Consider the following 144179-nt stretch of genomic DNA (forward strand, 5'->3'; position numbering starts at 1 on the left):
GGAACCACGGCTTTGAAAAGCTGTATCTCGACATAAATCGTAGGTGTGACAATTTGTTTGGCAGCATGAAAGGGATTTGTAGCGAAGAGGCTGACGCGGATATGTCGAATAGTTATTCCCAAGGGAAGCCAGACGTCGGTAAGATTTGCTTCAAACTCGCACGTTATGTTGAATATGTGAAATTGAGGGTTGGGAATGAACGAGGCTGTAAACTTCTTCAGCATGAATTTTTCGGCTTTTGAAAAAATCTTATCTGGAAAAAGCGACTTTAGATCAAAACCACCACCAGTCAATCCAACGATGTTTGCTGCTGAGAGTTGATTTTCTTGATGTGAAAGAATGTGAAGTTTCCACGCCTGAGACGGGAATTGTGGCATTGTAAGGATACCGCGGGCCTGGATGATATTATCTCCTTTTCCAACCGTGATAAGGCATGTCAGTGTTCCAGCTACATTGACTTGGACGGCTGTCTTAACGCTAAGGTCAGCAGTTATGTTCTCTATCTTCAGCCAATTATCGACAAGAATTACTTGGTTTGGAAGAGAAAACTTCAAAGCAAAGCCTTGTACCTGCAGCTTTATCAAAGGAGGTTGTAATTCTAAGTTTAAGAACTTCAGTGAGATCTTTAACAAACGAAACGCTGGTGGAAAAAGGTCCGGTAAATCGAACCCACCAATCAGTAACTGGCCTAACTCTGGCAATGTTAGGTCTGGAAAACTTTGGAATCCAATCTTCATTTCAATTAAGTGTGGTAGAGGTGGTGGAAAGGGTATTCGGAAAGAAACTGGTAGGGCCTTTAGGACGAATGTACCGGATAGAGCTGCGTGAAAGCTGTCTCGGACGTTGAGATCCAGTGTAATGTTCTGAAATGTTAGTGGAAAGCCTTTCAGATTCCAGCGCTTTAGCGCAGTTGCTGTTAAATCTAATGAAATCATACGTGCCGAACGAGGCTCGAAATGTGCTTCAAGTGGCCATACTCGTACGTTTCCAATGAAGTCCGAAATTGGTGTTAGCATGCCAGATGGTATTAATTTCCCAACCATCGGAAGTACAGCGATTTTGGAAAGATTAAAAGTGACTGCACTCTTCAGTTTTAAAATAATCACAGACCGGGGGGAATCGGGTATGTTGCATTCCAGTGGAAGCACAAGGCGTTGCTCGTTATCCGACAGTTCAAGATTGCCAGTTATGACAAGGTTGTAAGAGGGTATATCGTTGAGATCTTTAACGCGCAGGTTCATGGTAGGTGCTATAAGAGAACAGCAGGACTTGAAAAAAGACCAAGCGTTTGATATCTGTAGTTCAAGGGAAAACGAATGCAACGATTCTAAATTTTTCGAGAGCTCTACTTCCGCCAACTTTACTAAAGACGCACCAATAGCATTCATGTCAAGAAGACTGGCGTCTGGCACACTCTTCAATTGTGGGACCATCTTTTGCAAAGCATCCTTCACCAGGCGTTCCAGGTCAAAGGCATTCATGGGCTTTACAAGACGCAAGAGGTGACCAGCAGATGAGTTTGTTAATTCGAGTTCCAAGTTTGTAGTTCCTAATAAAAGAAATCCCCTTAAGCTAAACAACTGAGGTGTCATAACGGCTGTGACATTCGAAATTTCAAGAGCTCCAATTCCACCAAGGTCCCACGATGTGCTGCATACAGCGATAAACTCAGTGATTTCGAATGCTGTCAACCTTTCATCAAAAGTTATCTGTAGCTTTTGAAGAATTAACTCTGGAAGATATGACCCAAGCATCGTTGGAAATTTGCTTCTCGTCAGAATGCCAATAAGTTGCTTGAATAAAACACGAGGAGTGTCATGTTCAGGGAGGCTAATGGTAAGATTTCGTTGTTTTGATAAAGGAACAACCATCTCAAAAGGTATGTGTACACTGCCCTCTACCAAAACGATCATTCCTCTGATCAACATGTCGAAGGACCCTTGAACGTTGACCTCGATCAAAAACGACACATTTTCAACGCCGAAAAAGTCATCAAGAAGTTCCCATGAATACTTTGGGAGGGCACCCATAAATGTTACCTTTTCAAGTAAAAGATCACTTGACAAATGGAACAAAGTTTTTTCAAGGGTAAAACCAGGTACGATTGCGAGTTTGGTTCTCCGCAGACCAGTTAAAGTTTCGTGAAGTGTTTCGCTAGCACTCCCAAAGAATGTACGATAAACGACCCTGATAAACGGCAGAACACCAAACATTTCCATTCGTCTCGAAAGCTCTATGACGTGGCCTCCGCTAGATGGTGGCCATTCAATTTCACAAGGTAAGCTGAAATTTCCAAGCATTATTTCACCGGTAACTCGGGTGCGATTGAATGTGTAAATCACTGTCATATTTCCAAGATAAAAGAACGGAAAGTTCCATTTTGTTCTTGACGGTATTTCAACCCGAAAGGCTGTTAATAGGAAAGAACCAGTTAAACTCGAAGGAAACTGGATCTTCAACTTTTTAACCAGGAAGTCTGTTAGTAGAGTCTTCAGAAAGGATGGGAAAACATTACTTAGTCCTCCCAGTTTTAAAATGCTGTTCAAATCAGCCTGTATCGTCTTTCCAGCTTGAAGCGATAAGGATAAGGCTTCGACTTTTGTTGGAATTTCGATCACAAAAGGAAATTCGAGGAATATTGGATTCCCGATCACAACTGTTCCAAAAACCTCTGCTTTGATTTCTGCGAGACGAGATCCTGGGAGAACAGCTACTTTGAAGCCTAACGTCGAATTCAACAATTTTGTCGGAATTGATGCTCCGTCGAGAACGTTCCATTCTGTCGGAATTCCAATCAAGATGACCATACTGGCTAGACTTAACTTTGGTCTCAAGCTGTAGCTAATTTTGAACAGGTAAAGCCGAAATTCAAATGATGATAGATTCAATCGCATAAAGGCTGTGTCTGGTCGACGCTCTTTTCTTTCTTCAACACATGATAGAAGACTGTCGATAGAAATTGATGTATTTCCGTTCTTAGCGTCTTTCATGGCATCTAAGCTCAGGAACCGTTTGGTGTTTTTCAGCATAGTAACCGATAGCTGTTGTCCACAGATGTCGATGGTGGCTTCGAATGTGTTACGAGGTTCCGTCAGTTCTAATGTGGCATTTCTTATAGTCACTTTGCCTAGAACTAAAAATGGTTTTGTCGAAATAGTCGTGACATTGACTATTGAGATATTGGAAAGCCCAGGTGCCACGCGTAGGAAAAACTGCGGTACTTTGATGTTTTGTGAGAAGTTACCGATTGCTTCTAAAGTATTTCTATCCATGTGTGAAGAAAACAACGGTACCAGCGAGCTGAAGGTGACAATGGCATTCTTGTCAGCACCGCTTATTTCCAAAACATCGTCTGGGCTTTCGGGAAAGTCGATTTCAATGGGCAGTCCTGGAATGCTCAAATTGGAGGCAACTTGATTAATCGCCGCGATAAAACCTTTGGCTTTCACTTTAAATGTGTAAGGAAGAAAACCTAGTTGAACAATCAGTTTAGGCTCAACGACTTTGAACTGAAATTTGTTCAAGGCATCCCATCCAGGGATACTGAACATCATATCAATCGATGATAGGTTTCCATCATCAAAAGACAGTGTGAAAACATCAATGGCGAAACCAAAGTTTCCAACCCCAACCAATTGAAAAGAGGGCAATGAACCATTGACGCCTACCTGTTTGGTGAATCTGTCAGCAAAGTCATATATATCAGGGACTGGGAAGTTCTGGTTGCTTGGTAACTGTATGCTTCCACTTTTGTTCAAAGGCCATGGAAACTGCACAGAGATGTTTAGGCTTCCAATTTTGACGTCAGCATGGTGTAGCCCGGAGCTTTCGTTCCAAATGTTGACAAGCTCGATGTTTGCTTTAAGCAAGACTTGCTCGACTTCCAGCAGAGAGGAAAACTGCCTTTCACCAGTGGAATAACAGCTAATAACGCACCATAGCTGTAAATTTGAAACCAATATTCTATTAGTCTATCGAGTAGGCTTAATCATATTCGAATAAACAATCATTTAAGAAAAACCACTTCTAATTATAATTTAAAATGTGTTGTGTACAGTTAACAGTGTGATCTCTGCGATGCAGAGTATGTCGTCTATACTAGCTAGCATTTACGCCAACGTATTGATGAAAACAGGTATTTAATAATTGGGAAACACGGCAATAATAATAAGCATGTCAAAGTACTTTGTGACAACTCCGCAGCAGTAACCTAATTAATACCATCGGCGACCTTCCCAGTACCTTTTCCGTTCTCAAGAAATGGGACGGATAACTGGACTACTTTATTCCTGAAATGCTATTCATTAGAAAAAAGAGGCCAACCCTCAACACGCAATCGGATTCCATCCTCACGCGAAACTATTTGTTTAGCCAAATGTAAATTCTTTATCATCTCACACCTTTCACCGCATATATCAGACTGTTCGATTATATCTTTCTATTTTGTAACTTGTCATGGCGACATCCAAACGTTGCGCAGAACTCTTATCGCTAATTTTTATTCTCAATCCTCGGACGTACAAGGGGGAGGGGTGGATGCCCCCCCCCCCCCCATAAGGTTTTTCCAAATTTTGAAAAAATGATTTACTCTACAATGCTGAAACTTTCAGTAGCTGTTCATTCATCGTTTGCGGAAATTTTAATATGTCAACCATGTGTCCATGATATTTGATGTTGCCATGGCAACGTCACAAATATAAGCAGGTCTTGCCAAAAATCGTCATTTTTAACAATTTTCTTTTTTTTTCTTTTTTTTTGAAACAGAAGTGCAAGATTTGTTTCTTTTTAGATAAGTAAGGATAAGTTTGGTTGTGACGATGACAATTACCAAAATTTGGTGATTTGTAACGCTTATTTTCCTTTTTTCTGCGATTTTTCAATAACACCCGAGCTCTGCTCAATTTAGTGACGACTGCAAATTTGCTGCCTTCTATAATTTATTACTAGCGGACATCTCAAAGAAGACAGCCTCACTCCAATGGGTTCAGGCATCACGCCTGTGACTTGCGATCGGCAATTTTCAATCCATTCTGTTTGTTTGCTTCTCTTTTCTTTTTCAAAGTGCGTTGATCATAGTCCTAATTATGATTAATAACAGCGAAAAAGGTTATCATTAGGTAGGTTTTGAGCTTCATATATGCTTCGCGTGTAATTGCATTTTCTCAAAATACATTTAAGGTCAGTTGAATCTTATTTTTATATCTCAATTTTTCTAACATTCTTTGTTTTTAAATGTCAAAATTCAGGATGACAGGTTAAAAATGGCGGACTTTTCAGTAAATTGTATGGCGCCACTTCGCATGATATGAAGTTAACTTGCGAAAGAAAACTTTTGGGGGAAGCAAAGTTTGGTTAGTGCATTTGTCTTTTCTAAAAAAAGAAATTGTCGTAGAATCCGAGTAACAAACACTAACAGTAAAATTCTAACAGCCAAGGTTTCATTCAGTCACCAAAATAAACACTAGCTTTAACTCTATTAATGCATGTGCACGTGCCATCGAGCATGTTATACTGCGGTAAAATCTAACTTTTTAATTTGCCGCATTACCGGGGTAACAGCCGAACTGACAATAAAACGCTAAAAGCCACGGTCGCACTCAAAACACTACCATATGGTATGAGCCCTAATATTGACAATATAACAAAAATCCACCAAATACATTGCGAAGCTAATAATGTACGCGAAAGTGGTATTATTCGGTAAACACCTAACTGGCTCGTATATTTAATGCGGCTATTAATTTCTCGCGAAGCTTTTCATAGACACCCATGCCCAAATTGTTATTAAATATTTTTCACGGAAAAAGAAAACTCAATTGAATCTACTTTTATATTGTACATATTTCTTAACATTTCTGTTCAATAAGTATAAAAGTGCCAAAAACTTATTTAAAGGCCAAACGTTTCGGGCTTAGCTCTTCATCAGTGGTAAACGTTGCCATAAACAACACGACAGAACTAATATTGAAATGAAATGTTCAAAACCCAGTGTGTATAATCCCATAAAGCAGAAATCGTTTCCTTTACTCGGAAAAATTAAAACAAACAAAATAAACCAAGAAGAAAAATAAAAACAAGGCAAAGTATCCATAAGTTATTCCCAGTTCTAAATATTGCACAGCTTTATACATTGACTTTTATTTTGCTTTAATAGTTTTGCTATCCTCTCCCACACGGTAACGTTAATAAATGAGACGAAACAATCATTACAAGTTAATTACAACAATAACGGAAAGGTGGGATATAATTCTGATCAAGTCTTACAGTATATGGATTACTTTAACAAGGCATAGCTTTTGCACACATACCAAACACACCAATGATTGGATCCAAAGCGCCATCTTTAGGCACCAAACACTGGGTGCAGCTCCCGAAAGATGTCAGACTGGGAACTGGATTTTGTAGAAGCTCTTTAGCCCTCAGTGACAATTAAATACTCCACTCTCGCCCCAATAAAAGCTTACACCATCTTTGTAATTTTGAGGCTTTGCTGCTGAGTATAGATATCCGGCATAGTTTGGTAACGTTTTTAAAGGGATGCAGTGCATGCACCTACACACGTTTTGTCTTTGTTTACCAGTATTTGATTTCCAATACGCGAAAAAATGTTTTGCCGCGCCAAGATATTGTTGCCGATATAACGATGTACTTTGTTTTCATCTGATAAACTAAAAGCATTTAAGAATCGTTTGTACTCGGTTAAGATTCCTTGACAGATGAAATCAAGTCAATATTACAGCACGCAAGGCTTAATTATATATGGCAGAATGTTAGAAAGTAAATCAAAGCGATATGCGCTCAAAAGGAAGGTAAACAAATCACGCAGTTTAAAGGTGTTCATGTGTGACTATTCAGTCTTCCAGTATTTAAAGTTAAAACGACACCAAGTATCAGCTAATATTAGCGTTTTGAAGAATTTTTTAAAAGGCCATATAACTCTTGAAGAACGTCCTTGAAGATCAAAGGATTGCCAATATGTGATACTTTTAGCACTTGGACAAAAATAGACCTTAAGTCACAGAAAGGACGAGATCCATGAAGATATGAAGAATGTTGCCTAAATAAGTCTTTAAAGTGATACCTCATCTAGAAGACCACATATAATAAAAGGTAAACTGTCTTGTAGCTAGAGAACTGCTGGTATGTCAGATGCTGTTTGCAATGACAATCAGTTATCCGATATGACTAAAAAGTGCGCGTAAGCTAGCGAGAAGCTTAACTTATTTATTGCTGACCATACCTGGAGACCATAAGATTTACAGAAAAAACTGGAATTGCAGATTACATTTTGTTCACCATAAAATCATTTGACAATCGCTTTTAACTTAATTAGAAATGACCCTGAGCCGAGCACGGCAAGATAAACAATTTACATTGTTTGCAAAAGTCAGCCTTTAACCTTATTATAGGAAATTAACGATACATGTTCTAAAAGCGAATTTTTAAAAATTCGCGTTAATTTTATTTATGTAAGCACTTTTACTATAAGCATCTAACCAAAACTTTTCTTAAACTCGCGTTAATTAAATTATGCGTAAATTTTGTTCGCGTTGTTAAAATGCTTCGTTACATTCCTTCAATAAGGTATTTAAAGTTAAGTTCCCATGCATGAGCACTTGAATGGGCTGCATGTGCACGTGTATTATACATTATGCACTGTACTTTTCATAAACATTGACATGCTGTCTTTTTATTTTTAGGCGGTTGAAGAAATGAGGCTGATTAGTTTGCAGAAAATCTTGTACTTGGTGCTTGTGGGTATAATGCTAAGCGGGTTCAATTACGGTATGTTTGTGTAATACCAGAATTACATGAGATAGACCGTTTGTCTGTAATAAAACAGGTCAGAAAATGAAAACAAACAGACTAAACATGATTTTCTTTCGTGGGGATGGGGAGTAGAGGGGGGAGGTGGACGGCGGAGATTTGATCGATTTTCGCTTTTTTCGCACCATTTATTCTCGATTCGCGTCATTTACTTAGTGAAAGCTCCTTTTTTGGTGTTTCGCTTGCAAAAATGGACGAGATGTTGCGGTTTTTTTCGCCTATTTCTCAGGACCTTGGAAATCACGCTTGTATTTCTTTTAATTTTTTGCTTCACTGCCCAACCGCATGACCTATTGAATGAACTGTATCAACGCAGTGACTACAGTAAAAAACAAAAAAAAAAACAAAAAATACAACTCCACCCCCCCCCCCCTTTTTTTTTACAGCACAATACACGTTTCCCAAAAAGGATGGAAACGCTAACCGCCAAAATAATTAGTGGCTAAAAATGTATATTTTGACTTGTTGATATTGAATACCCTTGAAAAAATGACCTTGTTACCTGAATTTATTTAAAGCCATGTTAGCCCGCCGAATATTGACCTTATATTGTGACCTCTGAAATTGGCTTTTAGTAAACTACATTTTTTAAAAAGGTAAAAAAAAAATACAGGGGGATAAACTTGTTGTGGCTAAGAAAATAGCACTCTACAATAGAACTTTACGTACAATAGAAGCGTTTCTTCCATTCTTGCATAAGCCGGAGCTTGAGGGTCACTTGACTGTTTACAAATGCTATGAGCAATATTAGTCGACAGATTTGTGTAATGTCTGTTAGCTCAAGAGTGTAATGTGCACGCATTTGATAACAAGGCTTTGTCACGGATTTCAACAGAGTTTTAAACTGCCAAAAATTTGTATTTGTGTTGTAGGAAATCTAAAAATATTGCTTCATTTTATTAACAGTTGCTATATTACTGATATTAGAGCACTGAAACTGTTAGCAAGGGTCTTTGGCCGCGGCTAGGATAAATGGATTACAACTTGAAAAATTAACGTTAATCAGTTCAATTTTCCTTCAGAGCGTTTTCAAAAAATCGATATTTAAAGCCGTAGTCTGATTTTTATCCGCAAATTAAGGCTACATCTTACTAAAAAAATTTAAATTTTATGATTTTCATTGGTTAAGATTGTAGTGTACTAGGAGGAGCAACGCGACGGCTAAAATCAACAACTGCTCGATGGCGGCCATGTGCTCAACTCGCTGTTTTAATCCCATAATGCAACTCAATACAAGTATACGTCACGCATACATTACGCACATACATCTTTTCCTCCCTTAGTTCAGAAACAGTCCCTCAAAAAAACCAACAGATTGTTTCATAATTCTCAATAAACATCAACTGATTGTTCCATAATTCTCAACGAAACACAACTGATTTTCCATAATCTCAATCTAAAAAAGACTACGCTTAACAATTTCACACAGTCACTAATCCTTAACTCTGAGCCCCTAGAAGACTTAGACGTGCCAGCGCTGGATTGTGGTTCTGCCTGAGCCCTGGAATATGAACCTCTCCCTCTCTGCAAACTTCCTCAGTGGATGCACTCTCGTCCCCCACTTTTACTTTGGAAAACACACGGTTTTGCTCCGCAGGCGTGTTGATTCAGGCAAATCATCGTCCTCAATATCAATAGTGGGCACACCATTCGTTTAAGGAGGTGATCCACATTCGACGAGCCCCACCCCGTCTTCATACTTGACTTATACGATAGTGGGCCGGTTCTACTTTCAATGTGTGCATTCTTCCACTTCAACCCCGGGTTAAATTTTACTAGTACGCTGTCTCCCTCAGCAAACTGTTTCTTTTTTTGTTTCGTGCTGTCCCTTCTTGAAGTCTCTAGCGTTACATGTCGAGAGATCAGACAGAAAAGTTACTGTCACTCAGTATTTAGTGTCAAAGGCTAAGATCTATTTCGTACCCCCGACTCCTTTCGCGGCCGCCTGCCAGAAAGTAATGTAGATGCACAGCCGAATGCCAACATCGGGACCAGGGTCAGGCCACAAGGAGGAGGGTGCAGCAGCAGGTCGGCGCACAGAATACTTCAATGATTGACCATTCCTCGATTTGTGTCTACCCTGGCCACCATAGGTAGCTGCGTGCCAGGTTCTTCATCTCACCACCGGGGTGAGAGCAGAGTCCTGCAAAAGCTGTCGCTGACCCTGAGCTGGAACAACCACACGGTTCCCCCACAAGATACATCATTTGTTCTAATTCATCCCTTACAAAGAAGGCTGCAAACTTCTATCGGGGCATTTATCACCCCAGCCCTGCTGAACTCTTCTAAAAACCTGTTGTAGCACTGGGTCTGAGGCTGTCCACTCTGCAATGTGATCTGCACACACTGGCATACCTTCCAGCCGCTCCAACAACAGTATAGTTTCACCGGGTATGGGACCTGCACTACTGTGTCGGCCAAAGGTAACGACCAGACCATCAGCATTGCCATGTTTAGATCCCTCTCGGTATGTGAGGTCGTAGTCATAGCCTGCCAGAAGTAACGCCCACCTTTATTCTGGTGATGCCATTGAGGGAACAGCTTTGTCTGCCTTAAACAGACCCAAAAGTGGTTTGTAGTAAAAATTTGAACTTCTGTCCATACAGATACTATAAACTTCTTGATTCCAAATATCACAGCAGCTCCCTCCTTATCCAGTTGAGCATGTTTCGTTCTGCTGGTAATAGGGTCCTTGATGCATACAAAATAGGCCTTTCCTCCCCATTGATAATGTTAGAGAGCACTGCTCCCAGTCCGTATGTAGGCATCACAGGACAACACAAGTTCTTGCTTGGGTCTAGGAAATGAACTTAACATGTTCTTAGCCTGAGTAAAAGCTTCCACCTGTCTTTTACCCCAAGTCCATTTGCAGTTTTGGCAAGGAGTTCATGCAAGGGGGCCAATCAGTGGCCAGATTGGCAAATAACAGGCATAGTAGTTTAACATTCCCAGAAAGGCCTGAAGTTCCTTGAATTTGTAGGTGCAGGCGCCTCGTGGATCGCTCTTACTTTGCTGTCTACGGGTTGAATGCCGTCGCTGTTGATGCGATGCCCCAAATAAACCACCTCGTTCCGTAGAAAGACACACTTCTCACTTTAAGCGCACGCCTGCCTTAGTTAATCGTGCCAGGACTTCCTTTAAATTTTCAGTGTCTGTTTTCCCACAGAACAAGATGAAGGAGGAATGGTGCGTTGAAAAATCTGGGGCCGAGAAATAAGAGAGACCCTCACTAACTCCAGCTTGTACCTGCTATCCAGCTGAATTCTTTGCCCCCTCCTAAGGTTGCATACAGATCTTCAATCTTGGGAAGGATTTTCTGTTGATTGATCTTTGCTTGTAGTCCCCACAAATCTGATGGTACCATCCTCTTTGACAATGGGGACAAGGTGGCCCATCTGAGAATTCACTTTTTATTGTCCCTTCTTTAACAGTCGATCCAATTCCAGTTCAATTTTCTCACGCAGAGCATAAGCTACAGGCCTAGCTTTAAGGTATCGTGCTCCAGAAGGACAGTAATTTCGCCTTCACTCCCTCGACTTTCCCCAGACCCTCTTGGAAAATGGAGGAATGTGTCTCTAAATTAAAGTCTATCCAGGTATTAAATTAAAAATCTCACCCAATCAGAGTGAAAGCCAGTTACGCCCCATAAGGCATGGACCCTCTCCACTGATAATCACAGCGGTAAAACACCTAGACCCATTGTACTCGACTTCTAGCTCACATTCCCCCACTACAGGTAGACTTCCCCTGTATAGGTACGCAGTACTTATTCACAGTGTTAAGTTTCAACACCCTTTCCTGCTGGGACAACTGGCGAAATTTTCTCATGATAACAGTTGTAGATGCCCCAGTGTCAATTTCCATATTCACTTTCATGCCATTAACTACCACTGTTACTTTGTACGGATTATGGCCACCACTTGAACTAACACAAAACAACTGGCCATAAACATCTTCCTCATCCCCAGCATGCTCATCATAAACATTAACAACCTCTTCTAACTGTGCAAGTTACCTGACCTCTGTTGACCCGGGTGCCTACTTTGATCACTTCTGTTCGTTGAAATCCTTGTCTCTCACCTCTGGACGGACTTTGGTCGATTTGGACATCTGTCAGCAATATGGCCTCTTTTTTGCAATAGTAACAGTTCATTCCTTAAACCTACATTTTGTGCACTATGATTCCCCCCGCACCTAAAACACAGAGTTTGTTTGGTGTGCGTCGATCATCTGCCCATTTCTTTGCAGCTTTTGTTCCATCGGCTTGCATCGTGACCTGATTTACCACCTCTGACAACTTCGCCTCCTGCAGCACAGCATATTTTGCGTATGATTTCCATTGATGCAATTCGAAAGCCTTCTGAAATGTTAATTCCTTTTCCACAAGAAGGCGTCGCTTATTTTCTCATCCTTAATTCCACAAACAATTCTGTCCCGTAGCATAGTCTCAAGGGTATCACTGTACCCACAATGTTCAGCCAAATTCCTAAGCGCCGCCACAAAATCTGCCACTGATTCTCCTTCGTTGCGAAAACGGTTTTGAACTTAAACCTTTGTACAATTTCCGACGGTTTCGGAGCCGAATGATCCTGTATCAGCTTAACCAGGTCTTGATACGACTTTTCTTCCGGTTTGACAGGTGCCAAAAGGTCACACATTAATTTGTACACTTTACTTCCACATACGCTTAGCAGGATCGCTCGCCTTTTCGCCTTGTCGCCTGCGGTCTCATCGCCGATACCGTTCGCCTCAAAATAATGTCCAAGTCGTTCCGTATAATGCTCCCACGTTTCCGCCGTCTCTTCGAATGCCTCCACTCGGCCAAATAAAGTCGCCATCACGTTTCCTCGTCGCCAAATGTAGTGTACTAGGAGGAGCAACGCGACGGCTAAAATCAACAACTGCTCGATGGCGGCCATGTGCTCAACTCGCTGGTTTTAATCCCATAATGCAACTCAATACAAGTATACGTCACGCATACATTACGCATACATTACAAAGATGCCAACGTAAATTCAGAACAGATTAGACCAAAAATATGCATAATCGTCGTGACATAGCTCTCCAAAGGACGAGACAAACAGCACGAATCTGGACTGGCCGCTGTCTTTGATTTGAATACCGAGACTACCCTTGAAAAAGACTTATAGTGTTCCACATACTTTCTAGCTATCAATGTTCTAACACCAGAATTAAATATATTCTTCTTTCTCTCCATACTCCGTTAGTTTCTCACGATAACATAGAGAAAAAAAAACAAATAGACAAAATGAAAAAAATAATAGAAAATTATGAAAAAGGAACTTTTTCGCGTATGTTTCAATGTGTTGTCAAAATTGAGCTGCCAGTCAACTGACGACACGCTAACCAATTAGCCTTTTCGCCGTCACTATTTCAACGCCGTGGGGAGTTGTTCATTAAAAAAAAAAACTCGATGTCACTTATGAGAATTTTCAGAAGGATAGGGAAAAGGTTTATGGTGGGGTTTATTTTTATTAAGTTCAGAGAAATACGTGACTTTTGAGTCCTCACGAGTCGCTATAAACATTAACAATTCGACACATATTTCATTTAGTCGACCATGTAGTGTCACTTTTTGTTTGTAGCAATGATGTAAGAAAACCTAAGTTGATCTGCCGCTCTTACTGTGGACTTAACCGTATGGCAAGTGGTTATGAGAAAGCCAAAAGTGATTTTTGCTAAGGAGTTTTACTGATTTTACCGTGACAGAATTATAACTCATTTCTAAAGGTTATATTTATTACTTTAGCTTCGCAGTTGGAAATACAAGCATTCCAACCAACGGTTGTCCCTATACGAGCAATCACCACTCTGACACTCAAAACTAACGGGGAACTGAACGTGACGTCAAACAGCAGTCTTCAATGCCGGTTTAAGGACATCTCAGTGCCGGCCAGGATGGAAGATGGTTTCATCCTTTGTGATACACCACCGATGAAAAATATCGACAGAGTCTCTGTTCACCTTGATGTCGACGGAAAGCTGTTTAAAACAAAAAAGCCGCTCTACTTCCATGGTTAGTAATAACGACCCTATAAATACAGTTTTAATCCATGGACCATTTATTAAAGGAGTTATGTCAGAAATTTCCAAATCTCTAACCTGTATCGATCGATAAAGTCCCTGTCCTTATATATTTTATTTTAAACAACTATGTTGAGTTTTTTCATCGATTTGAAGGTAACATTTAAACAAACACTTACACAATGTGGTGCGAGAAAGCCCCATTTTAAAAATAAAGGAAAGGCAACTTGTTTATATGTCTTTCGGCGTATCAAGATGGAGCTGAGTTTAACTAGCTTCTCGATACTGTTCTTACTTGCTGTCACCATCGACTGGTGTGGAGGGGAGTGGTTGGGGAGGTTTTTTTTATATAAAAGTAACGTAGACGTGAACTTTTTAAAACACCCCTTAAAAGTACCAGGAACCATTTGTGGAATGTCGACTCGTTTTCACTTTTAACTCTACGAGGTAACAATAAAAAGTCATCTCCAAGGACAAATAAAATGTCTTTACAGCTACAGTTCTTCTTTATATACGGCTTGCAATGAAAATGATCCTTAACCTTTACCAGAATAAGGTTATGCAGCAACTGTTAATATGTAAAAAGGAAGCACTCTCAAAACACGATGAGCCAACGAATGAAGTTATTCTTCCCACCCGGGGAGGAGGGATGGGCGCGTAGGGGGAATTTGGGGAAGGGGTTGAAAAAATGAAAGGTTGCCTTTGTGTGATCTTTAAAATCAAACTTAACTCCTTGCTTTCAATTAAAGAGCCAATCTAGACTGGTGTTTCTTCATTCTATGAACATGCTACAGTTTGCAACTATCTTGTAACATTTCCCTTTTTGTGTGCAGAGCCATTCAAAGTATCAAACATCACTCCGTCAGTGGTCTCACCGGCTCAAAACGTTCACTTAAATGTCAGCGGTATCTCTTGCAAAGACTGGATGCAGTATTTTGTCAGATTTCAGACAGCAAACGGAACGAAGAAGACCCAACAGGGGATCTGTAAGGATTCCATTGTCTCATGCTATGTGCCTGAATTTCCTCCAAACACACGACTCCGTGTTGGCTTGACTTTGAGTAACAGACTGGTGCAGTGGGCTGACAAAAAAGTTCTTATTCAATGTGAGTACAAGGGAACGCCGATATGACTAAACCATGTTTAACAAACATTCTAGTAAAATTAACAATAGCGAAATTGAGATAGCACTACAAGTACTTCTAGATCATAGTTAGTAGAGGGAAACAGTTAGGAAGCCCGGCAAACATCAAAGAAGCAAATCATCAAAGATTTCTGTTGGAAGGTCCACGACCCTGGACATCTTATGTTTCTCGCTCATACACTAAGCATGACTTACGTAATCACAATGTTTCTATTCGTTAGTTGCATGAACTTACGTAACTACCTGTTGTATTTTGTCAGGTTTTTTGCATGGTCAACCACCAAAATAGCGACCAAAACATACAACAAAGCACTTTTTCGGGCTTACTAACCATTTTCTTTTAATAACTATGACTAGATCGAGTACGAGTACGACTTTCGAATTTCAGTCCAGTTACGTTCCCAGAGTAGGCCTTTCTCGATTATGCTAGCATTTTTTTCGGCATTTTTTGGGAAAACGAGCATTTTTTTCGTTTTTTCTTCAAAAAAGAATTGCTAGCATTTTCTGTCACTTTTCATGACTGTGATCTAGATTTTCAGCACTCAGAACTCAGAAGGATAAATAATCCTAAAGTTTCACAATTTGGATTACATAATTTGATTGTTTTCTGTCTGTTTCGACTGTTTGTGCGTTGTGTTACTTGTGTACTTGTGTTGTGTTACTTGTGTGTGGTTTTTTTTATTTTTAAAAATTAATAATTTTTTTTTATATTTTGTTTTATAAACAAACAATGTATCACCTGTTGTTGATATGAGCATATAATGTGAGCGTTTGTACGTTTTCTTTGAAATAAAACAAAGCATTTTTTGGAATTCAAGTGGCATTTTTTAAGGAAATCAGGCATTATTTTAGCATTTTTTTGGCTTTATGCGAGAATTTCTAGTAGCATTAAATGCCAGTTTTACTAGCATAATCGAGAAAGGCCTATCCCAGAGCCCTCACTCCTCCCTGTTGCTGACAAGTTGAATGGAAGACTATCGGGTACGGATAATCGAAACATGAGTACTAGATTACTCGTACTCAATCTTGCGCCCGTAGGATGAGCAGAATAATTGTTTTAATATTCAACAGATTGCCAACGAAACGCATTTTCTAGCTTTAAAACTGCACTTTACATGACTTTGGACAAAACTCGGCAAACTGCGTACCTCGCAGGAGTTACGGATGGCAGATAACAACGACTTCCAGACGGTAATGATCATCGCGGTATTTTTTGGAAGAATACTAAAAACTTTTTACGAGGGGAGAGGGGGCCGGTAGCAATGCTGCGTTTCTGATGTCAACACTCACATAACTCCCAGCGACAACAAAAAACATATTTCCCAGCCACATGAATCACTTATTTCGCGGGAAACGTCGGTTAGGTGTACCTGCATTTTTAACCTGAGTTTCACTTGGGCTTCCAAGTCGCATTTAATACAACCAACTTTCTCTTAACGGACACCTTAATAAAACGGATATAAGGATGACTTTATCTAAATATTTGAAACTTGGGTTTAAAACTTTCATGTTAAAAGACGGCTGCCCATGACAGAGTCATGAATCGTTGCCAGATCAGATGTCTCCGATGGACATAGAGGATATTACACGGTGGCGTGAAGATATGAATTTTATAATCGAGTGGCAGAGATATCGTTTTTGCCACGAACATAAAATTCATATCTTTGAGCCAACGTGTAATGTTCCTTTTATTATATGGAGACCAGATGTAGTTGATTTTGCCGATTTTTATTTCATTGTTTTCGAATAATCGAGCCAGTTTATACAAAGCATCCGTGCCCAGGATATAGAAACACGAACTGAATTCCAATCAAACAAAATACTTATCAACCTGTCAACTGAAACATCACTGACTTTGACTTGAATCCGATGCGGCAAAGTCTTGACGGCCAATAGTTTCAACTGCTCTTGTTTTCTTCTTTTCGACATCTTGCACGGCTTGTGAAATCCATTGCGAAGAATTTCCTCTAAAAACCTTGAAATCGTCATGGTTTCCATTATAGTTTTCTCGTTCTTAACTTTTTTGGAAAAACCATTCTTTTTCTTTGCTTAGCGTGTCGATGCTTGTTAACAACAAACGACACGAAACCAAGTTCATTCAACAAAGTAGTAAAGGCGCGAATCGTGACGTCGGTGAGCGATATGCGACTCGCAAGAGTGTCAAACGGAAAATACGCCACTCGGGTCCCGGATGGAGTGGCGTATGGAATCTACGAGTGGTTAAGTTCCCAGTAAAACACTCTCCTCCATATAATAAGAATGAATAACTGCTGAAAATTCTAGCTTCCATGAATAAAACGTCCCAAAAACAAACCCTTCATTCAAAATTTAAAATAACCTCAAGTACCCATGTTCTTAAAATTTAATAAGAGTGGAATTCCAATTCGTTTTAACTGTAAACCTTTATTCCAAATAAAATAAAATGCCCTACAAATGTTAAAGATGATTTCCAGTCCGTACTGCGCAGACTCGGGGTTTGTTTACGTTTTTGTTTTGAATTCGTTGAAACGTTACACTTCGGTGACAGCATACATGACGTTTTTTAGTCCGCCATTACAGTTCGTTTCGTTCAAGAAGTTCCGATGAGCTAAAACGTCGGTTTGAAATAGCGTCAAGGTTCTTCTACTCGTTATTATTTGTTCTGCAAGGATATCTGGCGTTAATAATGAAGAAAAAGGTAAGGTTGTCGCGGAATTTTTAGTTTTGCTTGTAAACATTCCCTTCGTGTGGGCTCACATAAACATTGCAGCCGAGATTGCGCAGTACGGACTGGAATTCATCTTTAAGGGTATCAAAGACGCGATATTCACCAAATTCACCACGATTCTTTGTTTCTTTTATGAATTGTTTATGCAACATGAAAAACATAAGCAATGCTTATATCGTAAAATTTTATCGTTTTATTTTTTTCACAACCACAGTAGCGACATGTAAACGAGATCGACAAATTGTATTCTAGCTACCAGATACCATAAGAAGACAAGGCGCTTATATAATCAAGAACAAAGTATCGAGATATTTGTTGAACGTAACAGCATTCGTTTGTTTATTTTAACTACTAGCTAAATTACATCTTGTGAATGTTTTCTATAGTTATTAAATAGAAGATTACTTCACATCGGGCTATGCTTTTTAGGTATTATTTTGCTTTGCTTCAAATTTTGATTTGGTCGCGTACCTAGGAGTAGCTATAAACCTTCGAACGTGCATGCAAATCCATACCCCAACCATGGTACTGGGGGGGGGGGGGGGGGGTATGAAACACCCAAAGGTTTTCGTTTTATTAATGCAAAGCTTAATTATTTTGCACTAAGTAGAAAGCTCGTAGCCTACTCTACAAAAAGACACAATTTTTTGGCTTTGACGTCACATGACGTCATTAGAGCCGTCATGTTGGCTCAGCCATCTTCGATTTCACCTTTTTCTTAAAAAAGCCGAAAAATAACGGAAATAGAAAATCAAGCCATAAGGCTTGTGGATTGTAAAATTAAACAAATCGTGCAATTTTGTTTAAAAAAACTGGAAAAATAAATAAATATGTCAAAAATGACGATTTTTGCCAGACCTGCTTGTAATTATGACGTTGCCATGGCGACATCCGAAATCGCGGGCACATAGTTGACATGTCAAAATTTCCGCAAGGTAAAAATGAACAGATACGGATAGTTCAGCATTATAGAGAAAATCCTCTTTTCGCAATTACAAAAAAAAAAAAAATGAAGAGAGGGGTGACATCCACCTCCACCCTTGTACGTCCGAGGGAAGCTAAACATAACCACTACTTTAAAGAAAATAAGCTGATTGATTGATTGATTGAGACAGAGGTTTTTAACCTTAATTACACTAAACACTTAATTTTTTTGGCCTGTAACACGAAACGGTTAAATTTTAGGCATTTTAACACTAACAGTAAAAATTCACTGTAATAGTTAATTTTATCCAGAAAGAAACAAAAACAGCTCCAAAAAGGCCAATATTATTTTGTTTTGTATATCAGTTAAGTATATCAGTATATGTTAAGTATATCTGATATTAGTTTTCGGCCAGTTTTTGACGATTCCCGATCATTTCGGTAGATTCCCGAGGATTTCCGAAGACTGGCGAATATTTCCGAAGTCTACCGAAGATGTCTAAAGACTTCTGAAGAGGAATCCGCGTTAAGCGCATTAGATCATATATGCATGGATTTTGCGCTATAGAAATAATAAAAGTTAATCCGAAAATTTCGACTATGTTTTCGACGTATATTCACATGTGAAAAAAAAAACTCCAAATACCTAACGGTATTTTCTCCGGAAACATTTAACATTAAAAAAATTGGCCAATTTAACAGCAAACACTAAAAAATATGGGCAAGTAACACTTAACACTAAACCCCATTCAGACCCTCATTCAATCAAATACCGACAGAATCGCTCAAAACGAGCGTGTTGGTGAAACTAACATGTCCCAGCATGTACTTCTGCGGCAAAGTTTATTTCCGATTGGTTTGATACGAGAAAACTTTTTTCTGGCGTATTAGGTTCTTCTCTTAAGGCGTTTGTCGTCTGAACTAAGCGTACAGCCTCCTCCTCGCTGTAATCTTTGTCACTCTTGCTCCCGTACTTGTCTGACTCAGTTAAAGCCGTGACAAGCTCAATGTTCGCGTTACTTGTGTCTGTCTTTGAGAAGGACACAAGCACGGATAATGGCCGCAGTGTTTGTCGAAGGCTGACCCGAAATTTCTTAAACAGCAAAAAGTAAATAACTGGATTATAACACGCTGCAGTTTTCGCGAAAAGAGCCGGTAGGGCTGCTACCAAAGGGGAGACAACCGGGTCCGGTGCTTTTATGACGGCATAGAGCGAAACGACTGCATACGGTGTCCATGCAAATATGAAGCAAAATGACATTATGAATGACATGCGCGCGGTTTTGGACTCTGCTCGAACTGCTTCCAGAGTAGGAGCGGCGTTCTCTCCCCACATATGATGTGCATTTTGCGTCATCTTCTTTACGGTATGGAAAATCGAAGAGTATGCTGTCACCATGGCACCAATGGGGCCCGCATAGAAGAAAAAGAAGATACACGCTATGTAAGCAATGTCACTTGGATCAGAAGATTGCCAGTGGATTGAGCAAAGCGCGCTCGCGCCTTCATGGGCGTACGCCGACCAACCGAAGAAGGGGAAAATGCTCCAAAGTAAGGCGAACATCCAAAGTCCAACGATGACGAAATGAAGTTTACGCAAAATGGATCTTGAGGCCACAGCGTAGTTTATCACAGCAGCTCGCTCGATGGCGAAGGTACAATGGTGTAGCGTAATGCCAAAAGACGTGAATGTCGTAATAAAGGCATACCACTTGCAAAGGGCATCGTCCATTTCCCAACCGTGCGATGCATTCGCCACAATTCCAAAGGGAAATGCAAGTACTGCATGTAACCAGTCACCGACGGCAATGCTAAGAACAAGTTTGTTAGAGTGCGTCCAAAGAGCGCGGTCTCTTATAAAGGCGACAAGCACGAGTGTATTAAGACTGATCGCTGTGACAGCGAGGAGAGCATACGTGCCAGCGATGATGTAATGCGTCTGCTCACTTAAGGTTTCTGCAGTTCCCGGTTCTCTACTTTCGTCCGACATTTCTTTTTCCGTGAGAAAGTTGAAAATTCTAAGACCCTCTAAACAAAAAAGAAATAGAAAAGTAATTAAAAGGTTTATAAGGAGTGCTACAGAGTTTCATTTTTAAATATCCCCTAAGGTTTACTAAGAAATTATGTAGTCAACTCTCGTTATGGCGGACACGCTTGGGGCGTCGTTTAGTGTCTGTAAAAGCGAGAGTCCGTAATAGCGGGGTGTAAGAAAACAACTGTCGATAACAAACGTTACATAATATAGACTATGAGGACCTTATCAGCAGTGGTGAAACTACTAAGTAGTCGTTGGGAATGGAGGATACGGGCTTTTTAAAATAATAATAATACTTTATTCAAACACACACAAATTGTATCTGAAAAGGAGGACCACGAGGTTATCCCTATTTAGGTCCCCTAACTAAAATTACAATCTAAAATTTAAAAATTTCTATTGCGTAAATAATGAGCAATTTAAAATTTAAAAATTTAAAATATCTATTAAGTAAATAATTAACAACCTAAAAAATTAAAAAACTATTTCGTAAATAATTAACAATCTAAAATTTAAAATCCGAAATATCTATAACATCTGGTACTGTGGCATATAATTAATGAATCTTCATCCACTTTTTAAGGTTTGATTTAAAAATGTTTACATTAATGTCGTGTCCGAACAAATGGTTTGGCAAATTGTTCCATTCCTTAATAATTCTAACAAAGAAGGAATACTTGAATGCGTTAATTCTTGCTGATTTCGTTTGGATCTTAAATGGATGGTTAGCTCTTGTGCTTTTGCTTCTACAACACTCGAAATAATCGTTAAAGTCTAGACCATTTAATCCGAACACTGTTTTATAACATTCTACTAAGGACAGGTACTCTCGTCGATGCTGAAGTGAGTTCCAGTTTAGTAGTTTGCGTCGTTCTTCGTATGGCATCTCACGGGGTTTTTGCCCAAGGGCAATTCTTGATGCTCTTCGTTGTACTTTTTCAATAGCTAGTATACCTTTAACTAGGTGCGGTGACCATACGAGACATGCGTATTCTAGGATTGGTCTCACCAATGACTTGTAAAGCATGGAAAAAATTTCTTTGTTCTTATTCCCAACTGTACGCTTTAATAAGCCAAGCACTTTGTTAGCTCTGTTCACAATTACGTCCACGTGATTCGACCAAGATAAATCCCTCGACATGTTCACACCTACACACACATGAGAGTTACCGGTTGTGGCACAACTTGCAAAAAAACCGCTCGGGCTCGCCTGGCTCGCTGGCTCGCCAGTCTCGCCTCGCTATTTTTTGCAAGTTGTGTCCACAACGGTAACTCTCAGTGTGTGGGGGTCGCAATGCCAAAACTCTCATGTGTGTGGGGCCCGCAAGGCCAGCCCTTTTTGTCGGGGCTCGCAAGGCCAACCCTGTGCAGGATAAATATCAATTGAACAAATATTTTTAAGGTATATACACCGAAAAATGGCTGCCGCAAGATATTCGTCAGAAGTTTTGCAAGCATGAGGAGGAAAACCTCCGTGAATTCAAGAAAACCCCCAAAGAATTACTTTTTTATTGCCCACACCGATTTTAACGAATGGCTCCGTGTATGGAAAATGAACATACCGGAAGCAACGAAAACAACAAAGATCTACACTTTTGCAAGAAAAAACAAAAAAAAGTTTTATGAGCTTTTGGTAAGCGAAATTGATGACTTACAAAATTTAAAAGCAAGCTTTGGACTTGAAGTCAAATTTTCAAAACAAATAGACGGTGAGACGCAACACATGGAACACTATTTCAGAGAAAGTGAACCACACCTTTTTTTAAAAAACGACAAAGACCAAATAAAAAAAGATTTGACAAATTTATTGACAAAGCAAAGGGAGAAATTGAGGGTTGGTCAGAGAACGGCTCTGGGTGGGCCAGAAAGAAACAAATGCGTACATCAACGTTGCGCGTTATCAGCCATTGAGAGGAGGAACTTATTTGCCTTTGCCCCCAAAGTTGGCAAACAAAAAAGCAATTATTAACGTGCAAAACAGAGACAACCAATGCCTAAAATGGGCTTTGAGAGCTGCATTATTTCCACCAAGAGATGGGAAAAATCCACAAAGAACAAGCAGATACCCAGTTGACGACGGCATTAACTACAATGGAATCGATTTTCCAACTCCACTAAAGCAGATTGACAGGCTTGAGGCGCAAAACAGGGACCTTGCAATAAATGTGCTTGGGTGGGATTCAGAAGACAAATGTGTTATACCTTTAAGATTAAGCGAAAAAGAAAATAGCATTCCCCGTATATTCCTTATGTTGATTGAGTCAGGATTAACACAGCACTACTGTTTTATAAAAAGAGTAAGTGCTTTGTTACATGACCAAACTGGAGATCAGCATAAAAAACACTTTTGCATGATGTGCTTGACAGGTTTTACAAGAGAAGACTTGCTCGAAAAGCACAAAAAATATTGCAATGGCGCTAAAGGCAGGCCAACAAGGAGAAATGCCGGAGAAGGGGAAAAACACTCTTTCTTTTAAAAACTACCAAAAACAAATGAAAGCGCCTTATACGATTTACGCCGACTTTGAGGCATTGCTAAGGCCGATAGAAGGGTGTAAACGCGAAACGCCCGAGGAGCGCCAGATAAGAAAAGACCTTGGTGAAGAAGTAAAAGACATGAAGCCGAGTTACACAGACAAAACAGAACAGCACGAGGCATGCGGATTTGCTTACACAGTTGTAAGAAGTGATGGTAAACACGAAAAAACATTTGTACAGAGGAAAAACTCCGTTGAAGTATCTGAACTGTCTTTTAAGTGAAGAAAAGAAAATAAGATATGAATTGTCAAAGCAAAAACCCCTTGTGATGACGGCAAAAGACTGGGTAAACTTCAAAAATGCAACCAATTGCCACATTGCGAAGAAACGCTAATAAAACAAAACTTTTTGGACTCTTTGCCAGTTTGGATTGGAAATAAAAAGGAGCTTAATTACTTTGGACAGATGCACAAAAAATGTTATTACAGAAAGGAAAAAGAGGCAAAAAACCTGGATACCGAAACCCACTATAAGCTAAAAAAGCTTGAAAAAGAAACACACAAATTAGCAGCGAAAAACCAAAAAAAATGCTTAGCGTGCCACAAGCCGCTTATCCAGCCGAACTACAAGGATGTGGTAAAAGACCATTGCCACATAACAGGCAAGTTTCGAGGAGCCGCACACAACATTTGTAACTTTATGATGCGATTAGATCCGAAAAAGGTCCAAATACCAGTTGCATTTCACAACCTGAGGGGTTATGATGCGCACCATTTAATGCAGTCAATTCAAAGATTTCAAAAGAGGCACAGAAAGAAGTAAAATGTGTTGCAAACAACATGGAAAAATACATCACATTTTCACTTGGCAAACTGCGTTTTACAGACAGCTTAAACTTTCTTAAAGGAAGTCTTGATTCACTTGTAAAAGCGATGCCGAAGGAGGAATTAAATATAACAAAATCTAATTCAACACAGTCGTCTGATGAAAGTTTTGAACTTCTTTGCAAAAAGGGAATCTATCCTTACGAATACATGGACTCATGGGAAAGATTTAGCGAAACAAGTTTGCCTGAAAAAGAAAAGTTTTACAGCAAACTTAATGATGAGAACATAACGGATAAAGAGTACGAACACGCGCAAAACGTTGGGAAACCTTTGGCTGCCAGACCCTGGGCGACTACCACGATTTGTACGTTAAGACTGACGTGACCCTGTTAGCCGACGTCTTTGAAAGCTTCCGAAAACTCTGTCTTGAGAAGTACGGGTTGGACCCCGCGAATTATTACACGACGCCAGGCCTTGCTTGGGACGCACTCTTGAAAAAGACAGGCGTGGAGCGAGTTACTTACAGACTATGAAATGCATCTTTTTGTCGAAAGGGGAATAAGAGGCGGGATTTCGATGGTAAGCAAGAGGTATGCAAAGGCGAACAACCCTAGTTGAGGGATTTGACCCGAGCCAGCCAAAAAAATACATAACGTACCTCGATGCGAATAACCTTTACGGGTGGGCAATGAGCAAGCCGCTTCCAAAAAGTGGATTTAGATGGAAAAAGGTTATGCCAACAGAAAAAGAAATAACGACAAAAAAAGAGTATGCAAAAGCTGGATGGATTTTAGAGGTGGACTTGGAATACCCGAAAGAGCTGCATGACGCCCACAACAGCTATCCATTAGCACCAGAGAAAAAGAAAATAAACAAAGAAATGTTTTCGCCTTACCAAAACAAAACAATAAAAAATCTTGATTTGCACCCGCCAGACACCGAAAAGCTTGTTTTAACTCTTGAAGACAAAACCAATTACGTCGTTCATTACCGAAACTTGCAGTTTTATCTAAAACAGGGAATGAAACTCAAAAAAGTGCACAGGGTCTTAGAGTTTGAACAAGAGGCGTGGATGGAGCCGTACACCGGAGAACACAGAACCGAAAAGAAGCGAAAAGCGACTTTGAAAAGAACTTTTACAAGCTGATGAATAACTCAGTTTTTGGAAAAACAATGGAAAACCTGAGAAACCGTGTAGACATAAGAATAGTGCGCAGCGACGAAACAAAGAAAATAAGAAAATTAGTTGCAAGCCCATTGTATTCAAGACATGTAATGTTTTCAAACGATCTGGTTGGAATAGACAGCGAAAAAGTAAGCTTTTTCTTAATAAACCGGTCTACACAGGCATGACCATCCTTGACGTAAGCAAGTTATGTATGTACGATTTTTATTACAACCACCTGAAAAAAGAGTACGGGGAGCGTTGCGAGCTTTTGTATACAGACACAGACAGCCTTTTGCTTGAGATAGAAACAGAAGACGTTTACGCGGACATGGCAGAAAACATTGACAAGTACGACACAAGCGACTACCCGAAAGATCATTCGCTGTTTTCAACAAAAAACAAAAAAGTTTTGGGAAAAATGAAAGACGAATGCGCAGGAAAACAAATTTCAGAGTGCGTTTGTTTGAGGCCAAAAATGTATTCAATAATGACAGAAGGTGAAAGCAAAAATGAAATTGAAAAAATAAAGAAAGGCTCCCTGAGGTGGAAATAAAAGAGTGCGCGTGCGCAGGGGCCGGGAAAAGAATGCAGGCAATAATGGCAAACGATGAAGAATTGGTCAAAAAAATAATAAAGAAACATCCGAAAGCAAGTGTGCTAAAATGTTGCAAAATGCTAAAAGTGGACGAAATAAATATAAAAAAGGCAAAGGGGGTAAAAGAGTGTGTGACAAAGAAAAAGATAAATCACGAAAATTTCAAAGAAACACTTTTCCAAACCAAGGAAAGCTTTCACGAAATGCACATGCTAAGAAGCTTTAAGCATGAGTTGTGTTCGATAGTGGTGAACAAAAAATCGCTATCCTCCTTTGACTCAAAGCGATGGATAGCGGATGATGGGATACATACAAATGCTTACGGGTATAAGTTTTGCGAAACAAAGCCTACATAAACATAACGTTTAGAGCTTTTCTGAGCCCAAGGGGCTCAAGCACTAAGTGCTTGGTGGTAACTGTGTATTTGGAGGAATAACAAGCAATTCTTCACGCACGAAGCCGCGCTTTGGACCATCGTGCAAGTAATAAAGAACTGGCTGATTAGGTTTAGTAACAGACCTTTCAATGCTGTAGACTTTTAATGACCAAATCGGATCTGTAGCCCTTTTTACGCCGCCTTCCAGCTCGCCAGGTTGGTAGAGAAAGCGCACATTAACGAGAGAGGGGAGTTTTTTTCTTTCTTGCCAACAGGTCTTGTATATTTTGAGGACGGTTTTGACGAAACAGCCTTTTCTTTAATTGCAGCAGCAGGTTTCTTACCAGTAAGAGGTTACTTCGTTTTTAGAGCGGCAACAACTTCGGGTAGCCTTTTTACCCACGCTGTCGACCGCTGGCCAGATGGCAGGTTCATCTCGACACCGTACTGATAACCAAACAGGCGCCCTGCCAGTGTTTGATTAAAACGTTCAACAATAGCTTGATCTCTGTGAATGTTAACACGCCCGCGTCTAATATAGGTTTTGTGATTTTCCATTTCTTTAGTAACAGATCCCATGAATTCGCGACCAGGGTCAACTTGCAGCATCTGTGGCCATTTTAGTGCACTTCGCCTGTAAATTTCTGAAAACCTTTTGCAACCTCAGTTGAATCTTTGGAGGTCAAAGGCTCGACCTCTTTGAAACGGCTGGCAACGTCAACAACAGTCAGCGCGTATTTGTAAACTTTTCGCCCTCGCGGCAGTTTGTCGTGTGGCAGAAAAAGAAGGTCCGCCTGGTGGACCGCGTTTGGAGAAGAAACATCGAATTTTGGGCGAGGAACGTATCGTGGTGCCGGAAGGTAGATCTGCCAAAGGGCCTGCTTAACTAGCCACTTTTTGCGGCATCTTCGGAAACCTTGGCCGCCTCGGCTAATTTTTTTATCGCAGCAATTCCCTTCCAATAGCCCTGGGGGCATAGTAGACTTCGAGATTTTCTCGAAAAGTTTTGCTCCGCAAAAATCTGCATCCAGCGTATACAAGAAAAAAAAGAAACGTTTAAAGAAACCGAAAGGCAGCGTACCCAAGAGCAAGAGCGCCTGCGCCAACGAACATAAGTTCACCTTGTTTCTGCTGCTCGCTTGGCTGATAGAAATCAGAGAACTTGGGTTCTTTCGGAGGAATATTTGTTTGTCAGGAGTGCCTGGTTGTAGAGTTTGAAAGCGTAGTCTTGTTCGTAAAGTTTTGTTTCGCTTGCTGTTTGATCTCATTGTTGGTTTCCATCCAGTCGAGAAGCTTCGTGCGGTCGCGAGAGTACTTCGCGTAAGCTGCCTGGTAAGCCTCGAGAGTTTCTCTTTCTTTTCTTTCAAAGCGGCGTCATCTCCGCCACCCAAAGCTCGAGCAAGATAGTTGCCGCCATGAAAGCAGCAGCGCAAGATAGCTCCGCCAGCCATAATCGCACGCTTGCATTTTTTTAATATATTTTTATAAAGCCGAGATACTGTTTAGTGCAACGCTGCCAGAGACGGGTGAATACAAGATATGGATATTACAATTTGGCAGCCCAGCCGACCGGCGGCGAGACGTGGTGGCGGCAAGAGCGTACGAGAGGCAAAAAAAAAAAAACACCTTTTGCGAAGCAAAGTTTGCAACTTCTCACCAGATTCAACTTCTTTTGTTTTTTTTATACCTCTTTTAAAAATTTATCCTCATCCTGCACCCGAATAGCGGTTTTAACGAAGTTTTGGAAACAAACAAAGTGCATACCAGCCATAGCTGCACCTTAACAAGGTTGTCAAGAATAAAACCAAGGGACATTGTGGTATAATAAATGAAAAATAAATTTCAAAAAAATTATCCCGGACGGATTCCTTTTTTGCGAGGTTAAGATTGATTGTCGAAGGCGTGTCTGAAGAACGCGTTGCAACCCTTCCAATACTTTCTCTGTAACTGTGTGTCATCAGTTATAAGAGTTGGCGGAGTTAAATGTTGGACTTCTTTTTCGTTTATAAAGCCTTTTATGTCTTCGCGTTTCACATAAGCTGTAACGATTGCACCGCCGATACCAAGCAAAGATATCCATTGATTTGTGGTGAGACCGCTTGATTGCGGCTGAGCCTCGGGCGGAGCTGGTTCCGTTACGTCCGGTGGTGTTGCATTTCGCTTTGCAGCAGCAGATTTCTTTTCCTTTTCTTTTGCAATTATTGCAGCAGCCTCGACAGCAGCTTTTTTCTGTGCTTCACGAGCCTGTTTTGTTTTTTCAGCTGCAAGCTTGCCAGCAGCAACTCGCTTTGGATTTTTGGCAGGTTTGTTGCTGGAGTTGTTGAAGTAACTTGTTTCTGTTCTTCTTGAGCGATCGGAGTTTGTTCGAGCTCGGCCATTTATAATAAAAAAAAATAATATTTAAATAGAAAATTGCTCAGCAAGATTTTTTGCTAAGCAATTGCTAACATTTTCAGTAATTAGCATTTTCTTAGCATTGCTCAGAAAAATCTCAGTATGTTTGTGTCCGCATCTTTGGAAGCACCTTTGGTTTCGCACAGCGAAGGATTGTAGCTTCGTTTAAAACAATGTGCTTTGTTGTGATGAGCGCAGCATTTGCAACGGCAAGAAATCGGCCGCATTTCAAAGCCAGACCGCCTGCCAAAGTGGACAGCTCTTTGCTGATGATGTAGTCGTTTTTGAGTTCCTTCTGATAATCATTGACGTCCTTGATATTTACGGCCATACCAACGACTTTAGTAACAAGAAAAATAAAGCTGTCAATCAAGCTGTCGGTTGTTTTGGATCCAACGTATGCCTCATATCTCTTTAAGTACTTTTCAACTTCTTTATCTGTCAAGCGCTTCACCTGCTCGTGTGTCAGTTGCACACCGATTGCTTCTTTGGCTTTTCCTGTTGAAACAAGGATTGCAAGCTGTTCACGCAAAGCAGGAATGTCAGGGCCTTGAATGAGTGCCATAGCGCTTTCTGTACTTTCTGGTTCAGCTCCTAGCAGTTCCATTACGGAAGCTAATTTTGTTCACTTGCAGCGCCCTTGACGCTCTCGGGAGGAGAAGTTGCGAACGGGTCAGCCATATTACTCTAAAAAATATGTTCAATAAGAAAATTTTGTGCCGTAAGGGTGGCGATGAGAAATGACAAGATGCGAAAACTTATTTTTTTTAGCTTTAAAATGATTTCTTTGTAATCCTCATGGCAAGTTCGCCAGCGTAATCCTCAAAGATTGCCTTCGTGGTCTTGGCAGAGGGGGTGTAAAAGAAAACGATTGCCGCAACATTTTCGCGGAATGAGGATGTTATGCTTGTCAATTTTTGAGTTAACACCCATATGCTCAAGCCTGCGTGGCGAGCAGAGAAAGCAAGATTCACCAACTCCCCTGTTCTTCCTACATCTTTCGAAGCAGCACAGTGTCGAGGATGATAAGCGTTTCGTACCTCAAAAAGAAATTTGAAAGCCTAACCAAGATTCCACCTCGTGCTGCTCGAAATGAAAACAAAAAATCGATTCTTCCTCAGCAAAGCGATAATAAGTCTTGTTGTGCCGAAAGTCGGGAGAGAGCACGATGTAGTCAAACTGCCTCGGAAAGGGCCACAAGTGATTGACCACGTATCTTGTTTTTCCTGAGTTCTTGGTCCCACAATGAGGGCGTTGAAGGGTTGGCAGGATCCATCTCGTTCGTATATGTACCTAAGGTACACTTTCAAAGAAAAAATTATAAAAGCACAGATTCTAACTGCCTGCCAAGTATATTATTTGGGCGTCGCTGATTACGTAAATGTGGCAGTTCAATTACCTGAGCCGCTTGCTTTCCTCTCTAGCTCAAGCTGGACACCGTCCTTTGTGTTCACAAGGCGCGTGCCGCTTCCGTGCATCGAGTGGTCAGCAGGAACGCAGATCAATAAGAAGGCCAAACTTGTCTTCTTGTAAAACTTTTGCAAGTCATGTGCTGCGTTTTATTTTTTTCTTTCATGTAGAATCTTTTAACTTCTCCCCAAATGTCCATTCCTTCGATGCCGTTGTTGTACAGATGTTTGGCGAGCCGTTGACAGTGATGCTTACTTTTGTAAGGTCCGGGTTAATGTACTTTTCCGAGCTCCTTGCACCTTTGTTATATTGCTCAATAAATAGGAGCAAGATACCTCATGGACCTCCTCTGCGGGTGACCCTTAGATTCAGACGTGTGTCGGAGCCTTGCAAAAGTCACCACTTTAACACGCTGGATGTGGTCGTAAGCGAACTCTTTGCCGCCCGAATAAGCGCTGAACGCTTCATCTGCAATTTCCTCGCTTCTTATCATCTCGTACTCCAGCTGGATGTTTGTCAACTTGTATTTTAGTTTTGTTGTATCTGAGCCTCTGACCACATGTTCGGCTGCCGCGAGCTTCAGTTCGAACACAAGATCGTTGTATAGTGCCTGAGGATAAAATGCCCCATGGTCAGTTAAAATCTGGTGATCCAGGCGGATGCGGTATTTATTTCCATATATCTCATTCAGCTTTTTTCTGCGTCCACACCTGAAGTTTTCTTATCGCCAGCATTTGAGCGAATTTTGTTAAGGTCCTCGCTCTGAATGCCCTCTGGCACCCTGTCGTCGCGCTCCTCCTGCGAAAGGAAAAAATCCTCAAATATTTTGTAGATGTCATAGCCAACCGTGTCCTGCACGACGGTGCCTTCGTACTTTACAACAAAATCGTCGACCAGAGCTCGGCTGACGTTGTCAACCAGAAAGTTGTTGGCTGGCCTCCGCTCAAGTCGATGTTGAAGCGCAGCGCCAGCGAGCCGGGCACAATGACCTCGTTTTCGTTCAGCTTGGGCACTGAAACATACAACGTTTCCTCTGGATTGGCTTCTGTGCGGTCAAAAGTGATTCGTTTTACCGCGCGCTCGGCTTTCAGTGCGCCGAGTATTTTCTCTGTGCGTCCCGGTCGAAGGTTTTCTTGAACAGCAGCCATCTCTCGAGTTTTATTGTTAAATTGAAAAGTTTAATTTAAAAAAAAAATATAAATTAAGCGAGGCAACAGGTGGTGGTGATTTTGGATCGAGGACCCTGATTGGACCAAGATCTTGACCACAACAGTGATAACGATGATGAAGAGGAACAAGAGGTCGACACAACCCGACCATTTCAGCCCGGGGAGGCATCCACACCCTACCATGGGGGTGAACAAAGAAATGCAAACGATCAGCACGAACAGAGCGGGCTGCCAGACACACCTACGAAGAAACACCTTTTGGGAAGCACATCAAGATGACAAACCGGCAATGATTGACAGAGCTAAAGATTTTATCAAAAGAAAATTCCCCAAAGTGAACTTCGCAAAATTAGGCCCAATAGGTTTTAGCAAAAAGAGTGGCAATGAAACTACAATTGTATCCTTTGGATCAAAAGGTGGCGAGACCGAAATTTTCAAAAAAGACGGAACTGGCCTTCTCAAAAAATTCACAAACAAGTTTAAAGCCCCCCTTGGGCCAGAAGCGGAATCTCTGATTGCTCAAGACAATGAAGAAATAAGAGAAATGAGACCAAGATTAAGAGAAGCTGAAAGTCAAATACAACAGGCAGAAACAATTGACATGCAGAAAGAAAAAGCCACCCAAGAAGTAGAAGATTTCAGAATAAGAATCGAGCGAATAGATGCCAAGATGGAACAACTGGGTCAAATGTTGAAAATGAATCAGAATTGCGCAGACTTAAGCAACTGAAAAAAAATCTTGAAAAGGATTTTGAAAACAAAAAAAAAGAAGTTGCTGCTCTTGAAAAACAAGCTAAGCAGAAGGCAGAAGAACAAACACGAGTCGACCAACTAAGGGCAAGCCTCGCTGCCATAGAGAGCAGAAGAAACACTTTGCAAGAAAGGCTCAACGACACAAGAGCGTTGGATGATCTAAAAGAGAAAGAAGCCGAGCTGAAGCAACAAAACGAGGAAGATCAAGCTGTTATAGAGGATGAGAATGCCTCCCCCACTGACAAACAAGCCGCGGAAGAAAGAGTTGCGGAAAGAACCGAGGAGCTCGGGCGTTTACAAACGCAGATTGCAGAAAGAGAAAGGGCGCTTCCACTTCGTGAGAGGATCAAAGAGATCTTCAAAAAACATGGCGTGACATTAACAGCAATACTTCTGGCTGCTGGTGTCACGATTGGTTCTGTTATTGGAGCCATTACAAACGCGTTGAAGGCAACCGGCAAAGCGTTGGGGAAAGGCCTAAGTGATATTGGCTCAAAGGTAGCATCAGCTCTGCCTGGTCTCATTGGCTCGATTGCGAAATTTCTTTTCAAAACCGCTGGTAAAGTAATTGGATTTCTTGCAGAGCACACCTGGCTGCTTATCCTTGCTGTGGTTGCTTTTCTTGTTGAAAAATACATCAAAAAGAGACGTTAGCGCATAAGGGTGTAGAGCAAAGCTGCTGCTCCAACCGCGCCAACAGCGACAGTTGCTTTGTTTATTTCGTGTGAATCATTGGCTACGGCCTTCGTAGGTTTAGCGCTTTGCGCGTTGCCGTCCTTTGGACGGGGACCGTAAAGGTCCCTAGCTTGTGTTTCAGCAGCGCTTGCTGCAGGTGCCTGATTTTTTTTGCTGTGGCGCTCTTGTGTATAGGATTTGAAGGGTGGCTGTTTGGTGGGTTGATTTTTGATTTTCCTCCCGCCATCAGTTTAAGAGCTGCTTTTTTTGTAGCTTTATTAACCTCATCATTCACTCCTAATTTCATCCCAACAACAGCCTGCTTAAGCTGGTTATTGTAACCAACAACGCTTTCTGTGTTTATCACCATACGAGCGGGCATCAGCCAGGCACCTGGGCAGACTGCAAGGTTAAGCCGAACCTTAGCTTCGTCGATGGCTAATTGGTATTTTGGACCGACTTTGCCAGATCAGGTTGCCTTATAGCGTCTTCAACCAACACGAGGAACTCACTTTGCGCTTCCTTTGCACGGCCGCCTGTTCCAAGTATGCTACTTCGAACGTTGACCTGCGAACCGAGAATACAGTAGACAAAAGCCTCATCGACTGTTTACTCTCGACAAACCTGCCTGAGTAAGCCCTTCAGTGCCGTTAGGACAAAACCAGTCTGCCTGTGCATATGCAGCGTCGCCTGGCTCGATGTATTGAATCAAGTTACCTTTGCTTGCAGTTCCACCTTCATCCGAAAATTTATCGTAATCGGGTATTTGCCCCAGAATTTTCGGACAATTGAGATCCAGATATAAACGTTACCAAGTCCGTGGTTTGCGCCTGTTGTGAAACGGAAATCGCTTGACGGGTCGACACCGAACAGCACATATTCTTTTGTACGAAGCCACGTCGTACTTGTTGTCGAACTGGCTAAAAGTGGGGTCGCCTGGCAAGGCGCTACGCTCTGAATTCCCCCATCTGAAACAATATTCGCCTTATCGTGAAATAAACGTGAAAAAGGTAAAAATTTCGCACAATCGGTGGCAAGCTGAGAGCTGAGTGCTCTTCATCGAAAATATCTCGACTTATACCGCAGCCTGTTGTCGCGCACCATACCGCAAAGTTAAGTTGCTGTGGCCAATAGGCCATATTTTGGCTAGCAAGCCACCTTTTGACTCTTTTCCTGATGTATGCTTCAGTTTTGTTTTTTGAAAAATCTCTCTTAATTTCGTTGTGAAATATTGGTCTGTGTGACGTAGATGTTTATTTGGCTGTTAAATATTTTTTCAAACTTGGTGCGGCTTCGTGAAATCCAACAGCTGGAATGGCAAAGATGAGCCTTTTGCGCCGCTTGGTGACAGCTGTTGTGGAAAACCGCCTGAAATTTGATTCACCCCCAGTGCTTTTTTCATCTCTGGGCTCCAATATTTGCTGTCAGAGCCAAAAACATTTATCAAATGGCCTTGCCCTGCCTTGTAATAAATGTCTGCCGTTGCTGTGTGGTTGTACGCGAACTCAACCTGTGCAACAAATTTGTTCGGTCAGCGTTTGGATATTTTGCAAGAAAAGGTTTCCATGCATTGTCTTTTGCCGCTTTAGAAATTGTAGTTGCTTCTGGGTTTTCATCCACTCATAAAACCTCTTGTTTTTGCATCCATGTCCCTTTATATTAAAATTTTTATAATATAAAAAGGGGCGAGACCACAAAAGAAAATCCGAACACTTTTTGACCAGCCTTCCAGTCCGCTTAAGTTGTTCTCTTTACAACAGCGGAAAGTTGGAAAAGGATGGAATAGTTTTATAAACAAGTGAACAAGGAAGAGAAGGCGCGTATATACGGAAGGAAACTCTCACTCGATGAATGGGAGTATTGAAAAAGGATCAGAGAAAAAAGTTTTCTGTAACAAAAGGATGCAGCGTTCAGATAATAAAAGCAAAAGAGCCCAATTAAAAATTGACGAAAAAGTCATAATTCTAATGCCTGGTGAGAATTACGCAATAGAAAAGGAAGAAACAAGAGTAAATAATTTCAAATCCTAAAAATACCACAAGTACCTACGAAGAGTGCCAGAGAAAGGAAATGAAAAATACCAAAATAAATTACGTTGCGCGAGTTTAAGAAAATTTACTCTGACCGATAGAGAGAAAGGAAAGCCACGATTAACGGCAAATAAAGAGATACTTTTTATTATACGAGGCCATGTATCTGTAATGTTCTCCCGAGTGCCCCGTTAGTGATCGCGAGGAAACACAATTCCAAGCCCCCAACAAAGCCGAAGGAAAAATAAAATTGAAAGATCCGGAACGAAGTGTGTTAAAAAAAAAAAATATATGTGTTGTTTGGCGTGACGGCAGCGTTTTGGAGCTGTTGCCACTTCACTTACGGTTTGGAATGTTATCGGCGTTCCTGTGCAGAGTAGAGGTTGGGCAGCTTCCACTGGCCTTATCAAAAAAAGTTGAACGTAAAGTTTAAGCACCAAGAATCCGGAAGAAGCCCAAAGAAAAAACACAGAAAAGAACGCCAAGATACGCTCACAACGCAGAGAACGAAAAAAAAAACCAAAGTGCCACCGACATTCGAAATAAAATTCATCAATAAAAATTTATTTATAAAAGAATGATTGTCTGCGCCATTCGTTTGTAGGAGAAAAAAAGTCAGAACAAAGAGAGTTTCGAAGAGGAAAATAAAAGGTAACGTTTAAGTGATAGCGAGTCGAAAGGATAAATGAGGTGAAAAAATAATAAGAAGAGGAGAAAGGTGACCCACAGCGGAGAAATTTTTTTGTTTTCGTGGGGAAAAGTGACCCGAATATATTTAAAGATCACGATGAAACACGTGTATAAGAATAAGTTATATTTTAGCCGAAGACGGTCAATGGCCCCAAGCAAAGCCGATAGTATAAAAATAAAGATGTGAATTTAGTGGAGAAGTAAGAAAGGATTTAAAAAAAATATAAAATATTTTTTTGTAGTCAAAATTGTTATGTTTTGCTTAAAAAATAATCCCTGACGCCATTTTATTCTCTAAAAATGCACCATGACGGATTGACCCCTCTAAAAACTCCTAAAAAAAAAAATAATTCGTCAATTTCCGTTTCTGACAGCAATACACCCACGAATAAGTATTTGCACACTCACCGGAGGTAATTTTGTTAAAACGTTTGCGACACACTGCTTTTTTTTTTTCAATCAGCCGTCTTAAAAAGATTTTTTTTTTTCATTTTCTAGTTTTTTTGTAGGTTGTAAACGCTTTTCCACGAGATCTTTTCAAGTTTTTCTTTACACTCAAGTTAATTTCTCCAGTTCTCCCCTCCCACTTCGTTTAAATAAGAGCATTTGTTAATAGGAATTTTGCAAGAATAAAGGGGTGTAATTAATACAATGGCGCCATACAACGATTGGTACACTGTCGGGCCGGCGAATCTGCTTCAGGAAGTTAGGAATGTGAAAGCCACTCACATTTTCCTCCCACAAAAAGGGCTGGCCTTGCGGGCCCCACACACAGAGAGTTTTGGCATTGCGACCCCCACACACGAGAGTTACCGGTTTGGACACAACTTGCAAAAAATAGCGAGGCGAGACTGGCGAGCCAGCGAGCCAGGCGAGCCCGAGCGGTTTTTTTGCAAGTTGTGCCACAACCGGTAACTCTCATGTGTGTCACCTAGATCTTTATATGAGTCGACAAATCTTAATTCTGTATTTGACAGGTAATAAGGATGTGTACTTTTGTCCTGCTTATGCGTTATTCTCATTATTTCGCATTTCTCAGAATTGAACTTAACTTGCCAACTCTTTGTCCAGTTTTCTAGAGAGTCCAGGTCAGACTGCAGTACAAATGTATCATCGACATGATTGAGTTCACGGTAGATCTTTGTATCGTCAGCAAAACAGTTTGATAGTGGATGTAACGACATTTGGTATGTCGTTAACATCAATCAGGAACAAAGTAGGTCCGAGAATTGTGCCCTGGGGCACACCAGATGTTACCTGGGACCAATTAGAATAGGTGCCACGTATTACGACCCTCTGATGCCTGTTTGTTAAGAAATTTCTAAACCATCGCAACAGTGGCCCATCAATACCGTAGCGGCTAAGCTTAAGTAGTAGGCGCTCGTGAGGCACACTATCGAATGCTTTCGACAGGTCAAGGAAAATGGCATCTGTCGTTTTCGAGCTGTTTCTGGATACGCACCAGTCGTGGTAACAACTTAAAAGTTGTGCGAGCGTCGACTTTCCTTCCAAGTAGCCAAACTGATTTGGGTTTAGGACATGGTGGGTGGACCAAAAGGTTGTAATTCTAGAACGTACTATCTTCTCGGCTATTTTACAGACAATAGATGTTAGGGAAATTTGACGATAGTTCTCTTTTTTATGCTTGTTTCCCTTGATCTTTCCTAAAGAGTCTGGAGGGAAAAAGCCAAGCTCGCTGAAGTGAAAAGAATTGATGCAAAAATAAACATTCCAAAAGTCTTTTGAATTGTGTCTTGACAAATAACAAACAACTGACTGCAATTTTACGTAATTGTGTTATATGAGAAGTTCATGGTGCCGCTTTATCGAGAGACAAAACAATAAAAACTGTTATGTTGGTACCACGAAAGTGTCCGTAATTCCGTAATAGCGAGAGTCCGTAATAGCGGGAGTCATTTTCAGTCAAACCTCTATAGCTTTCGCCGGGGATCTGGATTTTGTCCGTAATAGCGAGTGGGGTGTTCGCAAGGCGAGAGTTGACTGTATTCCAAACATGGCTTCTTCTTTATTAAAGCTTGACGTGTTAGAGCCAGTTGCCATAAAAAGGTTTCAAACAAACTAAAAAACAAAAAGCGCTTTTGAACTTTCAAAAGGAAATTTAGCCATTCTATCTTATTGGAAAGTAGTACACCATCTTCTTCATGTACATGTAACTGGAAACGCATGGGACTGAGTACAATTAGCTCAGGAAAACGGTATGTTCGAGAAGAAACTGGGGAGCAAATCGAGTAAAAAAATCGGACTTTTTATGATTTCCAAGGGTGAAAATTAGGAGAAATTCGATTTGTTCACAAATACAATTAATCCCCGATTGGCTATACGAGCTTCTGAATCCAGCAATTTTTCATTTTTATACGAGATACAATGTGCCGGGCGTTCTTTCGGTCATTGGACATCATTTTCTCGCCTTATTTTTATGCCAAGCGATTTCGCCGCGAAGCATGGTTATTTCGTCGAAAATGAAAATCGACTCATGACGCATGTAATTCACAACAAGTGCAGAATTCTTTTGGTATATTATATCACTTACCCTAACGTACCCGAAATTAATCTTTCCCGATCGCTACAGACTAACAATCGCATTTTAAAGAACTAAAAATACCTTCTACTTACAAGTAGCTTTTGATTTGCTGTGACTTTAGTTTCTTTGTTTTTCTCTTAGTGAAACTTCGCTTTTCTGAATCCAAGTCCCAGCAGGTTTTTATGATCCTAGGAACGTAAACTCTTGCTGCGGGACAGATTATGAATTGTTTTCAGGTTCTTGCTAAGGGTGTACGTGAGTAGATAAGTTGAATTGGCGGAAGCTACGCGGTAATTTTGCAAACCAATTTGCAATAAATTGTATTTATAAACAGTAAAAACAATTTATTGCAGATTGGTTATAATTGTCTCAATAAAGTATTTACTACTGTTTGTTGACCGATAGTTCCGGCTTCCTGGACTTCCATTTCCAAATCACTCAGATCAGCTGCACACACCTTTTGACTATTTCTGAGTTTCCGTCCTTTAACCTTAAACCTTTTGTATGAAAGTGACGCCAAGTTCAATTTAACAAACACCTCTTGATTCGAATGGTTTCATTCAAGCCCAAGGCAAAGGGCAACACATGAATTTTTCATTGTCTTTACTACCCCTACTTGCTTTGCTAGAATTAAAACAAGGTGGTTATTAATCAATTTGGCTTCAGAATCGGGTTATACTATACACCTAATGACTGTTACCGAGGGGAACAGTTAATTTTGTTTCCCGAAAATTATAACTATCTAATTTATATGAATCTCGATGTTTCCCTCCCGAAGCGAAGCGGTAGTAAACATTGCGATTCGAAAGAAACAAAAATTAACTGGTTTCTCGAGAGATCAGTCGTGTTTGTTATAAAGCACGACGAAGACTTAGAACAATGGCGCTCGTCGTTCAACATTCGCTGGCAACACTGCAATGTTGCCCGCTGACGTCATAGATTTTGCAATGTTACCCGCTCATGGCAGAGACTTTTGGCGGGAAACTGATTTTATTGTTAGATGTCATGTGACCTCGAATTAGCCAATAAGAGCGCGCTGTAGGAAAAAAATTTTATAGCTATATGACAGTAATATTAACTGCCTGGCGTTTAAATATTAATTTCAAAAACGTTTATTTTTGACATCAAAACCTCGTTTTTCCCCTTTTTATAATTCATATATGTTGATTATAAAATGCAGATAGTTATTTAGTCTTAGTCCCTGCATTCGGTGCTGTTCTACCCCAGACAATATTCTTTATAATTTTCTTAACATTGCAAATATTTTTTAAGTTATTTGTGCCATTTCATTGTTCTTTTTAACTTGGAAAAGAGATGTAGTGAGCGGAGTGAATTTCGCTCAATTCTTGTTGACATAGACACGCAACGCTTGCAAGTGTTTTCAGGCCTTTAGAGAATTAACCTGTTGTCTGATTACCAACATTTCTAGTTTAATTACAGTTATTAACATGCTTAATTACCAGCCGAAATATTGCATAAATGTCAGTTTTCTTGAAATAGACCAAAACTTAATTTTTCTTTTGATATTATTATTTTGCCTAACCTTTCAAAAAACAAAAAGGAAAAATAGCTATATATAGATAGAAAGAAAACAATTTGTAACGGATGGGAACTCTATCTCTTGACCTTTCGGCCTGCTGTCGATTAGCAGCTAGATGAAGAATCAAACTAAGTGAAGTGAACTGAAGCGTGGAAAGTTTAACATCATTTGTTTTGGAAAAAACTGTATTTGTCAGATTGTTGTTTTTAATTCTAGTTTCATAATACATTTTCCGAGTTTAGTGGCTAATAGCCATTTTGATTTATTTTCCTCCCGATTTCTGTCATCAATTCTGCCAACTATTCATAAAGCGCAAGTGTGTTTTTTCGTTGATTCCCGTGTTGTTGAACTGTTTACATTAGCGATTAAGCGACGGAACTGAAATCGGAGTCTGAGTTGCCAGCGCAACATTTCACACAAACATTACAATACACAATGAGACGACCAGCTGTAAGACAACGATACTTTGCTTTTAAAAAGCCGAATGAGAAATACGCGACAGGTGGAACTCTGAATTTAAAAACAAGCCAGACATTTAGAACTGCTTGCTTCCGGCCTTGTTTAACTCCAGGCAGGTCTTATTTCTTTTTAACTCATATTTAGTTATCAATAGAAATCCAGGGTTCTGTGCGTTGAGGCGTCAAATAACTGAGAACATTAAAAAGTTAAAATCTCTAGCTCCCATTTCGAAAGTATCTCCACTTTAAACATGCATCAATATGATACAGCCAGTTTTTGACAGATTTCCATGAAACTGGACACGATTATTTCTATTCTATCTAATTATCGAGAAAATTTCCTGTCGGGCAGTTCTGATGATCAAAATCGCCGCAAATCCATTCGTGAAATCTTAAACTCCTTCGATTCAGTAATAACCAATAAGAATTAATTGCTGGCGAAAACCGTCAAAACACTTTTTTGAAATACATCTGAATTGTTTTGATACCACACTAGAATTCGATAACCGATTCGCTTAAGCGACGATCAATCATTCTGCTGTTTTAAAAGTTGCAAGCATTCATAAGAAAAATTGTACAAATAGACGAAGCTATTAAATATGTCTCTGTTATCAGTGTCAAATTTCAGTAAATACGACGAAAATGTGGGCGATAAGTTATTCTTTCGAGTTTGACGAAAAGGAACAGCAAAACTAAAGTAAAATTCGGCTTATTTAACGTCGCAATTTGGACATGGCTCAAATCGTTTTAATGGCTTATATCTATTTGAGTACGAATCAGTTAATCTTCGGCAATACGCTATATAATTCTGGTCCAGTACGCGGTAAATTTTCTGTCAGCATTTCAAGTCCGGCAATATAAACAATAAGTAAATTATATTCGAATGAACCAACGACATGTTTACACGATTAAAGTGAGTTACATTGATTACAATGTCAGGTCGCAGGGTAGTAAAGGGGAAGAATATGAGGTACATCTAGTCTTTAAATTTACCTTGCCTAGTTGTTTCAGTCACTTCCAACACAAAGCGTTTTTAAAAGCTTATCATACGGACGTAGAACGCGGAGTATTCATCATCCCAGCTTGCAATTCACCTATTTCTAAAATAATATTTTCCACTCCGACTTTCCGAATGATTAACAATTATACAGTGCTAAGTGCACTTTTGACAATAACGAAAATCCTATGAGAAGCATACAAAGAAAATCCCACTTAAGCGCCATTCTCATGAATATTGCTTCATTATACAAGAGAAACAGTGGATCTGAATCCAGCTAAATGCACAACTGCGCGCACTGTACATGAAAATTATAAAAAAAAGTAGAGGCGAGGTTCAACATCTGTTCTGCTTTGAAATGTTTCTTTCTTGCTGTTAATTAGGTTACATCTTTCTTAAAAAGATAAACAAGAGATGAAATAAAACTAAAATAAACAACGCTTTCCCGCTGCGATATTGCGAAGAAAACTATAAAGATTTTATTAGAATAACAAAGTCACTTTTTTCAATCTTATTGTCATTGGTATTTCTTCGCTAAATTCACCAGCTAAATGCGCCAGCATGCACACATGGTAACCTACCACTTATACAATTAAACCTCTGTGAAAACCCTTAAGGTCATTACTTTGAAATAGAACTGAACATAGATTTTTAACTTCACTTCGCCTACTGGTTTAATACCTTAAGGGAACTTAATTTTAAAATAAAAAACGGGGGTCACCAGTTTCGTTTAGGAGCGGGAAGACCTTGCATATTCCATATAATCCCTTTAAAATTCCTCTGCGAGTACAAGCAAAGTACACGTTTTTAGCGATAATTTATTTTTCAAACACAAGAATTGATCTGTTTTCATTTTACAGAAAGAATTTGATCGCCACACCCAAAATGTGAGAAAAAATTGATAGGTCACCAGACTCGTTTACGAGAAAGCGATTATTTACTTCTCTCGCGGACTAAGCCGCATAGAAAAAAGCCGCCATTTTCTTTATGTGCGCGCGCTAATTACGCGTAAAATTCTGCGCAGTAATGATGCGCAATGCAATACAGGGCAATGATCTTAAAAGCTGCGCAAAATATAAACGCTGGAGATTTACAGTCACATTTTAAAGAATTACAAAATCTTACCTCTACTTACGGATATTTTTTAATTTACTGCGTCTTCGGCTTCCTTGGCTGTCTCTTCGTAAACCTTCGTTTGTCTGAATCCAAGTCAACCAGCAGCCCAGGAACGAAAACTGCTGCTGCAATGCCAAAACAAATTGTAAGTTATTTTCAGGTTTTGCTAAGGAATGGCGTAAGTAAATAATTTGAATTGGCAGTCCCGGGTTGGTTTCTTGCTCGTTCGATTCATTTCAAAAGAGGTATGGGTTGTTAATAACACTAGCAATTGAGCGACAGAACTGCAATCGGAATCTAATAGGGAGATTCTATAAAAACACTTCAAACTACGATGGTTTTTGTTGTGATGATTTGTAAAATGCATATGATTTCCTGACACGGTGCTGCTCCGTTATTTTTTGAAGAGAAAGGGTTTTTGTGCATTTTTTTGGTGGAGGGAGGGGGGATCGGTTGAGACACCGGCCGGTATCGTTATGTTCACATGTCGATTAACAAAAGCGTAAAATCTTTGTAAACATTTAGAAGTGAGTATCTCTACAATATGGAAAAAAAATAAACTATTTCACGGAAAAGCGAACAGATCTGTTTCTGTCAGTTTTGATTGTCAAAACTGCCGCAAAATTCAATCGTTTCCTCCACGATTTAACTTCACAAATATCATTATAGATAAGCAACAAGAGTATTTAACAATTATTCTATGAGCCCGCTTTGGATACGAGGTGGTAAATAGCCAACGAGGCGCGCAGCACCGAGTTGGCTATAACGATTACTGATTATGATGATTATAATGTTAACTACTTGGTGTTTCAACATGACGTTATTAGACGTTATTTAACTCTTTTTGTTTTTCTATTGTTTTGTTTGTTCATTGTTTGTTTGAGTCAGTGAGTCAGTGAACGAGAACGTTACCAAACTCAAGGTTTATTGAGCAGAAAACGTGCAGTTTAGTTTTTGGTACATTCCTTGGCCATTATCTGCAAAGCAACAATGTAAAAATATCTGTGTATTGTGTAGAACGTGAACGGCAACGGCTGAAATTCGTATTCTATTTCGAGTTGAGCGCTGTCCTAAAAAATTCAGCTGGAGCTAGTTCCTCAGCCAATAGATACACTGATTAAATCTGGATAATTACGAGACTCCCAAGTTAAATATAAATTCACTTTTTTCTAGGCGTTGTACACGGCGTCGTTGTCGTAATTAATTGCTCAATTGCGAGTAATAACGATGATATAAGCGGAAATGTCGTTATTACTCGCACATGTTCTAATACAAAGGGTCATAACTTTTGAAATACTGAAAACGTACATGCGATTTTGTACACAGTCTTACCTCTATTAAGCGGCCACCTATTAAGTAGCCACCCTCTATTAACCCTATTCAGACCGGGCTTTTTTGGACCTTCTCAGACCGGGGGGGGGGGGGGGCTTCGGAAGCCCCCCCCTCCCCCCCCCCCCTATGTAACTTCCAGAATATTTAAGCAATCACCATGAAACTTATAGGATGTATTGTATGACCGAAACTCTTTCTTTTGGTATACGTCACGTGGGATGGTGACGTCACATCACGTGACAATTACATCATGATGTCAAAACAGCCGCCATCTTGGATCCGCCATCTTGGATTTCAAAAATTTTCCAAAATGCCAGAAAACCACCCAAAATCACTGCAAAGTACTCAAAATGAATAAAAATGTGCTTTAAACCCGTAAAAATGTAAAAATAATTCCATTTAAGTTGATTTTTATTAACAGAAACACGCAAAATTACAAATTTGGGAAAACATGCCTGTCAAAATGCCGTTGCCATGGTGTTGTCAAGTTCCTGACACATCATCCAACCCTACCAAATTGTTGCCAGATAAATTTCAGGAAAACTCAAAAAGTTTGGCAGCGTTTGGTTAAATCTTGCTGCCGCAAGTGTATTATTTATATGTTTTTTTTTTTACCTCCATTAAGCGGCCAGCAAATTATCTTTCCAAGCAAAATGGTGAAATATCTTGAGCTAAATTTTTTCACGTACTAACTATTGATGCAAAAAGGCCAAAGAAACACTGTACATTTCAACTATGTGCCCTCTGTGTTAGAGCTAGAACTATGCATGGGCTGGAAATGCACTTGATGTTTTGTTACAATAAAGTTTGGATTTATCTTCATATATGTTCCCTTTTTTAAAGTATTTTGCTATATAGAGTCAATAAAATCATGTTTACTGCCACTCCTATCCAATATTAATTTATATTGTACCTCTATTAAGCGGCCACTTTTCAAAGTCCCAAGGGTGGTCGCTAATAGAGGTTGGGCTGTATTTTAGCCGATAAAGGACTGTACTTTTCGGCTGTGTAGAGTAGAGTTATCCGCTAGGTCCCGAAATTGAAATATTCGCTTTTTAAATGTAGGCCATTTTTCAACCTTCGTTCGATGCCGATCATTAGTGGTCATTATATCCTTGATTTCGCATTTCCAAAAAAAAAAACTTGCTACTCTCTTAGAAAACTAAAAATATTTATGAAAAAAATTGATATAAAAATTGTCGGTGTTCGATTCGAATGAAATATTTGACAGCGGCCTGAAAAATGCATATTTTTCTAATTTTCCAGACGTTGCGGCGGGCCAGGAAATCATTTACAATCAAACCAAACATGTTTTAGTTCTAGCCTCAGTTAAGTCTTTCAGTTGCCAGCGTTTCAGGCAAAATTATTTTTTGACACGAATTTTCCCAATTTTAGAGTTACTCTGGTTACCAACATTTCACCCAAAATTTTAAATTTTCTTCATTCTTCCGGTTTCTGTAAAGACTACTTCGTGTCTCGCTAATCTTCTTCTCTTTGTTTGGTAATTCTTTTCTTGCTACCAAATCTGTCAGTTACTCTAAAAATCCCGTACTGGATTTATTTTCGTTAATTTCACGAGTTCTTTTGTTTCGCTCACCCCGGGTACGGTTAAGCGATGGAACCACAGTCGGAATCTGAGTCAGCAGTGCAGCGTTATACACCGACAATACGATTCGCAATCGCAGACCAGCCGCAAGAAAATGATATTTGTATTTTAAAAAGGTGGACAAAAAACACCAAGCAGGTGGTACTTTGAATTTGACAAAGCCAGACGTAAAGAACTGCTGGCTGGCTCATCCCTTATTTTTTCTCTCCTTGAGGGTGCTGCTTTTCTCAAAAAAAAACACCGAAAAAGGTTTGAAATATACAGCGCAAAAATTTTGACGCAGGCCAGAATTTGAGAGCCGGTCAATCAATTTGATGAAGGGAGGCTCAGTTAATTTGGCGTTTCAAGCGTTGCACGGGTCATAGGTGAAAGAAACTGACTCTAGAGAATATTTACTGAATTTTATCATAATAATATTTTCAATACTTTCTCTGCAGTTTACAATTTCCTTAAAAAACGTTGGAAAATGCTCGGAGATCTAGGTCTTTCGTAACCTTTCTAACTAACTGGATTCGATAACCGTGGGGTATAATTGTGTATATTTTAGTCAGTGATTTCTCTTCTGTTATCGGTAACATATTGGAGTAGATGTAACGAAGATCTAAGCGATTCTTAGCTAAATTGCTTTCGCGTAAAAGGAAAAAAAATTAACAACAGTTGCCTTAGTTTACTTCTTTATCAATAGGATCCATCTATTTTAGTGCAGAGCAGATAATTTTAGGCAACACGCTTTACAATTCTTTTTCAGTATGCAATAATTCTTTCTGGCTCTAATTTGTTAACATTTTAAGACTGGAAATATCGAGAGACGAGAAAATTATAACTTATCATCCGTTGGATAAACTATATGTTTACACTAAGTATGTTCGTATTGTTTGCAATCATGTTAAAATTGCTCAGTAGTTAAAGGGAGAGCACATTAAATAGTCTTAAAATTTACCTTCGAGAGTTGCAGCTTCAGTCCCTACGCGGAGAGCAGCTTATCGCGCGGACGTAGAACGCGAAATACTCAACATCATAGCTTGCAACACCAATTATTTCAAAAATATTCTTTGTACCCACACTTGCCGCAAGATTAACAATTATACAGTGCTAAGTAAACAGTTGGAAATAACGAAAATTTTGAGAGATGAGTACAAAGAAGTACCTCTTAAGCGCTGACCTCTTAAACATTGTTTTATGCTTGACAAGAGAATAAAAAGATTCAGCTAAATGCGACACCGCGCGCACTTACACGGAAATCAGCATGAGGACGAGGTACAACATCTGCTCAGCTTTCAAATATGTTTTTCTCGCAGTTAATAGGGTTTTATTTTTCTTAAGAAGATAAATAGGGAATAAAATAAAAATAGAATAAACAACGTTTGCACTCTGTGGTATCGCAAAGACAACTACAAAATTTTCCTGTCAAACAGTCTCTTTTTGTTTTCTCCCTCATTCTTATGATAATTTTTATAATTTTTCAATGTTGCTATCGTTAGCATTTCAATATTTTATATTGCGCCTAATAAATTGGTTTTGCGTGTTCACGAAATGCATGTCAGGAACACCGCTTTCATTGATCATACGGCGCAAATTTTTAATATAGTGATGCGGTACTTTTTTAGGTTATTCTTTTTTTTTTCTGCTTCGGTCCGCGAAACATTCTAAATGTGTTTTTTATTTGCATATCTGCTAATGTTTATCATTTTCTTCTAGATTTATTTGTTTTCAACCGTTTGGAGCGTGAAAAAGTTACATTTACATCGTCTAGAACTTTCAATCTCTTCAGGGTTCTCTTCAGGGTTCTCCTCATTTGCATGAAAAAGGTTAGCCTCCTTTTCATTTAGAAACTTGACTTAATCCAGTTTTCCTTCGTTTACCAAAGCTGTTACAGATAGTAATTTTCGATCTGGAACAGATTGTCCGAATCAAGTTAACAGAAGGTAAATTAACCGCTTCAGCAAATTTGGGCAGGCAATGTTTCCAGTCTTTCCAGCGTTTGCCCTTCGTTGGAACAAAATACTTTTTGACAAGCCTGACTGTATTCTATTGAATTAAAAATGTCTGCGGCATGTAAACTTAAATATGGTTGCTTTGTATCTGACTGCCTTTGATGAATAAATAGCTTTTGCACTCTAAAACACATGGACATCTGTAATGGTCTATTGTCGACACATTTGAATTTTTAAAATTTAAAACTTAATTTCAATCACTGTAAAATCTAAATGTTTTGTGTTAGCGGTGTGTATACAGTACAATATAATGTACCTCTGGACTCATTGAAAGATTTGACAAACTTGGGGACTTTTTTTGCTAAGACAATAAAGCACTACACAACTTTTCACTGCAATTCTAGTAATCGCGCATTGGTAGATTTCACTGAAAATTTCCTCTTATCAGCTGTACTCCTCTAAACCATGAAAACAACCATCCTCAAAAAAACAGTAGTCTTTAAAATAAGAGCAGTCTTAGCAGAGTTTTAAAAAACTAAATATCAATGGTAAATAGCACGCATCGTATTGTTTTCGTCAGTTCAATCCCGGTTTAAATGTAGTGACTACTCTTCTGCCAACAAACTCTATCGGCTCCGGCCATTTTTTTTAAGATGCTACCCAGACTCTTCAGGCCAATAACGTTTTCGAATGTAGCGAATTTCTACTGATAACGGAAACATCAGTTAACTGTTAATGAAAACGACAAGTAAATTTATAAATGTAAACTCAGAGATTTAGATATAGTGCAGATAGACTACTTAGCATACACAGCATGATAATTGGGATTTACATTAAATTAAAGGTGGTTAAATCTGGTGTAAAGTTGGATAAACACCATCAATTAAATGTTGTTAAAGGTGATTAAACCGACCTTTACGCTACCGTGTGTAAATGTGATTTAAAGTTGGTTTAAAGAAGTCCCTTTATTTACCTTTATACTTGAGTGCAAAGCTGGGATAAAGGTCAACTTTAAAATATGTAAAGTCAGCGTATAGCTGAATAAATTCCAAATTTACGCCAGTTTTATTTGAGCTTTACACCACGGTAAAGTTATGTTTTCATGCTCTGATATGAATCATGAGGATTATCGTTATTAGATGGTGTCAATAAAATTGCAACTGAGGACATGTGTTGAAGGGAAATCACTGGAACTTAGACTGCTTTCACGCTATCACCAAAAAAAAAAAACATTTCGCTAAACATGTTTGTAATTGCATTTTTCACATAGAGTTGTTCGTTGCCAAACGTGTGCTACAAATGGTTTAATAATTTAGCGGTTTAAGGAACTCGCATCAAATCGTTAGTAACAATAAAACTAAACAAATAGAGCTTGAAATTGCTCTTACATTTATAATGTAGTTTAATCACACCTGACAAGCCCTTCGGGAGCTTGCTTTCCCTTCGCTGTCGGCCGCAACATTGAACGTGCTTGGTCTGACCTATACCACAGATCGAAACGGCTTCTTGCGGCAGATTCAAACATGCTCCTGAAGAACAAACATAATTATTCGATCATGATTCGCGAATTGCACCGCTTAATGTAAACACTTTTCGCAGTGAAATACGTTTCATTACATGTTTCGGCATATTGTAAACACATTGTAAGATTGAATAATACCCGGTTTGTGATTTACAATTAATTCAGAAATTCATTCATCGCACAATTAAGAACATTGAGCAATAAATTTTCACAGTTTTCTAACAATTAAAAACACTCATGAAAAATAAAATAAGCTTATAGACTGGTTAGGCCGGACGGAAGAATGTCCTTCGTCCTTATCTCACAAGCCTCGCTGTGCATGCTCCTTACGCCATAACCACGCATTCCTTGCACGAATACACCTAAACTTCGGATCATTTATTTCCTTCTTTGATTTGCTACGAGTGGTAGACAGTTATCGATAAAACAGCATATTTATTTGGTTTTACTTAGACCCTATTGACGCCATAAGAAGCTCTGTTAAAGATGTTCAGACAGATATCACAAAGAAGGGATCATTTACTTTCCGGGTAGCGCCGAAAGACCGTTTTCAAAATCCCATCGGAGTCGCCGAAAAAGACAACAGGAAGTCTGCAAAGATATCAGTGCAGTATTCCTCGCACGATCAGCCTGAGTCTCTGAAGTTTCTTCAGTGCTCCACAACACCAAGTTCTAACGCGGATGGAGATGTGTATGTGTTAAACTGCACAGGAGCCGAAAAAGAACGCATATTGTTTTACCCTTCTATAAACAATGTGCCACTCGGAGGACAGGACAAATATGAAGCTCGCACTACCTTATGTCCAGGCAAGAGCAGTTGCGAAGGTAATAATTGAGCACTAGCTACTGGCTCTCAATTTTTGCTTGTCTTTTAATACTTTTATCGTATCTTATTGAATGATTTGCATTCTGTTTTATCATTGCATTATCTAATATTATTGCTGTGGCATGGAGTAAAAGTAAGATTCATAACTTAGATCATCATCAATGAATCTGTTGGTTGTACCGAAAACAAATTTAACGTCTTATGGAGAACGATCTTTTAAAGTTGCCGCCCCCAGACTATGGAATGCGCTTCCAAAGAAACTTAAACTTATTAAATCACTTGACGTTTTTAAAAAAGAACTTAAAACATTGCTTTTTAGAGAGACCTTTTTATATTAATCATATTTTATTTTTTACTCCAAAGTAAATTGTAAATTACTTAATTAATATTTTACTTTTTAAAATTATCAAGACTTAGAGAGGCCTTTTTATATTAATCATATTTTATTTTTTAATTTTTTATGTATTCATAACACCCTATAAGCCTGGAGGTTTCTTAGAGGTCTCCTTACCTTAAGATAATAAGTAAAAAAAGGTAAATTCTGTGTCAGAGCTAAGTGGTACATGCAGCCGGAGGTTATCATGGTTTCCGTAGCATTAAGCGACTTGGAGTATTGCTACTACTCCCTGGATAGGATGGTAGTCAATCGCAAGGTTACCCCCCAAGCAGTAAATTCGCCGGTACCCATTTATACACCTAAGTGGAGAGAGGCACTGTGAGAGTAAAGTGTCTTGCCCAAGAACACAACGCAGCGCCACGGCTAGGCCTCGAACCCGGGCCGTTCGACTCGAAGTCGAGCGCGCTAACCATTAGGACACCACGCCTCACTCTTACGATTAGAAATAAGTACTACTGTAATATTTCAATGATGAGTGGCTAATTAATGATGATGATGTTGATGACGATGATGATGATGATGATGATGACGACGACGACGACGATGACGATGATGACGATGATGATGATGATGATGATGATGATGATGATGATGATGATGATGATATACCCGGATCATTTGAACCCAAGTTATTTTTTTTTTACCTATTCAAGCCAGCAGCTGTTAAAATAATCTGTCTACTACGTATTAGCTACTGTTAGAGAAAAAATCAGATTAAATAATTCGTCTAATTTTAAAACTAAGATTGCTTTGAACTATTCTACAACAGGTGGCGCGGGTGCCTAAGTGCGTTCAGCTATGTATCGAGAGGTCTAAGTTCAAGCCCTGCCGGGAGTCATTGTGTTGTGTTCTTGAGCAGGGTCCTTTACTCTCAGTGTCTTTCTCCATCCTGCAGGAGTATAAATGGGTACAGGCCAATTGCTAGGACGACCCGACAAAATGCTTTGGGTGACCTGCGATTTCCTAGGATCCCATCCAGGGGGATCAGCAATACCTCTAGTCGTTGTATGCTAAGAAGACAGGGGTTAGGCCCCGACATGTTAAGCATTTCTGAAGCAAAACCCACGAATGAAAACCTTTCAGGCTTTTTTGCTTTTGTTTGCTTTTCTACAGTAATATATGCAGTGGATCACAAGTCGACTTCCCGACTTGCTCTCCTACTCGTTTGTGGAGGAGTCGCTCTATTGGTGATAGTGGTGGTTGCAGTGTTATGTTTTGTCCGATATCGCAGTGGATGGTATGCAGTTGAAAAGAAACGGAGAAAGGCGGAAAGAGTGGAAAGAGCTAGAGCCGAGCAGTTGGAAATGGAAGTTGAGCAACGTGGGAATGACTCAACCGATGACCCTACGGTAAGTTTGCTTGCATGTTTATTACAATAACATGTATTTGGGACTCCATGTTTCAAGTCACAAGGTCATCTCTGAGCCTCCTCCTTCCTCCCCAATATGCACTATTGTTAAAGACACTTTTCACTGACAAAAACGTTTTATTGAGCAGATGTAATACGTGTCTTAATAATTGGCCTTATTTTTCGACAAATTGTCACAGTGCTCAAATAATCCTAGAAGGTTCTTTCTATCTGTAACCCGTACACAACAAGCACCCTGAGGTACACGATTTTTTTGCTGTAAAATGCATTTCGTTTTGATTTAATTTTACCCACCTTGGTAATTGTCACTGGCTAAGTATCAGGCGATATTATATACTCAGTTTGATGCGCTATTTGTTTTCACTGTCAGCTTCAACGATACAAATCTCTGCCCGCGTACAGTGCGTTTTATCCTCAACTGCATCATCACCACCAAAGTGCCGCTATCCAACCCAATTTTGAAGGGAAAAAACCTGGAAGTCATATTCAACAAAACGATGATTTAGTTTCAAATGGTGACTCACCGGAACTTAATTTGGGCTCTTCTGGTAGCCACTCGGAGCGCGCATGTGGAAAGCAAACAGATGAACTGGAGAAAGAAAGCGGCACCGACCGGCACGTTTCCGGAGAAGACGGCGAAAACGATGATCAACCGAAAGAAAAACATTGAAGGTGAGATATAAATTTAAAATATATACTCTCTCACCCTTGTACAATTAGTTATCACCGAAACGTCAATACAATATAACACATAACAGTTAAGAAGCCTTTTATGACTCCTAATATTTAAGTGTAGACTATTTCTTAGACCAACATCATTTCGCAAGAGCAGTTCAAAGATAATTACATAATTTCGGCGTTGTTAGTTAGCTAAAAGAACGGGGATCCTCAAAATTATCCAAACGCACTTCAGACAATCCCGGACAAAACGGTTGAGACACTTTGCTCATTTTCACCACTTTTGGTATGTTTGTCAATCGCCTCTCCCCTATTTCAATGTTGTCGTTTTATGGAAACAAAGCCTGGTGATTTCAACAACACACTTTATACGTGGAAAAGACACACTAGCGAGCAGTTACAGGGCCCACGAAAAAGAGAAAGAACAAAACAAAGGGAAAAGAACATCAGACTAAAAAAAAAAAGAAACAAACAAACAAACAAACAACAACACCATCTAGCTAAATTAAGATTCCTAAAAAATATATTTGCAAACCTTATAAAACAACATTGAGTGGGGGGAGAGGGGGATAACATGTTTTTAACAAGCTTCCCAGGCAAGACATTCGCGAAAAATCTGTGAAATGTGTTTCTCTCAACTGGTTTTGTCCGGGATTGTGGAATAAAACGCGGTAGCCCTCTTAAATATAAAACCCAAATGTGTGTTTTCTTGTGTTTTCGTAACTCACTGCTACCTCAATATCCGAATATATGAGCTTTGGAGCACATTTTTCTCGATGCGGCACTGAATCATTGTCAATCATTGTCATAGGTTATCTTTAAAAGACTTTGACGGCAGTAAAACCCTGAAAGAACCAAGCTATGTCATTGATATACCCCACCCTCCCTTTAAAAGCTTTCCCCTATTCATAAAATGCGGTAAATATGAATAGTTTTCCAGCAAAACGCCTTATATGGGGTATATGCATTAAAAAAACAGTGGATGCAGTGGATTAAACAAATACTCATGATGAAATTCTACTTCATTTTCAGGAGGAATGATCAGGTTTACCATTACCAAAGCATCTTGTTGTATCTGACGAGTGAAAACATTTGGCAAACCACGGCAAAGACCATTGAAGTGAACACTGATTATTCTTATATACCTATTCAAGAGAGTCTCAATAGTCTCTTTTTTGTATGTTCTAAAGCAGATAAGCCGCATTTCTAACAATTTAGTTTTAATTCCATTCCTTAAATTACCCTGACCTGACACGTATTGGCATGTAACCCACTTAGATTTGAAATGTTAGTCAATAGACATAGACATGCTCTTTTAGGGCGCATTCCATTCGTCAGAACTGGGTGCCCAGACCTGCATATTCGAGAAGAGAATTTCGTTGTTATTCAGATTTGTCCTGTCAAATCAGTCAATGCATAAAAATTATAAACTGTTGTGGTGGATTTGTGGAAAAATTTCGTGGAAAAGGCCCATTTCACATTCAAAACCACCGGATCGGACGGCCAATTCTGACTAACGGAAAGTGCCCCAAGAATCGAGCGAGAGCCGGCCACTGTACCTCACAGTTTTGGCTGAAATCTTGCATGATGTCTTGGTTTCGGAGCCCACACTAATAAATGGATGTTTTAAAGCTCTCCAAATCTTTTTAAAAAAATATTACTACCGTCTAAAGGATCTATCTTTCACTCGTTTTGCTGAAATGTAAAGTTTTGGTTTACAAGCAAAATGTTATAGTGTACCTCTAGTTGCTTTTGAGATTTATGAATCGACTTTTTTGAAAGACCTTTATTTTTATGTCGATTGAAAAGTTAGCATTTTCCGTAAATGTAGGTTACCTATCGGTTACTTGATATGAAAATTAAAACGATTGGCAACTTCTATAGACTTCTTCGCAGCCGCCGCTTTTGGGGACCCACAAAGCGGCTGCGAAGGAGACTACAACTTCAATAGCATGGAAAAATAAAAAAAAAGTTGCTAAGTTTTTACAAGTGTGCAACAACCAGCATCCACAATAAGAAAAAATGAATAAATTAAATAAAGAGTTGGTTCCGCAATCTATAAAACTAATTATAAACTGAGCCGTGAAAACTTTGGATTTTTTTTTTTATGGTGCAAACGAAAACCTAGTTGTTTTTTTAATTTCATAAATTATTACTTTGAATTAGAATTTTGCTCTCCGCTTTGCTTTTGAGTACAGTTTCAGCTGGAATGACATCTTTTAATGTTCTATTCCCTGAAAAAATGACAATATGTGTTGAGTTTATAAGTTTGGAAATGCCACTTTCTGTTGCAAGTTTTTTAGAAGTTGAATTAAGGTGATTCCTTAGTATTGCATTGTGCACCTTTACTACTCAAAAATGTATGTGTAATTAGAACACGCACATTAAGGAAATGGTGGCTTTTTCCTATGCGGCTTGGCTCACGAGAGAGATAAATCGTCGTTTTCTCATATATCAGTTTTTTCCTCATTTTTCAGAGAAGCGATCAAATTCTTTGTATAAAATGAATATGGATCAATTTCTATAGCAGGAAGGTAAATTTGCATCGGAAACGTGTACTTTCAGAGTACTCGTAAAAAGATAATTGTGGCTTTAAGAACACTGCGTGCTTGGAACATAATTTTTTAAATTACTATCGATTAAAAGTGCGTGCATCTGTCATGAAACATACATTAAAGGGGGACTAGTTAGCCACACATTTTATATTTTTTTTTTCTGGAGCGTGTCTAAACGAAAGAGTTCACTGCGAAACTGCTAAAGATAATTAAACAGACTTCCATAACACAACCTACAGCAATGCAATAAGATTTCGCTTCAGCATACAATTTTCATAATTTCGATGTCATTGAAAGTGGCGGAGGCTGACTAGGGTCCTTTAAGTTGTCCCTTGACATCGATGTTGTATTTCACGCTTTGCTTTTCCTCCTCTTTTTTTCCTTTTTTCTTTTTGCCTTTAACGAAGCGCAAGTGAACGGCTTATATAAAAACGTTTTTTGGGAGCTGAGGAATTATTAAGAAAACTATTAAGGAAACAAAACTATTAGAGGAACACGAAACTATTTCATATTGCTAGAAGGTAGTGAATAAACTTTTCTGTAATTTAAAGCGCCATGAGTTTTTTTTTCTTCGCTTCAAGATAATTGTTTTTGCTGTGAGCATATTTTGTTGCGCCGTATTAACCCTCGGACGTACAGACAAATTCATGCCCCCACCATCGTACAAGGGAGGGGGGGGGGGGGGTGTAGATGGAATCCCTTCCCGGAATTCTTTGTTATATTTAGGCATGGCTTTGACGTGATATGACGTACCATGACATCACATGACGTCGTCCATCTGGGATCCGCAAAAAAAAAGAAAAATGTTAAAAATGACGATATTCGACAAACCTCCTTGTATTAATGACGTTGCCATGGCAACGTTAAATATCATAGACACATGGTTGACATACCAACATTTCTGCAAAGGATGGATGAACAACTACTAAAAGTTTGAGGATTGTAGAGTAAATCCTCTTTTCAAAATTTGGAAAAAAAAACTTATGGGGGGTGGCATCCACCCCCCTCCCCCCCCCCCCCCTTCACTTCAAATGCTTAATTCTTCGTTTTGTCTCGGTAAGATTAGGCTTAAAGCAATAATCTAATTGCCATCGCTTTTGTAAAAATCCAGGCTATTTTACTCCTCGGTAAAGATCGGAGCTCAGGGCAATTTTGTGTTTTGTTTTAAGTCTTTTTTGTCTATTTTTTCTGAATCTTTGCCAATCAGTTGTCACATCAAAATGTATCGGATGAATGAATAACAGCTAAGAATTCTAGCTTCCCAGGATTAAACTCATATTCGAAATTGTGGAATAACCTCAAGTACCTCGAATAAGCGCCCTCCCTTAGGGTGCCAAAAGTAAATAACCGCCCCGGGCGCTAAATCGAATCTTATTGTCTTAAACTTGAATGATAGCGGAATTCCAATCCATCTTAACGTACTGTTTTTTCAAATAACATTAAATGTCCAACAGATGTTTAGGGCATTAAAGAAGTGATATTCACCAATTCCCTTCGATTCTCGTTTCTTTTCTGAATTGTCTATTCAACACGATTAACTTCAGCAACTATAAATTGTAAACTTATTACTATTATTATTATTATTATTATTATTATTATTATTATTTATTACTTATTACTTATTCTAAACTAAAGTTTTATTTTTCTTACCCACAGTGCATCTTTTCACAAACACATTTACAACATGTAAATTATATCGAAATCAAACCACTAGCTAAAAAAATGAAATTGTGACTTTGCTATTAGATACAATCAGAAGGCAAGGCACTTATTGATTAGAAACAAAGTTTAACTTACCACTATAAATTAAATAATCTGACTGACCGACCGACCGACCGACCGACCGACCGACCGACCGACTGACTGACTAAATGACTGACTGATCGACCGACCCACCGACCCACCGACCCACAGACCGACCAACCGACCGACTGACTGACTGACTGATTGATTGACTGATTGATTGATTGATTTATTGATCTTTCGATTGATGGATGGATTGATTGATTGATTGAATTATCGACCAAATCGCTCAAAACGTGCACGTGGTAAAACTAAGATGAGCCCTTGTGTATCTCCACGGCAACGTTTATTGCCGATACATTGGACACGACAAGGTTGTCAGTTTCTTGCGTATATGGTTCACCTTTTAAGAAACTCGGCGTCTGAACTAAGCGTACAGCCTCTTCCTCGCTGTAGTCCTTTTCATTCCTGCTTCTGTCCTTGTCAGACTCAGTTAAAGCCGTGACGAGCTCAATGTTCGCGTTACTTGTGTCTTGTTTTAGGAAGGACATGCGCACGAATAATGGCCGCAGTGTTTGTCGAAGGCTGATCCGAAATTTCTTAAACAGCAAAAAGTAAATAACTGGATTATAACACGCCGCTGATTTGGCAAAAAGAGCCGGTAGGCTGGCAACCAAGGGGGAAATAATCGGCCCCGGTACTTTAATGATGGCATAGAGCGAAACGACTGCATACGGTGTCCATGCAAATATGAAGCAAAATGACATTATGAATGCCATACGCGAAGTTTTGGACTCTGCTCGAACTGCTTCTAGAGTAGGAACAGCGTTCTCCCCCCACATATGGTACGCATTTTGCGTCATCTTCTTTACGCTGCGGTAAATCAAAGAGTATGCTGTCACCATGGCAATAATGGGCCCCACATAGAAGAAAAAGAAGATACACGCTATGTAAGCAATGTTACTTGGATCAGAAGATTGCCAGCGAATCGAGCAAAGCACACTCTCGCCCTCAGGTGCGTACGCCGACCAACCGAACAAAGGAAAACTGCTCCACAGCAAGGCAAACATCCAAAGGCCAACGATAACAAAATGGAGTTTTCTCACAATGGATCTGGATGCCACGGAGAAGTTAATCACAACCGCTCGCTCGATGGCGAACGTAGCATGGTGTAGCATAATGGCAAAAGATATGAAAGTCGTTATGAAAGCGTACCACGAGCAACTAGGATCGTTCATTCGCCAACCGTGCGATGCATTTGCGACAATTCCGACGGGAAATGCAAGCACTGCATGTAGCCAGTCAGCGATGGCAATGCTAAGAATAAGTTTGTTGGAGTGCGTCCAAAGAGCGCGGTCCTTTATAAAGGCGACAAGCACGAGCGTATTAAGGCTCAACGCTGTAACAGCGAGGAAAGCGTACGCGCCAGCGATGATGTAATGTGTCTGCTCACTTAAGGCTTCTGTAGTTTTTGGTGCTCCACTCTCGTCTGACATTTCTCTAATCAAAAAGTAAATAGAGAAACAATTTTAAGCATGGTTTTCTGGAAAGGGAAAGTGTCATGCCCGCTTGCATTGCTTCAGAAAAAAAAAAACGGCGAAAGAACAACCCGAAAAGACAAGCAGTCGTTTCCCGCTTCCGGGACTGCCGATTTTTCCGGAGAGAAATCGATTACGATAAAAAGGGGGTAGATTTAATGCTTTTCTTTACATCCATCTTGGAGGGCACACGAAAACAAACTGTCTTATTTATATTTCAGCACCAATAGTGGTTTTTTCTGGCGCAGGCACCCCCGGGCATCAACGCCATTGGGTTTCAACCAACTGAGCTGAAATTTGCTAAAATGTTCTAAAATAGCTGCTCTACAAAATAATGTCTTCAATTTTGAATTTCGATCTTAGTAAAAAGAAATGACGCGCTTTAATAAAGTACATTACATGTTTTGTTTGGAATGATATAAAAACAAATGAGAACGCTGCTCCTACTCTAATTTCCACTCGTGGAAAATACTAAAAGTCCGATTAATCTCTTATTGTTTCTCAAACATACCGTTTAACTATGCTAAATGTACTCAGTCTCATGAATTTCAATACCCATCCAACCATCTACATGCATATGTATCTGAGAAGAACATGAAGTACTATACGACATGAGAGAATTCTCAGCTAGAGAGCATTTTCTTCGGACGACACGGAGTGCTTACGGTCGCCTTTATCCATCCCCCACCCCCTCCCCCCCCCCCCAGTGACTTCGCCGCGAAACATGATTTTTTCCTCGAAATAGAAATTGACTCATGCAATTAACACAAAGTGCAAAATTCTTTTGGCATGTTTTAACACTTACGCTAACCCAAATTCAATTAATATCTTTACGAAACCTACAGTTAAACCTCGCTGCAATCCCTAGATTAAGATAGGAAAAATGCAAAAATCTGATGGCTGGAGATTTCTAGTCGCTTTTTAAAGAACTATATAGCTGTCTCTCTTCTACTTACAAAGGACTTTTCATTTGCGACGACTTCGGTTTCTTCAGTTGTCTCTCTTCGTTTGTCTGAATGCAAGCACCAGCAGGTTTTTATGATCCCAGGAACGAAAAATCCTGCAACAGAACAGATTGTAAATTGTTTTCAGGTTTTGCTGAGAGTGGACGTGAGTAAATAACTAGAATTGGCGGAAGCTACGCAATAATTATGCAACCGATTTGCAATAAATTGTTTTTTATAAACAATAAAAACAATTCATTGCAAATTGGTTTCAATTGTTTCAATAAAGTATTTTACTACAATGTGGCGACAGATAGTTTCGGCTTCCTGGACTTCCATTTCAAAATCACTCAGATCAGCTGCACACACCTTTTGACCATTTCTCAGTTTCCGACCTTTTACCTAAAGCCTTTTGTCTGAAAGTGATGCCAACTGGTCATTTCAACAAACACCTCTTTATTACAATGCTTTCACTCAAACCCAAGGCAAAGGGCAACACATAAATTGTCTATTGTATTTACTGCTCATGCTTGCGTGGCTAGAAAGTTCCATTAACACCTCCAACATTAACAGTTGCTACCTCGCTAAGAAAACAGGATGGTTATTTAACAATTAAGCTTCCAGGCTCGGGTTATAATAATATTAAATGCGAGGCGTTTAAACATTTCTTTCCAAAGTATTTATTTTTTGACATCAAAACCCCGCTTATCAGTTATGATAATCAAAATCGCCGTAATTCCAGTCGTGAAATATTCCCTACTCTAACTTGACAAGTGCATTTACTAGGAAAAGCGAAAGAACCGAAACGGTTTTGAAAAATACTGCCAAATAATGATGATAGGACACTAGAATTCAAATGAAACAAATAAACGATAACATCGCATTTTTATAAAAAATAAAATTTGTGTTGATACCTTAAAGCATTTTATAATTTTCTTTTAAAAGGTTAGTGAATGCCTGGGTCTTTAGCAACTTTTGATATAAGTGAATGGAATCGGGCCAAGGTTGTGTTCAATGAAGCTAATAAATATGCTTCTGTTTCGGCGACGAAAATGTGGGTGATTTTAAGTTAAATTACTTTCGAGTTCGAGGGAACACAAAACTGAAATCTATCTTACACATCAGCTAACCTTCGGCAAAACTCTGCACAATTTCAGTTCAATTACGCAATATTTCAGTTCTCAGGTGCTCATCTGTAAACATTCAAGTCAGGAATTATTGGCAATAAAAAAAAATTATTCGAATTTACAAACAAAAGCTGCATCGATCAGTAAAAACTTCAGTTTGCTGAGTAGTAAAGTGGAAAGCACATAATATTGTTGTAAAATTTATCTTCCAGTAGTGTTAGGACAGAGAGAAACCTTTCGCACGATCGTAGAACGCTGAAATCGCGTGAACTACGTATTTCCAGAATAATAGAGACGTTTCGCATAAGGGCACTCCTTATTTTAATTATATTATTGGATTTAGTAGAATAACCCAGGAGACCAGTTTTGATCATAAAGGAACATGCACAAGCCTTTCATTATATACGTATAAGACGATTATTTCCTTGTCAATTTAAATGAAAACGTTCTGTTTTGCGCTGAAATGCGACGGACAAAAAAGAAAAGCAACAACAACAAACGGCTGGGTCGTGACTCACGGACTTTGATAAAAAAAATTATCCTATAGCTAGTCCATTAATCTTTCTCCTTCAATTTTCTTTATAAACCGTTTCGTGTTACCTCATTAAAAATTATTTTTACCCCCAAATTCTTTGCTATATTCCCACAGGTATCACGTTAACTTTTAACGAAAAATACTTGCAAACATCTTACGCCTTTAAGTACACTTTAACTTCAAAAACTCGGTTACCTTTATTTATTTTCTTGTCCTTTATGATGTCGATATTTAGCACTTGCTTGATGTGTTTATTGAAGCTACATTTGATGACACAAAGCGACCTTTTTCCATCGTTCTTGCTTACTTCAACGTAGAATTTTCGTAAAATGGCTCCAAGTCATCCGCTTTCAAAATCGATCGACTCCCCTTCGTTGCTTTTCCCGTGTTTTGACTATCTTTGTCTTCTAATAACAACTTTAATATTTTCCTCTTCGTAATGCTGAAATCTTGCGGCCATTTTTGCGCTTTCAAGCTGCTTGGCAGCAAAGCTGTTGTCGCGTGACGTCGGCGATCTAAGGAACGAGTTTGCGATCGGTTAAGTTTTGATACAGTACAATTGATGAAGTCAATCGTCGTAGAATATGACCTTCTTTCAAATTTAATCGGCGCTAGCCGGTTAGCTGGAATTAACCGGGGATTGAAAGCCAATCAGAAATGGAGAAATATTTTGAATGAATAATAATATTTATTTTTATCCCAACTTGCCGCATATTAACTATTGACAATTTTTCAGTTCTAGGTGCCCTTTTGACACAAACGAAAATACTATAAGAAGCGTACAAAGAGATTTCAATTAAGCACCGACGTCCTGAATACATTTGCTTTACTTTTTTTTACTAGAGAACTAGTGGATCTAAATTAATTGAGCTGATTGCGCCACCCCACGCACTTACATGAAAGTAATAGTAATAAAAATTGAGACGAGGTACAACATCTGCTCTGTTTAAAAGTGTTGTAGAAGCCGATCAAAAATAATCAACTGATCAAAAATAATGCAAATGTAATAATGCAAGTGCAGTAAGGGTTGACCATAAATGTAATAACATCCTCAAGTGTAATAAGGGTTTGATCACTTAAGTAACAATGCCTCAAGATGCTATGGGTAACAGGTATTAATTGAAAGAGTTAAAACAGCCCAATTTAAATTTAAAGACCTGCAGTTGTGTGAGGCAATCAGATTGCTTTATTTATTTTACATTACTTATTTACTGACTTGCGGAATTTTCCATTTCGCTGAAATAGCCCTGTTTACTGCTTTTCCTAGACGTTGCATGCAAACGGAATAATCTAAAAAAAAAACTTGAATTTTGAATTTATAATGACGCGTTGTGATTTATAAATTTGGTGAATTTAATTAACGAAAGTACAAAGGGCGGATGCCACCTCCCCTTGAGTTTTTTTAAGGATTTTTTTTTTGGGCCAAAATATTTATCCATTGCAGAAATTATAATATGCCAACCACGTGTCCGTGACTTATTTTACGATGTCATGGCAACGCCATAATTACAAGTAGGTCTGGCAAAAACCGACATTATTTAGTTCTTTAATTTATTCTTCCAGTCGTTTATAACATAATTGTCTGTTTTCCTTAGTTTCTCATTTCACAAGCATTCTGGCTTAATTTTGCATCAATTCCCGTTATTTTCCGAATTTATGAAATATAAGATGGCACATCCAAGATGGCGGCTCTTATGATGTAATCTGACGTCACATATTTGTCACGGCCCATTAAACAGGTCATCTTGTAGGGTAAGCCAAGGGATATCATCGCACCACTGTGTAATAAGTTGTTATTACAGTTTGGGTCAAACCCTTATTACACTTGAGTGCGATATTTCATTTGTGGTCAATTACGGCATTTGTGGCTTATACATGTCATTTCCTCTCTATTGAAAAAAAACTTAAACTTAAACGCTTGCCTCGCTGTGGTATTGCAAAGAAAGCTTCGTAGATTTTAGTGGAATAACAAATTCACTTTTTTTCTCTTCCTTATTCTTATGGTTATTTTAATGATTTTTCAATTAATTTCAATTTAATTTTTCAGTACTTTATATTGCGCCCAATACATTAGTTTTGTATGACCACGAGAAACATTTTCAATAGAGTGATTCGGTACTTTTTAAATCTTTCTTTTAGTTTTAATTTTTATTTTATTATTATTTTTAACAAGTAGAGCTTTCGTCAAAAATTCTGAATGTGTTTTATCATTTGCATATCTGAAAATTTTTATCATTTGCATAAAAGGGTAGTCTCCTCATCACTCAAAAATGTGTCTTTACCCAGTGTTGTCTCCGTTTAGTCAAACTGTTTCCGACCGTGCACGCGTAAACGCCTTAGGCTGAGCCGGTCGATTTTGTCATGTGAATGCGGAACCAACTTCATTCCGGAACAAAAACCTTCAAAGATTGTCTTGAAAAACGTGTTTGTATTATACGCGTGCATCCAATGTTGAGTCGATCGCTAGCTACGGCGAGAGTGAAGAATGATCTGTTTCCTATAAGAGCTAACTGGCAAACAAAATAAATTCTCTAAAATGAACAGCACCCATGGAAACGTTAACCAGAATAAAAAAAAGAGATAAGCATCGGTTATTAGCACAATGTGGCGCCAAAACAAAGCATTAAGAATCAGCGAGTCACGGAACACTTTTAACTCCCATTTCGGCTTTTGCGTGAGTTCTTTAACTTAAATAAACCCACTTCTCGGACAGCAAAGCGCTTACAACACATATTATCCAGCTATTTACATTTGTATTTAGCGAGTCAATAACCTCTGTGTTCATTCCCGCAGTATTCGATTTCGGAGAAAAGTAGCAGAGAAGCAAAGGATAACTCAAGTCTGTTAACTGGCAACTTTCAGTTAACCACAATGGCGTAAAAATAAAGTGCGAATACAAAAAGAAATGATAAACAAACTACGTCCATAAAACTATAACTTGATTTTGTCAATACAGATAAATAATACTCGCCTTTTCATGATCAACTGCTAATTTTCTCATTCATATTTATCGGTTGACGGTTTTTCTCAGTTTTTTTTTTCGCGGCTAGAAATCTCTGTTAAACACTACAGTTTATATAGTAAACGATGAAATTGTGCAGCAGTCAAAACCGTTGTATCCGTAGTACCTAAAAATACTAAACGAGCTCGAGTTTGAAAAGGAAAAAGGAAATGTAGAAGGTAAATAAAACGATGGAACTGAAAACCCATCAAAATAGCCATAGATCTACCAAGGAACCTCACCAGAAACAAACTGGCAGAAAACTTAAACGAGGTTACCTTTTTTTCGAATTTGTAAACATTTTCAGGTTTTCAATACAACCGTTTTCCCCATACAAATCCCTACACTTCGACTGTTTTGTTATAACATACACTCTTGTTTTTGTAAGAAGCTTTCTATAAGAAGGTCGAGGCTTAAAAAGGCCAAAATTATATATTATAGAACGTGCCAAAGATTGAAATTTGGTTAGGAACAAATTTTGCCTCTTCCCTTTTTAGTGTGCATGAGTGACAAATATAACGTGCTAAATAAAAAAAATAGTTAAATCCTGACCTGTATTCCACATTGTCATCATTTACTGATGACGTGAAAATGTACATGAACATATCGGTAAGGAATGAATTTACTGCAATACCATTTTGTTGCTAACATTTTTAAAAAAATAAGAACATTTTAGAACGTATATTATGGTAGTCAGTGAATTCTCACGAAGTAAAAATACTTGACAGGCCTCCCTGCATTTCCCGCGCTTTTTCATATCACGTCGTGTAATGATCACGATTCATTAGACAAGTGCGGTTACCAAGCTGAACATGTAAAAAGAATCCGCCATATTGACAACATTCTAAGAAAAGCCCGAAGATGATCAGTAAAACTGATCGAAACGTTGTTTTATGAAGTTTCTCAGTTAACCTCGAAAAATCCCGAAAACAGTTCAAAATTTTTAGTATTATTTTGCAGTATATAATTTTCATAAAAGCGCAAATACGCCAAGGAATAGGTCGTTGCTCACCTTAGCTTACGTAACTATCTGGAATGAAAAATTGTGAGGCCTGGTTGTTTATATTTAAGCCAGTAAATATGATTCTGTTATCGGTACCATATTGCAGTAGAAAATTTGGGCGATCCTCAGCTAAATTACTTTTGTGTTGAATAAAAAAGTCACTTGAATTGGCCGGGACGAAACGCTGTCTCGATCACACAAGACACGAAAAGTGATTTTTTAACAAGAAACTGTCGACTTGTCAAAATTAACATATAAAAAATACTCGACTTTGTTAACTTCACAATTAGTATGTTGTCTTTTTAATAGCTCAAAGCTATTTCAGCACTGAGTAAATAATTTTCAGTAAAACATTCTCTTTTCTTGATCTGTTAGCATTTTTAAAGTCCGAAAATATCGAGGGACGCGTACGATGAAGTTATATAATTATCTTCGATTTATCTTCCATTGAATAAATAACATGTTTACCGCAATGAATTAAGTTCGTATCGTTTGCGTTAAGGTTAGTTTGCTGGGCAGTGAAAGTGGAAAAAAAATATAAATTACATGTAGGCTTAAAATTTACCTTCAGTAGTTGCAGTTTCAGTTCCGACACGGAGAGCAACTTATCGCTCACACATCCAACGCGAAATACTCATCATCCGAACTTGCAACACCAATTATTTCTGAAATCTTATCTTTACCCCCGACTTGCCGCACATTAACAATTCGTCAGCTCTAAGTGCACGTTTGACAATAACGAAAATTTTAAGAGATGTTTACAAAGAAATTCCACTTAACGCCGACCTCATGAATAGTACTATACTTTTTACAAGAGAATAGACGGATCTCAATTCAAGTCAAAACGCTACCGCGCGCACTTACATGGAAATCAAAATGCAGACGAGGTACAACATCTGGACTGCTTTCAAACGTGTTTTTTTTTATCGAAATTAATAAGGTTTCATTTTTCTTAAAAAAATGTATAAAAAATATCATAAACAACGCTTGTACGCTGTGGTATCACGAAGAAAACTATAAAAAAATATTAGAATAACAAAGTCGCTTTTTCTTCTTCCTCATTCTTATGATAATTTTTTATAATTTTCAATCTTAGTGCATTAGTAACTCTGTATTTTATATTGCGCATAACAAATTACTTTTGCATGTCCAGCAAATGTATGCCAGAAACACCGCTTTCATTGATCACACGGTGGATATTTTTACAAGAGAATAGAAGGATGTCAATTTAAGTCAAAACGCTACCGCGGGCACTTACATGGAAATCAAAATGCAGACGAGATACAACATCTGGACTGCTTTCAAACGTGTTTTTTTTTTTATCGAAATTAATAAGGTTTCATTTTTCTTAAGAAGATGTATAAGAAATAAAATAAACAACGCTTGTACGCTGTGGTATCACGAAGAAAACTAAAAAACAATTATTGGAATATCAAAGTCACTTTTTCATCTTCCTCATTCTTATGATAATTTTTATAATTTTTTCAATGTTATTGCATTAGTAACTCTGTATTTTACATTGCACATAATAAATTACTTTTGCATGTCCAGCAAATGTATGCCAGAAACACCGCTTTCATTGATCACACGGTGCAGATTTTTTTATAGTGTGATTCGGTACTTTTTAAAGTTCTTTTCCTATGCTTAACTTCGTGAAACAATCGAAAAATGTTTTGTTATTTGCATATTCGCTAAGGTTTATCATTCGCACGAAAAAATTTAATCTCCTTAACACTTAAAAATTTGACATAATCCAGTTTTCCTTTTGTTTACCAAAGAAGTAACCGACAATTCTTGTTCATCTCAAGATTGGCCGAATCAAGTTAATGAAAGGTAAATTAACCGCCTCAGCAAATCTGGAAAGGTGATGATTCGAGCGTTAGCCTTCAGAGCCGTAACTTGGATTTTTTTTTGTCTGCGGGGGCCAACTCCGCTAAACTCTGCTGCGGGGGCAAACTCCAATATAGCCACAAGAAATAGCCCAGCAAAATCAAACACTGTGTAATAAATTTAGTTGGTACAAAAAAATTGTGGTTAAGTCTGAGCTGTCGTACGACATTAGACGCTATGAATTTTGTGTGATTGAAGATATCGAATACAAACATACTGTGCTATATACACTTAGGGCGCGTTCGTTTGGGATCAATCCGGAATAAGAATAATTGGAATAATGCGAGTTTGCGTTCGTTTGGCTGCTCTTCCTATTCCGGAATACTTGGTTTTCCATTCCGGCTATTCTGCTCCTAGGTGCAGAATAGCCGAAATATATTCCGGAATACATTCTTATTCCAGAATATCCCAAACGAACGTGCCCTTAATAATGTTGCTTCCTGGTTGCCTTTGATGAATGAATAGCTTTTGCACTCTAAAACATGGACATCTGTGCCGACACATTTGAAGGTTTAAAGTTTAAATTTCAATCATGGTAAAAAAAACCTTTTTGTGTTAGCAGTGCGTATACGGTTATATACAGTTCATGCACTGGCACCCTCTGAAATTTACGCTTTTCAGATGCATGCAAACAAAAATTGTTCCAAAATGTTCGAATTAGCCTCGATGATGAAGAAAATGTTATAAGTATTTTTTTTTTTCAAAACAGCAATTTATTTCTAGGCGAAAAGAGGTTTATATTGTTTGAATGATTTTAAAGTGGTTTCGCAATCACTGAATCAATTTTATTGATGGAAATAAGGTAAACCTTTCACGGAAACGAGTACTAAAATATCAGCCGCTCTTCTGCGCGAATGAATATATAAATAAAGCCCAACTTCATTACTTACAATAAGGTAATGCTTGACTCTCCTTGAGGCATGTCCAACATCTACCAGTCATCGCTAGAATCGCGGAATGAAGTCGGCGATGATGACACAAACCGCTCGCGAACTGAAGCGTGACAGCTGATGGGCCACGAGGACTGAGCCACGGAGGAGGGAAAACCACTGTAAAAGAGGAGCAGATCAACGATGGGGAAGGAGGCGGCCCAGGAGGAGTGAACGACCGTGTGAAGATGGAGTGGCGGCCAGAATCAACGGAAGGAGATGTAATCATTTGGTGAGTAGATTCATGTAAGTATCAAATCTGCTCACATTCGTTCACATTCAGGCCGAAATCCCCGTTTATAAACTTTAATGGGTTTTTTTTTTTTTTTGGGGGGCGACTCTTACAGAAAAAAATATCGCTGTTAAACCTGAGTATGTATCAAATATAGATTACAAAGCAATTGCGTGTAACTGCGTTTGATGAAACAGACATCTTCGGCCAACCACAATGTTATTAAATTAAATGATATGTCGCTTTTCTCTCCAAAAAAAGAGAAAATAATATGACTGAGATGATTATTAGTTCCGCAGTCTGTAAAACTAATTTTAAACTGACCCGTGAAAGCTTAAGAATTTATTTACGGTGCAAACGAAAGCCGGCCTAGGTTTTTTTTTATTAATTTCATAAATTATTACTTGGAATTACAGTTTGAGCTACGCTTTGGTTTTGAATACAGTTTTGGTGAACGAGTTCTTTTAATGTTAGGTTCCCTGAAAGAAAAATTGGTTTGCCAACAATAAGTGTTTAATTAAATTCATGAGCTTGATAATCTCACTTCATGTTACAAGTTTTGTAGAAGGTAATTGCCAACGAGACAGCCGAGCCAAGAGGCGAGGCTGTCGAGGCGGCAGAATCATAGAGCCGTGTGCGTATGAGTGTATAGGCAGAGAAAATCTTAAGTTCTGCGTAAGGGACTTTTTTTTTTGACCATATTTGGGTGTAAGTAAACCCCATATTTGGGTTGTATTGTTCTTCCCAACTGGTTCCCAGTCTCTCACTCCTTGCTAGAGAGCAAATGACGAAAATGGCGTCCACGCGGCTCGCTGTTAAAATTTTCAATGTGGTCATTCATCCCTTTACCGATAAATACACCTTTAGGGAATTATAAATCGAAAGAGAATACCCTACAGAATATTCGACCGCCGAAAAAATGAACATCAAGGTCTTCAAAGCGATGAAATAATATTTCGACTTTGGAGTTCCTTGATTTACGATCGAAGAGAGACATGAAAATCAAAAGCAGACTGTTGACTTCAAATAGAGTTTTCTTGACTTATGAGAATGCTGAAGTCGGGTAAATGCTTCCTTTTTATTAGTGTTGATTGTGTTTATAGTAATTGTTTGACCGATGATTTATTTCAAATCAAATACCGTTTATATTTTATTTGGCACGCATTTTCGCTCCGCGTAGGAATAACATCAATACAAAGCGACGCTCACTAAAATTACTGCATGTCATACACACAAGAAAGTCAAAAGTTTTTTGCTTCTAACGGCAAAATGTAATGTTAACTTGAATAACATTTTTGTCTCCAAATAATCCTTGACCGTTCAAGTTTTGTTTTCTGTTCAAAGTTTTGCGTAACTGAACATGACACTTCGCATGCGAGACTGAAATCTGACCCGTGCATTACTGTCTCTGATTTCTGAAAATTATTTTTAAAAAAGCATCTTAGCAGTTTTGATTTTGGGATTTGATTTATAAGAAGTTTTTAAAATGCAACTATCCCTTTTGTGGACGGAAACATTTTAACCATCGCGTGTTGTATTTAAAAAACAGTGATTAAACCTCATTTATTGCCTACATTTTGTGACATTTTAACGTTGAAAAGAATTTAAAGATTTGTCAAGAGTTATCAATCTGTCAAACCCGTAGCCTGCGTAGCAGACATCTGTGTACGTTTTTTAGTGTGTTTAAAAGAGTGCGCGATCGCGAGAATACGCGCGCTGGAAACTACGGCGCCTGCTACGCAGGCTATCAAGCCTGTGTCGTTTATGAACACCAGAGAAATAGCACTTTTTTCGCATATTACCTAAAATACAATAGTTCTATCAAAAACCATTCAATATCTGTTCTTATGAACAAACATGAGTATTTCGCTCGTTGGCACTTACCGATAGGTACAACTAGTTTAAGGTGATTCCTTAGTATTGCATAGCGCATCCTCGCTGCTGCACAAAACTTTACACGAAATTAGCGCACGCACATTCAGGAAATAGCACATTTTTCTGTGCGGCTTGGCACGCGAAAGGGATAAGTTGTCGTTTTCCGTATTCGAGTACGGTGACCTATCGGTTTGCTGTTCCCCTCATTTTCAGAGAAGCGATCAATTTATTTCTATAAAATAAATACAGATCAATTTCGATTGTAGAAAAGTACTAAATTTTCATCGGAGACGTATACTTTACCAGTACTCGTTGAAAGATAATTGTGGCTTTCAGAACACTACGTGCTTGGAACATATGTGATAACCGTAGATTAAAATTGCGTGCATCTGTCATGAAACATACATAGAGGATATTACATGGTTGCGCGGAGATATGAAATTTATCTTCGAGTGTTCAAATCGATATCTCACGAGTGAGCGCAGCGAACGAGTGGGATATCGATTTGAACACGAGAAGATAAATTTCATATCTCCAAGCAACCATGTAATAGCGGAGCTCAAAAGGCGCCGAAGGCGCCTTGTGCGGAGCCCCATAGGCAGGCAAATGGTATCCTATCGAACCGAGAAATTTTGGTTGTCGCGTACGTCCGATAGTACGTACGCACGGATTAGGCCTGGGAACGAGCTAGGCTCCGGTGGCAACCCGCGTCTTTTGGCGGGAAAAATCATTACTAATAGACATGATTGGACGTCTTTGTTATGGCAAATTGACAGCTGTCAAAACAAGGTTTTCGCTGACCAGTATCACATGATCATATCGCGGGCTCAGATGTAGAACACATCGAGGTTGAATGTTTTTTAAAGTTGACCGCTGATCAAGTGGCATTTCACCATTGAATCGCGGGCGCCAATACTTTTTTGTGTGGAATTACATGAAGCGGGAAGTGAAATTGGGGAGGTCCGCTGGTTGCTGTCGGCACGGCTAAATAAAATTTCATGATACGCTTATTTGAACTATCATTTGAACTTATGGCCATTCTGGTTTATACCTAAACTTTCGTGAAACGGCAAGGTTTAATAACAGCAGAATTTTGAATATGGTTCAGAGTTAAAAGTCAGGAAACAAACTCACAACATGCCGATTTACCAAGCGTACGAATGAGTTCACCGAGAGGGATCCGCGATTATAAAGCACACGACAGTTTATTACCGATAAATTATTTCTGGATGTATTCCTCGTTTATCCCGGGATAGCAGCCAAAGAAAAACGGATTGTGACCGATCACAATCGAAATGGACGTAAATCTTCCAAGCTACTTGTTGAGTTTAAAGCAAAGACGATCAAAGACAAAATCCCGTTACGAAAACAAGGTAAGCTAAGATTATTATTGATGTTCCTTTTTTAACAGATTAGAAAAGTTTCTGTTATTTACTAGATAACAAGCTTTCCATCTAATAGCACTCGTTCGTGTAACCTGTATGTCAGAACAAGGGCATACAACCTTATTGAAATTCGTTTTGCCTTAAACACGAGTTGTATTCAAAGCAGGCAGCTTCTACTGCGATAAATTTGTCCTGTAATTGAATCACCGAAGTAGGAGGAACACAGCACGCAGCAAATTTCCGGTTACACTACAAGATAAAAATTTACAAGTGTATTTGCAAATTTGTAAGAATGTGTTCGAGTCAGACACAATAGGGGACATTGCTTAGCCTTAGCGAAATATAGTTTTCTTAATGACCTATACTATTTTTTACTCAGAACTTTGCTTAGTTTTCCTTATTTTAGTGAGTGAAAATGTTTTGTGAAAGTTTTGTATTTATAATCTGATAACAGCCGTTCTGGGAATAAATTGATAATTTTATTCATATTTTTCCAGGCTTAGACAATCGATAAACCAATAATCGATAACAATCCATAGCAATCAATATCAATCTTTGTATTGTTTTACTTAATACTAACGCCATCTAATATCTTTAAGGTAATTCCCTAGAAATAGAACTGCTCATAGATTTCCAACTAAACTTTGCCAGTTGTTTGTTTACCTTAAGGGAAGTTAAATTTTGAATTGAAAAAGGGGGGTCACCGTATTCGTTTAGGAGCAGGAAGACCTTGTATTTACCATATAATTCCTTATATTTCCTTATATTTTTTTTGCGAATACTGCTGAAAGTGCATCTTTTCAGTGATAATGTATTATTCTGCCATAGAAATTGATCTGTATTTATTTTATAGAAAGAATTTGATCGCTACTTTCGAACTAACAGAAAAAATGATCTAGGTCACCGAACTCGTTTACGAGAAAATGATGATTTCTCTCTCGCGCGAGCCAAGCCGCATAGAAAAAAGCCACCATTTTGTTTATCTGCGCGTGCTTATTACGCGTAAAATTCTGCGCAGTAAGGATGCGCAATGTAATACTAGGGAATCACCTTAAAATGAATATACATTTACACCTCCAGGGGCTCCTTGGTATAAGTGATTGTTATTGATTACTGTCGATTGCTACTACCGAAACAGGTAGAACGCGAATTCAAAAACATTCGTAACGGTTGTTTTTGGCGCCAAACGGCAACGATCTGTGTCACGTGGCTGTGCTTGTCAAATGAAAAAACTGAGGTGAACGTACACAGTCACATTCCTGAACGTTTCATTCAACATTTGATGAAGCTTTCGATGATGGTGTTCTCTGTAAACAGCAAAGGCAGGACATTTATATCAGGAAAACCAATCGATGACAGCCTAAGAGGCAGTATAATCGACATGATTATTGCTGATGGCGGCCCGAGGACCACATACTACCGAAACAGGTATAGCGCGAATTCCAAAACGTTCGTAATGGTTGTTTTTGGTTCGAACAACGAAGTCAGAACGCAAAGGAATGTAACCATGTGCGTTTACCTTTTTCATTTGACAAGCAAAGCCACGTGACGCAGATCGTTGCCGTTTGTCGCCGAAAACAACCGTTACGCATGTTTTTGAATTTGCGCTCTACCTGTTTCGGTAGTATCGATTTTCATCGATTTTCTCAATCAATAACAATCGATAATATTTTTTTCTGTGAGTTCTATTGTTATCGATTACCGATTATCAATTTGTGATTCATATCAATAGATATCGATTGTATCGACAGATTTGAGATATCAATTTCTATCGATTGACTACGCCTGGATTCTTGTAAATTACAATAGAGAAAAAAGCACTAATATGTTATGTGTAAGATCATGAACTTTTTTATGTTATAACAACCAAATTGATCAGTTATAATATAGGATAAGGACTTGGAAAAAAATTCGAGTTTGCCCTGTGGTCAACAAGCAGCTCTCAAATTTTGTTGGCCTAGAACAGTGCATGTGACACTATGTATTAGCAAACTTGTGACTGTATAATTAACTTGTAGTCAGATGATCATGACATGCCTGGGCCTTTACCCATTATGCAAGCAGGCATGAAAAATTAATTGCTTGACAGGAAAATCTACTTGCCCCGGACAACCAGAGGGAAATTGTGGCTATTAGCATTGCTATCTTGACGGTTGTGACTGGTACAATTTTTTAATCCTTTCAAAGTTTTCCAGCCTAAAGCAGTGGCTAATCAGATATTTTTGCCTGAATTATTTTTTCTACAAGAGTAGCAGGTTAGTTTTCGATCCTGAAATAAAAAAAAGTTTAAAATGTGCCTGTCTGCAATGAGGAAAATATCATTTAAAGCAAATTTAAAATACATGTACATTCAAATGTACATCAAGGTTTGCGAGGTTAATTGAGTGACCGGTATTTATGGAGGTTGTAAGAGGCAGTTTGAGTTTATCATTAATTTCATATAAGCAAATCTGTTGCATTTCTAAAACTTGCTATATTAGGATTTCCATACCTTTTATGGGTTTTTGATATGTGTACATTTTGTTTTTAGTGAGGGAAAACAGGAATTCAAGGGGTGCAGTTAATGCCTGTGATGATGAAGGTAAGCATTACATTAGTGTCAGTTTATACCTTTGTTTCTCTAAATGCTCTATGACAGAGTTTAGTTTATGTGAATCTACATTAGTGCATGAAACTTGTTTTTTAAATGTAAAATTTTGGGGTTTGAAAAATGATACAATGTAAGTGTTTTAACTGCTTGGTAAGTTTATGTTTCCTTAAAATCATGGTTCCTATTGTGGAATTTAATATACACAATTTACATGTAACCGCACATGTAAATATGCATACAAAATGTAATGTTTTCATTGTTCAAGAAAAGAGGGGATGGGGGAGGGGTAGGAGGGCAAAAAACCCAACAAGATCTGCTACCTGACCCGACAAATTACTGAAATACTTGTAATTATTTTGTGGGAGAAGTGCAAATTGACCTGTTCAAATTCCGCTTGTTAACAGCTAATCTTAATATCTACATGTAAGCTTAAGCCCTAACCTAACATAAATTGTCTTGTTGTGGTACTAGGCGAATAAAGAAATAGAATTTTAACTCAGCTGAAATTTCACAGTTGGGCTTGTTGATGAGCCAGCGTAGTGTTTTCTTAGCTATATCACTAAGAAAGGGGAGAATATGTAAGCTTTCGTGGAATTAATCACAGTGCTTTCAACAGCACCTGTCAGAGAGCAATATGAAAGTCTTAAGACACCTCATTTAATAGGGAAATCATGAATTTTAGCCAGTGATTGACCCCAAAACACCCACCAAAGCTCAGTTATATGCCAGGTCTTTTTGATAGCACTATTTATGCCTTCAGTAGGTCAAAGGAATTTTTTTGGTTCTGAACATATCCCCCAACACAGTCCCTGGCCCAGGCAAAAATTGGAAAAATATATCTCTTTTTTATGCATCTGCAGAGTGTTCTGAACAATTCAAGCTAATTTAAAATTATAAACATTCATTTGATGCCAATGATCATCAACAAATCTTATGTCTTTTTTGCCTTTTTCAGGGTTATCACGGGTAGCAGAATTTCCACAGAGTTACAGACACAGAAAGAGATAAATGAACAATCAGATTATTATATTTTATTCTTCATTGCATGTACAAATGTACTGTATGTAGAATACAATTTATTTATAAGGACAAGTGTAATTTTAAAGTTAATGAAATAAAGCCAGATAAGGTACAATCATGTACATAAAAAAATCATCATGCTACCTAAACATTTAATTCCCAGTGCCCACACTGCAAAGAACAATAATTGTGATAATGAGATACACATTTCATCAATCTCTTAATGCCTGGTAAAATGGTAAAATGGCATGGTAACATTTTTGCCAAGCAATCTATACCTGAGTTTAGAACTACATGTAACAAACAGTATTTATGCCTCTCCAGAATTTTTGCTAAGTTTACATGTAATAAAGCTAAGGGCAAAGGGACTCATAAAGGAAAAAGGTGTTATCGTATTGGGGACCCTATTTGGCAGAATGACATTTGGAATGTCAATATTTTGCGTGCCACTACCTTTTACTGAGTTTGCTAGCAGGAAGCTGTTATTTTTGGTGTTAGGGACCAGTCATTATTTATGTAGAGGGGGGGGGAGGGGAGAAGGGGGGGTCAAGGCTATTTCAGAGTGGCAAGAGTGGGGGGGGGGCTAAAATATTTTATAAAGATTTAGGGGGATCAGCAGTTTGAGTTGGGTAAAACAGTTAAATAGAAGAGTGCAAACACTATAAGTGAAACAGTGACGCTAAATTGTACAATTTTATGCTATAATTTCTATTGTTTTCTTTTGTTTAAACTCCACTATTATGTGCAACTTTAGTGATTTGTATTTTACAGAAATACTGTTTGCACTCTAAACTCCATTGTTATCTCAAGTTTTAGTTAAATAAAGAATCCAGACCTATCTGCTTTAATATCTGGTTTGACTGCAATTATTTCTTTTTACAAAATGATTATCACTGCAATAGCCCAAGAAGTAATAACACATGATATAACAACAAGAAAGTAGTTCTTTTACACTTAAGGAAAATCATTGGAAAAGAATTATATTTTGCATGGTTACCGGTATTACATTTGTGTTCACCATGAGAGCATAATTTGTAAAAACTATCACTTTTCCAAAGATAAGGAGTTAATAATTGAGGTATGTTTACTATACATATAACTCATCCAAAATTTGCCCTTTTGCTGAAAGTGTATCCAGAACAAGTGTGCAATTAAGATTGTATGTAACATGCATTTAATAATTACTTAAGGCATATAAAGGGAGATATAAATATTGAATAAAGAAGCAGAGGTCACTTGCTACTTACATGGCCTGGAGGGGGGGCCTTACCGAAATTTTGATCTTTCCAACATATTTTTTCCCTCCCCCTCCCCCCCCCTCTACATAAATAATGACCGGTCCCTTAGGCAATAATAAGACTGTCATTGTCACCATTCCATCGTATAGGGCCCCCATTTGGGGAAGGGGAAAAGCTATGCAAAACTTTCGAATTGTATGCTATGTACAGCTGTAACATACCAGCTATGATGGGGGTATGGATATGTTCTAGAGCAACCCTTTCGTTGTTCTTGTTTAAATTTGAGAGTTGCGAGTGTATCTTTAGAACCAAGGTTATGCATAGACTTCTAATGATATTTTTGATTGATCGATTTTTTAACTCTTATTTGGTGCTGTTGTTCATGGTGAAAAGGGATACGTATCATATATAAAGAAAATAACATGAATAAAAAACAGTCTAAAAAATTATTAAGGGGAAATAACTGGGGAGCTCCGCTTTTAGGCTTGCCTAAATCTATATATTATTCTGTTTATTATATAAACCTACTAATTACGATGTTTTTGACGATTTTCCGAAGATTGCCGACCATTTTCCGAAGATTTCCGAAGATTTGCAAAATGTTGTCCGAAGGTCGTACGAATGTTTCCGAACATTTTCCGAACTTTTCCGAAGATTGCCGAAGATTGCCGAGGAAGATCCGAAGATGTTTTGACTTAATATCGATTTACTTTGGCTTATTCGGTATTGAAACAGGGCAAACTTGTCAGAAAATGTTTCGAAATCGATATCTTCACATGTGAAAATAACATGTTATTTTCGCGTGTAAAGATATGATTTTTTGTGCGAAAGATTTCCTGGTATTTCACTGATGTTTATATAATAAATTAAATTGTTTCTTGACATCGATGTTGTATTTCACGCTTTGCTTTCGCCCTCGGCTATTCTTCACTTTCACCAAGCGTCAAGTGAACGGCTCAAATAAAAACGTTTATGGGAGCTGACGAATGCACGGAAACATGTGTAATATACAAATTAAGGTCTTTCTGCTCCTAAACGATTACGGTGACCCCATTTTATCGACATTTTGCTTGTTTACAACCAAAATGAAAAGATATAGTGGGGAAGCTTGTCACTTTTGGACCGAATTCCGCACATTTTTGTTAAAGTCCCAAGGGACTGTAGTGCGTCAACACTTTTGATCTCGTAGATAAAAACGTGACTTGTCAAATTTACAAACGTAATATAACAATTAAAAACTTGAGTAGCCCTAATCTTTCGTGACATAACCAACTAAGAATGTGAGAGGTTCAGCGCTCGAAGGCAACGAAGTTTAAAACGATTATGAACGCAAATTTGTACTGGTGCAAGTCTTTAGGCGCTAATATTAATTTAACCTAGAAGGATTAACAGCGCAAATTTGTACTGGTACAAGTCTTTCACACACTAAAACGTTGCTAATAGTTGACCAAAGGGAACTCATTTCGTGACAATTGATTATATCTGCTGAGTTGCACAATTTAGAATTGCAACCTCATTCAATGCAGGTGTGAAGTGATATTTACAAGTGTTTTGTGGCCTGTTGTGAAATTACTTCCAGTGGAAGAAGTAAACGCTGAAAGTTTTTGACTCTGTCTAGAATTTAATGTATCGCCATTAGAAATAAAAAAGGAACTGTTTTAGTGGAAATGTAGCCGTTAGAAATGGCATGTGTAGCTGTAAGGTAAAGAATAACGCGAGGAGAAGCGATAAACCTTCTAAGCATTCTTCATGCAAATGATAACTCTAAGCATTCTTCATGCAAATGATATCTCGAAGAGATCTTTGATTCATTCTAATGAAGGAACTTTGATTGAAAATCTATGGGCAGTTCTACATGTATTTCAATGGAATTGCCTCAAAACGATACATCACTTTATTTGTGAGCACCATTACGGATACCGAGTGGAAATATATTCAAACAGATCATAAAGTTTTAACAACAAAAATTCGAACCTCAAATAAAATAAAATATTTATGAACCTGTGTCATTTTAGAAAATAATGTTCAAATGGTGGGTCAAGAGTATTTAGCTTCCCTTTTATGCTGAAAAAAGGGACGAAAGTTTTCATCCCCTACTTTAATTTGAACAATAAAGGCTCCATTTTTATTCCACCTGTATTCCCGTTTTCATCTCCCAAGTACTTGTTCCCAACTTCCAACTTCCTCAGGTTTCCCATATTAGTCCTGTCATTTCCCACCACCCCCCCCCCCCACACACACACACACACACACACACTTCTTCAGCCACTCGTTACGTAACTGCCAAGTCCTTAGTCGTCGTGAGGATTATGTAACTATGAATTTTAAGATGCTATCACTTACTGGGGTTATTTTTGGACAATAAGTGTTAGCTTCATTCTTCTAGCCGTATACAAAATCAACATAGCGGCCGAAGGGGCCGTTTAAATCGAAATATATTGAAATATATATTGCAATAGATGGGGGTAATATATTGGAATAGATGGGGGTAAATAATTATAATACATAATTCAGTTACTGAGGCACAGGCATTATAGGAGACATTATCAGGCGAAATCTTCAAATAAACGCAATTTGATATCTTTCTCGACTTCGAATTCTATTAATTTTTGCCTTTCAGTGGTCGTAAGTTGTAATTAACACCGAGTAGGAAACACACTTGGTTTGCAATATGCTTCGATGTAACCACCCAAATCAATTTCTAAGCCGTATATGCATGAAGATCTTAATATCTACACTTCTTGCAACATTACGCCGAGCTTTTTTAGTTATAAAGGCTATGTCGAAAAAACAAAATCATAATAATTTAGAAGCTAAAAAACCCACCACCGTTTACGGTTTAAACTATATACGGAAATGTTAAAAAAAATCTAACACAGCTGTTATTTTACGGTTAGGTTTTTCTACTTTTTAAGCTAAAAATGTAAGTATTTGATATCTCAAATGAAGAAGTCTTACTGAACTTACCGGCCAGAAATTGGATGACGGGAATATAAACACGGCCAGACGAGCAACTGTCAGCTTAAAACGGGCTAAAAAAATAACGTTCTGCTTTCTACCTTTTTCTGCGAAAAATAACAAGAGAGTCGCGTTCGCCGCAGAGTTTTAAGAAAACAAACGTTTGTATTTCTACTCTATTGTTTGACTGTTTGCTTTGATTACAAGTTTAATTTAAAATTAAAAAAATGTCCCGTCATTAATCTTGATATGTAATTAAAATTTATGTTATGTTTCTGTCAAAAAACATGTCTGTTTCTTGACATCACTTCCTAGTCTTTCCAGAGTCCTTATCTAGTCCTCTAAATCATGCTTTTTATATTGTATGGCAGTTATATTGCATGTTTGTCAATTCGCAAGGCCCTTGTCTGTCGATAAACACACCACCTGGCAATTTAAATTAAATTTTTAAATTTTTAAATTACAGAAGACACTGCTGGCAACAGCACCGCCAAATCAGATTTACTTCGTCATTTCACAGCGATTCACAGCATTTCTGGCCTTAAAATAGAAGAAAACATCAATGTACAGATTTGAATGACGTATGTAAACGTCAAAGAGGAAAAAAAAGGTAGCCAAGATTTTGAAAGATTTTGACGGATAACGGCAAAGAAAATTTCAGGCATTAATCACGTCCAAATTAAAAGGAAAAAATGTCCCGTCATTTAATGTGAAATAAATGTTATGTTTCAATTAGTTTATGTCAAAAACATGTCTGTTTCCTTGACATTTCTTGACATTGCTTCCTAGTCTTTCAAATATCCTTATTTATTATATCTCTGAGATAGTACGCACGCTGTGATTGGTCAATTTAACGGGCCGTATTCTGCAGTACGGCCCGCGAAATTTGACTGAGAGTTCTCCTGATGCCGTACGCCTTTGCAAATTGAAATGTCTCGCGAAGAAGATTTTCAAAACTTCCTACAACGTTCGCAGTCAGAGGAAAAAAGCGAGGAACAAAGGCGAAGCGAAGAAGGTCTACCGAACGTTAAACTCAATTTTTGTGATCTGTTGGAAGGAGAAAACTTCCCTGATGTGGCGGACTTTGAGCAACCCGGGCAGGATTCAAGTCAAAAACTTGAAAGTTTCATCAGTGCCGAGAAATATGCAAACACGGTCAAGAAGACGAAAAGTGAATGGAAAAGGTTCGACAATTATTGTCAAGAGCAGACTGATGGAACATTTCATGTAGAAACCGTACCTGCTGACGTCCTCGATAAGCTCCTGGGAACGTTTTTCAAATACGTACGCAAACGCGATAGAGCTGAGTACGAGCCAGACAGCATTTCAAGCTTTCAACGTAGCATTCAACGCCGCCTTAAAGAGCTAAGTTTTTTAAGTAGTTCCTTCAAACTTTTTACGTGTTTTCTCGTTCAGTATTTTCTACAAACACTGCCATACGTTTTCGAAAGTTTGATAAGCTATAACGCATGTTGTCAATCGCAGCACTTTCGTCGCCAAGCAAAGAACTTTAGAAGTTATTCCAAAGGAAACTTGCACTGTATCTAGTTTCATCCTGTCACTGAAATTACTGTAAAACTAATTGCAGAAATAAAGTAGTAAAGGTTGGATTTAAATTGTGTTTATACGCTTATCAATCGAGCTATTAAACGGCCGAATTGTTACGACAAAGCCAATGAAATTCACTCGTCCTTTCGCCTTTGACGTACGTCAGTCAAACGAAGCCGCTTCCAGCACTCTTGACTTGAAATGTTTTCTTTTCTCCAGAGTGAGAAATATAATAAATATCTTATTAACCTCGTTTTCTCGGTCCGTACTGTAAAATACGGATCCTCGTTTTTTCCCGTCGACTTATGGCCCGCGCGCTTCGCGCTTGGGCCATAAGTCGAAGGAAAAACTCGGTCCGTATTTTACAGTACGGACCTCGAACTCGATTAATAAGACGTATGTATTCCACTCAGTGATCCTTTAAGGCAGTTATATTGTATGTTTGTCATTTTGCAAGGCTTTTGTGGATTCAAAAAAAGAGCTCAGTAAACTTAACAATTTAATAATAATAACAATAATAATAATAATAATATTAATAATAATAATTTTAATAATGATTCAACAATAACTTTATTTCACATAATCATTTAAAAATGTACACACTCGATAAAAAATATACAGAATTGAAAATCAGCTGTAAAAAGGCAATAAAATGTATTTGCAATAATATAAAAAATAAATAATATTTTTTTATTAATAATAATAATAATTATAAAAACAATATATAATTATAATAAAAACCTTCCCAAAATCCTTTGCAACTGAAAAATCGTCAATGTCAAATAACTTGGTCAGTTTGAAGTCAGCAGGAGTAGTACGTTGTATAGAAATAACTCTTACCATGAACTACTTCTTGTAGAAGTCGTAGGTTGATGACGTCATTGGTCACCTGACTTTGCTCAGAAGTTCCTTTTTGATCACTGTGACGAAAATAGTTTATAACTAAAAAAGCAGTCATCGCAGTTTGAAACACATTGGTGTGAGGCATTTCTGACTGCCCAGGTACCGAACAAAATATCAAAATTAAGGGAGCTATGCACAATTTTCAAAAAATGGGAGTCTGGGTACAAGTGCGTATCTGGCGTTGCATTAAATGCGAGGTAACAAGAAATTACATGTTGGTAGATACTTAAATGTGAAGTAGTTTATAATTAATCCCATTGTTATGACGTCATCGGTCACGTGACCAGAACGGATCACATTTTTAAATTCGCTTGAATACTTTACTAGAACCTCTCTCTTAGGATCTTTTTGAGCAAAGTTGTAGTTTTTTAAATAGTGTTTTTAAAAATGGCCATTATTACTTTTTCGTGAAAAAGTACGGCAGTAAAAAATACAATTGAAAAGTTTGTTGGCTTCCTACTCAACGACCATTTGCATTTGAAATAAAAGAAAATTTTGCCAAAGGCTTGAGTGTATGCTCTTTATGATAGCGTTGTCAGTTTCTTTTCATTTTTATTGCTTTTGGCGAGGTTGGATGTAATTTCATTCAGACAAAGAAGTGGCGCTTGGGGAGAGTTTAAGCTGTGCCCCACCCCCCCCCCCCCCACAACCCCCCTGCTTGCGGATTCCCCGCGGTCCGTATTGCGGGCGCATTTTCAAAATGGCGTCAATCGATCTAGTGGAGCGATTTTGCAATTTCGAGTTCTATAGGATAGTTTTGTCAATGTTCTTTCTTCTTGACGCGATCACGAGTCCCGAAACAAAGGGTATTCGATATCCTTTATCTGTTTTCCCGATACTGGAGAAGAATATGGAATGAGGAGACACGGTGGAAGCTTTTCGCAAACATTTCTAACAGAAACTTACAGTGACCTGAGGTCACTTGAGGTAAGCGTTTCTCATTGTACTATAATTTCATTTTGAAGACTGGCTTAAGCTTATGTCTTCGGCGTTTATGTGAAGATTTATAAAAGTGCTAAAGATAGAATCGTACTAAAACTTACCTCACTGAAATTAAAGCCGAACTCGGCGATAAAACAAAATAGATCTTGTAGATTTTGAGGCGATAGTGTCATAGTAATGTCACTCAGTTAGTCGAGGCATGTAATTGTTATTTATATTTGTCATCTGAATGTTAAGCTACTTCAATTTAATAAGAATCGCATCCTTTCATTATTTATACGTGAGGAAGAGTTTGTCAAAATATTGACCATGTGGTCATTTCCGGCCGCAAAGAAATAAATGAGACCATTTCTGAAGTTTAAATTTCTATCTTTCCATGTTGTGTATTGTATTGCCAGACATAGATTTACGTTTCCTTTGCATTTTGTTGTATACAGGTAATTTGTGGGATTAATAGAATGTCTAATTTGTAAACAGGATTTACAGAATTCAGAACTGAGGACTTTCTGAATTACTGGTGAGTTAAACTATGGATTATAACAAGTTCAGGTAGTTATTGATCTCTTCAGCCAATCTCAGCAATTCCCATCCTCCTCTCTACACACATTCACTACCTGAGCCTTTATATTGTGTTCAGGATATCTACTGTTCTTAAATCTACTACGGGACTGCGGACCGCGGTGGCAGGCGATTATAACATTTACTAGCATTTCTTAGAATCGGCTACGGGACTACGGGCCCCAGTGGCAGTCGATTAGCAGACTTTGTATTATTTTCAAATAAAACACTACGGGACTGTGGACCACGGTGGCAGGCGATTATAACAATTAAATCCAATTTTGATCAATGGACTGCATGTCTGCGGACTGCGTTATGAGTGGAATATAACTTAGCGGTAACAACAAAATTTCACTGCCGACTGTGGACCACGGGAGCAGACGAATAATGACGGAATAATAATGACGAATAATGACGGGGTATAAAAATAATGAAATTACAGAGAATTTACGAAATTATTATCGCAGACCACTAAATTTACTCTAACACAGGCAAAAGTGTCTTCAATAGTGTAAAGGTCGGGACAAACTATGCGACAAGTCGCAGTGACAGGTCGCGGCGACAAGTCGCTCCGTGTGTACTGCTTACAACTAAGTCGCTGCAACAAGGTGTTTGTTTGGTGCAGAAACAGCGAATTTGGAAGAGTGGGAATGCAAACTAGTTTCCCATATTCAATATGGCGAAAATACATGACGCGCTCTCATTGGTTAATTCATATTTTGTCGCAGCGACTTGTCGCAGACGTGTACACACGCTGCAACAACGCTGCTATCGCTCATTTTGTCGCTGCTACGTGTCGCACAAATTCAAACCAGTTTGAATTCGTGCGACACGTCGCAGCGACAAAGTTCTGTTGCAGCGGTGACTGTCGCCGCGACGTGTTGCAGCGACGTGTCGCCTAGTGTGTCCCGACCTTAATGGCAGTTTAATTATAATGTGTGGTTCCAAAAATATCCATACCTACCCCAAGGATGGACCCTTCCGACCCCCTGGAACTTTCAGTTTAGCTTCATACTTTCTTTTAAAAAATTGGGCTATTGCGCCCTCCCTCCCCTTCGGAATTTCCATTGACTATCCTTGGGGTGAGTATGGAATTTTCTGGAACCGCACAATGTACCGGTAGGCATTTACTTATAAAGGTAAGCTGCAGATTGATGCAGATTGATACACACTAATCTATTTTTTTAACCTTTTCACATTTTCCTGTTTTCTATGAAATATATAATTATATATTGTTTTTACCGGTTTCACTTGTAATAATAATAATAATAATAATAATAATAATAATAATAATAATAATAATAATAACAATAATAATAATAATAATAATAATAATAATAATAATAATAATAATATCTTCAAGAGGAAAAGATCTCTGATCCAGCCACAGCGGAGGACTTGGAGCGGTTTTACGAAAATTCAACGTCGAAGTAAGCAAGAACGATAGAAACCTGTACTCGAAAACATCGCTTTGTGTCATCAGATTTAGCTTAGCCTGCGTAGCAAGCGTTCCCGTGCGAGCGAAGTGCTGTGTGTCGCGCGCGAGCGAAGATAGATTCTGGCCGCGCGAAAATTTGGGCGAGAGCAAAAAAGGTAAAGGAGCGGGGAGGGGGTGGGGAAGCGAGGAAACGCTTGCAAGCAAACCCCACGATTCTGACAAACGCCCACCGATTTTCCACGGTTGATTTTATTCGTTGATTGACAGCTTGTCAACAAACTAGCCAATTACATTTCCCGGAAATTGTTTTTTTTACTTCCTTCAAAACAAAATCCTACTCGTGAAACCTTGCCAAAGAGGAACTGGGTCGAGTGATGGCGGCGGAATGAACGCTCGCTTCCCCGCCTGCGAAATTTTGAAGCTCATGTAGAAGCGTATGGCACAAAGCATTGTAAAATGGATCGGAAAACGCAGGAATAGATCGTCGGAAAGCTCGGGCGACGACCAAAGAGCGTCGCCGGACTATAAACTGTTCAGAAAGTTCAAACAACGACACCGAGCTCGAAGCGTCAACCGATGAGATAATGACCGCTCTGGATCTTACCGAAGGAATTACTGAAAAACTGCAGCTAATCCTCGCTAAAGTAGAAAAATTAGACAGTATCGAGTCATCTATAAGAAACATCGAGTCCACCTTGGGAGCACTTGAATTAAGGATACAGAAATTGGAAGACTTCGAGACGACAGCCGAAGCTTAACAAACGATGCAGCGACGCAGAAAAACAATGTAAAGAGAAGCTTGAAATCTTTGAAGCCAAATTAGCTAAACATAACAGCATGATAGCAAAGCTCGAGACTAAGGAGCAGGAAATTCACACCAAAATGGAAGAACTTGAGACGAAAGATCTCTACCTTGAAGCGTACTCTAGAAGAGAGGATAATAAATTCACTAACATCCTAGAATTTAGCTCTCCGTCAAGAAAAAGACAGGATACAGAGGAAGTACTCAGAGGTTTTCTCGGAGAGCAATTGGGCTATTTGCAAGCAAGAACCGTGGAGATACAAAGAGTACATCGACTCGGAAAGAAGTATAATGATGGTGAACCCCGGCCGATCGATACTGGCGAGATTTTTGAGGTACAAAGATTGTGAGGACATTCTCTCGCTTGGACGCCATCTCCAGGGCAGCAATTACTAGATGTTCAGAGGTCTGCCCTACGAAATTGTTAAGAGAAGGAAGGATCAGATGGCTACTCTTAAGAGGGCGAAACAACTTTACATCCCGGCGTCTTTCAACAAAGCTCAACCGGACAAGCTTTTTGTCCGTGGAAAACTATGGCCCGTCGGAACCCTTAGACGCAACGGACGATATAGATGAGTAACTGTTTAGCAGCATTTCTGGTAAAACACGTTTATCCCGTGCTTATACTTCTACTTTAAATATATTATATATGTAATTTAGTTTTTTCTAAGCAGGCGGGAAGGGCAAAGCTAGCGAATATCACCTCCCTTTATCAAGCTATAGCTTTTGCTACATCATTCCTCCTAGTGGAGAATCAGTTTCATTAGAACAGCATGTTAATGTTTTTTGTTAGTTATCTGCTTGGAGTTTTCCCTGCTTTCTATGCTTTTTTTATTTGTTTGTACTTAACGTCAGTGAAACTCGATGATCTCGTTTGTAGTAGACATCTAGCAACACCTCTTTTGAAAGGAGAAAATGTTAAAAACAACAACAGCAAAAGGAAAAATAAAACACGGCAAGTGGTGGAGTCGATCCCGGAGTCGAACCCATTAGAAGCGACCGTTCTAAATTTTTTGACATAGTTTCAAATTTTGTAACATATTTTTTGTCCAAATCGCGAAAATAAAACACCGGTAAAATCGCGAAATTATGTACTGTGCTTGCGAAATTAAGTACCAATAAGGTACTCTCCAATAAACCTAAAGATACAAGTCCTCTCTCATCATTGCCGTTCTTATTTACTGCAGACAGTGACCACATGTCCTCTTAGAGGGCTTTTATTAAGTATTCGCTTTTGGGTCTTTGTTCAACGCTTTGTAGACACACCGACGTTGTTTTCGAGGGACCACGAACCCTTAAAACAAGAGTAGTCTCCCATCGATCAATGTTTCGTAGAATTAAGTTTGTGGTTTTGGGGAATCAAGTTCGTTTACGTATCAAAAAATTGAGTTTACTTTTCAAAGATTCGAGTTCTGCAATTAAAGAATCAAGTTTCGTTGTAGTAAAACAAATTTTATTATAAGGAATCAAGGCTTCATAACATCATTCCAGATGTTCACAGAACCCCGTATGAAGCACTGCAATAATGACAAAATGTTTTTAGACCATTCCTTGACTTTCTCAGGCAATACATTGTATTTTATATACTATATACAAGGCTAAAAAGAGTTAAAAATGGTAAAATTAAAACGATAAAACCAAACGTTTTCGGCTGTTTGCCATCAAACAATAATTCCCGTTGGAATATTATGATCGAAGAAGGCATAACTAACGGAAAATACGTTGAGACTGACGACAACACACTAAAAGACCTTAAATCTTTTCAAAATTTTCTGACCCGAAACTTTAAGTCATCTCTGCCCTTGGATAAGATCAAGCCGACATCAAACCAGCCTGCTTTCCTTTATGGGACTGCCAAAACCCATAAATTCCAGAACCCTGAGCAAATTACGAAGGACAATCTGAAACTTCGACCGATTGTCAGCACTTGTGGAACATTTTATTACGAAACAGCTAAATTTCTAGCCTCTTACTTACTCCCTTTCACTGAGAATGAATACAGCATCAAAACTACCACCGATTTCGGTGAGCGTCTAACTAGTAGAACTGTTGATGACGACGAAGTCTTGGTATCATATGATGTGTCCTCTCTCTTCACTGAAGTTCCGCTCGATGAAACCATCGACCACATCATTCATGAAATCTACACAAACAACAAGCTACCACAACTCAGCTCAAAGTTACTCTTTAGACGTCTTCTCTGTAATGTTACCAAGAATATACAGTTTTCAGTTTTAACGACACGCTATATAAACAAATCGATGCATGCGGCATGAGCAACCCACTATCTCCAGTCCTTGCTAACATTTTCATGGCCAAACTAGAAGCTGTTGTAGTCCGACCTTTCAACCCACCATTCTATGATCGATATGTTGATGATTGTTTCTCTAATAACTCTAATAAGAAAAAGGGCAAGCCTGATGCTCTATCGCTACCACCCTAACATTGTTTTCACTGTCGAAGAAAACCCCGACCACTTTCTTGATACTGCCTTTAGTTACGCCAACAAGTTCAATTGCAGCGTCTTTAAGAAACCGGGGAAATTACCAACACATTGGAAATCTGAGGTCCCTACCAAGTGGAAAAGGAATTGCATCACTGGCGCACTCCATAGAGCCAAACGAATCTCCACCGATTTTGAGAAGGACATTAAAACTTTAGAAACTTCTTTCATCAAAGCAGGTTATCCGAAACGTTTTATCTCGCATACAATCAACAACTTCCTAACCGACTCATCACAAGACGACAACATCATTCCAGATTTTCTCCTCGAAGAACGTAAGAAAGTTTTCATCAAGCTCCCGTTTTACGGCAAAAACTATAAACTTAGTAAAACGTTGTTTACAAAGGAGATTGTTCTTGTGGCGTTGACTACATTGGCGAGACTGTGCGAAACTTAGAAGTGCGAATTGCGGAACATTCAAATCCTGCTCACACCTCTGAACCTGCAAAACACCTGCGGGAAAACCCATCGCATTCTTTCACCTGGCGTGTTCTCTCTTCAGCACAGACATTCCACAAGCGTGGAATCGTTGAGGGTCTAATGATCCAACAATTCCGCCCCAGTTTGAACAAACAAGTCATTTCTTATGTCAGTAAACTTTTCCAAACGGGAATTACATAAGATATAAATGCATGCGTGCGGACGGTCTTTTCAACCCTGATGATGGCAAACAGCCGAAAACGTTTGGTTTTATCATTTTAATTTTTCCATTTTTAACTCTTTTTAGCCTTGTATATAGTATATATTTTATAAAGCGAACATTATGGACATCACATTGTATTTTATTGTCTCAAATTTGTGCTCACGTGACTTGGCGCTTCCATAGCAACCATAGTTCTTTAATATGTATTCTATGATATCTTTGATCTTACATCAGAGTTAAGTGATCACAAGAATAAGGGTGTAAAGTGTAATTGCGTGACTTTTCCCCTTAAAATGTGAAATGGCAATACTTCATTTTTTTCGTCAATGCTTTGATATTTTCGACAATCATAAAAAAAATCTACAAGAATAGAGAGCTACTACAGAAATAAACATATAAAGGAATTATTTACAAGATCCTTTCGCAATCAGAGCTTTTCCCGCAGTTTTACAAGTGATAAACGTGTTTACATTGGAATTTCGCCCTGGGCGGGGTCGGGTTGGTACTCCCTATAATGGCCTATACGGGAAGGATCCGCCGCAAGGGGTACCTCTTTCAGGCTTTAGGTATATGAAAGGGTAGGCATTTCACAAGTTTAGGTATACGAAAGGTCACGAAAATCTGTCATTTGGGTTTTTAAAAGGGCCTATAATTAAAATATTTCGAACAGATGCAAATTATGGGTGTAGTATTTTAATTTATCATGCGCTACATGAAATTACAAGAAAACGTCGTGTTCTAAGGGCCTGTTTACATGATTCCGGAATGACTTTCATTCCGGAACGCAACTCGTTCCAGAAAGATTTTTTTTTTTTCTTGGTTTTTTGTTGGGTGTTTTCCGCGCGAGAAAAAAAAAGGGGGTTTTTCTTATTTTTTTTTCCCTTTTTTTTTTTTTTTTTTGGAAAAATTTTTTTTTTTTTTAAATTCGGGGTTTTTTTTCTTTGGTTTTAAAACAAAAAATTTAAAAAAAATTTTTAAAAAAAAAAAAAAAATTTTTTTTATAAAAAAAAAAAAAAAAAAAAAATAAGGGATGGAAAGAAAAAACCTAAGTCTATGCCATGTCTTTCAGGTATATGAAAGGGGCCCTTTTTTCAGTAAAAGGTATAAGAAAGGGGTACAATTTGATGTCAAGATGGTATATGAAAGGGTAGAGGTGAGAGCTCGGGGCGGAGCCTCCCCGTATATAACTTTTTTGAGTACCCCGGAAAATTTTCCCGAAGAAAGAGTGTTTTAATTCTACTTTTTGCAGATTTAATTTGTTTCCACTGGTATGGTTAGTTTTGTTTCTTTTCGCAGACAAAAGTGTTCAACCTTGTACAGCTTCGGTCGTTCCATTCATGGCTCCACTGTACTCTAAAATATTTACCATTTAATGCAATTACACATTCAGCACTGTCTCGGGTAGGTTGGTCTGGACCCCACTTGTGATAAGTAAGAACGGAACCGTCGACCCATGCCCATGTTTCGGAACCGGTGTTACCGACTGAAACAAGCCCAATCCAGATTTTATAGTTGTCGGGCAGAACATGGCCATGGTTGTAAAGAAATTCATATTCCTCAGCGGAGTTCAAGATGGCGAGGGTTGCGTTAAGCTCTTCGCATGTCGTTGCTGCCTCTGCCCAGGGTAATTTTTGTATGAAATACTTGTAGCATGAAGACTGAAATGCTGTCCATCCTTCGTCCTCGCCACATGGCATGCCGACTGCAAAATGTAATGATGCGTTTTTGTTATAGCAAACTAATGCATATTTCATCCTAAGTAAGAGATTTGTTTTATAACGTTATTGAGTGTTTGCTTTTCTTTTTTCGACTAAAAGTTTCTTTTTCTTCTTTTTTTACAACACATTAACATAACTAAAAACATACAGCCAAGTTATAAAACAATAAACGTACAATAAAAGAAGGATGCTTGAAGGCAAGTGAGGCGTGGTGGTCTAATGGTTAGTGCGCTCGATTCCGAGTCCAACGGCCTGGGTTCGAGGCCTGCCCGGGGCGTTGCGTTGTGTTCTTGGGCAAAACACTGTTAAAACTCTCACAGTGCCTCTCTTCTCCACACTGGTGTATAAATGGGTACCAGCGAGTTTACTGCTGGGAGGTTACCCTGCAATCGACTAGGATCCTATCCAGGGGGGAGTAGTAATACTCCTAGTCGCTTAATGCTACAGGGATAAGCTCCTGCAGTATGGGTCACTTGGCTCGGACACAGACTTTGCTTGAAGGCAAACACTAATCCAACACAATATTTTGGATGTTACAAGCTTGTCTCTTTTCCTGGCAATATAGAGCTCAGTAAAATAAACGCTCTTTGTTTTGGCAATGAATCCATTTGACGTCGCGCACGACCCTTCTTCGTTAATAAATTTATCACCCAAATTTCTTGACGGGGTGTTATCTGGTAAAGCTTTAATTAGCTAAAGTTTGAACATCAATTCCTCTAAAACTTATCAAGGATACTAAGGGATGATGGAATTACATCATGATTGTCGATTTAATGAGAGTTGACCGTTGACACAAAATTGCAGGTTTTGAGGTTTCCGAAGACCTTCCGAGTCAATGTTTACAACAACGAGTGCTATATTTAAAACTGTGAATCTAATTATAATAATTCGCTATGTTCCAGCACACGGGACACAAAGCTGAGAACAACAATGTATAATTACCTGACGAGATCTTAAAGAAAAAATTCTCATGAATATTTCGTTTGTTGTTGGCTCAGTCGTCGCAGTTCGTGCATACTCTTTAAATAAATACATACATAACGATTGCAATGGTAGTGCGCGACTTTAAGAAAGTTTTAACTTTCAAGCATTTTCGAGAAAAATGATAAGAGTAAAATCATCCTGGACGCCAAATTATTATATCCCCCCCCTCCCCCCCCCCCCAAAAAAAAAGAATCAGACTGTTTCTTTTGTTCCCCAACGTAGATTTCAGTTGTCCAGAAGCCTGAACAAGACACGTTTCCAAAATTCAGAAGAATCCTTGCAGAATACACATCAAGGCGCAACGAGTCCCCATGAAAGCCTTGGAGCGTCTAAAGTACAGCGTTTTAGACAGCAATGTGGCGATTGAATATTCAGATGTAGTCAGAATAGTTAGTACAGTCAACTCTCTCTAAGACGGACATCCTCGGGACCAGCCCCAACTGTCCGTCTTAGCGAGGTGTCCGCCTTATAGAGAGTCGAGTTAACGTGACACCAGAAATTTTGAGACGATAAAGCTAAATAGCTATGCACAACGAATACACGTATGTTTTTAGTCACTTACGTTAGCAAAACCTATAAAGTGGAACAAGAATAATATCAGAAATTCAACTTGTTTATTAATAACAAACGGTAATACTGTAAGTAGAAAACTAAATCTTGGTGCCCATATAGAATTAGTTTAAGCAGAGAAGTAATGCGTTTTAGCGGATTGTTTTTGGTAAGTTTGGTATTCTAAAGGCGCTGACCTACTATGCTATATGTCGATAACAAGTTTTGAGGTATTATTTACTAAAAAATAACTTTTTGTGCGTGTCCGTTGGCGGTTTCAAGGTATCCGTTGTCCGTCTTAGAGAGGTGTCCATTAAGAGAGAGTTGACAGTATTGAAAATACAGTCGAACCTCTTCTTAAGGACACTTCTCTTTTACGGACAATCTCCGTTGTCCCGACAAAATTCTCACATATTTTCTTCAGCTTGACTTTGGGTTTTCTATCTTCTCGATAGAAACTAAAACATTGGAGTAAACGGAGAAATAAACCGGGGATAAAGTCGTAAATATCTATGCTAATTTAGACCGGTTATCCAAACCTTCTTTACGGTTATGATTTTCTTTGTTTTAACTTAAATAATTATTAATCTGTTTGAGAACTTACCGTCACAATTTTTGCCAGTGTGACCCTCAGTGCAGTTGCAGATGTAGTCATTCGTTTCATAAAGCGCTTGGCACGTCGCCTCATGTTGGCATGGAAAGCTTTCACAAGGACTCTGTTAGGCATAAAAAAATAACTAAACATACGCTTCTTTCTAGATGTTTCTTCTAACAAATACTGGCTGAAAGTAACAAAACTGTTTGGTTTTCCAAATCAATTATTAAAAGGAGCAATGCAACGGTGTATTAAGTCATTTTTTGATTTCTTTCAAATCGAAGGAAACCTCCAAAATAATAATAGTTTTCTATCATAGAAAAACAAAAAAGCAGTGATAAAAAAGGCGAAAAGAACTTAGATTGGTTCTGACTTATAAAGATAAGAAAAAATTTCTAACGATAAATTTGAAAAAAAAAAAACTTGCCAAGTTATTCTAAATGTGTTGTCCGTGAATAAGCTCCTTTAAGGCATTAATAAACAAAATATCAAAATATCAAATTTTCACAAATGGAATTATGAGAGTTTCAAACAAGTAACTTGTATGATATTAAGAATGAATAAAGAATCCAAGACTCACATTTTAAACACTCTTGACAATTAAGATTTAAGATTATGGTAGCTATTTAAAAGTTTAAAGCCACAGTACTTACAACGATACTGTAATGATGAAATATCTGACTTTGTTTGAAGTTTTCCGAATAGTTATATTTGTCAGAAGAAAGTAGCTGACACAGGACATCTCCATCTTGCGTTGGGTTGACAGCAATGTTGATCGAAAAGCATCGGTGATTTTTGACGCATCGTAACAAACAATGGTTTTCGCTTGAAACGTATGCCTCATCGATGCTTGAAACGTTGAGTGCGTGAAAGAAATGGTCTTTGAAAGAGAGCGTACTGCAGCTTTGAATCTGTACCACGATGAAGAGAATTTTCTTTGGCGAGGATCGCTTGGTGGCTAAGAAAAATGATACTGGCAAGAAAAGGAAAGGCTTTCGCCATCTTTCTTTTTCTCGATCGATTTCTTCTAACATATAACAGTGCATACTCAAAGTCAAGGTGAACTTGTTAACAAGCTTTAACTGATTAAATTTTGATATATTTATATTAAAAAACTATAGAAAGACAATTTATTAAAACTACAAACAAAGACTACGTGGAAAAATGCAAAGACCACATACCTTCAAACATATAAGCAGTGCATATTCAAAGAAAAGGTGAATTAGTTAGCCAGCTTTAACTGATTTAATTTTAATATATTTATATTAAACAGCTATAGAAAGAAAATTTATTATAACTGCAAATAAAGACGCATGTGGAAAAATGCATGGATCTCAAAGCTTTGTTATTGTTACAAACACATTCATACAAAGTGGTGTACTTGTAAAGGATTATCGATTAAAATAAACAGCCCTTGTGTTAAAATCCTAATTGTTGTAGCAGAAGGAGCTAATACTACATAATCGATCTGTCTGTTGTTTTAAAACCGCTTTCTAGAATCGCCCAAAACTTATTCCTCACAAGGCTTTGTTAGCAACAGAAGCAAAAGTTGGATGATTGTGGCATTTCTTGATGATGTCATATATACTAGTTATGCAACACTTTCTCGTGGTATACTATGGAATATCCCACGAGTCACTTGTATTTTCTCGGTATACACACGAGCCTTTAGGCGAGTGTGTATGCCAAGAAAATACAAGTGACAAGTTGGATATTCCATAGTATACCACGAGAAAGTGTTGTGTAACTATTTTATACCATGCCATAGAAAATACGCTTACTAAATTTCGTCGAGAATACAGTCGCAGCGCACTATGGGAAGGTTGGGTTGAATACCGTCGAATATACAACGGCTTTCCTGTATTCTGATTGGCTGTATTTTCTATGGCATGGTATAAAGAACAATATGGCCTACAAGAAAATATTTTTTTCGCACCCCCTCCCCCCCCCCCCCCAATTTGCTTTTTTCTAGCGTAACAATGGCGTTAGTGGTTAGTGGTTTAGCGTTAGTGGTTTACAATAAAAATAAAAATAAATTTTATGTGCAAAACAGGTTTCGAAACATAAAAAAGTTACACATTTTTCTGCATACATTATCAAACTATTTATTTTGTTTTGTTCCCATTCTTTACTCTTTTGGAAAGTATTATTTAAGGTGCGTGGGGGTGTGACGGGCAGGAATATTCATCCAATGGTGGACAAACTTTATCACAATATCCTTTATGCATGTTTACTTTGGAGTGGCTAATATTATCACGAAGCCCCGCTTTCGAAATACAAATTGTAAATTTTATCATGAACGAATTCATAGGGCGGCAAAGATGATAAGAATACCCACGTGAAAAACTGCATGAAGGTGGCAGAGGTTTAAGAAAAAATAACGTAAAGGAGGCTTTGTGGTGAATTTTGAGAACAAGAGAGTATCATACATAAGGCTTTTTATGATATGCCAAATTTGTGCTGATATTCCCATAAGAGCTAAGTTTGTTCAACATAAACTTTGTGACATCATAAGAAAGAAATAAAAAAATCTATATTTTAGAGAGGAAGCCACATCAGCTCCTCGCTGGTTTTCATGCGGGTCCTCTATCCAGGTTAAATTGGAATTTGGAAATGTTGGTTTTTCAGGAGAGAGGAAGACCGGAGAATCCGGAGAAAAACCCTCAAAGCAAGAACGAGAACCAACAACAAACTCAACCCACATGTGACCCCGGGTCCGGGAATCGAACCCAGGCCACATTGCAGTGAGGCGAGCGCACTCACTACATTCGCCACCACGAGCGCTTTTACCACTTGCGCCATCCTTGCTCCCCTATAAGTAGTTGCATGTGATCTGTAAAAAAATTAATATGTATTTATATCGGTAACCAAGGTCGAGATGACAGATGTATCCGCTTGCGCGCGCATAGTATTTCACATTCCCTGGTGTCCAGATTGCGTCAGTGTCATTTGATCTCTCTCCTTTTATTTGCAGAGGCTCCTTTAGTGGGGAAAGGCGAAAAAATACGGGGGGGGGGAAGGCGAAAACACGAAAAGTGAAAAATAGGGGCAGCGCGGGGGACGGCGGGAAGGGCGAAGAAACCTCTCCTCGTTGCTCTCCCCATTTCCCAGCCCGTGCGAAACACGAAAGAGACCTCTGCGGTGAGAGTCATTTGATCACGTTTTCGCGACTTCGTTTCCACGTTTGTATTTGATATACCTATCAATCTGGTGTTCTTCTTTGCCAAATCCGGACCAACCACTCGGACAGTGTAATCGAACGTATCTCTAGGTATTCTGATTTTTTCTTTCCACCAATCTTCAACAAAATTTCTGTGTAAAAGGGATTTAAACCAGAATTGGCGCATTGTCTTTTGAAGCAAAATCAATTGCTTTCGCCTCGACTTCTTGAAGTACAGCTGTACGGCAAAAGTAAGAGCCGCTGAAATACTGTGACCTGAGTTCGCAGCTCAAAACTAATAAAATAAAACGCGAGGACTACAAGAGCCACAGCTTTTCTTTTTCTTTGGCCGCCAATTTGATTTGATCGTTATCGTGATTGATGACAGAATTACCTCGGTTATTTAAGCCAGTATAAACAATGTACAAATGTACCAAAGTTTAGTCAGTTAACGTTAACCACGGTAAATGCTCAAGTGTAAACACAGCATAAGTGAGCTTTAAAAAGCAAGGGAAAAGACCTGCACTTCGCAAAGGTGGTCGTGGTCGCTCTCGCTAGAAGTGACGATTCAAACAGGGCTTGCCGTAACCAGATTGGTTTGCTTAGGAAAGTGTTTGCAAGGAGAGCTTTTTCTGTAGTCTTATGAGTCATGCTAAAGCACTATAATTCCGAATTTCTGTTCTTTTATATTGTAGCTCCCAGTTGTAATCTTTCCAATCTAAATATTTGTAAGAAAAGCTAGTATACAGGTGAATGTTTTTTAAATTTGCTCAAAAATTTACAACTGTACTATACAAAACTTAACGACCATACCTTAATTACAACACTTGCTTACAGCTTTCAAGAACAAACGTAAAATAAAAATAACAACACATTTTTTTTAAATTTTGACATGGAATTTCGAGGACCTAAAATGAAATTTTAACTTTCTAGATATTCATGGTATGCAACATATGCAGGTGTATGCTATTTTGCGCAACTGAAAGAACTTTTTAATTTGTTGACAGCCTAACCGCTAGCACTCAGACAACGAACACTGCTTCAAAGCGTTCGACATCTCACACAGACGGGACGCTTCGTCACATCACCTTTCTAAGATTGGTAGCACTACTGGGTTGGCGTGCAATTCTTGAGTTTGGTCTTTCAGTTTTTGTAATACCATTAAAGATGAATTTCAGTCCGTACTGCGCAATCTCGGCTGCAATGTTTATGTGAGCCCACACGAAGGGAATGTTTACAAGCAAAACTAAAAATTCCGCGACAAACTTACCTTTTTCTTCATTATTAACGCCAGATATCCTTGCAGAACAAATAATAACGAGTAGAAGAACCTTGACGCTTTTTCAAACCGACGTTTTAGCTCATCGGAACTTCTTGAACGAAACGAACTGTAATGGCGGACTAAAAAACGTCATGTATGCTGTCACCGAAGTGTAACGTTTCAACGAATTCAAAACAAAAACGTAAACAAAGCCCGAGTCTGCGCAGTACGGACTGGAAATCATCTTTAAGGGCCAGTAGGAACGGTGAAAAACAAAACTCAGTGATGACTAATTGTGTTTCCTTGTCGCTCATTAGGACTGTCTGGCCTTAGGGCGGTTGATCGTCAGTTGTGCAAGTCCATTGCCGGCACAACTGTCGGTGAAGTCGGTTAAACGGCCACTTGATTCCTAAAAAAAATACCAAAACAGTTACATTAGTCTTAACTGAAATAAAAGGAATCGAAAGTTAAGGCACACTTATGGACACAGAACGAACGAACGAAATTGTAATTATCTGTAACTCTATAAATACATGTAATACTCACCAAAGGAAAAATTATGGATTTACTTTCTGGTGGATTGTCGATTGTTTTTCTTAGGTTTAATGCAACTAAAACGATACAAAAAATATCGAATTGATTAGAAACATCAAAATGAAACTCGTACACAACATCTTCAGGAATAAACTGTCAAAAAGATTAACTCTTTCAGAGGTGTTGAAGTCACTTTCACAAGCTGATTTATATAATATAGCTTATCAAACATATCGGCTATGTTAAGATTACCCTATGGAATTATTAGTAAATGAACCCCTTCAGGCGGCCGATATATACATTGGAGGATAATGTCCGAGGCTGAACTGTCGTCCAAAAAAATGAACAGTTGCCGAGAAGCTAACTAAAGCTGTGGAAGGGCAACTGTGAAATTTTGCGGACAATCTTTCAGCCAAGGGAATTATAGTATTTTTAAGGATGAATAGAAGATTTGAACTCGGGGCGTCAAAACGAATACGGACTTGTGCCAATTTTACAAGCTGCAATAACATGTTGAATTAATGCAAGTCTCCTGAAAAACGGCTTTAGCCGTCGGTCGATGACTCAAATATTCGAGTTAAAACTTCAATAAACCGGTCACAAAAGAAGCGAAGCACAAAACTGGTTCTAAGGTGTAGAAAAAAAGGTTGCAAATGGTTAAGATCGAGTTTGGTTAAACTTCATTGGTCGAGAAGTCTGTTTTTTTATCCTGCTTGGTTAATAAATCATGTTTATTTGAAAGTACCCTAAACTTAAGTTAAAGCAATTAATACAAAAAAATTATTCTTACCAACAACAAATTCTTGTTCACTTATCAAACCTGCCACCACTAGCTCGCTCGCCACGGCCTCAGGAGTATCTGGTAAAGATCAACATAAGAATGCCATTGGATGGCAGGAAAATAGAACTGATTAGAAAGATTGTTTCTAAAAAGCATTTGGTTCCTTCTGGAGAAATGACAACTTGCCTTCTGTAATATTCATAATAATTCAACAGGAATGGATCCAATGAAAATGCATGTGGGGAGGAGGGTTGCGTGACGACACTAAAAACGGCTGCGAGGGAGACAAGTCATACGAATGCCGGCACTGTAAATATCAGAATAGGCATTCTGTAATATTGATATAGAATGGGATCATAGATTACAATTTTGATTACCATTACTATGGGATTGATTGTTCACTATTTTTAAGCTTAAAAACAAGTGACAATAGAAAGCAAGGGACCGCGGACGAAAATGCTGCTAATGTACGTAGGAGCTGGCGACAGCTCTAATCAGCCAAAAATAAAAATACAGAGACTTTCAGTTTGGACTCTATCATGTCGTTGTCCCGTTAAGGTTTTTTCATTTCTACGTAGTGTAAGCCTTGCTTATTTTGTCCCTGTCTTTTTACAAGTCCGTTCGGCGAGTCTGTAAATACCTGAAAAGATCGGACGCGAATATTGAAACTATCACTTATAAAGAGAATCTCATCGGGAGTCTGGCTTACCTTTACCAGGAATAAAATAAAACCTGATGTAATCGAATACTTTCTTGGTATTTCTGTTGAAATATAAACGAAAATTTCAACATACAACTTAGCCACCCAATAATATGCTACGGAAATAAGATGACATCTTACTGACCTCCCATTCCCTCCCTCTCCCCTATCACAAATCTCTACTGAGCAAGTTTGGAAAAAAATGAAAATATCCCTAACACCTTTCAGGGGCGGATACAGGGGGGTGGATAGGGGGGATATCCACCCCCCCATTTTTCAGTAAAAAAAAATTCGAAATGTCACTTTATTTGAAATAGAAAATAAAGAAAGAAAGAAAAATTAGCTCTCGCTCATGTCTGGTTGTTGTTACGCCACGTTTCGCCGTCTGCCGCCACTTAGGGTTAGGGTTAGGGTTAGGGTTAAGGTTAGGGTTAGGGTTAGGGTTAGGGTTAGGGTTAGGCCCTAATGGTCTGCCATCCACCCCCCCCCCCCCCGCCCCTTTTGAAATCCTGGATCCGCCCCTGCCTTTATCTATAGCATTTGCGTTCGAGACATATAAACGGCGAAGCAGTTGTTTTCACAGCAATGTAAGTTTCGTCGATTAGTACAGCTCTTATCTATAGGCATAGTAAACGTTGTTTCGGTAACTCCAACGCCTGTTTGCTTTAAAATATACAACATTTCAAGCAGTCCAGGGCTAATTGTATGAAAGGTACGGCTGTTGTTTTCTTTGTTTTATGTTTGTTAACACTCGGACGTACAAGCAAATTCATACCCCCACTTTCGTACAAGGGGGGGGGGGGGGGGGTGGATGGAACCCCTCCCCGGAGTTTTTGTTCTATTAAGGCACAGCGAAATTATTTTGCTCTGAGTTGAAAGCGAGCTTGGATCCGCCAGCTTGGATTTCACCATTGTCTTAGAAAGTCGCAAAAATAACGGACATTGATGCAAAATCAAGCCAGAATGCTTTCAGAATGTAAAAATAAACAAACCGTTCAATTCTTTTTCAAAAAAATGAAAAAATAAAGAAAAATGTTAAAAATGACGATTTTTGGCCAGACCTGCTTGTAAATATGACGTTGCCATGGCAACGTCAATTATCATGGGCAAATTGGTGACATATCAAAATTTTCGCGAGGGATGAATGAACAACTACTAAAAGTTTCAGCACTGTAGAATGAATCCTCTTTTCAAAATTCAGAATCCCACCCCCTCCTTGTACGTCTGAGGGTTAATTTTATTGCTTTTCGTGATCAAATCCAAAAGTAAGCACTTGTACATACATATATGTACACGTATATAGTGCAACCCTGAGGCACATAATATAATTATGTTTATTAGCGAACTGGACTCACTACGCTCAGGTATGTGCACTTTGCTCATCTCCAGACTGAGGTAACACACCAGCCTAGCAGTGGACAGCTGTTTCGTCCTCTTCGTTGCAGAAATTGAGGCAATTAGTCACTGGGTAATGGTAGACTTTTAAAAGTCGTTTACATTTGTTTTCCTTTTTGGTTGGGCCACTGCCTACCTCATATAAGCTCAAAGAGACTTAGAGAGGTCGTTTGGCTTGGAATCAGTCTACGTAAATGGGGACACACTGAATTACGTACTCACATCAAAAGTAGAGTGACATCCAAGTTAATTTGTGGAGTGACTCCTGGATCACAGACAGAATTAACGTATTCTGCTCCAAAATCAACGTAAGGCCAGATAAATGTGTCATTCTTGTTGGTTGAGCCAGCCAATTGCATCACATCGTAAATAAAACAATTCAGATGATAGACATTAGCGACAACCTCTCTGCGACCATCTTTCTTCCACCAACACCTGAAATCTTGCATTGGTTTAACCCCGAAACACTTCTGAACCGCCGGAAGGGAGTGTAGTTCTTTAAGACACACGCTGCACTCCGCCAACGCGTTCGCAGAATTATCCATGGCCACACTCTCTAGTATCGTTCCCATAACACGAACAACCATAGCTAGAATGCGATCCGATGTTTTCAGGTCCTCATTGCTAAAGGCTTCTGTTGCTTTTTTAAGGGCATCTTCAAATCTTCTTTTGGCGTCAGAAAGGGCTTCTTCTGCTGAGTCGTCCAAATCGCTTGGTCCTAAGTTATTCAGTCCCTTAACAAGGGAAATTATTTCTGAACAAACTCCTTCTGACTGAAAGCCCTCCAAATTATCTTTGCTCGTTCTAGTCGTTTTTGACAAAACCTGATGCAAAATAATGATCCCTTCTTTTAGGAAGCTTATACTTGCAAGAAGATCTTTTTTCGCCAATTTATCTACATTCCCCTTTATGTTGTCGAGTTTTCGATCAAGAAAGCTGCAACATTTGTCAGAATGCGTTATATCTTGTTCTTTAAGTGCATCTACTGTCTTGTCGGTCTTGTGTCTGGAGCGTTTTCTACTGCCAAGAAAGCCAACGGTCGCTTTAAACAAAGCAGTGATTCTCGAAGCCATACTTATTCTATTTACGGAAGATTCAGAGACTGTCGATCTGTTGTGTTTTGCGAACCAGCGATTAGGAAGTGTCCTGAACTTTGTCAAACAAACTGAAAGAAACGAAATTACATGTCGTCATTTGGTACCTAATGAAACATTTGCTAGTGATAACATAATCTTACGATTGGCTGAAATCAACGGAGGGTGGAGACAGCTGTAGTTTGAAACAGCTATTTAAAAATTTAACTGTTTTCCAATAATTTGTGCCGAAATTTTCCTTGCGGACTTAACAGTCAAACATGTGAAAAACTTACATTGATGTAGCATACGAAATGAGAGTTTGCCGTGACGGTCAAGAATAAATTGTTTATGAGTTTAAAGTTCTGGCAAAGATGAAAATAATTTTAATTATTTTCACATTTAAAAATGTGGAAGACCGCGGACAACTGGGTTCTCTTGCGATTTTAAGTTCACCGACTACCAATTCAAGTATTCGTCTGGTTGACTTCATATTGAAGTCTTTGTTTGATTTCTAACAGAATGTTCGATCTGGGTACAAAACTACAATTCCGTTTAAAAGTATCTTACCTTTTGACAGCTAGCTTAGTTCTCGCCAAGTAGACTCGGGCTCACGCTGCGAAAAATTGTGCATTTTGTTGCGATCCTTTCAATAGTATTTATCGAACAACACTGAAATTTCACACTTGGCTCACGACAGACGCAGTCGACATTTGTAATAAATATTAAACTGAAAGTTTACATTTACCAAACATATACAATGATGTCGAATGTTTGCTTCCGTCTGCACTTTCACTTTTGAAAGGGGAATCCCCGACTCTTAGACTGGTTTGTATAACAATAGTTGTTTTTTGCTGCAGCAGTTTTGTAAACAATGAAGTAATTACAACTCACCCGTCACAACAACGAAATGGACCAATAAAAACACACCATGCAAAGCCATGCAATCCGCAATTAAGTATGGATTTGCATGGAACAATCTAACTTGCATATTTGTTCAAATACTCGCTGAGTGATGAAGTATCATAACTGACTTCGTAGAAGTTTGCCTATGTAAAAGAATGTAGAAATTTTACTAACATAAACAGACAAAAACAAGGAAAGGAAAAAAACAGAAACGCATTATTGATCAAGGGGCCATCAAGTTTTGCTAAATTAGCACTTTCGCTTTCGATCGTGGCAAACATAAATAATTTAACTGAAATATAATCATGTACCGCATAACAAGCAATGCGTGATATTAACCTTTTCGTGAAGAAACATCCATGCACTTTGTCATTGTCCATGGCACTGTAACTAAAAAAATATCAATGTCTTTGGCATTGAGCAGGAACTGGCTCCATTTTAAGGTTCACCACAATTCGAAATGGGGTTTTAGTTGAGTAAATGCGAAAAAAGCTACAATCTAAAATACAAAACAGAACATCACGTTTGAGAGCATTGTTTTATTAAAATATCTTCTCAATCACACCTATTTTTGCTTCACTAGACTATTTATATTTTTACTCCTGACGCAAATTACAACGGCGTATGTGAATGATTTGAATATGACCCGATCTATACAAACATGATCAAAATTAAATGTACAATCATCAAACCTGAAGCAGAAGCGCCTTATTGGCGGGGAAACTTCTCAAAACTCGCGTATGGCAAGCTAGCCAATCAGAATAAAGGTATTTTTTATCAGCCAATCATAACTAGTCTTGTGCATGACTTTTCCCGCGCTTTTTTTTAATTTTTTAGGGTTTTTTTCCCTTGTCAATCCCACCTTTATTTTTACACAATTTTATTTTTTGCAAGAAACCTGGCGCAATTCCGCCCTTTCTTACTTATATTTATTCTGACTGCTTAAGCATATTTAAAATATTTCATATTTTAATTGGTTTTGATTAAGTGGTACTATAAGCTCTTTCTAAACATTATAGGCCAAACAAAGGCTACTCGGAGAAAAAAAAAAATCGTATACGGAAACCTCTTTCTTCCTAGCTTGAAATAAGAACTTGGATTGAGAAAACAAAAACAAAAACATGCCTTGCAAGTTATTTAATGGTAACTAAAGATTGAGCTACAATGTCCAAAATCTCATTGCAATGTCCAGTTTTATATTATTTGCAAATTAAATGTTTTTACTGATATGAAATGATGTATCATTTTTATTCCAGGAAAAAATCTAAATGATTTGTCAAACCGAAAGCACTATTGGTAATCACATGCGAGTCAGTATACTACTTCACTTCAATGGTTTTCACCAAGAGAAAATACTTTCTTGTCCATAATATATATATTTTATTATGACACTAGTTAGGTGATTTGGCCTATAGACTAATACATTTCCCCTTGCTGATCAGTTTCTGCATTCTTATCACCTGTATCCCTGGCTTTGCATGGATAATGTTAGGAGAAATAAGAAGCCAATCAGGACTGAACTGGTTGAGAAATTCGATAGTAAGTGAAAAACGCTTTCTATGAAAAAGGTGACCCGCTCACTGTGGAGACGTGCCTAATGCTTATAATAAAGAAATTATAAAACTGTTTTACATATTCTAGTTGTATGGACTACCCCTGGCAACGCTGAAGAAGTCAAACACATTTAGCTAAGAAGTCACGACGGTATAGCCCTAATATTCGTGCAGGAGACATCACAAAACTTCAGTGTAGCAATGAAAAATAATTACAGTTGAATCCCGATAACTCGAACCCTCAGTAACTCGAACCTCCCGCTAACTCCAACCTTTTCCGAGCCTCCTCCAGGTTGTATTCTTACTAATTTTACCCTTGATCACTGAAGCTCCCGATATCTGGAAGCTTTTTCAACTACACTTGAGGGTTGGAATTATCGGGATTCAACTGTATTCCAGTCCCTCTTGTACGCGGTCGTGATGTACTTACTTAAAACCCCAACTCCAATAGTTGGAACGTTGGTATAAAATTAGTTCAAGTCATTCAAGTTATATGCAGGCAGGAGAACTCTACACCACATTGCAGTTCCAATGAATTTGTAAGTCTATAGTTTTTTTGATCGCAGCTGTCAAAAATAAACGACATACTAGCTCAAAAGACGATCTTCGGTTTACTCGCAAGTGTCTATTGCAGTTTTCCGATTGGCTAAAAAATATTCGGCAAACTTTCGGGTACTCGTCCCACGGGTTGATTTTTCTGGCACTCTGCTCAGGGGAAAACATCTAAGTACGAGATGAGTTACGGAACACAAAACTAAAATTATTTTCATATAGCTTCTCTTGTTGTGGCTGTTAGGAGTTGATTGTGAGCTGGGCGAATCCAATGAGTGTGCGATCGTCTGCAGCCTCGTTTAAATTTCCACTTGATTTCTAAAATAAAAAAGAAATCGAAATAACATTCACAGTCAGCACAGTCAGAGCAAGTTGCCGATAGGGGTTGTTCGGTAGGAGGCCAACCCAGGTGTCTAGTCCAAAAACACAACACAGCAACTACGGTCAGGGTTCAACCCATTAACCAACACACCTTGAAAATAAACAAACAAAAATAGAACAAATGAACAGACAATACTTACGAGTGGGAAGGTCATTGATTTGCTGGTTGGTGGATTATCAATTACTTTTCTTAGATTAGCAGCGACTGCAAAAGACAGAAACAATAGTTACAATAATACATTTAACTGTTTTGACATATCCATCGAGATATCCATCGAGTTGACACCAACCTTCCATAATTTTCCATATCACAAAAAAAAAGCGCCCTACGTCTTTAAAAAGAAGTAGTTTTATTCAGGTAATAGTCCATTTTCTCTCCATATCTATATTAGCTCAATACTACACTTGCCTCCCACCCGAACGTTTTTGTCTTCTAAACCTCAAACAACAATAAATTTGTGTAAGTGGATGATACTAAGCAAAGGAAGTAAAATCTTTATAAACGCATCAGTGCGTTAGGTCTTTGACAGACTAATTGGGGACACATACTAAAACTAAAAAAAAAACCATCAGGTACAGATTTGAAATAAAAAAAAATAATAATAATAATAATAAAAAGGGGGGCTAAATGAAAATAATTTCAGTAATCTAAAAAGTACAATTAAATGCCATTATTTGTAACAGAGTCCGCAAGTGGAGCAATTATCTCCTTTAAGACTTGACAGGTATCTAGCTAGTCCTAATGACGCAAAGAGTACGTCTTACCAACAACTAAATCCTGTCCACTTATTAAACCTGCCGAGACGAGTTCTTGAGCTACACCTTCAGCTGTATCTGATAAGCGAGATAAAAAAAAAGGTTAGAAAAGAATGCTTGTAATGCTATTTAACAAGCAAAACTTCGATATATGAAGCTGAACAATCAAGGAATACGGTTGGGACGCACGGGCGAGGGTGGTAGGAGGGTGAGAGACGGTTAAAGTGTATATGACATGAAAAATATTATTCTGCTAATTTGAAAGGCCTTTCGAAATACAGAAGAATTGCGTTTTTCTTTTTGAAATATATTTTTTCGTTTCAGCGATATTGACGTTTTTGTATTATGCAAATTAGATAAGTGATGACGTCATAAGATTTGACTCAAAAAATGGTAAAATACTGAATAAACAATATCTCTAAAACTATTAAAGCAGTGTTCTTGGAACTTGGCACCACATATAGCGCGATGGTATATTCCAACGAAGTGTCTTTTGACGGGAAAAATACAGGAAAGAGATGGGAGACTGAAAGGAAAAAAAACTTACGCATTGGAATGGAAAACTTCGTAAAAAAAGTGGTGCAGGAGAACATGCAATTGGCCTAAAAAGTAGGGGAAGGGGTGTGGACGGGAAAAGACTTCAACGTAACAATAAGACTTTTGCAACAAACAGTCAAATAGCTCGAAATGCACGAAGCTGGATGGTAAATGGATTTGACAGCCTCCAAAACAAAGTGACTCAAAGCAGTCAAGCTTGTCTTCTCTCTGTTTTGGATGTCCCAGTGGGCAGCATGGCAGGTTTTGCACTTGTTATTGTTTGTTGCAAAAGACCTAATAAGGCGAAGAGGTGTAATACACAAAGCACTCTGAAAACAAAACAGATCAAAACTGTCCACTTACCTTTTCCGGGAGTAAAATCAAATCTGATATCATTCAATTCTTTTTTGGCATTTCTGTTAAATTAAAAAGAAACAAAATGTAAAATCTGCGAACAAAAACAGGCAAAATGATCAGACATCGATCAAGTCCTACAGAGAACACTACAATGATATCGTAACGTTCGGATGGATACACAAGACGATTTTATAGCACAGCAGATTTTGCCAAGGCTAAAGAACACAACATAAGTTCACTTGTTTCTTGAGCGTGTTGCCGACTTATAAACAACGCCAAAACCTTAAAGATCGCGAATCATGGCGTATTGCAAACAGGAATACTGGTAGTGAATGTGGCGTGCATAGGTACGTACGGACGGACACACGAACACGTGAGTCGCGCGAGAGCTAAAATTTTTCAGCTCGACGGGTTTACCAAATTTTCTTAGGCATGGGGGAGTGCGCCAAATGCGCGCGTGGGAGCTCCACTAAACAACAAACCACAATCTTCAATTTACAAAATTAACCATCAGTAGCACGTTTAAACATTATTAAATGCGCACATAAAACAAAGATTGTTTCAGTACATAATGTCAAAACAGCACAAAACCAACCGAACCAGGCAAAGAAGAAGTGAAACCACCACTGTTTACCATAGCTGTAGCTTAACCAGTTAAAACAATATTGAAGCGGAGAGTAGAAAAAATACAACTATCCTTACCGTCTTATTGCGAATGCGAGTCTTGCTTTTATACGTTTTTTTTTTTTTTTTAAATACAGAATTTAGGCCAGTAACACAAACTACTCACCTTAATCTAAGGGTAAGATCCAAATTGATTTGTGGAGCTGCAAAATGTAATAAAAATTGGTGGGTCTTAGTTTTGTGGGGGTTTTTTTTTTTGTTTCTTAATAAGAGGGAAAAAAAAATAAAAAAAAAAAAAAAAAGGGAAGGGAAAAAAAAAAAAAAAATTTGAAAAAAAAAAAAAAAAAAAAAAAAAAAAAAAAAAAAAAAAAAAAAAAAAACGCCAAACATTATTATTTGCACTTTTAAGTCTTGCACCAATTTATTACATCCCAAGGAATAATTTTATATAGAAATGGAAGAAAAAAATACAAAAAAAAAAAATTGTCAAAGAGCTGTAGCACACAGGACAAACACCTCTTGGTGGGGTTGTCCATAGTGAACATTTCAGTAGATTGCGTGACGATAGCAAAGCACAGGCTATGTCACATCTTTGGCAGGAAGTACATGTACGTTGCATGACTACCGTGGTAACATGTTTGGAACCCGACCGCATATATTTAACAATTATCCTGCGAAATCGCGCGGAATATCGCCTGATACTTAGCTGACGAGGCCGTAGGCCGAGTTGGCTAAAATCAGACAATATTCCGCAAGATTGAGCAGGATAATTGTTTTATTATTCAACGAATTGTCAACGAAACACATTTTGCACATAGAAAAACTGTAATTGTGCAGCGCTTTACAAGATTTCGGACGAATCTTTGCAACCTACGAATGTCGCAGGATATCTGTCATGCACAGATGACAGATATCGTTAACATTTTGACCATATATGGGCAGCGCGCGCATCTGTTGAATAATAAGTATGTATAGATGTAGTTAGGATACTTATACTTACGTGGTTTGGGTGATGTTGGTGTTGATGGTTGAACGTTGATATCTGGTTTTTCAGATTTGGCGGGATTTTCCTTTAAGAACCGTCAACAAAGAAAAGTTAATTCACACTTGTCAACTCATAACCTTGTTTACCTTATTCTTACTAATTTTCCAAATTTCGCGAGTATTAATTTTGGCGATTGCAAGAAAAAAAAAAGAGAGAAGAAGTGTATTAAATTTTGCGGTTTTGCCACTGTTTTATGGAGCAGTCGTCAAAAACTAAAGAACTACTGGAAGTGTACAAAGTCTGGTTCAATGTAACTACAAGGAACCTGCAAACGGAAACTTTGGTGACTGTACTAAAGAGGTTTTGGCCAATTTACAAGAGCGAAACAGTCATCAGAGGAAGGGTGCTCGTCAAAAACAATACGGAAAGATATTTTTAAAAGTAGATAGTTGCAGTTCGAAACAGTTTTCTCTTTTGAATGGTATTAACTTTATCGCGTGTTTAAATTTCGCACAATGTTTTCTTCGCGCGTACTAAATTTCGTGAAAATCGCGAAAATAAGTACTCGCGAAAATTAGTAAAATAAGGTAGTTTAAGGTCATTGCCCTGTATTGCATTGCGCATCCTTACTGCGAGAATGGCGGTTTTTTTTAGGATAGCCGCGAGAAAAGTAAATTGTGATTTCTGTAAACGAGTGTAAACGAGTTTTTTATATTTTGGGTGTAGCGATAAAATTTTTTTAAAAAAAAAAAAAAAAAAAAATATTATATTAAAAAAAAAAAATAAAAAGTTTGGCAGTACTCGCAGAGGACTGAATTATTAAGGAATAATATGGAATATGCAAGGTCTTCCTGCCCCTAAACGCATCTGGTGACCCCCTTTTTTATTTCAAAATTTAAGTTCCCTTAAAGTAATAAACCAGTAGGCGAAGTTTGTTTAAAAATCTGTCAGTGTTCAGTTCTATTTCAGGGTAATGACCTTAAAAGGTTTCACAGGGAAGTTCGACTGTGAAGTCACAAGGAAATTGGTTGAAGCATACTGAGGTTAGAATTGGAGGCCTGCTGCCAAGACAAGTCATTGGCGAGCCATGCTTTTTCCGGTCGCTGTTCGCTTAGCGACTAGCCTGTTCCAGGCGCTCGCCACCAACTACACATGTAACCGAATGCCTGGAACAGGCTACTTAGCGACATGACAAGTCGCTTGTGATTAAATTAATACACCCTGAATGGTGCAGATTTTTAATGCGATTTTACCTTGACAGTATCTACATTTGCTGGTTTCTCATCATCTTCATCATCGCCATCGCTTTCATCTCCCTTTTTTGCTTCGTCATCTGACCACTCCCAGCTGCCATCTGCTGCCCGATGAAGCCGACCACTGGAGCCTTGGACTCTCTTAACCTTCACACACAGCAAAAATGAGTTAAAAGATAACAGTGGAGATTAGTCTTAAGGAGGCTCGATGTAGTTTTTTTAGCCGAAAGGTGTTGTTTTGAACTTAAAATTATCTAGTAAGCCAATGTTCAATTTTTGCCAAAATACTCCATAATGATCAAATATGGCCAAATTTTAATTTTTTACCCGTCATTTTGTCACAAAGGTTACCATAGCAACGATTCATGTTTTCTTTTGTTCTCAAACACGCTGATTTTCTCGAAATCTAGATTCACTCTTGGTATTCATTTTTTGATATGTTCAAATATAATAACAAAACCATAACTTCATTGAAACCATATTTGTCTGCGGCTGGGCGTTAAAATTTAAAGTTACAAGCAAATGAGATGAACTTTGACAACTGTTCGCCCAACAATATTTCAAAAACCCAGACTGAAATCCGTGTCAATCTTTGTCACTTTTGGCCATCCGTACCTTTTTTTGCATTAATTTACTGTGTTATTGAAATGTTCCTTTACTGTTTTAAGGGGTTATTTTTATATTTCACTGAATTTGATGGTCCCTTTTCCATGCCCAAATTTGGTTAAAATCTGTGACACAGCTATTTTAAGGGTATACTATTGTAATATCAAAGCCTACAAATTATGTATAGTACATTATAATAAACACAAACAGACCCGAGAAAAAAAAAAAAGACGGGATGTAACTGCAATCTGCCAGTTAAAAATGCCTTACATGTATAACTAGACTTGCTCCAAGTCGACCTCGTATAAAATGTCAAGTGAGGGACAAAAAAAAAAACATAAAAGAAGCGAGCGGTATAAAGAGCATATACAGTAATATAAGGTGCCCCACACCAGAAAAAAAATTTTTTTTTTTTTTTTTTTTTTTTTTTAAAAAAAATTTAAAATTTGTGTTTACTGCTCAGTTTTACAGTAAAATGTCTGTTAAATTGGGAAACTGTCGGTAACCTATCGGTGGGCTGTCGGTGGCCTGTCGGTAGTCTGTTGGTAACCTGTCGACCGACAGTTGACCGACAGTCGGTTAGCGGGAGCTGTTCAGTTCTTTTCACAGTTACCTTTCTTTCTTACTAGTAAAAGTATACAGCTATAGCACATTTAACTGTCAGATGAGTTTCCAATGATGTCACTACTGAAGTGTTTAAAAAAAACTATGTACTAAACACATAGACAAAAAATAAATAAAAAATAAATAATAAATAAATACCTTTTGTGACCTTTCACCCAGTGAAGGCATTAGTGGGACTAACATTTCAACCAAAAAATCATTTTCCTGCAAGAGCATAATGAGACTGATGGTCAACAGAAAATGTATGTTGAACAAGATTACATGTACAGAATACTGTAGATTTTTTTGTAAGATTCATGTTTTGTGTTCACAATCGGTTTCAATCCTCCCTAATTTCGAAAAATATTAATAATTAAAGTGAGTGAAAATTGGCAGCGGGACCATGGAGTAGGCTCGATTTCCAGCCGCTTTTATGGGGTAGAAAAGCCCATGATTATCAACAAAGACCAGACCCAAAAAGGCGGTGGAAATTGAGCCTACGTATGGAGCGACTATTTGTCCACTGATACCAGATCAAATTTGAATCTACATGTAGAAGTGTATATTGTTTTTTTGCAGATAAAAAAAAACCTACAGTGTAGCTAGGTGCAAGAACCAGAAGCAACAACAAATGCATCCCACATACCAGTACAATGTACATGTATACGTATGTACTATTCCTGCTCCACTAATCTTTGCCATGCTTGTTCCTTTTTGGCTTATTTACATTTATTTGGTGATTTTCTATTTGATATACTAAAAATTTGGATGCTTCTTTCAGTTTTACTATAATTTTGTACATTAGAAAAAAAAAAAGATTTAAGATACATCCAAAAGGCTATTACTAATCTTTTTTTTTTTTTTTGCTGTTGTAATCTTGCCCAACAGAGACAACAATTGCACTGTACAGTAGAGTCCCGATTTCTTAAACCTTCAAAACAAACTAGAATTGTAGGGTTCGGTGCAATGAATGAATGCAATGAATGTGATTTTCAACTAAAAAGAACATTGATAAAAAATGACTTCAGTTTTCACATGTGGGTTTGTTTATGTATGTATTTATTTCCCCCAGTTTTTGCTTTGTTTTAAAGGAATAATGTTGCAGAAAACTCAGGGATAAAGTTGCAAGTTAGGAGGCAGCGTGGCCGAGTGGTTAGAGCGCCGGACTTGAAATCTGGAGGTCCCGGGTTCAAGTCCCGTTCTGACCACTATCTGGATTTGTTCTCGGTTGCCCCGAGCTCAAATCCTCGGTCATGCGTAAATAGCCAACTGGTCTGCCCCTGCCAGTTGGGATTTTTAACCATGTTATGTTTATTTAATATATTATATTTGTTTCATATACACGGCCCCACAAGCTTCTAGCTTTAAACACAAACCGTGTATAAATAGAGTTGCTTTACCTTTACCTTTTACCGTTTACTGTGAGAAGCAAGTCAAGTTATTGGGAAGTTCAAGAAATCAAGATACCTGTTAACAACTTTTTATCCAAAATAAAATAAAAAACTTATTCATGTAGTAAGGAATACGACATTATAGTAATAAATAATTATGAGTGAGAAGAATGTGTCAAATTAATTAACAGTTAGTTATAACCATACCAACTTTGAAAGAAAAAGGAGAGCAAAGGAGCTTTAAAGGATCATTTTACAAGTTATCCCTTTCGCTAGCTACCGTTATTACAGAGAACCTAATCGCAATTTGCAACATGTCAAACTGTCAGTCAGAGTAAAAGGGGCTGCAAAGGGTCCACAGGTGTGTCCATTCTATGCAATAGAGAGTATATCTGTGGACTTACCCTCGCTTTCTTGAAGAAAGGAAGCTTTAAAAGTTCACTAGCATCTGGCCTAGAAAAAAAAAATCACATTATATATTAAATGTACTAAGCCAAAACTCTCTTATTTCGGGTGAACAAAGTTTAAAGGGAGAAAGCATAATAGAAAGTAGAAACAAGAGATGTCATCACGTACAAGGTTCTTTCTCCTCAAAATAATATCCTTACTTGTATAGCGTAAACATAGAGAGATTTTTTTGGACGTTCTCTAGTGAAATGAGTTATTTTGTCCATCCTGTCAGGATGGCAAGACAAAGAAATAGTCTCAGTCCCTAACAGGAATCAAAACCCATGACCACCCAAACATTGGGTAGGCGCTCTATCCACTGAGGTTCAAAGAGACTTGTGGTGGAGAAGGCCAGTCAATTGGCCATTTATCCATGGATATATTTTGCTACATAAGAACCATCATTTTTTCGTCACGATTAATTTAAGTAGATGACCCCATGACCCCACAAGCATTGTGCTTAAAACCCTTATAATTTGTGTTTAAATAAAGGATATAATGATGATGATGATGATGATGATGATGATAATGATGATGATGTACACACACGCACACTTTCCACTGAGTGATTTAGTATCCTCACAACCCTTAATTAATCAGTCCTGTACCTCTGCGAAGGCTCTTTCATTAAACAGCTGCTGATCATCTTTCTGAACATTTTAGAGTATTTTTTGTAGTTTTCTTTGTTTCCCTCATTCTGAGCCACAGTGTCAAGAGAAGGTGGGTCATTCTGTAACGTTAGCATGAGGACCTAACAAGAAACAATGATAAAGGTTAGTGTAAAGATTTTAATGTTTGTCTATTTGGCCTATGAACAGGCTCCCTTCTGGAGTACTGTAAAGAGCAAAAAAAAAAAAGGGGGGAAGAAAAAAAAAAGACACTTGGCTTTTCCATTTTATTTTCAGCCCTTTCCCCTCACCATTTTTTTTTTTCACCCTCTATCCCACTTACGAGTCTGTTTGTAGGCAGCTATATTAATTTCCTACAAATACAAAAATTTCCTGGGGATATCTACTGTAGTCTCTAATAAGACAGGGGCTATTTTACTTTTTTGACTTATTAACCTAGTAAAAACAAACAGCTACATGTAGTTAGAAAAAAAAAATAACTATTTAAAAAAATAACTGAGATAAAAAATTAACTGCAACATATAAATTATATCCTAAAACTTGTGTATCATCACCACACACTAGCCTACCTTCATAGCTGGAAATTTGGCATAAGGAGCTATTCCAGTTGCTAGCTCAATGGCCGTAATACCAAAACTCCAAATGTCAGCTTTGTGGTTATATCCATGAACCTGAAAAGGTATAAGAATAATGAGCTTAAAAGTAATTAGGATGATGTGCATCACGTGTTGTAAGTTATCAAATAAATAGCATGCACTATATGTATGGTGTAATGTGCTACATGTACACCCAGGGGGGGGGGGGGGGGTACTCCAGCTTGTAAATGACGGGGATGATCGAATGAAGGCAAAACTCAGGACCCAAAAAAATCCCTAAGTCTTCCGACATTACACAAAAAAATCCCTTGACCAAAAATAACCCTCCAAAAAATCCCTTGTCAAATTACCCCTAAATTGCCAGGAGGGGCAATAATATAACATAAAGAAAATCATAAAAAATTGAAGGCTCGTGTTTGTTTATTCATCATACCATAAATATGCCAAGGCCGCCCTAAGGCACTTTAGTTCGTTTTTAATACCCAAAAAAAATCCCCTATTTAAATCAAGTCACCCAAAAAAATACTTGCCAAATTTTCCAACCCAAAAAAATCCCGGAATCGAAAATTTTAAACCAAAAAAAAAATCCTTCGATCATCCCCGTCATTTACAAGCCGGAGTACCCCCCCTGGGCATGTACATTTCAATATCTAGACCTGACCTGCTCCATGACTTCTGGCGCCATCCAACATGGTGTCCCCACAAATGTCTTCCTAACCTTGGGCCTGGATCTGTCACCATAGTCACTAATCACAGAACTGACACCAAAATCTACAAAAGTAAATGTTTTATAATACAGGTAATTGTAAATTACATGTATTATACATAGTACCGGTAAATCCTAGTAAAAAAAAAGCCATCCGTTGTATGACTAAACTGTATGAGTCACTGATAGGGGTCCAAGGGTAAGAGTACAGAAAACATGCAGTGACTGGTAAATTGAAGCACAGTGTTTTTAATCCAGGGGCAGGGGGGGGGGGGGACACTCCCATATATAAGCTTAATAGGTATGTGCCGCTGTGAAGGGTATGGTTTTTATGCAGTTTAGTTGGGATAGGGTATAGAAATTAGAGAGAACTTCTAAGTACTAGTGATACAATTCTAAAAAAAGCACGTCTGGGACAGGGTAGGGATTTTTGGAGTCTAGTTTGGTATACAGTGTAGGGTTGCAAAATCAGCTGAACATGGTCTGGTATAGGGTAAGGGTTTCCCCATCCAAAAATAGCACCTAAGCAACTAATGAAGCAAGTTCATTGTTAGACAAGTTAGGTGTACAAGGGACAGTAACACTTCACAAGAGATTTTCAATGACAACATTGTACTACCATGTTCCTTCAGAAGACCACTTGTCGAAAAAAAAAAATAGGAAATTTACAAAATGTACCGTACATAAGTTACATCTATTATAATCATTTCACATTATTTTTTCTTTAATTAGCCTACCAGCCAATTGAACTGTCCCATCAGTAGCCAACAGAATATTACCAGCTTTCACATCCCTAGACGGTGAAAGAGAGAGAAAAATGCAAAAAACAAAAATCATCATTAAGCTGCAAAAAAATAAGTTAATCTGAAGAATCTAGAGCTTATAGTGGTTCACCATACTGGCACCACTCTCTAGCCACGGGGGACCACCCTCTGTTTGTGTGGTGTGTTTACTGTTGGAACTTGAGACTTGATTTTGAGGCAACTTGATCAGTTTTGATTAATTAAATTGTTCTACAAACTTGAACAGATTTTAAATTAATCTTAAATTACTTTTATGGTTCAATAAAGCATAAGATTTATTTAAAAAACAATGGTTGAGTCATGAGTGCTTTTGTTTGGTTGTTTCCTTCAACCAGAATGTAATCTTGCTAGAGAATGTCTTATACATCCCAGAATAAGAGAATGTCTTACCGTGATGATCTCGGAATGCTAAAAAAACTATTGCTAGAGAATGTCTTATATATACATGTACATCTTGAAATGGCAAAAAACAGCACTAGTGACTCAATGTCAAAAACATTTTTTTTTTTTTTTAATTAAAAAAAAAAAACTTCATTAAAAACTGTACTAGCACTATGGTACACTGTCCTAACAACACGTCAGATGGCCAGGATTTACCTGGAACTCTGCAACTAGTTTTAGACAATAACAACCTCTGTACATGAAAGCCCATTGCTACTGCACATGCCTCTTTCAAGTAGTTTAAAAAACTTACCATACATGTGTACACATGTATTATTAATACCAAATAAAACTATACAAAATAATGGAAGTAAGCACAACAAATTTATATATCGATATAAAGGGGTTATCATCAACACACCTGTGTATGAGGCCCTGACTGTGAAAATAATCCAGACCTTTCAGAACTTCCCGCAACACAGATGCAATGACAGCCTCATCAAGAAGTCCATCTTCACAGCTACCCTTCTTCTTCAGGTGCTTGATCACATCAAGCATAGAGCCTAACAAAGAAGGAATATAACACAATTAATAAATTGTCATTATTGCATGCCCTGTGAATGTTTGTTTGTTTGTTTGTTTTTTGTCTTAGAAAATGTGTGCACTCAAATGCATGATGCATATGTTGTGGTTAAATTTTTTCCTTGGCTTAATTTTTTTCAAACCAGTTTGATTTTTACTTCCCTTTGTTTTAGATTTTGATAATGAATATGAGACAATGAAAAATAAAAATAAAACTGGTTTGAAAAATTTTAAACCAAAGATAAATTTAAACCACAACACATACATTAGAAGGGGACATGCACAAAACATGGACCCGAGTCCATAGACTACCTTGTGGACCCGTCCATGGACCACCCCTAATTTTCGAAAGCAGATCAAAGTATAGAATGAGGACAGGGTATAAATTGACGACAAGTACGAAAACCGGAAACAGCAAGATGAAACCACCAAAACGAAATGACCTAAAACAAGGGAAACCACCAATGACCAAGACGAAACAACCGAAAAACGAAATAAACTAGACCTGACCAATCATAGTGCATTTTATAATAAATACAGTTTACATGTACATGTATTAAATATTTTAGCTGTTCAGCCATGTTCTGTTGGAAATGATTAATCTTTTGGTTCTCTCATTGCGTTCTATTCACTAACAGAACACAATCACACACACACACATTGTAACTTCAAAAGGTAAAATAATTTATGATTTTTGGCATACTGGTAAATTAAATAAACAGGGCTTCTGATATTATGCGATGTTGCGATTTCGCATAATTGACCTCAAATCGCAACTTTTCGCATAATTCATCAAAAATCGCATAATTCGTACAAAATCACACAATTTGAGCAAAGATGAAGGAAATACTCGCTTTAACTAAGTTCTAAGACAATTTCAACGTTGTTTCAAGGTAGTTTACCTCCCAAAAATCCTTGGGAAACCTGTGATGTCTCTGATGTGGTTTCCAAACAAACAACATTACTTCGAGCGGTGAACTTCCTTTTTCAGTTTCAACTTAGTCATAACAACATTCACACAAATAAATTTGCTTTCTATCTTTGCTTTCTTGTTTGGTACTGAAGTTTACAAGGCAAAATGGCTGAATTAAGAATGTTTAAGTCCTTCCATGAAGTAAAAAACATCGTAGAAGAACTCATCGTAGATATTTGTTTGATCGTTTGACATACGTTTACTTGTGGGCCTTTATTAATTCAGTCAGCGGTATCTTGACACTTCGTATATTATGTCACCAAAAGTCTCCAACATTCTACTACGTCGTGTAGTGTACACAGAATGCCATTTGACATTGGAATAGGTGAAAATTAGGTGAAAATAATCTATTTCATTCTAATACAGATATTTATCCTTTCTTTATGCTCTTATTATTTTTTGAAATGTGCAAAATGGATTTTTATCTCCTAAAACCTTGTAAAATGAGCTTAAAATCGCTTAGATAAAATCGCATAATTTGCCGTATAATAGTACTTTCTTGCTGCATAATCTGCCCTAAAAATGCCGCATAATTTCTGCTTTTTTGCCGCACCCTATCAGAAGGCCTGAATAAAAATACATGTACATAACATTGTAGCTGTTGGACTGCAATCCTTTAGAGTGTCTACCTTTTAAAACAATAATGCTACCACCCCCCCCCCCCCCTCCTTGCTGCTCCTCCTTGCATGACTACACTGTATAATTTTGCTCATAGAAACCTCTGGCTTGCAGTCTAAGTCTGAGTTAAATAAGAAAGAAATAGTAAGTTTAGTTTAAATACCTCCATTCAGCAATCTCATTACAATCCACAGTTCCTGTTTTACCACAAATGATGTATAGTAATTCACTACGTTTTCATGATTACACTGGCTCATGGTACGGATCTCTTTCTACAACAGAAATTAACAGAAGATTTGTTAAATATGAAATGTACATACACAACTGTAAACCTCATGTGACTTGTAGCCAGCTACTAAATTCATTATCCTTGGTAGATTTTGATGACACCATTCTTTATTACTGTATGACAAAAATCAACTGCAGACAGTCCAACTTTCTTTCAATCATTGTAGCGAGCGAGTTTTAATACCCACTCTATTGATTGAGAGAACTAGGAATGTTATCTCTTTTTTTTTCTCTCCTTCCCTATTATTTCTCTATTATTTTTTTTATGTTTTTGCATCCATCTTTTAGGATTTAGGGTAATTTTCCACTGTTCCCTCTTAAAGGATTTGGGGTATTTTTGCTGCCATATCATAATTATGGCAACAACTGACGAACAGAAACAAAGAAAATCGATTGAAATTTACCAATCACAATCGACAGAAGTGAGCAGTGAGTGACATTTTGACCCAGTTGATGTAAGCTTCTGTTTCCTGAAAGGTCTGCATAGATGATTGACAGCAGCAAAAACCGTAAACCAGTTTACTCGTAGCCTGTTCCAGGCGTTCGGTTAGTTGGGAAGCGGCGCAAGAAATGGCGAGCGAAAAAATGGGGAGGGGACTAAGGCGAGGGGGCGAGAGAACGCCTGTGAGCATTTTTAACAAAAGCTAGTTCCGGTATACCAGATTCTGGTATACCCTCTAATTGGTCAATTTTGACACCTTTTGTCAACACTCAAGCGTCCTTCATCTTGACGTGAAATGAGATATGGCTGCGGCGAGTGACGGTCACACAGAGTTCAACTCAGCAGAAAACAACGCATTGAAGGATTTTCTGGTTGAAAGTTTTCGCAAAGAACAGGAAGACTGTTTAAGGAATTTGGTCTACAAAGGAGAAGTTTTTCGGTATACTTTCAACCGGTTTTGGAAAGAGTCTGATATTTTAACTGTTTCCGCGTGTTATGTCGACGCTAAATCAAAATGACACCGTTTCAACGATAAATAAATATTAAAACAACACGTTACAAGTGAAGTCGAATGCGGTCCGTCAAAAAGATAAATTTGTAAATGCTTGTATTATTGACAAATTGATATTTATTCCTCGAAACTCTCAGCCAGGAATTCAAACAGGCTTCAGCCAGCAGACAATATAAACAACATAAGCTTAAACATTCAGTAACTGAAAAGCGTAAAACAGCAACAAGAAAATTACGGGCGAATTCAAACGGTCTCGAGAGTATTTGTAAACAGTAGCGGTAAAACTCACCTTGATAACAGTTTGTTCCGCGCCGTCAATATTCATTGCGGAATCAATCTGGTTCAAAATAGCTTTCACCTAGAGCCAAGCAGCGCCGCGATCTACTTTGCGTGGTTGTACTTGTAGATTCATTTTCTGAAGTGTGTGAACGCTTCACGGACGGAGTTTCTCCCGTCGGCGATCTTGCATTCACTTGCCGCTTTTAAGACGTTTCTCTTTCGATAATCCTCGAGAATAATTTTTGAACGCTGGCATGAGTTCTTGCAAGTGTTCTTGCGCAGGTTAAACAGCAAATTTCAGGAAAACGTGGGTCGGGATTCAGTTCATGTCCAAAAGAACTTGCGAGATCGGCCAACACCAGACTCTCGGCTCCAGAAAACCCAACTAAATCTTTGTTTGAAACCGAATTAAATAAAGAAACTCTCGGTACCTTGTTCCCCTGGCACTTCACATTTTTTTGACAAAACCTGCAACACGTTGAAGGGCAGACTGACAATTCGGCGAATTCGCTTGCAGAAGACTCCGAGTGCACAGACATTTAAACGCAGACGATAAAATGCATTTCCCAACGCGGAAGAACTTAAAAAATCATATTTACCGGGAAATCTGATTGAAACTGACAACTGAAAACCACAAGCTTCAAATGTCTGCGCTCATGTTACCCGAGCCCTTTCGGAGGTCGAGAAGTGGGCGGAAAGACCTTTTGTTATGAATGCTCACAGGCGTTCTCTCGCTCGCTCTCCTCCCCGCCCCCCCCCCCTATTTTTTTTTTCGCTCGCCGTTTTTCGCGCTTCCCAACTAACCGAACGCCTGGAACAGGCTAGTTTACTCGTTAATTGAGCAGATTTTGCATGTTATTGAAAAGCACAATACATGTAATGGAAACATACATGTATGTATTGGCAATCTCTTATTAAATTTTGATATTCTTATAAACTAAATTCTTATAAAAAAGAAGAGTGTAATGGAAACATACATGCATGTATTGGCAATCACCTAAATTTTGAATTTGTTAAAGTGGCATCTCTATACACAATAATGAAACTCGTCTGTTTTGAGCAAGCATCTGATATCATGTCTGTTGCTAGAATTAACAATAGCTATACAATATATTAATAACTATGCACTTGAATAAATGCCCTACACATGTACATCTTGCATGATTCATCCATTCATTAATTCATACATATTTGAGACAAATGACCTGTTTGTCTTTTTAAGTCAGACAATTGTACATGCAAAGATCTGTTCCAAGTTATAGAAATCACAACACTGAAAGAAAACACACAGACACTGAAAAAAATCCTCGATCTAATGTACAAAACTATCTTAGAGTACTTTACTACACACACTTGAAAAATAAACACGATGTTTCCTAAGATAGCGTACCTCGCTTAACCACGTTTTAAGAAAATCAAACTGAAAAATAGCTGTTTCCATGGCAGTAATTGCAAGCCGTGAAACGTTGCCCATGAAAATACATATCGAGTGCAAAAACATGCTCAAAAGAAAAGCCAGCTGAAGTCAAATTTATCGATCGTGTGCGTTAATTGAGCAAAATTTAGGTTTACTAAGTTAAAAAAATCCTGATGCTATAATTGAAGTTCTGGGATATATTTTATGCCGCTAACCATTTCTTAGTTGCTTGTTACAACTCACAGCACCGACTTACCATCATTTCGTCAATACTTGCTCCGCATTTCTCCAAGTCAATCCTCTTCACCGCGACACGTTCTTTGCGAGGAATGCAAAATGCAGCTTGAACCACGGCCGTAGCTCCATAACCTGGGAAGAAAATTCACAGATTAGGGAAATTTGGCGTATCATCTTTGTAAAGCAGACCATAAAAACCTACCTATAACTTCCTGCAGTTCGTATTGCTCCTTTTCATTTGGCCATCGACCTTCGCCGGCAGCCGCCATATTTCCCGTTTGAAGCCCTGCGACACCGATTATTTCGGGGGGAGGTAGAAGGGGAAGTGTTTCCTATTTCGAGCCCAGTTTCTCGCGCGAAAAAAAAAATGTCTGTCTCACATCGGCGATAGCCTGGGATCCAAAAAATGCAAAAAAGATCCAGAACATCCTCGTACCCAGGGTCTTCGTTCCCTTTGACCCGCGGTTAGGTTCAAGCCTGCGCAGAAGGGACGAAGACTCGAGGTACGAGAATGGGTCCAGAAAATTCAATAATTCTAAAAAATTATGGGTTTTACCTATTTAAAAAATAGTATTTTTTTTTTTACTGAAGCAAACGGTCTTTGTCATTAGAGAGATTAAGCATGACGAGATACGGAAAACGACAAACGCGAGCTTGCCTCTCATTTTGTTACCTTTTTTATGGAATTTTAAAGTTAATCCCCTCATAGAAATAGGGGTCAAATCCTACATTCACGACAAACACAAAACTACTCATTTCAGCTAACGAACGCCAAACGGCAGAGGGCAGAAGTTGAATTTTTGCTATTTTCATTGATATGTTTGCGCCGAAATGGCCTCGCGCGCTACATAAATTAGCACCTTTTGCCCTTGGAGGCTCCCGTAATACCCTTGGGTATTGAGCATAGTATTTATACGCCCTCTCGACTTCAGGACTTTCTCATATGCGTTCATGCCCCGAGAGTTCGGTTTAGGCTACTTTTTTGTTCTGTCTTCCTCGTTTCCGTCGCTGAGCACCTTCCTTTCTTCATGGCTTACGACCCTGTTAATATCCCGTCAAGGGATTTGTCGCCGCTTGCTTGGTTTAGCCTAAAACGTTTTTTCAATTTGCTTGCGTTAATTCCACTCCGTCCGCTAGGAATGAGGTAAGCCGGTTTCCTTCGTTATATATGTTGTCATTGTTATCGCTGCTCGTTTTGTTGTTTTACCTCGTGTCAGGCAAGTTTCGGTTTGGCGTGTAGCTGCCGTTAGTCTTGGTGTTAGCCTTGCACATCAGTTTTTACGGCGTGTGTCGCCTATGCTACTAACTCAGTATATTATGGCGTGTGGCTTTACCAGTTTGTTTATTTGCCCTGTGTTGCCTTCAAGTTAGTTTGTATGCCGTGTGTTGCCTTCAAGTTTGTTTTCACGGCGTGTGTCGCCTTCAAGTTAGTTTTTATGGCGTGTGTCGCCTTCGAGTTAGTTTTATGGTGTGTGTCGCCTCAGTTAGTTTTTATGGCGTGTGTCGCCTTCGATTTAGTTTTATGGGTGTGTCGCCTTCCAGTTAGATTTATGGCGTGTGTCGCCTTCGAATTAGTTTTCATGGCGTGTGTCGCCTTCAAGTTAGTTTATGGCGTGTGTCGCCTTCGAGTTAGATTTATGGCGTGTGTCGCCTTCGAGTTAGATTTATGGCGTGTGTCGCCTTCGAGTTAGTTTTTATGGCGTGTGTCGCCTTCGAATTAGATTTATGGCGTGTGTCGCCTTCGAGTTAGATTTATGGCGTGTGTCGCCTTCGAGTTAGTTTTTATGGCGTGTGTCGCCTTCAAGTTTGTTTATGGCGTGTGTCGCCTGCGAGTTAGTTTTTATGGCGTGTATCGCCTTCAAGTTAGTTTTTATGGCGTGTGTCGCCTTCGAGTTAGTTTTTCTTCAAGTTAGTTAGTTAGTTTTTCTTCAAGTTTGTTTATGGCGTGTGTCGCCTGCGAGTTAGTTTTTATGGCGTGTGTCGCCTTCATACAGTTAATTGCGAAGGCGTGTAGGCTTAGGTATAGTTTTCGTGGAATGTGCCGCCGTCGGTATATAACATATAATTTTTATGGCGTGTTCCTCCTTCAAGTTACTTTCCCGTACTTTTCACTGCGCATGTGGTTTTGTACTTAGTTCCTATGGCGTCTGTCGCCTTACCAGTTAGTTTTCATGACATTTCCATGGTGTGTACCGCCCTTCATGTTAGATTTATTAGCGTGTTCCGCGCGTTTTTCGAGTTTGTTTTATTTATGGCGTGCCTGGCCTTGTTCGGTTCTGCATGGTGTTGTTGGATTGTGCGATTCTGCCGCCCTTGATGTTTGTTTTCTTCCGTATTTTATTTCTCGGAATGTGTTTGGAAAGTAAAAGAGATCTTGTTGTTTCGTTTTCAATTTTTGTTTTGTATCTTAGAGCACTTGTTTGTTTTCTTGTCAGTTAAGTTTTTTTTAGCAATTAACGCTGTTGACGTTGTAATTTATGCAACGTGAAATCATCAAGTTAGACTTATCTTCGCTTTACTTTTTCGCTACGAGTTGTCACATTCACTCTGTGGAGTTAATTTATAAGAATAGCCGTGCATGGGAATGTAATGGGACTCTGACTTCTTAGAATTTTCCCTGCAGTCTTGTACGACTTTCATTCCTAACTTTTTTAGCAACTCTTTTGCCTTTACCACTGTAAAACGCAAATGTCGTTATTATCAGCAAAGTACAATGGTTGATTTTCAAAGCTTTGCCTCTGCATGTAAAAAGGCTCCCCTTTTCCTTGTTTATTTGTCTTTGCGTTTGTTTGTTTCTCCCTTTTTGTTTATTTCTACATAAGAGCGTTATAAAATCAGTTTTACCTTTAGTCGCAATGTGCTTAAGAATAAGATAGGTCTGCACCCAATTGCTGCAACTGGAAAGGGGAGCCCGCCGACTGGGCCGGTCCACTCCCGTCTATCCAGATGGTAGCCTCAGGAAAGGTCCATGCTTGCGAATCTCCGTTTTTTACCCCAGGTTTCATCTACTATAGCCTTACTATGTGGCTTCTCATTCTTCGTGGCCATACCCACCATTGGGCATTTCTCCGTTACCTAGAATTCCATGTGGACTGATGTTAAGGTGTTCTTTCGTTATGTTTAAGGGTACTTGTAAAAGTCAAGGCTGAACAGTCCTACACCTTCTTGTGCTCATCTTTCTAAAAGTAAAGTTATTCAAGCCTTTTCTTGGCGGCCATTGTACCCTGGCCAGCTTGCGGGAAAGGTATTGAAGTGCCCCCACTCACGATCACTTGGTTATGCCAATCCCCCCGTTGAAACATTTTTACCTCGCACGCGCTATCTGAGTAGTGGTTTTCCCATCTGTGGATCAAAGAGCATCCTTTTTTATTCGGCTTTTGTTTCTTGCCTCCCTCGTTTTGTTCCCAGGGACATTTGTTTACCCATCTGCGATAACATCAGAGGATGAGACAGGTTAGCGTGTCTGTTCGACTTTTGGCGGACAGAAAGACTTAATTCCGTCGACCTTAAGTGGAATGGCTAGTGTTTTTATTATTAAACACCCTCCATTTCGATTGGTAAGTCAGTGTATATTTGTGTCATTCTTTCACTTTATCGCAGCCAGCTGTATTCACTGTCTTATTCTATCACGGTAATTTTAACCGCCCTAAGAGTCGATCTTTGTCTCTGCTCAAACACTGAATTTTGTTGGGTATTTTGCAATTGTTTAATCTGTGTTCAGGATACCCGTCGATAGATAAGAAGTTCAAGTTTGCTTCGTTCCCAAGATAGGATTTCTATAGTCCCCAGTGTTACAATTGGTTATTCCTTTGCACTTGCCATCCCTGCCGCGAGGCTATATCTTGCTTGGTCTGTCTTAAATTTTAACGTTGGCGTTTCCTCGATTTGTGGCCCGCTATCTGCCTATCGCTGATTTTCCAGGGCTTCTCTTATTGCTGTTTGGGTTTCCCGTTTAGCTTCTCAATTTTAGACGGTAGAGTTTATTCGGCTTTCGATAGGTCACCCTTAAACTTGCTGATGCATGGTACATTCTTGGAATGCCAGTATCAAACCGGCAACGTCCTTAAAATTCTCGATTTTACTTCTCCGCTAATTTTGCTACTACCTTAATATCTCACAACTTTTGACGGAATTCTCGTAATGCGGGGAGTGCGTTCTTTCGTGTGCGCTATGCCATTTTTGCTGTTTGACAAAGGGTTAATGCACCATTGCTATAGCCGTCCTATAATCTCGTGCACGTCAGTGTCATGCAAATGTGAAAGCATTAGGATTGTTTCCCCGTTTATATTAAAGCACATTCGTCGCGTTTGAATGTAAACTGTTTATAAATGATATTTTCAGCCGTAAATCCTGGGGGTTTTGTGAAGGTGCACTGCGTTTAACAGTTAAGAAAGTATTCCGAAGTAAAGGCGCTTGAACAAAGTATATGTCAGTTTCCAAGCCGCTCACAGCACACGCTTCAGTTCATTTTTAGCAGTACCGGCCGTACGACTTTTTCGTTTCATCTTTTTGTCCTTGGCCATTGGTTAGAATTACAAACAAGCTATCAGCCTGTTGTTAGCTCATCTACAACGACAACAACCAACAAGGCAGTTATGGTTAGGTAATATGCTTCATTGAAAAGTTTTGGTGATTTTCACTCATTGCTTTTGTTTTGATCACAAAGAAACCCCTCCTTTTAAAGTCTTTGATTTTGAATACATTTACTTTCAAACAATGTAGATAATCTGTTCAATTTAAAGTGCACGCGGCCTCGTTCGTGGGAGGTGAGGCATTAACAACAAGCGCTTCCATTTGCCTCGTATATTAAAAAGGAAATCCCTGATTCCAATTTGTGTGATATATAAATTCCTTTTAACTATTAACACAATAAAGGATGTCAAAACAAACGAAGTCGCTGTGTGAAGGCAAATAGAACCCGCGAACCCAGTCCTCGGTTGATAACGTTGACAAGTATAGATGTTTTGCATTTTGTAGCGTTCTATGGTAACGTTAGAATCTGTGTGTTTTTCAGGAATATATCAGTGCAACGCGAGATTTGATTGCTTTCAAATTTAGTGGATTGCAATAACACTCTATGAAGTGAAATAAAATCAGCATTTACGCCTTACGTCTCTTTCTGTGTTTTCGTAATTTGATTACCGCTTTTAATAGTAGTACACAAAACCACTCCGGCTTTAATTTTCTTTGTGATATTTACTGTAATTCCGAGTCATTAGCGGCATTTCATTGGCCTGACTTCCTTCCCTGCGCGATGGTTGCTTCCATTGTATTACACAACTCGTACTCTCTCCCTAATGGTTCTTTACTTAGCTTTTGCCTAAGATTCAACCTTTTCTCGAGAACAGCAATCGAAACTCGGGATGGTCAGGTTATTACTTTCTCTTCTCATGTTAGAAAACAGCACCTACGGTTTTTAAATTTGATCTGCTTTTTTCGATGCGGGCATCCATTCAGAAGAAAAAAGCATCGATCCTTCTCCCCGCAGTACCTCATAACAGGTCTGCCTCTTTAGCCCTCTGTCTGGGCGAACTGTTCAGCGGACTCTTAAATCCTCATGCCAACAACCTAGTGACTTCCTCTGAGTGTAAAGATCGATTATGTTGTGCACTTTCTTGCCTTGCCCACGTCCGTCCCGTCATGCATTTCTCTAGTTTTGTCATATTGGCCAATCAAGTCATTACTTTTTAATGTTTATTTGAAATTAAGGGCCACGTACTTACAAACTTTGCTGTGCATTATATTGTCGCAATCCACCCTCGCGTTATCTCCCGACCATAAATATTTTCCAAGGAGAAGCTTGGCACAGCTTTTGAGAATAGTTTTGAATGCTTTAATAAAAGACTCCCGCTATGAAATTGAGCTTCTGAGAATGGGAGGAATATTGGCAAAGTGTGGGTTTTACTTGGTAAAAGCCCAAAATGTGGGCCTTTACTTGATATTTTGGTTGATTCGCGGCAGTTTGTGCTTGGGCAAGAAATAATTTTCGCCCCATATCTTAGTATCTCCGCGTGTGCCATAGAGGTGCAGCATAACAATGAAAATTCTTCTACTATTTTCATTGATATGTTTGCGCCGAAATGGCCTCGCGCGCTACATAAATTAGCACCTTTTGCCCTTGGAGGCTCCCGTAATACCCTTGGGTATTGAGCATAGTATTTATACGCCCTCTCGACTTCAGGACTTTCTCATATGCGTCCATGCCCCGAGAGTTCGGTTTAGGCTACGTTTTTGTCCCTCCCTCCTCCCCTCAGCGACGGAAACCTCCAGCATGCTGCACTTCTTCGCATGCGTGGAAATTATTTTCGCCCCATATCTTAGTATCTCCGCGTGTGCCATAGAGGTGCAGCATAACAATGAAAATTCTTCTACTGTTTGCGGGAAAAATAAACGTCATGCTTAAAGATGAATTCCAGTCCGTACTGCGCAATCTCGGCTGCAATGTTTATGTGAGCCCACACGAAGGGAATGTTTACAAGCAAAACTAAAAATTCCGCGACAAACTTACCTTTTTCTTCATTATTAACGCCAGATATCCTTGCAGAACAAATATAACGAGTAGAAGAACCTTGACGCTATTTCAAACCGACGTTTCAGCTCATCGGAAACTCTTGAACGAAACGAACTGTAATGGCGGACTAAAAAACGTCATGTATGCTGTCACCGAAGTGTAACGTTTCAACGAATTCAAAACAAAAACGTAAACAAACCCCGAGTCTGCGCAGTACGGACTGGAAATCAGCTTTAAAGGAGAAGTTCACTCCAGAATGGCCATTTATTTTCTTTACGCCAACAAAAAGTTTACAAAAAGATATGTTATTCACCAAAATTTCAGCCTCCAACGTTCGCTATAACCCTACGAAATTTTTCCCAAAACTCGACAACTGAACGCCGCCATCTTGGAGCTGGTAATGTATACGTGACGTCAAAGAGCTCAGCCTGAAGTTTTGCGGGAAAATTTTAATAGTCGAAACTCCTTGTTTTTTGTATTTCTTGGAGCTCCGTTTGAGCAAAATGGAGATGCACAAACAGGCATTTTGACAAACAAAAGCCACTACGAAGAAACAAGGAGTTTCGAGTATTTAAATTTTCCCGCAAAACTTCAGGCTGAGCTCTTTGACGTCACGCATACATTACCAGATCTAAGATGGCGGCGTTCAGTTGTCGAGCTTTGGGAAAGATTTCGCAGGGTTATAGCGAAAGTTGGAGGCTGAAATTTTGGCGAATAACATGTCTTTGTATAAACTGTTTATTGGCGTAAAGAAAATAAATGGCCATTCTGGAGTGTACTTCTCCCAACCTTACTAATGTTCGAACCACTTGCTGCCACGCAGTCGCTCGCATTGCACGTAGGGAAGGCGAACTTGGCACGCGCACGACTGTAATTGTGACGTAAATCTAATTGCCGTCACTTAGTCTTGTCTGGGACATGACACGGGTTGGTTCGTGATGCGAGTTGAAGTTTTTCTTCAGTCCGCCGCCATCAAGATCTTACGGCAAAAGCTTTCTGAAGTTTCTTTCTCTGCTGGTAGGTGTCAGTATGCATTTCATTATGAAACTTTTTTTTTTTCATTCTTTTAGTATTTCAGAAATACGTAATTCTGGGTTGCTTGAAAGCGAGTGACATTAGCATAGTGTAAAAAAAAACACATAACCGCACCCTCTACAAAAAACAGCCCGTCCTTTTTCTTTCCTTTCACTTTTTTGGTGTTTTCATTTTCGTCTTTATTTCGTTTCCACGACAACCATTTTTGGGATTGTCGATCACGAACTTTCATGTTAGAATCGCCTGAACTAGTCGGACTATTTGATTGCCTAACTAAATGCATCGGCATTTATTTTTCTATTTTTTTACAGGTTTTCCGTTCCGCTTCAAAATGATCCAAGTGCTTTTCACTTCTGTTTTCTACCTGGTTTTATTAGCCATCCTTGGCCTTTTTGCTTTACTCGTACGACTGATAGGAACAACCCCGGATCCCGAACCCGACACAACCCCACCGAGACCCAGCACACCACCACCGAGACAAGAAAAGTAAGTTCCTATCTCCTTGAGTGCTTGGCAACTAGAAAAGGTAGGGGGAGGGGATCCAAAAAGGGTTTTGCTATGATCATGATGATGGTACAGCAGACAAGGAAAGGTGTAATTTCCATGCTTCGGAGATGTAGCAGGAAGGGCTTATTAATTGTTCGCGAACTCGTGGGAGAACAGTTAATTTTATGTTTCAGCTTTTCACGTTTAATGCCACAAGCCCTCTCTGGCCAAGCGATAACTCAAGCGAACGCAAGTATTTGCAAGTTGAACTTGCGTATAGACTTGCGTTGGCTGGCAAAACGGCCCGGGGGGGGGGGGGGGGGGGGCACTCCCATATATGAGCTATATAGGTATGTGCCGCTGTGAAGGGTATGGTTTTCAAGCAGTTTTGTCTGGGATAGAGTATAGAAATCAGAAGGTTTTGGTCTAGAAAAGGGTAGTATTTGCCGGGAAACTGATCGGTGGTGTGACGACTTAAGTCCAGAATAGGAAAAAAACTCGGAAGAGAAAGAGGCTTTCCTAAACGTAAATAAAATCATCCTGGCATCGTTGTTGACAGATGGTTTTCCATTAAAACACTGATAGTGATACAATTCTATATAAATGCAAGTCTGGGATAGGGTAGGGATTTTCGGTGTCTAGTCTAGTATAGGGTTGCAAAAATCAGCTGAACATGGTCTGGTATAGGGTGAGGGTTTCAGAGTCCCAGCGGCACACCCCCACCCAAAAATATACAGGGCCCCCCCCCCGAGCAAAACGGACTCGCAAGTTTACTCGCAAGTGCAATTTAGTTGAAAAAGGCAATTTTAATGCTTCTGCGCGCGCCGCAATTTAGTTCTTGAAGTAAACAGCAAGACTTGCGTTGACTTCGTTGGGTGGCCAAACGGTGAAAAACTTGCGTTGACTTGCGTGCAAATTTGATCTCCAGGAACGCAAGTTATTGCAAGTGCACGCAAGTCCTGGCCAAACGGAGACGCAAGTGGACGCAAGTTGAAAACATGCATCTACTTGAATTCACTGCGATAAGCCGGCATTGTTTACCAGTTTTAAAAAGGTTGTTCGTGGGAGAGTGCGGAACAAGTGATATCCCAAAAGGAAGGTCATTGTTCTTTAATACAAGAGAAGAACTCAAAATAATCAAAGCCCAAACTTCTCACTTAGTCAGAATATAATTGCATGGGATTTCCACCACCGCGTTTTTCTTCCTCAGATTCCCAAATTGAAACAAGTTTTTGCACTTCTCCGACTTGTCTCGACTCTTGGGTAAGGTGATTTTGTTAATTTTACAACGATTTTATCAACGGAAAACGCAAACTGGTTTCATAAAAAAAAATTCTCAGCGTTGTTAGTTGTCATAACTATAAGCAGCAAATTAATGTTTTGTTTGGTTCCACTTAAAATAGTGCATTTAAAATCTCGGTGTCACTTGAATTCTGTTTGTTAAACTATTTTTGTCCGTATAATCAGTACTGTTCCTGTCTTACAGATTTTTATTAGCACTCAAAGACAAACCTGAAAACAATCCAATCGAAGACGAAGTCGCCCAGGAGCTCAGCGTCCCTGAAAATTTCCCAGAGCTGGAAAATAATTATGAAGAACAAGACACCAATCTCGTCTCTTTGGTGAAAGCAAGTAGCGAGGCGGAGCCTGAAGCGGTGATTTCTGAACAACATCCTTCAGCTAGGCCAAACAACATGAAGAGATTAATTGTCTCGCCACTTACGTTGTTTTTGGTGGGGGATAACGCACGCACAAGAGAACGTTCGTCTGAAAAGTGGGTGCAGACAAAACTATGGCGCAAGGCCCAAAAAATTGACTGAAAGTCGTATATGATTTCAATTCAATAAAGAATCATCTTTTCACTGTACTTTGTCAATAGAGCGATGTTCCCTGAAGTGTCGTGATTCGAACTAAAATCAAATGAAAGTAAACACTTTGGCTAATCACAATTAAACTCAGACAATCCAGTGAACCAATCAAAACTCGAAGTAAATATGAGCGCAGGAAAACGTATTCGTGCGCGAGTCACGATTGGTTTTGGTTTTACTTCTGATTGGTTTAGAAATTAAAGTAGCGGAAGGTTTAAGACCAATCACCAAGCGTAGTAATGCACAAACAATGGAAACGCGAATTCCTTTTCCAGCTAACACGCCGGCTAGCCTGAATAACACAAAGATTAGCATTTAAAAGCAGTTTTGAAAATGATTAGCTCTTTAGTAACTGCAAGGGTAACCTGTTTACTGCCTTAAAAATTAAAAAAATGGAGGGAGGGCTCCAAGCGGCTCTGGTACATATGCTGCTGCAAGCTGGGGGGGGGGGGGGGGGGGACAAGCTAGGGTGACACAATATGTACAGCGCAAATGCCTTCATGTAAGATTCTGTCGCCCTGCAACCTGCAAAAATATACCTACCGCTAGCTGTTTCTTTGTGTTCCGGATGGAGCGATCACCAACTGACAATATAAAAATAGCTTACTAATAACATTTTCCGCAACACCAAGGTGTCTACGATATCTACCAATGCAATTAACTCCGTGTGATGCGAAAAGCTTATAATTATTACTCGACCGTACACTCCCCGTACAGTGCTTTAATTTGTTGGTTTTCAGTTCGTTTTTTTAGTTTGTATTTCTTCTTAAAGCAATTTTGAAAAAATATTGGAACAAAAACTAAATAAAAAACGAAACGAACAACAAAACCTTAAAAAAATGAATTCTGTTCGTATTACAGGGATCCAAGAATAGCGGTGGGACTGTTTTTATGTTTGAACCGATATAAGGAAATGTATGAAAATATCGAGAGGGTTTCCTTGTCATAAAAGGTATAGACTGTTCACACAGAACGCGAGAGAAATAGCAGGCGAAGCGAGCGTCCCGCGTTTAACAATCGAAAAAAAAAATACTAGAAAATAGAAGGCAAATCACTCAAATTCGCCCTTTTGAGCCGCAGAGACGACGAAATAAACAATACATGACCTTTTAAAGGAAATTCTGTGAAAATTTCTGACTGCCAGGCACGGACTGCCGGGTATATAGCCACAGCAATATTTTTACGACCATAAGTTCGATATAAAATACACTACCACCGCTTGTATCTATGTATGGGACCCCGGGACCCCTGTTCACTTGCGCGCGGCGGGACATGCGCTTGCAATTGCGGTTGGTGGTAAAGCAAACAATTACAAATTTGAATAAAAAGCAGATGTATCTGTAATGCGAGTGTCAACAGTAGCTCAGCTGTTTGTGTAAGAAATTATTCGGATTACACTTCAAAGCAGCAAAACATTTCTATGATGATTACTGACGGCCACTGGATCAAGATGCCGGTAAGTAGATATGATAATAAAACACTAAATATAACATAGACAAATATTGTCGGATTTTACCAGTCATTGTAGTTGGCTCATGCCGACCGCGCTTCATCGACGAATTCGAAATTCATCACGACCGATGTTACAGTATATGTGTGTTTTGAATTGCTTATTTTTACTGCTTCTTTATTTGGAAGAATTAAATGACCGCACATAACGAAACCGGCAGAATACCGTACGCGTGGATGTAGAATGGTTAAAAACTTACGGAAAACCCGTTCTCCTTGACACATGAACCGGCAAGTGTATATACACTGTACCGTCGATTCGAATACTGGCGGGAATAGTTTACCGTCGACAGTAAGCTGCCTAGCGGACGACGAAATGACGGATTGTGTGCTAAGACTTAGGATTTAAAAAGTAAAACCTTTAAAACTAAGATCTCGAAAACGTCAATTTTATTTGAGATTTCCTTGTGACTATATTCATTTGAGGTGTCACGTTTATAGCGTTTTACTATTTTTGCACAATTATAAGAAACTGAATTTATTTTTTATTTTTTTTGATTTGAAAGTTATCTACGGGTTATTTCATTTTCTTTTAACGCCGGATCCTCCTCATTTCAATAAAACTGCTTCAAATAAACCTGGTGTAACGCGATAGAAAGAAGTTAAAATTTCTCATAAGTTATATTTTAGTAAGCAACCTAATTATTTACAACAGTTATATATTAATTTATATTGGTTATATTTTAGCGACTTTTTGCAACCTTTGGTCGTTCACGTTTTATCTTTCCGTTTCGTTGTTTTTCTTTTGTTTTCAACAGTGACATGACTCATGAATAATGAGAATGAGAATGATGGATGTGAGTATGAGCGATGATAATGAGACGAGACAGAGCCACATGTGGTCCGACGATCCGAAGTCATCGATGACGAAGTATGAGGAACACAAGTCTCGATCACCGATCAAATCATCTGATGTGCAGCATACGTGAAGGGGAGAGAGGGGGGTGAGAGGACGGGACCCAGGAGGGGAGGGTGAGAGAAGGATGAGATGATGGGTATCGATGAGAACAAGGAATAACATGAGAAGAGGGAGAGAAGGCACGGGCCGACCTCGAACTCGATCGCAAACTGACGAACCCTCGAACTGAACCAATGATGTCATTGATCATCGATTAGTTATGCCGGTTGTTACAGCAAAGTTTCGAAAGTCAGGACACCCTGAACGATAAAATTTTACATAGATGAACCAAAAAACCGTGAACACTTTACTTTAATTTATATCGCATATGTAAATTTCTGTAAGACAAAAACCATTGCATGATAGCTCAAACTGCAAGAAATATAAACAAATGAACAGCGATGGAGCCAGCATGTTATTTTTCATGAATAATTTTTCAACTGTTTCCTCTACTTCCATTTTCAAAGTATAAAGCAAATGTGCACGATTTTCGTGTTTTCACTGTACCGGACGGGGGTGCTGGATTGTTAAAAAAAATGTACCGACCCTCCGAAAGTTACAAACAAAAACAACGAAAATAATCCTTATTCAAGAGCCTACATCACAGCTAATTGGGTTACGGAAGGGTCCTCAGACGAGAGTTTGATTTGAAAATGAAAAATGCAAAAATTCTTAGTGCTAATCAAACACCATACAAAACTAAAAAAAAAAGCTTACTAGAGATAAGGATCCCTCAAAAGAAGCGACCTGAAATGTAATTGGATGTTTTGCAGAATATTTACAGTGGAATAAATAATTCAAAAACAGTTACCTGAGATACCACATTATTAGGACGATCAGATCTACTTCCTACCTAAAAAATTTGGCTCTATTTTAATTTCTCGATTGAAAAAAAAAAACAATCAATAAGCAAAATTTAAATGTCGCGAAAAAAAGTGTAGCGAACATACGATGACGCGAGAATTTTAAGTGACTGTCATTATGAATTAACTGGCGTAACTGGGTACGAAGCATTGCCACCTCTTTATCCATATCAAAAAAATTACAGAAATAACTCAGGAGAGACTTGAATAGTAATTAAGAGAAGTATAAATAGGCGCCATGTTTCTTCGGAGAGTAAATAATGTAATGTTCTACCCTGGGTATTGTTATTAATGACATGTCAATAAGGTATGGAGAATCGCTCTGGCCTGGGACAAGCCCAAGACCAGGCGAGGACAGGATTGGGGGGGTCAACCTTAATTTTTTCGATGGGGGGGGGGGGAAGGAGGGGGGAAGCCAAACTCTCCACTTTCGCGGCCTCGAGAAGAGTGATGGGGTGAAGTACCTGTAACATCTTTTATTGTCTCATTTGCAAAATCCCAAGGGTATAATTGCCAATGGAAATCGAGTTTGCATTGGGAAGGATAATTAACAATTATCCTGCGAAATCGCGCGGAATATAGCCTGATAGTTAGCCGACGAGGCCGTAGGCCGAGTTGGCTAAAATCAGACGATATTCCGCAAGATTGAGAAGGATAATTGTTTTATTATTCAACAAATTGTCAACGAAACACATTTTGCAGATAGAAAAACTGTTATTATGCAGCGCTTTACAAGATTTCGGACGAATCTTCGCAACCTACGTATATCGCAGGATATCTGTTATGTACGGATGACAGATAACGTTAACATTTTGACCATATATGGGCAGCGCGCGCATGTGTTGAATAATAATGATGAATATTGACGAAAGACCAAGTAGAACAACTAATACATTAGACAAATACAGGAACAGCTTCTGAGAACTGTTTGTTGTTACTTTTGATATAATAAGCTCGTTCTGTTTTCGTAAGTAACAAAATGTTTAAAATCACATCGTTAAGGTGATTCCCTAGTATTGCATTGCGCATCCTTACTGCGCAGAATTTTACGCGTAATTAGCGCGCGCACATAAACAAAATGGCGGCTTTTTTCTATGGGGCTTGGCTCGCGAGAGAGAGAAATCATCGTTTTGTCGTAAACGAGTTCGGTGACCTATCATTTTTTTCTCTTAGTTCGAGAGTAGCGATCAAATTCTTTCTATAAAATAAATACAGATCAATTTCTATGGCAGAATAATACATTATCACCGAAAACGTGTACTTTCAGCAGTACTCGCAAAGGAAATATAAGGAATTATATGGTAAATACAAGGTCTTCCTGCTCCTAAACCAATACGGTGACCCCCCTTTTTTATTTCAAAATTTAACTTCCCTTAGGGTAAACAGCCAACTGGCAAAGTTTGGTTGGAAATCTATGAGAAGTTCTATTTCTAGGGAATTACCTTAAGAAAAAACATTCACTGCTGTTCACTGTTTCATGGCGATAGTTCAATTGTGATATTTTGTTTTTCAGGATAATCTTCAGGTTCTTGCGTTCTACAAGTTATTGAGCCCAGACAGCCCCAGTGGCTTAAGTGTGCTGCAAGCTTTAATCATGGAGGGCGATGTAAACGGAGTAAAAACAATTCTGACTTTTAGTCCAAGTTCCCTTGACATTTGCATAGCGCTCATAACAACAGGGACAGCGGGATTTCTTGCATCTCGCATGCGCATCCACGCTAGTTACCAATCATCACACAACGCATTTCTTTGCTCTAGTTCCCCTTGGAAAAATCCTGGTAATGAAAATGAAAGCAGCCATACAATAGTTCATATTTTGGATCAGTTGGTGGCCAAATTTCAGAACACTTCTCTGCTGAGAGAGGTTGTAAGCAAAGGAAGCCTAAGTCAGCTTTTAAAACTTCTCAACCGATCTACAAAATTTCATGAAGACAGAAAAACTTATCTCTGTAAAGCGGATCTGCGCGGTACGACGCTGCTAATGTCAACTTGTTCGTCTGGCAGAGCCGAAGTTGTGGAGTTCCTACTTGCTAACGGAGTTTGGGTGCAAGCCAGAGACCACAGACAAAGGACTGCCTTGCATTTCGCAGCATCAAACAATTCTCTGGATATTGTGAAGCTTCTGCTCCGAGCAGGAGCTTGGATGTTTGACGAAGATGACAATGGACTGATGTCGCTTCATTACGCTTGTCAAAATGGCCGTAATGAGACCGCGGTTTTTCTCATTGAAAATGGATGCGACGTCGACCGTCCTTCAGGTCCAAATACACACAGTACTCATGGATCGGAGCAGCAGTTCACACGAGCCATGGCGCTTCATTTCGCGGCCCAGAATGGTCACAACGAAACAGTCGCCATTTTGTTACAAAAAGGCGCGAAAATCAATAATGTTACGTCAGAGGGTCAAACGCCACTAATGCTGGCAGCCGAAAGGGGTCACGGGACAACTGTCCAGTTTCTTATTCGTAAAGGAGCTGATATAAATGCGAGTGATTCCCGTCGAAAAACCGCCTTGGAATACGCAGTTCTTAAAGATAGACTCCCCGTGGTTAAGCTTCTGATCGAAGCTGGAATTTCTTTAAAACATTTTGTTGGATCGGCGATTTGCGAGCGCTTACTCGTTACCACGATCAAGGGTAGGGACTTAAACTTGCTTTCTTGTCTCATTAATGCTCACGAAAAAGTTCGAGGCATCGTTCAGGAGATTCGCCTAAGCCCGTGGAATAAGACATTAATGCACTTGGCAGCGGAAACCAGGGACAATGTTCTAGTTGTCGACTTGCTTACCGCGATCTTTGGTGACGTCAATGTACGTACGCCACGTGGTCAGACGCCGCTACACTTTGCAGCTGACGTGAAAATCGCGAGGAGACTGGTAGAGGCTGGTGCTGAGGTCAATGTCACGTAAGTAAACTGTCATTGCTAGAGAATAATATTGCGTGACCGACCAGCATTGCAAAAGATTCCAAGAGACCATCGATTGATTACGCTGAGTTTCCCTCTGATGCAAATTTGTCAAATGTATAGTCAGTTTGACATCCTTAAAGTAAATGCTGTGTAAAACTCAAACCTATTTCATACAGTTTGCTAATTTTGCTTCAGTAAAAATTGGTTTATGCTCTATATACCAAAGCCCGAGTGACGTCACTGGGTACGGTTGTAATATAATAATTTCTTCACCGACGTCACGCACACTGAATAATTAATGTCATTCGGAATAATGAGGACAGTTGGATCAGTCGGGACTGTTAGATCACTTGGGACAAAATGGGACAGCTGGGACAACTGGGTCAACCGGGACAATCGGGACAACCGGGACAACTGGGGCAAAACGGGACAGCTGGGACAAGTGGGACAAATGGGACAACTGGAACCCTAAAAATTGCACGTGACAGATACACAAAGCATGATGTTTTATTAAATCAGCATTTCCAATGAACCTCCAACACTGTTTGGCACTGACAACAAATCTAATTTTCTTGTATGCATTTGCTTTCTGCATTAATCTCCGCTTACACCCAGTAGAAGGCCAACCGTTAAGAAAAAAAAACACACGATAAAAATGGGATCGTAATTATACGTAAACATAAAAGTAACATTCTCTTGGAAAATAATATATTTTCTTGTTTGTTTTTCTCTTTGTTAGGGATCGGTTTGGAGAGACGCCTGCTATGGCTGCGGCGCGAAACAATCACTGGGACATTGTGGAATATCTTATCCGAGAAAAAAGTTTTGTTACTAGCATGCCTAACAAATTTGGCCAAACCCTTCAAAGTATGGCAATAATTTGGCAAGCACCAGATTCAGTTTCAAAGCTTCTTAAAGTTAAATCGTAACAAAGCTAAGAAAAGTGTTAAGGAATTAAACACATATTCGCTCTCACTCTATTGATTCGCAAAGTGTTTTGTGAACTAGGAGATGTCTTAAAGTTTTTTCGGTGTTTCTTAGGTCAAGGAAAGAAATTGTTTGAGGTTATGAATCTAACTCGACGGCAATAAAGCTGTCACTTTTTGCATACTAAGAAACAAAAGGGTTTGTCATATTGGGAACAGATGCCATTAGAACTTCTCTTTGCATGTTGTGTTAATTACAACTAAAACTGACAAGAGTGTATGTTACTTTTCATAAAACACCTAGCGTTTTCTTCAAGAGACGAAGCCTGTCGTGACTACATTCGTGGTGATTATACGAAGTCCAGTATTAATTTGACTGACGATCACTTTGTCCAGCGGATTGTCCACTATGTTACTCTGACGTTGATGATGTCATCAGTCTAGTGTCCTGAGTAAAATTTTCCTCTGTGCCTGTATTTTTTTCTTCAAGGCCCGGAACTCTTCAACGGTATACTGTTTAGAACCAGCCTAAAAATAATATGAGAAAAGAAATAAAAAGAAAGAAAAAACGTAATACTAAAATATTAACATGAAACGAGGCTTAAACAGAACGATAATAAAACATAGCACCGAACGTTTAACAACAATGGAAAAAATGGAACAGAATAGCCCAAGTTCCATCTATCAAAAAGCAAACATGGTACTAAGGCTTTTTGCTCAAACTCTGTCTCAATTTGGTTTAACCCGCGATCGGGCGTTCTTCTTTTAGAACGCCTGATCGCGTATGAAGTCTCTTGTGGGAATAAAGATACAAAGGAATTGAATATTCGAAAATTTGCAGTTTTAGACGAACAGCCTTGGTGTACAGTCGTGTTAGAATTTTGAAATATCAAACGCGGCCTATTAAATTCTCGAAATTACTAAATTCGAACGAGGCGTAAACAGGGCGTAAAAATACATATTCCAATTTTAACATGTAGGATAAATAATAAATAATAATAATAATAAATAATTTACTTATATTGCGCAATTATCAATTAAAAAAAAAAATTTCAATTGCGCATTACAATATAGTTAAAAAAAACTAAAAATTTAAAATTTAAATTCACAAGCTAAAAAAGATTAAAATGTATATGACTATAAAAAGAAATGTACAATTAAAAAGCTTTTAAAAATAAAAAGGTCTTGATGGCTTTCTTAAAACTTTGCAGAGATGACATGTTTCTTATTTCACTTGGAAGATCGTTCCATAATTTAGGGGCGGCCACATGAAAAGAGCGATCCCCAAAAAAGCGTGAAATACGCTAACTGGCTTTTATTATTCCTTAAAGTACCCTAGTCAGCCACACCTTTTTTTTTTGTTTACATACGAGAGTTTCAGTATTTTACACGGAGCTTATTAGCTAAACGAGAAAGATCACTGTTAAACTACTAAAGGGGATTTAACAGACTTCTAGCATTAAAAGTTACAGAAATGCGCTATCATTGCGCTTCACTATGCGATTTTCGTAATTTTGATGGCATCGAAAATGGCGGAGGCTGACTAGGATCTTTTAAGTAATGGCTAGCTACAGCTAACTGATTGCCTGTGCAAGTTATAGATCGACTGATCAACCTACAGACAGACAGACAGATAGACAGACACGACTGACTAAGCCACCACCCCGTAAGGTTTTTTTTCGAAATTTTAAAAAGAGAATTTACTCTACAATGCTGAAACTTTCAGTGGCTGTTCATTCATCCCTTTCGGAAATTTTGATATGTCAACCATATGTCCATGACATACTTACTTATTACAAGCGGGTCTAGCCAAAAATCGTAATTTTTAACATTTTCCAGTTTTTTTGCAACAGAACTGAACGATTCGTTTATTTTTACATTCTGTAAGCATTCTGGCTTGATTTTGCATAAATTTCCGTTATTTTCTGAATTTCTAAGAAAATGGTCAAATCCAAGATGGCGGATCCAAAACGGCGGCTCTAATGACGTCACGTGCCGTCATATGACATCACAGCCAATAAAACTATCACATCTTGTAGCGTAAGCTACGGCTGTTTTACTTAGTGCAAAAAATTTTCGCTGCGCCGTAACAGAACAAAAACACCGAGGAGGGGTTCCATCCTGCCCCTAGGCCTTTCTCGATTATGCTAGTAAAACTGGCATTTAATGCTACTAGAAATTCTCACATAAAGCCAAAAAAATGCTAAAATAATGCCTGATTTCTTTAAAAAATGCCACTTGAATTCCAAAGAATGCTTTGTTTTATTTCAAACAAAACGTACAAACTCTTACATTATATGCTCATATCAACAACAGGTGACACTTAATAATTGTTTGTTTATAAAAAAAATATAAAAATTAAAATAAAAAATTATTTAAAAAAATTATTAAAATAAAAATAAATATTTTTAAAAAAATTAAAAAACACACACACAAGTAACACAACACAAGTAAACAAGTAACACAACGCACAAACAGTCGAAACAGACAGAAAACAATCAAATTAAGTAATCAAAATTGTGAAACTTTAGAATTATTTATCCTTCTGATTTCTGAGTGCTGAAATCTGGATCACAGTCATGAAAAATGACAGAAAATGCTAGCAATTCTTTTTCAAGAAAAAACGAAAAAAAAATGCTCGTTTTCCCAAAAAATGCCGAAAAAAATGCTAGCATAATCGAGAAAGGCCTACCTGTCCCCCCCCCCCCTCCTGTACATGTACGACGGTGGGGGATGAATTTGCTTGTACGTCCAATAACTCACCTTCTTTTGTGTCTGCTTATCATCACCCTTGCTTTCACCCGAATTGCTAAAGACAAAAGCAACATAAAAATATAGTTATAAAATCGGGTAGCGCCATCTAAAGCAAGACTATGTTGAAGTCTAGAGTTGTAGCTAAAACTGACATTTTTCCCTTAAAAGTAAATGAATCTTGAGATGATGAACATTTTTTTTTCTTAGCTAGAAGGCCCTTTTAAAACGATCAACATGATATCGCGATGTTTTGCTTCATACAATGAATAATATATAGATATCTCCCTTAAGATTTGCTTCGAATAATACATTTACCTGGATTTTGACTCTTTACTATCATTCTCTGTGGTAACTGAAGTCTTAGTTGACAATGCATTATCACCAATTCTAGCCGGCTGCTCAGTTGCTCTCACCAATCCTGTAAATTTCTTCAAAGCCTGTACCTCCAAGATCTTTTTGGCCCACAGCGAGGGCCTGGGGATTGATGATGAACGGCTATCTTTTCTTTCCTTAACTGGTGCAGCACACGCTTGCTCGTAAAGCAAACTGTACAACGGTATATCCTTGTGCCGCTGAGCTCTGTAGTACAACTTAGCGAGAACGCCTTTCTGTATAAGATCGTAAGTTTGGCTGCATCTCTGATCGATAATTTGATAAAAATTGTACTTGCTTAGCTCGTAAACGCGCAAGTTTTCCATGCACTCGACGTTGGCGCAGTATGTTGGCAAGTTCATAATAATTTCAATGTCTCCTATGATGTCATTGGGACCCGTCGTTGTCACTGGCAACTCTCGCTGTCGCAGAAGCGTTTCTATAGCAACGTAACCGTATTTTTCCCTGTGTCTTCGCCTTTCGATGACTGAAAGAGGCCGACTGGGGTCAAGTGTTTTTGTCTTGGTTTGTGATCTTTCACAGCACGCAGTCTTTCGACCTGATGATTCTCGTTTGGTTTTTGAACTCGCTTTCATCGCTTCGCCTTGAGTCATGCTCAAACGCAAGTCAGCGATCACCTTTCCCCAACCGCGGCAAACAAAAAATAAACTGTTACAGATGCTTCCTTGCTTAACGAAGCGATTTCCAAACTGGATCTCGCGAGGTTTCAAGTTCTCCATTAATAAATTTTTTATAGCCGGCTTCAGGTTTCGAAAAAGAGGCGACTGATTAACGAATTTTACTTTATTTTCCCATTCCTGCTTGTGGGCACCAAATGATCTTGTATACAGCTCCTCGTCTATGAGTAGCACGTACGTCAGCTCATCAGCTATGATAGTAGAATTGTATGTCTGGTGTTCATGGGACATTAGCATTTCTCCAAAACTGCTTCCTGGAGGTAAGCCGCCGAGCTCTGGACCTACCACAGTAATGCGGTCCTTGTGGCCGCGAGGAATTGGAACTGAGTCTTGTTGTGGTACGCGTGCATGGTCCTTTCTGGCGTGAACTGACGCAGATCCTTTGAGAATGATCCCAAAACTGAAAGGAAATAGCGGACCAGAAGTATCCCTTATCTAAGAAAAGACCCAGTTTTAACCGGAATGCATTGCAGGCCAAAGCACAATTTCCATACTGAAAACGAACTCTTGTTATAGAAACTCGCTTATAACTGGTGGGAATATTCGCTATTGAGCTAATCAAGCCAGTACGTTCTGTTAAATTTAGTCCTGTTTTGCCAAGACGCATATATATTCGCACTGGAAATAAATCAAACGGGTCGCACGAAGGCTGGCGAAATCCAACCTTATCATGTGAATCTAATATTAATAGAAGTTTTAAGTTAAAGCCAAACCAAGAATGCAGGGTGAAATTGTACATTGAACTGCTGTTTTGTGGAATTTAAGATTAGTCGACGACAAAACTGGAGGACAACAAAATATAACCAAAATTTACTGAAAAGTTTAAAAACTGAAATCAAAATTCACGCTTATCATGTATTTAATAGCTTTATGGTGCTTTGAACTACGTGGCCCAGAGCTCCATTTATTCATTTATTTTTATTTTTTTTGCCAAGTGTATTTGTGTTTTTTTTTTTGCCAAGTGTATCCGAATCCAGCTATTTCATCAAGCCATTAACAATCAGAATTAGATGTAGGTAAAGGCCAAACCAAGGATTATTAATACTGGCAATAAGTACACTTTTAAAAGTACACGTTCAGTTTGAAATTGTCGAAGCGCACAAATACTCACTACATATCTTTGTTTTCATTTTGACATTTTCCTACTTACTTATTTCCTTCTTGTCCTTCCCACACGATTGCATGATCTCTCTTGACTTTCCTTAAGCTGGCATTTTGGGCAATATCCAAAAGGAGATCTGAGTAATAAACAGTTAAATATTACCATAAGCCACAGCGGAGGTGTGTAGCAACGTTGAGCATATAGAGGTTTCAATTGTGTCGTAAAACCAAATCCAAAGTAATTACTCCGGCCAATAACAAAGGACACAGACAATCCAGTGAACCAATCAAAACTCGAAGGAAATACATGTAGCTGGCACGAATTGCGGGAAAAAGTGCGCGAGCTTGTCACGATTGGTTTTGGTTTTAGTTCTGATTGGCTGAGAAAGTGGCGCGAGATTTTTAAGCCAATCACTAAGCGTAGTAATGCAAAACCAAAGCAAACGCAATTTACTTTCGACTCTCAAGTGAAAACCGCTCAAGAAAATGTCTTTATGGTAAACTGTGTCCTATTCTTGTTTTAAGAGAGTTATGGCAACACATCATGTTTCGAGTTCAGTTCAAAACTTTTTCCTGTGTTTTCACGCTTGATGAAAAAATGGAAACTGTATGAGAGAGGGTGTTAGTGCTTTGGTCACTCAATGCTTCAAGCTAATCGGTTTCTTTGCAAACTGACAAAACCCGAGAAAGACGTTCGGGAATAGTGGTCGGCCATTATTGGGTCGATGGCGTGACATTTCCTCCGTACATCTGGACTCTGATAAAGTACACTGTTTCAGCCAATCAGAGCGCGCGTTATATGAAAACTTAATTATAAACAATTATAAATAGTTGGAAATATACCGTAAAATTCCGAAAGCATAACGACTTCTCGAAAGTACTAGTGTACCTGTTTTGATTTTATTTTATTTGATTAGATTTAGATGACCCTGTGTGGGACAATATAAACGCGTGACGAGCGGCCCAAAGAACGTCTGCGTAGGAAGCTAGGGACAATATATATTATCCTGTTCTGAGGAACCTTACACATGGCCGGGGGTTACAAGTTTTCAATTAGCTACCCGAAAGTAGCGACCCCACGAAAGAGACGATAGGAGACTGCTGCAAAGTCTGAAAGTTCAGAGGGTCGTTGTATTCGGAAAACATCCGTTGTGCGCGAGCATCAGTAATTGTGCCTGTGGCAATTAGAGCTAAACGCACACGTACTTGTTAAGGTGATTCCACGGTATTGCATTGCGCATCCTTTCTGCGCATAAGTTTTCGCGTCATTTAGCGCGCGCACGAGCGCGCGCGCACACAGAACACTACGAGATTCCCTTCAGGCTAAGCTCGGTAGGGAAATAAATGGTCGTTTACTCTTAAACGAGCACGGTGACCCCCATTTTTTAATGCATTAATTTAAATGTCAAACTGTTGTCTACAATATATCGCTATTTAAAAAAAAAGTTTAAAATTCTACATTGAGATATTTTAATTTTAATGCCGTAAAAAACACGTTTTTAGGTAGTGCCGTTAACGTGCGCACGAAGCAAATCTTAAATTTCTTTTCTTATCTTAATTCCTGTACAATAAGAATAGTTTTTAACATAAGATCAAAGTCTATTTTGTTGAACTAGACTAATTCTTTAATGAAATTTTTTTTTTTTCTGGAAACAATAGCGATCCCCATTTGGATTATTAGGGTTCCTAATATATATCTCGCGGGTCGTAAATTTGCTATAATGCCCATCCATTTTACACAAAAACTAGCGCGGTGACCCCCATTTTTTATTTCATTTTTTCAATGCTCATAACATAATTGTTACCTGGACCAAGTTTCAGAAAATTTTAAATACTCCTTCTATTTCAGTGGAATCACCTTAAATTGCAAATTACACGCAAGTAGTTGCGCGCAAGTTCTCTGCAAGTGAAAATAAAGTAACGGGTACTTAATTGTAATATACAAATTCTTTTCATTGACCTTCAGACATTCCCTATCATGCAAACTGGAGAAAAGTTAATTTGTCTAGATAGTTTATTTTCTCACTGATTTACGCTAGCTAGTGACCAATTGCAGTGGATAATGGACTCTGGCCTTACAGTACTGTTTTATCGACTGTGGTATTATTTTTATGGTTACGTTGATTCATTACCGCTCACCTTTGCTGAGGTTATGGAACAGGGGCGTCCTGGTTCTGAAGAACGGAAGAATCCTTTCCACCTTTTCTATCGAGCGACTCTCAGGATGACTTGTGAGAAGATGCTCGGTTAATTCTAGCATCACGCGAAATATAGGGTCCATACCGGCCATTTAATTTGTAATTACTTCTCAAGACTGCTGAAATTATTTTCGCTTAGTAATTTTCGGCAAAGCATAAACACTAGAGTTTCTAATTAGTTGACGTCAATACAAGAATTATAAATTGGAACGTAATAATGTAATTAATGATGCCATCAGTTCGAGCTAGTTCGCTCGTCACCCACGCTAGTCGCGTGCCAGGGGCACGCGCTTGTAATTAGTCGCGAGATAAATCATCCTTGGCAATAATGAAGTAAGGAATTCGAAATATTTTTTAGCGAACTGCAATTTAAGATAAGATTGCAAACGAACACTTGTGACCTTTATTCTCTCAAAACACTTTTAT

General features: G+C 38.7%; 10 protein-coding genes and 1 long non-coding RNA gene across 12 annotated transcripts in view; 4 read left to right on the forward strand and 7 right to left on the reverse strand.

Annotated features, from left to right (window-relative positions):
- Positions 1 to 892, reverse strand: part of LOC144661614 (uncharacterized) — a 15774-nt gene extending 14882 nt beyond the window's left edge. For both annotated transcript variants that reach the window (XM_078522417.1, XM_078522416.1), the window contains exon 1: positions 1 to 892. This exon is cut by the window's left edge and continues 10772 nt beyond it. In XM_078522417.1, coding sequence (XP_078378543.1) covers positions 1 to 737 — 737 coding nt within the window. In that variant the 5' untranslated portion in view covers positions 738 to 892.
- A 6107-nt stretch (positions 893 to 6999) lies between these two features.
- Positions 7000 to 53224, forward strand: LOC144659695 (uncharacterized). The gene is made up of 8 exons (XM_078520185.1): positions 7000 to 7110; positions 7701 to 7785; positions 13598 to 13864; positions 14706 to 14978; positions 48748 to 49119; positions 50631 to 50866; positions 51257 to 51558; positions 52597 to 53224. The coding sequence occupies exons 2-7, from the start codon at positions 7713 to 7715 to the stop codon at positions 51554 to 51556; spliced, it is 1521 nt and encodes a 506-aa protein (XP_078376311.1). The 5' UTR covers positions 7000 to 7110; positions 7701 to 7712; the 3' UTR covers positions 51557 to 51558; positions 52597 to 53224.
- LOC144661577 (melanopsin-like) lies at positions 19054 to 20637 on the reverse strand. The gene has a single exon (XM_078522380.1). The coding sequence runs from the start codon at positions 20635 to 20637 to the stop codon at positions 19456 to 19458; it is 1182 nt and encodes a 393-aa protein (XP_078378506.1). The 3' UTR covers positions 19054 to 19455.
- A 2949-nt stretch (positions 53225 to 56173) lies between the features above and the next one.
- LOC144659747 (melanopsin-like) lies at positions 56174 to 66839 on the reverse strand. The gene is made up of 3 exons (XM_078520244.1): positions 66791 to 66839; positions 58357 to 58460; positions 56174 to 57362 (listed from the first exon to the last, which is right to left on the reverse strand). The coding sequence occupies exons 2-3, from the start codon at positions 58368 to 58370 to the stop codon at positions 56174 to 56176; spliced, it is 1203 nt and encodes a 400-aa protein (XP_078376370.1). The 5' UTR covers positions 58371 to 58460; positions 66791 to 66839.
- Positions 66840 to 69496: 2657 nt separating this feature from the next.
- LOC144659748 (uncharacterized) lies at positions 69497 to 74427 on the forward strand. Its single transcript, XR_013571956.1, has 3 exons — positions 69497 to 70309; positions 72852 to 72902; positions 73867 to 74427. It is a non-coding gene; the product is annotated as an uncharacterized LOC144659748 (long non-coding RNA).
- A 14311-nt stretch (positions 74428 to 88738) lies between these two features.
- LOC144659212 (dromaiocalcin-1-like) lies at positions 88739 to 91403 on the reverse strand. The gene is made up of 3 exons (XM_078519645.1): positions 91320 to 91403; positions 90729 to 90739; positions 88739 to 89219 (listed from the first exon to the last, which is right to left on the reverse strand). The coding sequence occupies exons 1-3, from the start codon at positions 91401 to 91403 to the stop codon at positions 88739 to 88741; spliced, it is 576 nt and encodes a 191-aa protein (XP_078375771.1).
- Positions 91404 to 95633: 4230 nt separating this feature from the next.
- LOC144659698 (uncharacterized) lies at positions 95634 to 100914 on the reverse strand. The gene is made up of 6 exons (XM_078520189.1): positions 100785 to 100914; positions 99364 to 100306; positions 97756 to 97808; positions 97056 to 97124; positions 96278 to 96342; positions 95634 to 96140 (listed from the first exon to the last, which is right to left on the reverse strand). Exons 2-6 carry the CDS (start codon positions 100212 to 100214, stop codon positions 96045 to 96047), a joined length of 1134 nt encoding a protein of 377 aa, XP_078376315.1. The 5' UTR covers positions 100215 to 100306; positions 100785 to 100914; the 3' UTR covers positions 95634 to 96044.
- A 725-nt stretch (positions 100915 to 101639) lies between these two features.
- On the reverse strand, positions 101640 to 119916 carry LOC144661619 (serine/threonine-protein kinase OSR1-like). The gene is made up of 17 exons (XM_078522423.1): positions 119830 to 119916; positions 119647 to 119759; positions 116617 to 116725; positions 114702 to 114843; positions 113834 to 113889; positions 113052 to 113161; positions 112364 to 112465; positions 111774 to 111916; positions 111123 to 111171; positions 109487 to 109552; positions 108119 to 108265; positions 106881 to 106950; positions 106047 to 106083; positions 105263 to 105315; positions 104372 to 104440; positions 103747 to 103811; positions 101640 to 103543 (listed from the first exon to the last, which is right to left on the reverse strand). Exons 1-17 carry the CDS (start codon positions 119894 to 119896, stop codon positions 103466 to 103468), a joined length of 1476 nt encoding a protein of 491 aa, XP_078378549.1. The 5' UTR covers positions 119897 to 119916; the 3' UTR covers positions 101640 to 103465.
- Positions 119917 to 127029: 7113 nt separating this feature from the next.
- On the forward strand, positions 127030 to 129526 carry LOC144659703 (uncharacterized). The gene is made up of 3 exons (XM_078520195.1): positions 127030 to 127155; positions 127485 to 127659; positions 129146 to 129526. Exons 1-3 carry the CDS (start codon positions 127077 to 127079, stop codon positions 129477 to 129479), a joined length of 588 nt encoding a protein of 195 aa, XP_078376321.1. The 5' UTR covers positions 127030 to 127076; the 3' UTR covers positions 129480 to 129526.
- A 140-nt stretch (positions 129527 to 129666) lies between these two features.
- On the forward strand, positions 129667 to 136633 carry LOC144659693 (uncharacterized). The gene is made up of 3 exons (XM_078520182.1): positions 129667 to 130983; positions 134311 to 135701; positions 136444 to 136633. The coding sequence occupies exons 1-3, from the start codon at positions 130948 to 130950 to the stop codon at positions 136631 to 136633; spliced, it is 1617 nt and encodes a 538-aa protein (XP_078376308.1). The 5' UTR covers positions 129667 to 130947.
- The window catches only part of LOC144659694 (uncharacterized), an 8740-nt gene continuing 754 nt past the window's right edge, over positions 136194 to 144179 (reverse strand). Inside the window, exons 1-5 of the mRNA XM_078520184.1 lie at positions 143695 to 144179; positions 141605 to 141692; positions 139700 to 140854; positions 139394 to 139439; positions 136194 to 137158 (exon numbers count right to left, since the gene is read on the reverse strand). The exon at positions 143695 to 144179 is cut by the window's right edge and continues 754 nt beyond it. Coding sequence (XP_078376310.1) covers positions 137066 to 137158; positions 139394 to 139439; positions 139700 to 140854; positions 141605 to 141692; positions 143695 to 143845 — 1533 coding nt within the window. The 5' untranslated portion in view covers positions 143846 to 144179 and the 3' untranslated portion in view covers positions 136194 to 137065. The remainder of the gene's footprint in view (positions 137159 to 139393; positions 139440 to 139699; positions 140855 to 141604; positions 141693 to 143694) is intronic.

Source organism: Oculina patagonica, chromosome 7, assembly GCF_052425735.1.
Source record: "Oculina patagonica isolate OP01 chromosome 7, crgOcupat, whole genome shotgun sequence".
Classification (NCBI taxonomy): Eukaryota; Metazoa; Cnidaria; class Anthozoa; order Scleractinia; family Oculinidae; genus Oculina; species Oculina patagonica.

Coding starts and splice junctions, on each gene's coding strand:
- LOC144659695 (XM_078520185.1), top strand. CDS start 7,713: ATGAGGCTGATTAGTTTGCAGAAAATCTTGTACTTGGTGCTTGTGGGT. Junction 7,786..13,597: donor GCTAAGCGGGTTCAATTACG/GTATGTTTGTGT, acceptor TTATTACTTTAG/CTTCGCAGTTGGAAATACAA. Junction 50,867..51,256: donor ACTCAACCGATGACCCTACG/GTAAGTTTGCTT, acceptor TTTCACTGTCAG/CTTCAACGATACAAATCTCT.
- LOC144661577 (XM_078522380.1), bottom strand. CDS start 20,637: ATGTCGGACGAAAGTAGAGAACCGGGAACTGCAGAAACCTTAAGTGAG.
- LOC144659212 (XM_078519645.1), bottom strand. CDS start 91,403: ATGAGGCGACGTGCCAAGCGCTTTATGAAACGAATGACTACATCTGCA.
- LOC144659698 (XM_078520189.1), bottom strand. CDS start 100,214: ATGGCTTCGAGAATCACTGCTTTGTTTAAAGCGACCGTTGGCTTTCTT. Junction 97,125..97,755: donor TTATTTTATTCCTGGTAAAG/GTAAGCCAGACT, acceptor GATCTTTACCAG/ATACTCCTGAGGCCGTGGCG. Junction 96,343..97,055: donor TGAACAAGAATTTGTTGTTG/GTAAGAATAATT, acceptor GTATCGTTTTAG/TTGCATTAAACCTAAGAAAA.
- LOC144661619 (XM_078522423.1), bottom strand. CDS start 119,896: ATGGCGGCTGCCGGCGAAGGTCGATGGCCAAATGAAAAGGAGCAATAC. Junction 119,760..119,829: donor CGAACTGCAGGAAGTTATAG/GTAGGTTTTTAT, acceptor TTTTCTTCCCAG/GTTATGGAGCTACGGCCGTG. Junction 112,466..113,051: donor CGCCAGAAGTCATGGAGCAG/GTCAGGTCTAGA, acceptor ATACCTTTTCAG/GTTCATGGATATAACCACAA.
- LOC144659703 (XM_078520195.1), top strand. CDS start 127,077: ATGCGAGTTGAAGTTTTTCTTCAGTCCGCCGCCATCAAGATCTTACGG. Junction 127,156..127,484: donor TGAAGTTTCTTTCTCTGCTG/GTAGGTGTCAGT, acceptor ATTTTTTTACAG/GTTTTCCGTTCCGCTTCAAA. Junction 127,660..129,145: donor CCACCACCGAGACAAGAAAA/GTAAGTTCCTAT, acceptor CCTGTCTTACAG/ATTTTTATTAGCACTCAAAG.
- LOC144659693 (XM_078520182.1), top strand. CDS start 130,948: ATGATGATTACTGACGGCCACTGGATCAAGATGCCG. Junction 130,984..134,310: donor GCCACTGGATCAAGATGCCG/GTAAGTAGATAT, acceptor TTTGTTTTTCAG/GATAATCTTCAGGTTCTTGC. Junction 135,702..136,443: donor GGTGCTGAGGTCAATGTCAC/GTAAGTAAACTG, acceptor TCTCTTTGTTAG/GGATCGGTTTGGAGAGACGC.